Source organism: Cucurbita maxima, unplaced genomic scaffold (genome assembly GCF_002738345.1).
Source record: "Cucurbita maxima cultivar Rimu unplaced genomic scaffold, Cmax_1.0 Cma_Scf00012, whole genome shotgun sequence".
NCBI lineage: Eukaryota > Viridiplantae > Streptophyta > Magnoliopsida > Cucurbitales > Cucurbitaceae > Cucurbita > Cucurbita maxima.
Genome location: NW_019272028.1, coordinates 4,358,164 through 4,494,500, shown reverse-complemented (window position 1 = coordinate 4,494,500; position 136,337 = coordinate 4,358,164). Strand labels below are relative to the sequence as shown.

Here is a 136,337-nt window from a genome sequence, read left to right as displayed (position 1 = left end):
ATCTTCCCTCCTTCCATCCATAGATATAAAACTCCTTCGATCCGTTCTCCTTCGTATCGGTTCTCTATTCGATCTTCTTCTCCAATTCCATTTCTCTGTCGCTGAAGAATCGCGTTTCTACCAGCTATGGGTGTTGCTGTGGCTGTTGATGTTGAAACCACTCGGTTTCATGTTCTTGCTGTTGATGATAGCTTCATCGATCGGAAATTGATCGAGCGCCTCCTCAAAACCTCCTCCTATCACGGTATTAATCGCTCCTTCCTTTTTCTGTTCACGATTGGATGTTTTTTTTCTTCTTCGATTCACGACTAATCGATGTTTGTTGTTCTGTTTTTCATTAGTCACCGCTGTTGATTCCGGTACCAAGGCCTTGGAATTTCTCGGTCTTGTTGAAGATCCTGATCTCGATGATGATGTTGATGATGAACAACACTCCAAACTCCCCCCCTCAATTCAAGTATGTAGCCCTAATTTTCCCTCTTGCCTCGAGATTTTTGTTCATTTTTGTTTCTTCTGTCTCTAACTTGTTTGATAATTTCTGTTTTCAGGAAGTGGATGTGAATTTGATCATCACGGATTACAGTATGCCTGGAATGAGTGGCTACGATCTCCTCAGGAAGATCAAGGTTTGCCCTAATTTGTTTTCCTCCTTCCGATTCTACAGAGCAATCCAAAGAATCGAATCCACCGAGAATCAATAACTAATTCGTGCGATAAAATTGCAGGAATCGAAATCTCTTAAAGACATACCAGTTGTGATCATGTCCTCTGAGAATGTTCCTTCAAGAATCAACAGATGCTTGGAAGAAGGAGCGGAAGAGTTCTTCCTCAAACCAGTTCAATTGTCCGATGTGAGGAAACTGAGACCTCATTTGATTAAAGAAAAATCCACAAGGAATTGATGAAGAAGAAGAAGATGAACAACTCCTGAACTAATTTTAATTTTGATTTTAGTGATTCTGTAAAGAATTAGATCCCAAACTGACTACCATTAGCAAATTCTACACACAAATTTTCTCGGGAAACTAACAGAAAATCAAAGAATGTATAGATCTACTGCTCATTTTTGTCTCTGAGGATTTGATTTATGAAGTAATTTTTTGTTTCCTCTCTCTTTTCTCTTTGAATTATCATTGAGAATCATCGTAAGAACAATCAAAATTGTTCATCCCCAGAAAAAAAATAATATAATAATAATAATTCCTTAATTGATCATAATGCTAATTTGTGGATGATGAGTTGTTTTTAAAAATTAAATAATACAATAATTTCATAGAAAAGATACGCATATATTCTTTTTCCATAATTGTCTCTCAATTGGGTTGAAGGGGCGCCTTGGTCCATTAAAAAAAGAATCAAATTTCAATAAATATTTTTAAAATAGATATTATTTCAAATTTGTTAAATAATTTATAGATATCATATTGTATTTACTTATTTACCCTTTTCTATAAAGGTTGAGAATATAAACACAATATATATATATATATATATCTTATGAAATATAAATATAGTATATAAATTTGGGGGTCTATTTTTTGTTATTAGAAATATTTATTTAATGGAGAATTATGAGAGAGATCAAGGCACAAAAATTGAAAATATATAATATATTTTCTCATTTAACAAATAAATAAATATATATATTTTTATAATATTTAAATTTGCATTTTTTGAAATTATTTAATTTATTATATTAAAAATTATTTGAAATGAATGTTTTTTTTTTAATACAGATACAGAAAAAAAAAATTCTTTATAGGGATCCGATCTTATAAAAATAAATAGAAAATTTTGCACTCCGTACGTATTTATTTGTCAGGTAATAAATATTAAATTTTTCATATTTCTCTTTTTAAAAAAAGTTACGTTCATATATCAATATGTCATCATATCGCTTTTAAGTTACTCTTACGCGGTATGTATACATACATGTGTGCATCTATATCTATATAGTCCAATACGAGTAAAATTAAAAATTTAAATATTTAACTTTAAGAGAATAAAATAGTAGATCTTCGTGTAATTATCTAAAAAAAATTTATACTAAATGAGCCTTAATGCTATTTTTGGGGACCTATGTATAGACTATTATATACGTATCATTAAATTAATTAATTAATTAGATATAAATGGCTTGATATCTTTTTAGATTCTAGCTTTTGATTTGTAATATCAACCCTAATTGGGCCTATACTTCATAGCCCATTTATTTTATATAATTGGGCCGTACTATAAGTGGCAAATATGTGGGCCTACCAATGGGCCTCATATCTTTTTAGGATTCTCTTCCATAGTTCGAGATTATATTTCCGTTCGGGTCACTATCTCGTTACGTATCGCGGTTAACCTCATAATTTTTACACCCTTTGTTCTCCTATTTAAATGATGGAGATCTCACAATTCACCCTCTTTCGGGACTTAGCGTTCTCGCTAGCACTCGTTCCCTTTTTCAATCGATGAGACACCCCTCTTTGTGGCTCAGCGTACTCGTTGGCACACCGCTTGATGCTAGCTTTGATATCATGTAACAGGTCAAGCACACAGTTGATAGATATTGTCCGCTTCGGCCCATTATGTATCGTCGTCAGCCTCGTAGTTTTTAAATGCTTATGATAGGGAGAGGTTTCCATACTCTCATAAAAAATGTTTCGTTCCCCTCTCCAACCAATGTGGAATTTCACAATCTGCTCTCATTCAAGACCAGCGTCCTTGTTAGCACATTGCTCGGTGTCTAACTCTTATACCAACTATAACAGCCCAAGCACACAACTGACAAATATTGTCTGAATCAGCCCATTATGTATCATTGTTAGCTTCGTAGTTTTAAAACGCATTTGATAGAGAGAGGTTTCCATACCCTTATAAAAAAATGTTTTATTCCCCTCTCCAATTGACGTGGGATCTCACAATCCACCCTCATTCGAGGTCAGCATCCTCGCTACCACTGGTTCTCCTCTCCAATTAATACGAAACATTAGTGGTAGAATATTTTATTATATTTTGTTTATAAAATATTATTAGATTTATTAAGATATAATAATATTGAAAATTAATAATTATATTATTAAATCTACTATTTAGATATGAACTCTTATATTCTTTTCTATCTCCTTTTAATGTAAAATGATTTTTACTATTTACCATACCAATTTAAAATATTAAACCAACAACTAATTTACATAATTACCAAAAATAATGTACTTTTTACTATTAACATCCCGAGACCACCCCTTTTGTGCAACTCTCTATTGATCATATTGTAAATGTAACATCTCGAAGCCACTGCTAATAAATATTGTTCGTTTTGACCTGTTACTTATTGTCGTCGGCCTCAAAGTTGTATAAGGAATGTTTCGTTTCTCTCTCCAAGCAACGTAGAATCTTACAATTCACTCCCCTTGGAGGCTTAACGTCCTCGCTAGACACACCGTTCGGTGTTTGACTCTAATGTCATTTATAACAACTCGAGACCACCGCTATCAGATATTGCCGTCAACTTCACAATTTTAAAACGTGTCTACTAAGGGAGGATTTCCACACCCTCATAAAGAAATGTTAGACATTAAGTTTCCTCGCTAAACAACCTCCAAACGAGCCTCGATAATTGTCATATCAAAACTATTGTTAATCATGCAATTGGGTTGCAATCTAAGCCATCATTTTTGAGTTGTGAATCTAAACCGATACAACATTTAATCCACGATCCAATATTAATTAAAAGAAAAAACTAAAAACATTTAAAATACATTTAAAAAAATGAATAAATTAAAGAATATGGGTGAATGAGTTCGAATAATTAAAACATAATAGTGTTATGGTTTGATAGCTCGTATTTGTTGTGATCTGCACGTCTTTGATACTGAAAATTGCTATTCCTCTTCCACTCTCGAGTGTCCTACAAAATTAAATTAAAGTTTCGTTACCTAAAGTAGCTCCTCTCAAATGAAGAACGTTTATGATGATTCAATCAGTATCGTAATTTTATTAAGAATTAATGAACGAAGTAAACTCGAAATTCAAAATCTAATCAAATTAGGAATATTTGTTTCTTCCAAAATTTGACATAAAATCGGTTGCTTAATTTCTTCCCCAATTCGCTCCGTTTACTCTACGCTACTTCTAAAATCGTCATTTTGCACCAAATGTTCGGCTACAAAACAAACAAACAAATGCATGAAAGTAATCGATAAAGTCATAAAGCTGGCAACCGTTAAAGCAAGGATAACACGTTTTGTGTGCTATCGTTTAACTACGACTCACAAATTCCTAATAACAACTGTGTTTATTGTAGAAAATCGATACCAAATTTAAACGACTATGTATCAATTTAGGAGAAATTGAGCTCGAGACCCAAAAAAGGCTAAGTTAAAAGGATTGAACTAGAGTTCACGAGACCTAAACTCACATACAACCTATGTAAAACTTTTATAAAATGAACCACAAAATTATAAACTCTAAAAAACCGTAGACTCACTGAAATTTCGAAGAAAACTAAATAAATTTCAAGTGTACGAAACGTTAAGGCATCAATCAGTCGTTCCAGTGAAAGCTAAAAACTGTCCAATCCTCGAGTCAAACTCGTTAACATATCAGCTCGATGCTACTCGATGCATGAATTCAACTTATCCATCAGCACAGTCCAACTCATAAGTTAGCGATCTCCAACTCGTGTATTAATATATTCCCAGCCGCTCTAGTGAAAAACTAAGAATTCAACATCGAGAGGAAACTGTCCAACCCTCGAGTCAAACTCATTAACACACCAGCTCGATGCTACTCGATGCACGAATCCAACTTACCCATCAACACAGTCTGGACTCATATATTAACGAACTCCGACTTATCCATTAACATTGAGTAAATTAAAAAAAAAAAAAAAACCCAACAAAAATTTGATAGATTAAGGGCAAAGATGAGAAGATTAAGAACAAAATAAGCTAGAAACATTGAACACCCTAACTATTCCTTGCCAAATCAAATATAGAAGCTTGCAGGAAAAGAGAAGAGGCCACCCTTCAAAATTCATGGGGTATACTCTATAAAGCGACATTTTTTTCCTTTTAAAAGATGATTAATTTCTTGGTGTGCTATGGCTGAATGAGTTCTTAGAAGAGAGTGCATATGAGAAATGCGTGAAGAGAAGGGACTGTGAAAGAGAGAGGAGCAGCAGGCGAGCGAGGGAGCGAAGCAGCTACTGGGTGTTCTTGAACGCCATTGTCTTCCTCGTAAAGGTACACACACACACACACAAAACCCTCACTATAAAACAATCTCTTTCTGGAGCGCGTTCCGGTACTGGCACTCTTTTGGGACTTACTTGTAGGGTTTTGAACTCCTTCGAGTTCTTCCATTCAGGTACATTTTGCCCTATTCGTTTCTTTTTCGTTTCTCGGTGTTTGATTTTTGTTGGAGCGAGCGAATTCGGGGAGAAAATTGGGCGATTGAGTCATCTCATGTTGGACGCCCGTTTGCTTGTTTTTCCTTTTTGTTCGCTCATTTTTGGTTGGAAAACTGGCTGGGTTTTTGTTTTTCCTACCAGGAATTTGTCTAAGGATACAATTTCACATCTTTGTGGGATTATGGGTTTATAATTTTAGTTAGTTTACTTTCTCTGTGGCTTTGCATGTTTATTTAAGTTGAAGAACAAGAAATGAACTCTGTTCTTTGCTAAAGTGAAAAAAAGGGGGGGGGGNGGGGGGGGGGGGGGGGGGGGGGGGGGGAATGGGTTCTGTCTCGTCTGCTTCACTCTCAGTTGACTTAGTTTTTCTTGTGTATGTAACAATTAATATGCTTAAAATGTAAGATTCTTATTCTGCTAATGGTTACTACATTCTTTCAAATCCACGCATGAAATGAGAGACAAACTCTACCGAAAGTTTCTGGTACATCTACAACTCGCAGTTCCATTTTTGAAATGGTGAACTCAGCTATAAGCATCTTAAAGCTTGTTTTAGGGCGCTTGTTAGTCATTATGTCATATCATCGTCAAACAACGTCATAGTTACGTCATCGTCATTACATCATCATAATATACACGTCATTAGTATAATTTAGCCAGCACATCACAACATATAATGCATAAATGACACGTGCCAGCACCTCTAGGCATGTGTCGTCATACATAATGCAAGTTTTCTGACCGAGCTGATAGTAAGGTCACTTACCTTGTTGACCTTAGCCTCCTCCTCCTCCACTTCCTGCAGATGTTAAAAACAATGAATCATGAAAATACCATGCAAAATTCTCACATAATTAATCTGAAAGGTCAGGGTTAAGGTTCTCACCGTGATACTGGCCATTCAATCTTCTTGATTGAAGAATTTCCAGTTTACAGTATTAATATGTGGCATTTTCGTTTTATCGATGAAGATTTGTTTCTTTCAAATACAAAAATGACTGTCTTAACGTTCTCGTCTAGCTTGTAGCTACATAGGAAGTAAATATAAGGGAGCCTTCTGTTCTTGTATGGAAAACTTACTTTACTGTTCCTTTAATCTGGTTGCTTTCTTCATTAACTCTCTCTTAACTACTAGTGGATAGAAAAATTCTCGCAATTTTTACTCTTTTGATTCCCATTAGGCTGTAGTTTCATCTTTCAATCCAGATATTTGCTAATGAATTTTTTAATTTTTTAATTTTGCAGCAATAGAAGAAAGTTACTGTGAAAGTTATGGAGGAGGCACCCTGTTGCTCCTCTATTTTAGATGGGGAAATAGTTGGAATAAGATTTGCATTGGCCAATGGTCAAGAAATTGTAAGTAGAAGCTGTTAAACTTCATAGAACTACAAATTGGTGTTTTATAATTATAACATCAATGATCTTAGTTGATGCTAACTTCCCAATTCATTTATTAAGAAAAAGGGAAAACACTATGCAGCAAACGAAAGCTAAATCTCCTTACCAATAAAAAAGAAAAAAACGAAAGAAAGGCAGCTTTTCAAATCTCTTACGAGTTACTCTATCCAGGACCTAAGGCCTCATTACAGTGCTCTCGTTCCGAAAATTTTGCAAATTATTCCATCCAAGACTTGTGTCTGAATTGGAATGGTTTCATTTTTCATATATGAGGTTCCCGTTACAGTCTCTTTTCATTACTTCGATGAAAAATTTTGTTCGTTGTTTCAAAATAAAAATTGTGCATCTTTTGCAAGCACAAAGTGAGTTATATGTAGCCTAATAGACATCCCTCTGAGAAACCTTCTGACGACCCCCATTCCGCCCCATGTTCCAACAATCTTACTCATCATATCTCATACAGTATCATTAAGGAAAGGAGGAATGGGATCTCATTGGTTAATTGTATTCATTTATTTTTCATCTCTACAAATTAAAGCAACGAAACGGTCGACTCTCAGTGGACAGGGGCAGCAAAGGGCACTTTACTAGTGCTGTGAATGCCCTTGTCGAGTTTGTATCTTTTGAGCATTAGTCTCTCTTCATTCCCTTAACAGTAAGCTTTGTTTTTTTTGCTCACTAAACTATGAAAAGAAAAGAAAAAGAAAAAAACAATGTATCCTTCCACTTAACTAAAAATGTATTTCAGTACGGTAGGCTTCTCATTTAAAAAATTAAAATTTTTGTGTCAACAATGTATCCTTCCACTTAACTAATCATACTCCATGAACTTTTCTTTCTAATACTTCCAATGTATGATTTTATAGAATTATTCTCTACGTCTGTGTGACTTAATAGAATAGGTATTTTAAGATTTTTTTATCGACCAATCGACTATTTTACAGTAACTTTATTCAGTGCTTTTCTTTTCTTTTTCATGATTATCTGCTCTGTCTGTTTACTTATTTTTTATTTTTTATTTTTGTAGTGTATTGCAGCTATTAGTGATTGCCCTATTACCCATGCTAGTCAGCTCTCAAATCCATTTCTTGGTTTACCAATTGAATATGGTAAATGTGAATCATGCGGTACTTCTGAACCTGGGAAGTGTGAAGGTATTTCTGATTATCTACTTAATTGATAATTTTACATTTATTCATGAAGACAACTTGACTGTTTTTGTTATCTTCCAATTTTCAGGCCATTTCGGATATATCGAATTACCAATTCCCATTTATCATCCCAATCATATTACGGAATTGAAGAAGATGTTAAGCTTGCTCTGTTTGAAGTGCTTGAAAATGAAAAAAAACAAGGTATCTAGGAGTTCCTTTCCAGCGATCCATACATTTGTTTTATTGACGATTAGTGCCTACATGTCTAAGTCTTGACTTTATCTTTATGTCAACTGTTGAGCAGACAGGCTAATTATCCATGTGATTTATGAATATAGTTTAGATCACAAATCCTTATTTAATTGGTATGGCAAAAAAACACAAGCGGCTTGTACCCTGTGATACTCATAGTAAAGAATAAGAAATCAGTTCTATAACTGAATACAAAAGCAACAAGTATTCTAATCAGATTATGAAATCTAGTTACTGCTAAAGAGCTGTAAAATATGTCGAGTCTTGTCCATTTCCTAAAATAAATTGAACTGATCGAATAAGAGAACACATTTACAAGCATACGAACACTAGAAGTTGTCATTTTGGTCTTTTCGTATCTTCATACTTAACGCACAAACTGATGGATTTATGGCTATTGGTGGTAGCTTTTTGAAGCTTGTCTGCTATATTGACATTCTAGGACCCATACTAACAACTCTATCATAGCCTTTCTCACCGTCGAGAAGGAAAAAACTGCCAAAAACATAGAACGGTTCTACCACTTTTTTTTTTTGTTCGGAAAGGAAATGAAATTTACAAAAGACGGGAAAACCATCTTTTTCTCATGCCAGGCTTTTATTCTTATTTATTTTCATTTTTGACTTCTATAGCTTGATTTTTATTGGATATTTGCCTTTTATCTTCAGTTTCCCTCGAAGAATGTTGGTTTTGCTGAAAGATTGTTATCATGCTGTGAGGTGAGTACACCATTTTCATTTGTTTTTCTCTCTTCTTCTGAACAAAATTCAAACCCTTTCATTGACGCAAAGAAAAGAAACTGAAAATGCCATGCTCAAGCTATCTTTATCAGCTTTTGACTCATTTTCTTGTTTTAGTTCTGTTTTATTTGTAGTGCACTATTATGAGTACTGGCAAGTTTTTCCGTTGCAGCACTATCCCTTCCCTTTCTGGTTCTATTGTAATGACTAGTATTTCAGAGGGTGCATTTCACGTGATATTTGTTGTGGTGTTAACCATGTCCTAGAGTTTTTGAAGTTTTAAAGGAAAAGATTTATCAGTAGGAAAGTTCGGTTGCAGGGGAGGTTTCTGTAAGCAAAAACTTGAAGGATGGAAATTTGGGCGGCTATCGTTATCTTGTACAATTAATTAAAGGTTTCTCACTGAGTTGAAGACAGGCCATGAAAGTTTGGCTACTTGATGTCAAGAAAGTTCGGTTACTTGATGTGGCTGGAGGTCGATCACATTAATACTTCAGTGGCTGATGTTTGGAATGCTGAAATGGAAATTTGGGATTTGGAACATAGGAGGATTTTTTCCTTAAACCTGAAGCAAAACTTTTCATTGATTTAGAAAAGAGTCTAGTGATCAAAAGATACAAACTCCACACAAGGGGTGAATACAAAAACAATAATAAGAAAGCATCCCAAATAAGACATATAACATATAAAATCTGAGGCCTGAAGAGAACACCATGATGAGAATAGTAATCTTGTGGAAATGAACCAAATGAACCAAGAGATGAACTGAGCTAGAAACAACTAACCCACCCCAAAAGTATCCAATCTGAGCTGAAGCCTTCACTATCTTCAACTTCTTATAAAAGATTCTAAGCAAATATAGGACTGAGTCAACCAAAAATGTTAACTCCAAATAATTTCAAGTTTCTGGAATAATCCAAAAAGATGACCTTAAACAAGCGCATAGCAGTATATACAGTATGAACTGAGCTAGAAACAACTGAAACTCTCCAGTCAAATTTACATGACCATTCCAAACAAAAGTACCTGTATTCTAAATGACCTCCACAAACGTAGTGAGTCTTCTAAGGAAGAGCTGTTGGCGTTAAAAGCTAAGTTTGCAAAGATTGTCAAAAAGGAAAGTGTGAGTTGGAGACAAAAAGGCAAGGTTCAATCTATTTCCATAGACTTGCTAGTGGTAGAAGGAACAAGAATTTTATTAGCGTTCTTGAGGATGAGGTTGGTGTGATCCTGAAAGGGGACAAGGCTTTTGAGGGAGGAATTTCATTCTTTTTCTCTTCTTTGTATGGATGACGTCCAACTTCTTTTGTTGGCAAAGCTTTGTTGGATCCGCCTTTCACTTAGGAGGATTGTAGGAAAATGGTTTTTGGTTTTGATCGAAGCAAGTCACTAGGGCTAGATGAGTTCTCCATGATTTTTTGTTCCTAGCGAATTGGGAGGGAGGGTATCATGGAGGAGAGTCTTTAGTGAGTTCTACGAGATAGGCATTCTTTGGAGTTTATGGGATGAGAGAAGTAATAGAATCTTTAGGAGGTTTGAGAGATCTTATAGTAATATGTGGGCCCTTATTATATTCTATGTTTCTTTTCGGGTTTTAGTGTCTGGACTTTTTTTATTTATTTATTTTATTATTATTATTATTTTTTGTAAATACTTGTTCAGTTTGATCTTGCTGTTGTTTGCTTTGGTGTCTCTGTATGTCCGTGTAGTCTTCCACTTTTTCTCATCAAGATCAAAGTTATTATGGTCTATGTTATAATTTAATATGTTTCTCTGATTAGCAATTGGTTTTTATTGGCTGTTTAAGATTTTAGTTTGAGTTCTTTTCATTGCACCTACTAATCATTTTCGTTTTCTTTTGGAAGGATGCTTCGCAAGTTTCTATTCGAGAGGCAAAAAAATCAGATGGTGCTTCGTACTTGCAATTAAAAGTACCATCAAGGACATCACTACGAGAAGGATTTTGGGATTTCTTAGAAAGATATGGTTTTCGTTATGGTGATAATCTCACTCGAACTTTGCTCCCTTGCGAGGTTTAACACTCACTGCCCTCCATTTCTCTTAAGATCTCTTTCATTCCTCTGTTTTTAGAGAATTATTTGTCCATTCTATTATACGGACCCATTTTGATTCCTACATTTCTTAGTCGTGGCTGTGTAAGCTTTGGTGAACTCATTTTCGGTGTCCATTCAAGTAATTCTTTCCTATGTTTTTGAGTATGTATGCACTCCCGTGAGATGTACTTTCAATTTCCTGTGGAATGTTCCTATTTTTTAAAAAAATTATTTTTTCGTGTTCTTAAGAAACTAACGGAGACTGATGTATCAAATTCTCCAAGAAATTCAATGATTAATTAGTTAATCAAATGATAGGCGGAACCAGCCGATTTGTACAAGCTTAACTCTAACCAATTCTTAACCAACCAACAACTTGTTGGTAGAATAAAATACTAAACTATAAAATTTCAGTAAAAACCACGATAACAAAAGTTACCTTTAAATGGTAAAAGAACTGTAATAAAGAACCTACCCTTGAACAAGCTTAAGCCTACATCAAAGACTTAGATTGATGGAGATGTTATTCATAATCCAACTTTGGGGTGTTGGAAGGTCTTTTCCTTCCTTATCTTTTGTAAATTTCATCCAATGATATCTTGTCCCCCCATCCCCACCCCCAGTCCTACCCCCATGCCCACCCTAAGAAAAAGCTAACAGAGTGAGGGATACAAAAAATAAGATATGATGTTTACATTGGCCAGGGAAAGTTTATTAAAAAGACCTCGGGTTGACATTGATGCTAAAAGTATCTGTATATATATATATATATATATATATATATATATATATATTGATATGAATCTCAAAAGTAATTTATTTTTAGAAAAATCTTATGATGTGTGAGCCATCTAGACCCCACTTATTAAGCGTAGTTTCCAACCTTCCTAGGCCTCTAGCCTTGTCAAAGAGAAGAATGAATGAATATTGAGAAAATGGGATCCAGATAGATAGATGTGAGGCACATGTGACAAAACCAAGTGGTACCAAATAATTGCAGGACTTCTCTTGGTGAAGGCCCTTGGTGATGTTAGGTGCAAAGATACCTATGCCATCGTGTTATGTAACTAGTGATGTACTTCATTGAACAAATCATTGCTTGTTAATAAATATTGGATGGTAGTATATTTTTCAATTATTGTAATAATTTATTAATGCAGATAAATTTTGTGAGTCAAAAGACGTTCTCTCCACTTTGTTTGACGTGGAATAGACATTGTTGTTATATGTTGCAAGGGCAACTTTCATCTGTGACAGACTGAGTTCTTTCACCTTTGGCATGCTTGTTTCTTTTAGTCGTTTTGTGGAATAGTGTGGTTGAGAGGAACATTAAGGGTTTTTTAGAGGGACTGAGAGGTTTTGGGGAGAGGCTTGATCTCTTTCTTGGTTTATTTCCCCCTCTTTGTATGTCAATTTTAAAAAATTTCTGTAATTATCTGTGCTTTTGGATGAACTCTTTCTTGTTTGGTTGGATTCTTTTGTTGGAATGTCTATTGTATGCTCTTAATTTTTTACCTTTGTTTCTTATTTTTTTTTTGTGGATAATAGTATTTTGTCGATGAAAGAAATTACAAAAGGAGGGGGATGAGCTCCCTTATCCAAAGAAAATTACAAAATACTCTACCATTAGACTCTATGAGAAGATAAACTATAGTTACTAAATCATGATGACAATTGATACCAAGAGAAAGCCAAAGCGACAAAGATTCAAAAAGGCTATCTAAGTAATTTTTTTGTCCTTGCATATTCAGGAATTCCTCTCCTTACAAATAGGTCATAAGTAAGCTCTTGAGAAAATTGAGCCTAAAGATCTTTGTTCTTATCGAAAAAAGAATGAAGGGAATAATTATGTCCATGTATGAGAGAGAGAAAATAATTATATAAAATGATGTAACGCTAAAGATTTGCTGGATAAATAGAGACAGTTAAATATTGAAGGAAACTATGAAAGAAATACATTGACTAATGGGGGAGAAAATCTTGGTAAAAATTGGATATTTCAACTCGAATGCTTGGTTGTAGATGTTGATAACTGAGCTTGCATTTCAATTATGTTTCATTTATGTACAGCTGTTCTACAGAGAATAAACCCTCCCCCCACCTCCTGGCCTGCCAAAAAAAAAAAAAAGTATATGCTTGCTATTGCCATTGATATGTACTCACTGTGGGCTTTGGAAAAAATTGACAGGTGAAGGAAATGCTAAAAAAAATTCCCAATGAGACCAGAAAAAAGCTTGCTGGCAAAGGTTATTATCCTCAGGATGGATATGTCTTGCAATATTTACCAGTCCCTCCCAACTGTTTGTCTGTACCAGAAATTTCTGATGGTGTTACGATTATGTCTTCGGTAAGATCTCAGGCTCACGTACAAGTGGCGGGTAGACTGGCTGGGATTATTTATTTATTTAATTTTTATTGAACATATTGTTATTGATAGTTTTATTACTAGATTCTACTTGTAGTTTACTTTTGTGTTATTACCTAGGATCCAGCTGTTTTAATGCTCAAGAAAGTTCTTAAGCAAGTGGAAATCATCAAAGGTTCTAGGTCTGGTGCTCCAAACTTTGAAGCTCATGAAGTAGAAGCTAATGACTTGCAAATGGCCGTTGATCAATATCTCCAAGTTAGGGGGACTGTTAAGGCATCTCGTGGCATAGATGCAAGATATGGTGTAAATAAAGAGTTAAATGATCCTTCCACTAAAGCCTGGCTTGAAAAAATGAGAACTCTGTTTATTCGGAAAGGCTCTGGTTTCTCTTCCCGCAGTGTGATTACCGGGGATGCTTACAAACTAGTTAATGAAATTGGTGTGCCTTTTGAAGTTGCCCAAAGGATCACATTCGAGGAGAGAGTTAGTGTGCATAACATAAAATATTTACAGGAACTGGTGGATAATAAATTATGTTTAACCTATAGAGATGGTTCTTCGGCCTATTCACTTCGTGAAGGTTCAATGGGCCATACATATCTGAAACCTGGTCAAATAGTTCATCGGCGGATCATGGATGGAGACATTGTTTTCATTAATCGACCGCCGACTACTCATAAACATTCTTTGCAAGCCCTGAGGGTGTATCTGCACGATGACCATACAGTCAAGATCAACCCTCTAATTTGTGGACCCTTGGGTGCAGATTTTGATGGTGATTGTATTCACCTATTTTATCCCCAGTCCATTGCAGCAAAAGCTGAGGTGTTGGGACTTTTCTCTGTGGAAAAGCAGCTACTTAGCTCTCATAGTGGGAACCTTAATTTGCAGTTGGCTAATGATTCATTGTTGTCTCTCAAGATGATGTTCAGGAAATATTTCTTGGGCAAAGCTGCAGCGCAGCAACTGGCTATGTTTGTTACTTCATCTTTGCCACCTCCTGCCTTGTTGGGAGTTCGTTCTAATACTCTTCATTGGACTGCTTTGCAGATACTTCAAACTGTGTTGCCTGCTTGTTTTGACTGTCATGGGGATAGTTACTTGATTAAAAACAGTGATTTTCTTAAGTTTGACTTTGATAGAGATGCTATGCCATCATTAATCAATGAAATTGTGACGTCAATTTTTTTTCAGAAGGGTTCTGAAGAGGTTATGAGATTTTTTGATTCTTTACAGCCGTTATTGATGGAACATGTATTTTCAGAAGGTTTCAGTGTTAGCTTGGATGATTATTCCATGCCCATGGCATTTTTACAAGCTCTTCAAAAGAATATTCAAGTAATATCACCTTTGCTGTATCAGTTAAGATCATCATTCAATGAGCTGGTAGAGTTGCAGTTAGAGAATCACATACGATCGGTCAAAGTTCCATTTACGAACTTTATCTTAAAGTTATCTTCATTGGGGAAGTTATTCGATTCCAAAAGTGATGCTGCTATTAACAAGGTGGTTCAACAAATTGGGTTTCTTGGATTGCAGCTTTCTGACAAGGGAAAATTTTATTCCAAGACATTGATAGATGATGTAGCCTCTCTGTTTCACAATCGATATTCTTCTGATAAAAATGACTATCCTTCTGCTGAATTTGGATTGGTTAAAGGCTGTTTTTTCCATGGATTAGATCCGTACGAGGAAATGGTCCATTCAATTTCCACAAGAGAGGTAATGGTACGTTCATCGAGAGGGCTTACTGAACCTGGAACTCTTTTCAAGAACTTGATGGCCATCCTTCGAGATGTTGTAATTTGTTATGATGGTACTGTGAGGAATGTTTGTAGCAATTCCATCATTCAACTTGAGTATGGAATAAAGGCCGGAATGATGAAGCCTTATGGTTTATTCCCTCCTGGTGAACCGGTTGGTGTTCTAGCAGCTACTGCCATGTCAACTCCTGCTTATAAGGCAGTTCTTGATTCTACTCCCAGTAGCAATTCCTCATGGGACATGATGAAGGTGATTATCATTCTCTATACCATCGATAATTATCTTTTTGCTCAATTCACTGAGAAATTTGTTGTCTTCCACTGCACCAAAATTTCAGCCTATTTCTGTGTGGTTGATAATTTTTTCCCTTTTTTCTGGCAGGAAATTCTTCTTTGTAAGGTCGGTTTTAAGAACGAGCCTGTAGATCGTCGGGTGATATTATATCTAAACAACTGTGATTGTGGTAGAAAACATTGCAATGAAAATGCAGCATATGTGGTTAAGAGTCATCTAAAGAAAGTCACGCTTAAAGATGTCGCAATGGATTTCATGATAGAGTATGTTCCCTTCTTGCACCTTTGTTATTCTTTTTTTGCTTCTGTTTTTACTTTGCTTATGATTGCATATTTTATTTGTTATAACCAGTTCAATTGTCCTGTTTTTTAGTTTTATTGATTTTTTACCGAATTTCTGGTTGTTCGACGAAAATAAAATTTTGTAACGGATCATGTCCTTTTTTTGTCCGATAGCGGTTCTATGTTCTGTAATCTTCTATGTGGAGGATAAGATATCCTTTCGAATTTTTCCCGTACTTGTCAGCTTTAATAACATCGTCTTGTTCTGAAAAAAACGGTGTTTATGTTATTATTTATTCATGAGAGAGAAGAGAGAAGATAGTTCAATTGTTGATAATTGCTCTTACAAACGTTCCTGCCTGCATGTTCCTTATTTCAGATATAACAGACAACCAACTCCCTCAGCGCTTGGTCCAGGGCTTGTCGGCCATGTGCATCTTAACCAGGTCGGAATTTGTATTCTTTCTACTTATTTTCTTATCACCAAGTTCCTTTTTATTTCGTACGTGTTGCACGGTTAGTAGAGCTTTCTTTAACAGGTGCTGCTGGAAGAATTGAGGATAAACATGGCTGACGTTTTACGAAGATGCCAAGAGACTATCAGTTCTTTTAAAAAGAAGAAGAAGAAACTTGCTCCTACATTACGATTCTTTATCAGGTTAGTTTTAATGTACATATTATGTATGTATGCCACGTATAAATCGAAAATTTATATGATTCCACTTTGGATTCTCACAAATTTTTGAACCAAGTGTTTAAGTGCGCTTGAACTAATTTTTAAACAAATTGCCAATGTTTGTAAAAATGATTTTTATTTTTTAGATCGATATAGCTCAAAACCGTGTCTATTTAGTTTCCCAATTGGAAGGCTCTTTTTGGATAGCTCTTTGGGCGTGGGTTCCCCCTACCAGCCCCTAGACTATTCCTTTGCTTCATTTTTTGGAGTATGCTTTTCCTTAGTTTTCAATCAGAAAAAATTGCATTGGGTTTCCCTCTCTCTCTGTCTCTACCTTTGTTTCAATTAAAAATAAGAGAACATAGACAATGTATGTTTAGGACTGTGTGGCTTATAGGAACCTTTGGCAATCGGTCAACAAACTTGAAGGAGTAGCTACATAAGTAAATAGTTTTAAGAGTCCAGAGAGCCACTAAGTGAACTACATCCTTACGACTTTCATTTTCTTTTTGGAACAAGAAATAAAAATTTTCATTGAATAAATGAAAAGCGACGAACTATGTTGAGGGAGATAACCTCCATGAGGTAGTGAAAAAAGGACCAAAAGTAAAGCAAAAGAGGCCAACAACAACCAAAAAGTTATAAAAAGAACCGAAGTTCCAAGTAGACAAAAAGATCAACAAACACAAAACAACCACAACAAAGCCACACTAAAGACCAAAGATCAGGCGGTGGATGGAGGTGATACTCTCTTCTGGACTGATTCTTGGGTCAAAACCCACCCTTTGCCTTGCCCTATCCACTTTGTTATAGGCTCTCATTTTGTATCTCGGCTTTGGTTAATGAAATATGGAATGTGGAAAATAGTTTCTGAGATTTACATCTTAGAAGAAATTTAAAGGATGGGTAGCTGTTGAGTGGGCTGAATTGAGCCTAGAGCTCGCTGCAACAGTCCACTCATTGGGAGAGGATTCTTTGAAATGGCTCCTTAGTCGGATGGATCCTTCACCACAAAATCCTTGCTGTCTGATACTTGAGGGGGGAAAGCTATTCTAGAATCTACATTGGTCCAAGAAGTTTGGAAAGAAAGGTACTCAAAATGGGAAATTTTTTTTCCTTTGGGAAATTGCACACAAAGCCATCAGTACCAGAGAAAACCTACAAAGAAGAATGCCTTATTTGGCGTTGTCCCCAAGCTGGTGCCCTATCTGCAAAGAAAATGGTGAATAACGGAGACATTTTTCATTCACTGCCTTCATGCTTGCAACTTCTAGAATGGGGTTCTCAAAGCCTTTGGTTGGTATTTAACTTCCAGGAGGTAAAGTCTATACAACCACCCCTTCAAGGATGTGAAAACTTTGCTATGAAAGAATCTCATCGGGGCTTTCTTTTAAATTCTTTGGAAAGAGCAAAATCAAAGGGTCAAATCTTTCAGCTTCTCTGTCTTTTCAGATAAAACAACTGACTTTTTGAGTTTGATTTGGTTTAGTTGTTTAAAAAGTGACCTAAATTGAACCAAACCTCCTCTCAAATCTATGAGATCTCACATCAGTTGGAGAGGAGAACGAAACATTCCTTATAAGGGTGTGGAAACCTCTCTCTAATAGATGCGTTTTAAAATTGTGAAGTTGACGATGATACGTAACGGACCAAAGCGGACAATATCTGCTAGTGGTAGGTTTGGGCTATTACAAATGGTATCAGAGCTAGACACCGAGCGGTGTGCCAGCAAGGACTCTGGGCCTCCAAAGGGGGTGGATTGTGAGATCCCACACCAATTGAAGAGGAGAACGAAACACTCCTTATAAGGGTGAGAAAACCTCTCCCTAACAGACGTGTTTTAAAATCGTGAGGCTGAAGATGATACGTAACTGGCCAAAGCGGACAATATCTGCTAGCGGTAGGCTTGGGCTGTTACAAAATCTCGCTCTCACACGATGCTGGAGTTCCCTTCAACCTCCTCTCAAATCTCTCTCTCACACATTCTAGTCCCAACCTTCGTGTCACTCTCTAACGAATGTGGAAGAAGATGAATTTTACATCCGAGGTATTCTGTATTAGGCCTGGATAGCAGTACTTGAATTATTGTTAACTTGGGCTGCTGAAACAAATGATACAGGGTAGCCCCTCCCTCGGGTTTGAGTTTATTTGATTCGAACTAATCCATCGTCCTTCAAATTTTCACAGTATTAACTACTGCTGGTCTTCTTGTCATGTACGAGATCTATAACTATTTGAAGTATCAATTTTAGTGCTGAGTTCTCATCATTTTTTGGGCATATTTCTGTTTACATTTTAGTAAATATCTTGGTAGACCTTTTCTGTTGGGTTTTATTATTAATGCTTCGCATACACTCGATATGGGCGTAGTACATCAGAAAAATTAAGAGGTTAAAAGAAATATTTAATTTTTGATGCATTTGGCAGTGAACACTGCTCTTTTCATCAACGGAATGGAGAAGAGAGGACTGATATGCCATGTTTAACATTCTGGCTTGAGACAAGAGATGTTCATTTGGAGAGAACTTCCCACATCCTTGCTGATGTAGTCTTTCCACTGCTTTCAGAAACAATCATCAAGGGTATATTACTTTCTTCTATCCATTCTATATTTGATTGAGGTGCTTGTAAATTTTACAAACCTGTACTATTTTCTAAAAAACACGGGTAATTCGAATTGCGCTAGTATGAGGAAGGTTAACAAGATTGAATACTACTGTCTGTGGTATAAGCACTAAAGAGTGGTTGTACACTAGATGGATTAGTACGCACGTCAATGTGAGGATTTGAAGTTTCATTTGCTTGAAGATTCGAAGTTGATGGGTAACGGGGGAAAATGTATTTATTGTTCCCCGTACTTACTCTTACCTTTCAAGTTATATCTGATTTATTTTAATGTTTTTGTAACAATCTAAGCTCACTACTAGCATATATGTCTTCTTTGGGTTTTCCCTTAAGGGGACAATATCTGCTAGCAGTGAGCTTGGGCTGTTACTAATGGTATCAGAGTCAAACACTAGGCTGTGTGCTAGCGAGGACGCTAGGCCTTCAAGGGAGGTGGATTGTGAGATCTCACATCGATTGGAGAGAGGAACGAAATATTCCTTATAAGGGTGTGGAAACATCTCCCTAGTAGACGCGTTTTAAAATCATGTGGCTGATGACGATACATAATGGGCCAAAGCGAGTAGCATTTGTTAGTAGTGGGATTGTGCTGTTACAAATGGTATGAGAGCCAAGCACTGAGTGATGTGCCAACGAGGACTCTGGGTCCTCGAGCGGGTGGATTGTGAGATCCCACATCGGTTGGAGAGGGGAATGAACCATTCTTTATAAGGGTATGGAAGCCTTTCCCTAATAGACGTGCTTTAAAATCATGAGATTGACGGCGATACATAACGGGCGAAAGCGGACAATATCTGCTAGCGGTGAGCTTGGGCTTGGGCTGTTACAACTTTCCTTTCAAATTTGTCGATATTTTTTGGGTTCCAACTCAACATTTTCTGACTCCTACTCAAATTTAATCAATAGATCTAAATTATTGCTCTTATACCTTTGTTATTGCCAGTTCGAGATGTGGAAAAACCAAATTATAGGCCACTCAAGCTTTCAAGAAATTGCCAAGTCAAAGGCCAACTGACTTTAGTTGGTTAATCAATTTAATATAGGAAATCAGTGAAAGCTTGATCAAATCATACAAGTAGGACCATATCTTAACTTCTGGACTCCACGAATAAGTGTGGACACTACTTTCGTGTGTGAACTCAGATTATTGAGAAATACCTGGCACAGCCTTTTTAAAACTAGTTTCACAGTATGAAATTAAAGCTTTAACCTCGACACTAATGCGTAGGAGTTGAAGTTCGAAGAATTTACTTTATGTCGAGTCTTTCCACAAATTTGAAGTTCAAAGAGTTTAAATGACACAAATTTATTTGTGCTTCAATTTTTTTTCCCGATATCTTTTTCACCATTTTGACAGGTGACCCGCGGATCAGTTCTGCAAACGTGATCTGGATTAGTTCAGATTCAACAAGTTGGGAAAGAAATCCTTCCAGGTGGCAGGATGGCGAACTAGCCTTGGATGTTTGTCTAGAAAAATCGGCCGTGAAAGAAGATGGTGATGCATGGAGGAACGTGCTGGACTGCTGCCTTCCTATAATTCATTTGATTGATACTAGACGATCTGTTCCTTATGCAATTAAACAAGTTCAAAAACTGCTTGGCATTTCGTGCGCTTTTGATCAAACGATTCAGGTACGAGGAATATATAATCCTTTCTGTCCCAACAAAGTACTTCTATTGAAACCTTTTTCTGTAGAATGGAAAATTCCTGCATTATAGGGGACTACATAGGAAAGAATTAAAGGACTAATGTTGAATAAAGAGTTGAACGACGAATATTGAAGAACATTAATGATACATGAGATGTTTTATATGCAGCGGCTTTCGAAGTCGGTGTCAATGGTTTCAAAAGGTGTACTCGGAGATCATCTTATTCTGCTGGCAAACAGTATGACATGCACAGGAAATATGATTGGCTTCAATTCAGGTGGATATAAAGCATTATCTCGTGCGTTGAATATCCAAGTACCGTTTACAGAAGCAACGTTGTTTGTAAGCCCCTCTCGTTCTTTCTCTCTTGGAAACCAAATGATTTTTAGTTGCCTTTTTGTTAATTGTTGATACTCTACTGGTCATACAATTTGCTCTATGGATTTACAGACACCAAGAAGATGTTTTGAGAGAGCTGCTACTAAATGTCACAAGGATTCTTTATCAAGCATAGTGGCATCTTGTTCTTGGGGTAAACATGTTGCTGTTGGTACTGGATCAAAGTTTGACATCCTCTGGGACCAAAAAGAGGTAGCGATCGGTTATTATATTATTGTTGTTGTCGTTGTCCATTTATGATCGCTTTTATTGTTCAACTCGTTCACACACGTTTTTTTCTCTCTATTTTTAGTTAGGATCGAAACAAGCTGATGTTGTAGATGTTTATAACTTTTTACACATGGTGAGGAGTGGTAAATCGGAAGAATCAACGTCTGCATGTCTAGGTGTAGAGATTGACGATCTAATGGTCGAAGATGAATATGGCGAGTTGACTCTGTCCCCGGACCCCTTCTCTACTTCTGAGAAGCCAGTTTTTGAAGACAGTGCTGAATTTGAACACTGTTTGGATAATCATTCTCTTGGTGCTGCTTCCGCTGGTGGTGGGCAGTGGGAAAGTAATGAAAATTGTAAGACATCCCAAGACAATGACTGGTCTGGTTGGGGGACAAAAGTTGACCCTGATGTGACCACTTCAAAATCTGGTTGGGATACTACACCAAGCTGGGGAAATAAGGCTACGAAGGCTTCAAATGACAATGGCTGGTCTTCAAAAGAAGTCGAACAAGATTCCTTTACTTCCACGAAGAATACTCCAAAAACTGGAGGTTGGGATAGTGCAGCTACATGGGGGACGAAAACTAAAGATGTCGATAGCTTTAAAGAAGGAGAAACAGCGCCTGAAAAATCAAATGTGTGGTCTGGTTTGCAGAGCAATAAAGCTGAAACACAAGACGCCTTCCATAAAAAGGTCGAGATAGCGTCTAAATCTGGTGGATGGGATGATAAGGCTTGGTCAAGAGGAACTTCTAAAACGGAAGATAATTGGTCTAGTCGGGCGAAGGATAAAGCTGAACCATGGCAAGCCCATGTGCAAGAAGTTTCTCCCAATAGCAATGGTTGGGGTTCTGCAGGGGGTTGGGGGAAGAATGCTGGAGATGGTGAATCTGGAGCAGGTTGGAATGATGGCCAGACATCAATGGACCTAGAGAAGGTGTCTGATAGGTGGGATGGCCGGGACGTTCAGAGGACTGGTGACTCGGAGGATAACTTTCAATCCAAAGTGGTGGAGCTTGGTGATTCAGTTGCCATCAATCATTCTTGGGATCAACAGAAACCACCCGAGGTATCCCAGGGAGAGTACGGTAACGATGCGTGGGGGCAACAGAAATCATGGGAAGTTAAAAAACCTTCACATGTTAACAATGAATCAAATCGACATGGCTGGGGATCCCGAATCGAGTTAAATGAAGGACCGAATCATGAGTGTGATCAAGTTACCAGTGATTCAGGAGGTTGGGACTCTCAGAAGAAGATGGATAAGCCATGGGAGAAGCAGAAGTCTACGGAGGCTTCACAAAGTTGGGGCTCCCAGAAGGACTCACAAAGTTGGGGCTCCCAGAAGGACTCGCAAAGCTGGGGCTCCCAGAAGGACTCACAAAGCTGGGGCTCCCAGAAGGACTCGCAAAGCTGGGGCTCCCAGAAGGACTCGCAAAGCTGGGGCTCCCAGAAGGACTCACACTCACAGGGTTCGTGGGGGCAGCTCCAGAGAACACCTAAAGAGTTCAGTCAGGAATCTCAGGATGATTCAAATAAACATTTTGATAATCAGAAACCTCCAGAAACTTCATCAGGTTGGGAACAACAAAAATCACCAGAAGTTTCACATGGTTGGGGCTCTCATATTGACTCGAGCGATTCGACAAGTTCACATGGATGGGATAATAAGAAGAATCAAGGGTCAAAAAGTTGGGGAGGAAACGTCGGGGAGTGGAAAAATAGGAAGAACCGTCCTCCAAAGTCTCCTGGAATGACGAGCGACGATGCTAATTTACGCGGATTATATACCGCATCAGGACAACGGTTGGATATGTTTACGACCGAAGAACAAGATATTCTTGCTGATATCGAACCTATAATGCAATCCATCAGAAAAATAATGCATCAATCTGGGTACTTTTTCTCTCTGAATGCTTTCACTTAACACATTTTTCATCAGCTTCTTCATGAACTTTCGTTCTGCTTCTTGTTTGTACACAGCTGCTCGAATCGTCTGCTAATGTATTTAGATTCATGTTGTTAATTTGTTTTTCTTAAACAATGACATTATATTTAAATTTTCACTCATGAATTTTTGTGAGAAGGTACAACGATGGGGATCCTCTGTCTGCTGAAGATCAATCCTTCATACTTCAAAGTGTATTCAACTTCCATCCTGACAAAGCTGTAAAAATGGGAGCTGGAATTGACCACTTCATGGTATGCTTCTAATCTGAGCTGAAATACATTGTAATGGACAATTGACGAGATATCTTACATCGTTTAGCGCTTAAACTCGACAGGTTAGTCGACACAGTAGTTTTCAGGAAAGCAGGTGCTTTTACGTTGTATCAACCGACGGTCATAAAGAGGACTTTTCATATCGCAAATGCCTCGACAATTTCATTAAAGGCAAGTATCCCGACATGGCTGAAATGTTCGTGGCAAAGTACTTCAGGAAGCCTCGTTCAAGTAAACCCCGAGATCGTAACACAGCATCAGAGGAAAACGAGAACAAAAACGTCGGTGGAGAGCTGACGCCGATCCCAGAAGAAGCTGAAAATGGCAGCCAACAACAGTAATGGTGTCTCTTAGCATTTGAAAGTAGCTCAGGAACCCCTCCTCTGTAGTACAGAGGTAAAAAAATGATCATATTTTCTGCTATTTTGAGTTGTACATAGAAGGCAGATGATTTTGTATTTGTGGGGTCAACAGGAGAGGAAGAATCAGCTCCCCCTATATAATATATATAGATATAGATATATATATATATATCTATATATATATAACAAGCAGCCTTAAGAACTTGACCAAAAATTGAAGTGAGTGAGAAATTATTGAGTAGTTGCTATGGTGCTGTCTTGTTCAAGCTTGTGTGTATGTGCCTGAAAACAATTCTTCTGATCAATATCAATAGGAAGGCTAATTTGGAATGTGGAGTGCCTTGATGTTCATCAATAATTTTAAAGTTTTCGATTCGATCTTTATGACTTGGTTACGTTTTTTTGCTCGGTGTTGCAGAGCGAGAATGTGTAGGTGCTCGAGAAAAGGGTAGCAACAAGAAGACGTTTTGACATACCACGCCTCTCACTATTCTCATTTGTGCTTCAAATGACTACGGAATCTGACATAGAATCTTCTCGTGTTCGACAAATAGGACCAGTGTTTATGATATGAACCTCATTTTCTCAAGAAAAAGACATTGAGTGAGATGGGATGGGATGTCCTTGACCTTCAAGTCCACGAGCAACAAGCTTTATTAGAATTTCCTTTCACTCGATAGGAAAAAAAAAAAAAAAATATGCATCGACCTAATTGTTACATCACAGGGACAAAAAGGAGGTTGTAAAGGTGACTTCATTGTCTACCCCTCTTGTCAAATGAATGGAGGACCGAGCTAGTTTTTCATGAGCATTAACAGGTCTTGGAGCGCTTTTCAAGAGCTCTCACACATACTCCGGGGTGATCATCACCACCTTCACGTCACATCTTTACATGAGAAAATATATTATTTTTATTGGTCGTTTGTCAACCATCTTGGACTCATTACTTATTGATGTGATCGGTTCCATTTATTTTTCTTTATGATGATAAATGATCGACTTAATTAAATGGACGACAATAATTATTGGTTCAAATCCAAATTAGGTAAACATATTAAATACAACTGATCTGTTTAATAAAAAAATTTATTACATGATATTATACTATAGAATAGAAAAAATATAAATTTTGAAATGTTTTTTTTTTCTTGTATTAAAATTAAAATTATTATTAAATAATTTTTAATAAAAAATATATTTAACTGTCCTCGTGGAGTGGTAACGACCTGAAGCAGCAGAGAAGATATTTACCTCTGCTATTCTCTCTCTCTCTGTGGCAATGGATTCCTTCACTGTTGCTTCTTCTTTTGCTTCCTTATGGATTCCAAGACTGTCAGCTTCTTCCAAATTCTCTAAATTCAATTCTTCTTCATCCCATTCGATTCAGCCGAGATTTCGAGTGGTTTGTTCTGGTGGCTCTCGGCACAATATTGCTCCCCAGGATTTCCATTTCATCCTTCACGATGCCATGGATTCTTCTGGGATTGACGCCTCCTATTCTAAGGTAAATCCTCTGTTTTATCTTCTGATTTGTTTTCTTTTGATTAGGGTGCTTTTAATTCCTAACGTTCTGCTAATTTGCTTTGGGCATTCAGGGAGATTTTGTTGCTTATTTATTTGGTGATCAAGTCTAAACAGTTCTTTTGATTCTACGTTCGGTCTTGTAAAAGCTTTTTCCGAAATGGAATGTGCTTGTTTTCTTGTTGTTGTCTGGGATTTTTCTGAATCTTCTCTGGTTTTCAATTTCTTTACTGCTATTTTATCATGTCCGTGGTATGAAGCATTAAAAAAGTGAATGGGGCGATTGATATTGAAACAAACTATCCGTTATTTTTTTGTTTTCTACTTCATATTTTTGTAGTTACAGGGACCAAATTAGAAACAAGAATTCTAAGATCAGAACTATATTAACCTCTACTTTGGTTTATTTGTTCTTGGATTGGCGCAGAGCCTCATTATTTCCCCCTTTGGTTTATTAGTTAAGATGATAAGCACTTTGATTTTAAAAGAAAATGGAAGAGAGAAAACAATCAAAGTTGTTTGATCTATTGAGCACATCTGGCAAGACATTCTACAGGGATCCTGGTTTATTAAGGTTTATTTTCACTCTCTTTAGATTCTTACTAGTTATCTTGGAACAAAGTTTGGGAGGTTAATAGGTTTAATGCTTCCCTATGAGCGTCCAGCCATCGAACTTTTTGTAATTATCAGCTTGATTTTATTCTTTTGGATTAGAATCCCTTTGTGAGATCCCACATCGGTTGGAGAGGGGAATGAAACATTTTTTATTAGAGTGTGAAAACTTCTCCCTAACAGACATGTTTTAAAACCATGAAGCTGAAGGCAATACGTAACGAGCTAAAGCAGACAATATTGCACACTGAAGACGCTAGACTCCCAAGGGGGGTGGATTGTGAGATCCCACAACGGTTGGAGTGGAAAACGAAACATTCCTTATAAGGGTGTGGAAACCTCTCCCTAATAGACGCGTTTTAAAACTGTGAAGCTGACGACGATACGTAACGAGCTAAAGCAAACAATATCAGTTAGCAGTGTGCTTGTGCTATTACAAATGGTATCAGAGCCAGACATTGAATAGTGTGCCAGAAAGGATGCTGGCCCCAAGGTAGGTGGATTGTGAGGTCCCTCATCGGTTGAAGAGGAGAACGAATCATTCTTTATAAGGGTGTGGAAACCTCTCCCTAACAGACGCGTTTTAAAACCGTGAACCTGACGACGATACGTAACGAGCTAAAGTGAACAATATCTACTAGTGGTGTGCTTGGGCTATTACACCAGGTAGTTGTGAAATTCTTTCCCTGCGCTGAGCCTCTTTTGTGTATGCCCTCGTACATTCATTCATTCTACCAAGTGAAAGCTTGGTTTCTTAAAATAGAAAAAAAAAAGTGTTGATCACTGATTAGCTTTAAGCATTTGCAACTACTACTTCTATTTTCTCCTCCTTCATGAACGAGAACATTTTATTTCTATTTTGTTAACTTTCTTGATTGTACATGACAAATTCTTGACCGCAGTAGTAATTTAAGTTGCTTTTATCTGAAGTTATTTTGCTTGCACAGTTTGATATTTATGCTCTGCTGGTTAACATGGTTATCAAAAATCAAAGACATGCTCTAGTTTCTTAAGAACAAAACGGTTGTCAAATAATCATATTTTGATGCTCAATGACTGTGCAGGAGGCTAGGAAGGGTTTCTTGACTCAGATTCAATACTTATCCAATATAGAGAGGGAAACAAGTATTAGCATTAATAGGCGTGTTGATTTGGCGAAAGCTGCTCTTTACATTGCAGCAGAGGATGATTCCTTGGTATCTAATTCATCTGTTCCTCTTCCCATCGATGCATTTATTCATAGTCTAGCTGACCTTTCCATGGGCTATTGCACTCACTACAAATCTTCATTCAATTTATCACCAGAAAGTTTTTTGGAGAGTATAGAGAGGTACATGTATGTCACTAAGGTAAGATTTTTAAATTTCAAAAACGGTTATAACAAGTTAAACATATCTCAAAATTCTTCCAATGACATATTTCATATTTTAGGGTTTCAGAAGAACCAGTTCTAAAGCTCAATTGGAACCACAAGCTCTATATCTTCACACAGTAAAAGATTATGCCCTGTATTTTCTATTTTGAGTTTTTTTCTTTCTTATTTTTTGTAATGGAGTTGAATTATTTTTGGCAATATTTTGTTTCATGTTGACAGGTTTTGACCCATGGTACAGGATCATCTGCACTACTTTCACTCGTATACTCCGAGATCTTGAAAATGCTTCGTTTGTGGAGCCTTCTGGATTTCGATGTAGAGATATATCATCCTCATGACGACTATAGCCTTCCCACAGGCTATCATAAACTGAAAAGCAAGGAATCTGATCAACCACACATAATAACAACCCAAAGTCTGTTGGTGGAGGTAATATTTAGTCTTGGTCCTATCAAATATGATACTAATGACTGTACTCTTAGATTTGTTAACCTTAAGACCAAAATGATTTTGAAGATCGACAATAAATGGTTAACATTAAAATATAAATCTTTCCTACCCGGATAAATAAAGATTGTATCATCAGTAAATTGAAGATGCTAATGATGGGATCTATCCCTTCCCGCTCAACCCTCAAGGAGACCTTTATCCACCGTGCCAAAATGAACCTACTAAGAGCATCAACTACTACTTTAACAGCCCAAGCCGATGTGAAATCTCACAATCCACCCCCCTTCGGGGCTTAGCGTCCTTACTGGCATACCGCCTCATGTCCACCTCCCTTCGGGGCTCATCCTCCTCGTTGGCACATTGCCCAGTGTCTAGTTTTGATACCATTTGTAACAGCCTACCGCTAGCAGATATTGTCCTCTTTGGGATTTCCCTTTTGGGCTACCTCTCAAGGTTTTTAAAACGTGTCTGCTAGGGAGAGGTTTCTATACTCTTATAAAGAATGCTTCGTTCTCCTCACAAACCAATGTGGGATCTCACACCCACCCTAAAAATTTTAGGATGGGGAAATAGGATCTCCTTACCTAAGACCTCTTAGGTAAGGACTCTAGTGGGACCTTTAGGCTTCCAATTAACAAGAAAAGAGTACTTGGCCTTTCTAATACGGTTCAAACTTCTTAAATATTTTTGTAAATATTAGTAGGATATGTGGTCTCTTGATAGATTTAATGCATATCTCTGGGCGTCTGTTACTAAGGCCTTACACATTTGGATGAATTGGATTCTTTTTTTGTATTGCTAGGTTAGGGTTTTGGCATTCTTTTTTGTTGGGTTGTCGATTTTGTATGCGCTTATGCATTCGTTCTTGATTAAAGAAACCGTAGTTCTAATCTCTTTTTAAACTAGAAAAGTTCTGATTTACTCTCTCTGATTGTGTACATGAATGCAGATTTTAAACAATTTAAAAGAATCTTTTTGGCCATTTCAACAAAATCAACCCAGAAGTTTATTCTTAAGAGCCGTTGATGTTGCTAAATGTAGTGATAGATCGAATACAATTGAGGAAAGGTATTTCAACTATTTAAATCTGCAGCGTAGGCCTACTTGCATCACCAAATTCACCATCCAATAACTCTTTACTTTCCTCAGCCCTCCCTTCTAATCAAAGCTTGTAGATATGTGCATTAATATCTCTGTTTTTTGCGTTTTTTTTACCTTTTTCAGTGGCTTTCAGCTTGCGTCTGCAAAGGCTGCTCAACACAAGCTAGAACGTGGAGTTTGGACAAGTAGGCGTTATGTAGATATGAGGCGTGCATTAGCTGGTATGCTACACTTCTCTCTCTTCGAGACTGTAATAGAAGATCAAATAAAGAAAATCCAGAAAATGGTGAAGAAACTATTTAGCCATACTGAAAAAATGCCATCTTTTTTATTTATTTACTTTCCTACTCATTTTGTTTTAAGAAAAAGAATAGAACTACTGACTAGAGTCCAAACAAACCTCACCGGGCTAAACTCTGGTTTATTTGGTCTTAGTACAAGTTTAACAATCGAAGCCCACCACTAACAAATATTGTCCCATTTTGCCCATTAAGTATCACCGTTAGCCGCACGGTTTTAAAACACATTTGATAGATAGAGGTTTCCACACGAATAAGGAAGGTTTCGTTCCCCTCTCCAACTGATATGAGATCTCACAATTCACCCTCTTTAGGGATCAACCTCCTCGCTAATACACTGCCCGATGACTAGTTCTGATACGATTGCAACAACCCAAACCCATCACTAATAGATATTGTCTGCTTTGGCCTGTTACGTATCGTCGTTAGCCTCACGGTTTTAAAATGCGTCGATAGAGAGAGGTTTCCACACCCTTGTAAGGAATGCTTCGTTCCCCCCTTCAACCGGTGTGAGATCTCACAGCAAGCCTTATTCTGTATCCCATTGACATCTCAAGCTTCGCTCATGGATTTATACAAGCTCTAGCTCTCTCATCCACATTAGCACCAAAATATTCTTGTTCTCTCCTTAAGGAAAAGGTTCAGTTACTTCTACTCTTACTTCATCTTAATCTGTAAGCTCATTATGCTTCCTTGCAGCATGTGAACGGCTTATCCTCCTTGATGTTGATATGAAGGAACTGAGAGATTATAGCATCCTTCTCTACCACTGTGGCTTCTATGAGCAATCACTGGAGTACTTGAAGTTGTATCAGGAAACAATGGTACATTCTATCAATCTAAAATGAAAATAAATGGAAAGGGAATTCTATCAATCTAAAATGAACTGATCACCTCAGCCAACCACTGCAGAGTTCCTCGAGTCCAACCGACAAGTCAAGTTCCGAGGAGGAAGAAGCTGTGGAAAACTTGATGAAACGCCTTGCCCTTATTATGATTGAAGATGGTTGGAGCACACCCTCCTATGCTTGAAAGTTCATCGGTAAGAACGCCGAACCATGATAATTAACTCATCATGTACACTATGTTATACGTGGTCGACTAAACCTCGAAAACGAGAAGGGTGATCCCTGTTAAAAGTGATCCATCATATGGAATAGGTAACTGAATACAGCGTTGTATGGAGATAATGAATAGGGATAGGAGTCTTAAGCTCAGATGCTGAAAGGCTTAATTTGGCACTTGAGAGAAATTGGTCCTTACTGTACCACTAATTATGGATGTATAAACGTTAATGTAAATACATGCAATTGAGTAAAGTTTTTTTAACTTCTGTTTCATGTAATTTTGCTAAATATTGCATTTTCTATCTTTTATTGAATTTTATTAATTTCACCCTTAGGTATTATCCACTTTGACCTATTACGTATCGCTGTCAGCCTCACGGTTTTAAAACGCGTTTGTTAGGAAGAGGTTCTACACCCTTATAAAGAATACTTTGTTCCCATTTCCAACCGATGTGACATCTCACAATCCATCTCCTTTGGAAGCCCAATATCTTTGTTGGTGCACCGCCCAATTTCTAGCTTTGATACCATTTGTAATAGTCCAAAGGGGATAAAATCTACTAGCGTGAGTTTGGCCCGTTACAAATGGTATTAGAGCTAGATACCGAGTGAGGTGCTAGCGAGAATGTTGGTCCCCCAAGGGGGTGGATTGTGAGACTCCAGGTTGGTTGGAGAGGGGAATGAAACATTCATTATAAAGGGTGCAGAAACTTCTTCCAAGTAAACACGTTTTAAAAACCGTGACACTGTTGATGATATGTAACCTAAACTAAATTTTAAAAATTACATGTTTTATAATTTAATTATTCTTGTTTATGTGGTTTTGTAGGAGGAAGCTTTACATGTTTTATGAAAAAAATTGAGACTTGAATTTGAAAAAAAATGGTGAAATTGTGAATTTCATCCTCTAATACGTTTTCCTTAGTTAGCCAAAATTGATAAAATTTAAACCAAATTGCTCAACGTAAAGAGATTTAGAAGTTTTGTGAAGAAAGTGTGAAATATCGAGGTGTGTTATGGCTGGAGGTTAGGTATGACATTATTCAAAGGTATTGTTTCTATGTAATGTTCGTGGTCTTGTTCATGCATTGTTCACGGTACTGTTCATGTTTGATTTAATCGAATCGATTTTCTACTCTTTGCTTAATTTGACCTATTTTGATTCAATTTTCTATTTATTTATAATGGTACCGATATTTTTCTAATATAAGACTTCTAGAAGTTTCTAGAAATTTGGAGTTTGAAAAGTTAAAAAATCGAGGCCCCGAAGCTAGCAAGAGTCTACAATTATCTTATCAATTAGTGTTGATTGAATATAGTTTGGCTATATGGGAGAGTTCTTATTTTTTTTCTTGTAATCACATATCTATTAGTTATTTTATGTTATGTTTAATAAATGAATGTTTTTTTTTTTTTTTTTTAATTGAAGATGGTTATTTATTATTTTAATCATAGTGATTGATTATTATTATTATTATACCTCAATAATAATGGAATAATGGAATAAGGAAATAGTATTTAATATGTATCTATTGAACTATGTTTGACTTGATAATACACTAAAGATACGTAATTCAAATGAATTGCTCATTTTTTAGAATACTTCTTAGTTTTTAATTGTAAAGAATTTGCTTTGATCATCTGCGTGTACTAGCTAAGACGTTACATCTATCTAGTGGAGATCTTATTCACGTTGGTATCAGGTAGAGCTCTAGTGAACGACAAGTCTTAAAATCTTACAACAACATGTATCTAATTGGGAACGTGTCAATACGAATGGTACTCTATTGCTCATACCTAAGAACATTACTCATCACATACAAAGTTCCATATAAGATCTTCAATTTACAACCGAGGTTCTTCGTAGTCTCAAGGAAAATGCATGCAAGGCCAAAAGAACAGCCTTCAACTTCTCTCGAACTTTGCAGTCGATCAAGTCGCCATGGCTATCGAACTTGGGTGGCGGCTGATATGCATTCAAGAAAAACTCGGGCTTGTTTATGAAATGAAGGTCAAGAAACACACCAATTTGGCGAAGATGGTACTGTGATCTTGCCCCGCCTAAGCTCCCACTTGAGCTCACGATTGCTGCTGCTTTGTCTCCCCATACATTTGGTGGCCTTGATGCCCAGTCTAGTGCATTCTTCAGTGGTGCTATCAACATCACAAACAACTAAATCAAACTGACATGAAATGAAAAAGTATTTAGTCATCATTGAATCAACGTCTTTTATTAATGGGATGAGACGAGATTCAGTCGAGATTCATATTTCCAGTTCGGTTTAGAACCCGACAAAAAATATTACATAATTTAGTAATTGGGAATTCTACGCTTAAACCATTTCATTTTCCTATCAAGTGGAGTAAGAAAAAATTAAAGGTTTCAAAACTACTCTCATAGAGAAAATTAGTTAGAAGGATGAATGAACAGTTGCCTTGTATAAACATGTGTTTCTTTCAAACTTTACCCAAACTCACCTTCATGTTGTTTCAGTGCACCCCGTTTAATACATGAAACATATTAGCTATCTACTCTCGAGGCAGACCATATGGTCGAAGAAGGCAATTACTCATTTTAAAAACCAATATTTTTAGACGAAAGTTCTCTATTAATAATCATCTACAGAATCAAATATCAAATAGATTACAGATGAGATGGAATGAGCAATAAATGGATACATGATATTAGTCTATGAACAAGGATCAAATATGATGCCATGTTAAACCATAATGGAAGACTAATTATTATCAATAATACAAGATATTAGCATATAATCAAATATGATGCAATGTTAAACCATAATGGAAGACTAATTATTATCAATAATACAAGATATTAGCATATAATCAAATATGATGCAATGTTAAACCATAATGGAAAACTAATTATTATCAATAATACAAGATATTAGCATATAATCAAATATGATACATATGTTAAACCGTAATGGAAGACTAAATATCCTCGTTGAAAAAAAAAAATCAGGCCATATTCCTAGTTCTCCTCTAGCTAAATCATCTATAACCACACAAATTCTCAGTTAGAATGAGATTCTAACTGAAAGTTGTTCGAGATTTTGAGAAGAATTGTTCTTTAGAGTTCGCAAAACGATTCAAGTTGTAAGTTGAGTTTAAGAGAAGTTATTGAATATTATTGGCCTCTACGATAGAATTAGGCCGGAGTCGAGATGGTGATTTAACCTAGGGCCGAGGTTAGGACTTCAAGTTCACAATCCAAGCCAATTTTTAGTTTCGATATTCTAATAAATTTATACTCTATTAATTTAGAAATATTAATAAAAGTGATATTTTATATAATTTAGGAAAAAAAGGAATAAAAATGAAAAGGAATTTACCGGTGACGGAGTAATTATATTCCGGCGAAGCAAAGAGAATACTCTCTGCTTCCAGAATCTTCCGACGAAACGCCTCGACAGCCGGTGAATACGTTCCATCAACCTCCAAATCGGTGTTGAGCATCGGCAACGGCGAGATATCTACATATTCGATTTCCAATCCATCGATCGACTCCTTAGCAATCTCCGTCGCTACAACAACGATCTTCGAATCAGAGCCCTAGACGACGAATAATCGACAAAAACAGAGCACAGAAACAGAAAAATGGAGAGAGAGAAAGAGAGAGATAGAGATTTCGATTACCAGCACGAATCAAGCCTCTGTTAGTAGAACTTTTGCGAAGAGAACCACAGAGCGCGACGACCTTAACCGCCGGCTGCGCTCCCACAATCATAGAGAGTGCCATCGTCGCAATCGAAGGCCTGAAGCAGTGAGGATCCGGCGAGTGGAGATCCGATTCTTACGGGAATGTGGAGCGAGAGAAATTGTAGTATTGTGATCCGAAAGTTGAAAACGAAGTTGAGGCGATGAGATTGTGTTAGGAATAGTAGTGGTGTGGCGCATGTGGTCTGGCTTTTTGCTGCACTTTCTGCTCGTTTTGCGTCTTCTCATGTCCAAATCATTTCTTTAATGGAAATTAACAGCACAGCAGGAAGTACTTCCCATCAATTATTAAAAATATTCTAAATTTTATATTTTCTCTCATAAATATTTCTACCTAATTTTATAAAAATAAAAAATAAAAATGATAATGATCTTTAATATTTATTTTTAAAACATCATAAAATTTTTAATAGTATTTTAAAAATACTATACAACTTTAAAATTTAACCAAAAAGATAGGTTAGGTGTGGAATCAATAATTTACTTATTACTTGATATTTGTGATAGTGTATACTTGCACTTATTATTGTGAATTTTAGGTCATTTTATTATATATATCTACAAGCCATCAAAATTTTAAAATAATAATTGGTATCATATCTAATCAATTTACAACAGAGGTTCCTAATAGTCTCAAGGAAAATGCATGCCTTTTTGTTGTTTTCATGGCCGGATTCGATTACTTAGGAATAATATATCATAAAACGAGTTCGGTTTCAAACAATAAAAATCTTTTTACCCCTAAGTCAGGCTTAGATTGGCTCGTTTTTGTTGTTTGATTTTTTTATGTTCGATTTAGAACCCAACAAATTTTTGACCTAATTTAGCAAATGAGAATTCTCGATTTTGTACCATTTCGTTTTCCCATCAATGAGTATGAAAGAACTAAAGGTTTCAAAACTACCCTTATCAAGAAAATTAGTTAGAAGGTTGAATGAAAAGTTGACGTGTATAAACACGATTCATTTAAACTTAACCCAAATTCAATCTCATGTTGTTTCAGTGCACCTCGTACACCTCGTACAATACGTGAAATCTATTAGCTATTTGCTCTCGAGGTAGGCAGTATGGCCGAAGGAGGCAATTACTCATTCTAAAAACCAATATTTTTAGAAAAAAGTGAGAATATTTACTAAAATCACCGCACCTAAATGATGGTAAGAGCTCTCTTTTAATAATCATTTATAGAATCAAATAGATTACAAATGAAATAGAAAGAGCAGTAAATGAATATACGATATTAGACTATGATCAAGGATCAAATACGATATATATGTTAAACCATTATAGAAGACTAATTATCTTCAACAATACTCGACACTGGCTTATAATTAAGGGTCAAATATGATTTATACAGTAAACCGTGATCCCAATTCATTGGGCCTTTTGATACAATCAAATAGAAAGCCCCAAGGGCGCCATATTCTAGGAGCCCAACCTATGTGATTGAATAAATCCTCTTCTATCCGTGGGGTCGAGGACTCCTTCTCCTTCCCCTTCTTCAAACTCCAATTCATATGGTTCACAGAGAACAAATCCATTTTGTATCATATCTAAGGGATTCCTTAAGGCTAAATTTCTTCGATAGAGGTTGGCAAAAAAAAAGACTAGTTCTTAGTTCCAGTGCACCTAAATCATCCATAACCATACAGATCCTTAATTAGAATGAGATTTCAACTTAGAACGGTTTAAATTTTTTAGAAGAATTGTTCTTTGGAGGTCACAATAGCTTCAAGTTGTATGTCGTGTTTAAGAGAGTTATGGTGTATTATTGACAGTTGGAAGTCAAGATGGTAATTTAACTTAGGGTGATGGCAAGTCAATTTTTAGTTTCAATATTCTAATAAATTTATACTCTTCAAGTAATTTAAAAATATTGATAAAAGGGATAATTTATATAATTAGAAAAAAAAAAAAAAGAGTAAAAATGAAAAGGAATTTACCGGTGATAGAGTAATTATATTCCGGCGAAGCAAAGAGAACACTCTCTGCTTCCAGAATCTTCCGACGAAACGCCTCGACAGCCGGAGGATACGTTCCACCAACCTTCAAATCGGTGTTGAGCATCGGAAACGGCGAGATATCTACATATTCGATTTCCAATCCATCGATCGACTCAGCAATCTCCGTCGCTACAACAACGGTCGCCGAATCAGAGCCCTAGACGACGAACAATCGACAAAAAAACAGAGCACAGAAACAGAAAAATGGAGAGAGAGCCTCTGTTGGTAGAATTTTTGCGAAGAGAACCACAGAGCGCGACGACCTTAACCGCCGGCTGCGCTCCCGCCTTCATCGCGATTGAAGGCCTGAAGCAATGAGGATCCGGCGAGTGGGAACTCGATTCTTGAGGGAATGTGGAGTGAGATAAACTGTAACAGGAGAATGGAGGAAGGGAATGATTATTGTGATTTGAGAGTTAGAAATCGAAGTTTGGCATGTTAAAATGGTATGATATTACGATCCTAAAAAGCGTTATACCAATAGAGAATATATTCTTAGATTATAAATCATGACCATTTCCTAACTTAACCAATGTGAGACACTTTCATCTAACATTCCTCACTTATAAACTCATGATCATTCTCTAAATTAGCCGATATGGGACTTTCATCATCCAACACGGCCGATGATCATTCTCTAAATTAGCCGATGTGGGACTTTCATCATCCAATACGGTCGATGAGACTTTTTGCAGAACTTTCGTTCGTTTTGCGTCCTTCTCACGTAGAAATCATTTCTTTAATGGGATCTAACGTCATAAACTTAATAAAAAATATTCCTTTATTTTGAAAAATATCATAAACTTTTAAAACCATACATTTAAATTATATAAAAAAAAAATCATTAAGCAATTCTATATTATATTTAAAAATTACTCATAAAATTTGAAAGATAGTATTAATGTTTTTTATATTTATAATAAAAATTTTAATTTTTTTTACTTGTTTATGGAACACTCGTAAATTATCTCTAAATTATTTAATATTCATTTTAAAATTTTATGAGCATTTTTGAAATGCCTTAACACATGTGTAATTTTGAATTTCTCTACAAAAAAAAAAAATTGAAAGTATTTTTAAAAAATAAAAAAATATTAATAGAATTTTTAAACATTTAAAAGTTCATCCAAAATTAACGGGATATTTTCGATTTTTTTTTAAGTTCAAATGTATTTTTTAGAGAATTTTTAACAAATTTATAAATATTTTTTTTTAGATAAAGTACCATATTTATAAGTATTTTTATTAATTTAGTATAAATATTAATATTGTTTTTTTTTAAGTTGAATTTTGTTTTTTATGTAATCATTAACGTTTCAACAACACACCCATCTTGAACTATCTAACCCAAATCATAAAACTTCAGTTGGATTTGAATTGTTTCCGTCTAGATTAAGTTGAATTAAAAAAAAAAATTGAAAATCTTATTCATTTTCGGAGTTGAATTTTCTTTTGTTCGGTCAACTAGACCACTAAAAATAATATGTACAGTAAATAAATAGAACTTTTTTAAATAATCTAAAAACGGTCGTTGAGCCTAAATGATTAAGAGTAGGAAACGAAGACAAAGGTAGCAATAAACTAAGACAACAACGACTATAACTAAGGTAAGAGACGATAAGATCTATTGAAAGAGAAGGACGACAAAACAAGGGAAGAAGAGAGAAACGAGAACGTTATCAAAAATTCTCTTTTAATAGATAAAGGTATAATTTTGTTTCTTAACATGTTCTTATTCTTTCTTAAAAAGCTAAATCAATACCCTAATAGCGTATTTATAGAGAATTATGAACTCGAGATTACAAGAGGCCAAGCCGAATTTCATAAAAATGAACTTTGGTTATACATTATCATCACACGCATTTACATGACATCAAATTCAGCCTGCAAGAATGGCCAGTCCAATTCCTTACACGTCTGAAGCTATGGCCAGGCTCCTTATCTCCACCAGAGCCTTCCCCTTTCCGCTGGTTCCGGCACGAGCATTCTTCAGACCCTCCAAATTGTCGCCGGCGGTCAGATTCTCCGGCGACCCATCAGCCGCCAGAACCCTACGAGTGGTGACGACTCGTGCCGGTGCCAGCACCAGCAGTTACATCTTCGCTTTCTCTATCCCCTTTTCTCTTATTCTCGTCACTGCCCTTACCGCTCTCAAAATCGGTGATAACCTGGACAAGAAGTTTCTTGAGGAGGTACTTTGTGATTTGTTATTTTGCTCCATTTTGTTTGTGGGACTGAATTTTGTTGGGCGTTCTGGTTGGTTTCAGTTCATGTTTGGTTTAGATGAGCTTTCCTGCAATGTTGAGGCTTCTGTGATATTAATGCACATAACCTGTTTGTATTAATGCTTAGTGTTCTGGGAAATTATTTCTGCATATATTTTGATGTTAGAATTTGTATGGTTTATGGTTGAGCTAGCCTTTATGAAGTGTTGAGAAATTGTTCGTTACTATGATGCAATCAAGCTATCTCTTCATGTGCTAATTTTAACGCTAAGATTGTTCGTATGGAAGGATTGCTGTACTTTGTTAAGCACTCTCATTAGGTACAGTGATATCTGGTATCTGTAAAAAGGAGAGATACCCTATAATAGCCCAAACCAACTGCCAGCAAATATTGTTCTCTTGGGCTTTTCCTTTGTGCTTTCCCTCAAGGTTTTTAAAACACCTCTCCTAGGAAAAGGAATCTCACTATCTACCCTCCTTCAAGGCTCAACATTCTCGCTGGCACTCGTTCCCTTCTCTAATCGATGTGGGACTCCCCAATCCATCTCCTTTGAGGCCCAGTATCCTTGTTGGTACATCGCCTCGTGTCCATTCCCCTTCAAGGCTACCTTATTGCCGGCACATAGCCTGATGTCTGGCTCTGATACCATTTGTAACAGCTCAAACCCACTACTCTTCTTCAAGGCTCAGCGTTCTCGCTGGCACTCGTTCCCTTCTCCAATTGATGTGGGACTCCCCAATCCACCCCTTTGAGGCCCAGCATCCTTGTTGGCACACCCCCTCATGTCCACTCCCCTTCGAGGCTACCTTATTGCTGGCACATAGCTTGATGTCTGGCTCTGATACCATTTGTAATAATTCAAGCCCACCGCTAGCAAATATTGTCCTTTTTGGGCTTCCCCTTTCAGACTTCCCTTCAAGGTTTTTAAAACACAAGGCTAGGTAGAGGTTTTCACACCTTTATAAAGAATATTTGGTTTTCCTCCCAACCGATGTGGTCATCTCCAGCCACCCAAAAGTTGCCCTCTTTATGCATCAGTGATCAAAAGCTTGATTTTGTAGATTCATGGTCATTTGATTAGATGATCCCTCACTTGGATAATCTTGGAGGCCTCATTCCTTGCGTAGCAGACAAGTTTCAAGGAGTTTAAATTACTGTGTTCTCTAGGTGAGAGCTTGAACTTAGGACTTTGAAAGCATCTCAAAAACATTTTCAAGTCCTTTCCATCTTGGTCACCCCATAGACCTAGAACTACAAATAATCTAGGTATCGGAGACCTCATTCAAAAAATGGAATGATTAGTTGCACTTTCGATCTTGTTCTTAGCTTCGGGTCTGGTTCTTTAGGTGAGGCTCTTGACTTTATAAGGTGGTTCCCTTTATGGTTCAGGAATTCGTGCTTTGCTGACTTTTATTTGTTTGGTTACAGTTCATGCCCACTTGTAATGAACCCCCACTCGCTCCAACGTAGGGTAGAAAGCTCCTTAAACTGATTCAAGTGATTCAGTCAATAGGAAAGTCAGATGTCTCTCCTGCAAGCCAAAACATTGATTTTGTCTCGATGCGGTTCTCCCCAAAAGAGTGAGCGCTCACTCATATTATGGATCGCACCCCCTTTTTTCTTATTAGTAGGTTGCGATATCTCACTCATGAGGGGAGGTGGGAGAATGGGTTTTTTTGAATTGTGTATATTCTCACCGGTCACCACCACCACTAGTCTCAAGGGAGGCAGGGGTAGCCTACCATAAGAAAGGTGAATCTCATTGGATTTGAATTTAAGATAGATGAATCTCATTGTAGTCACGAACTTAGTACGTTGAAGGCATCTCATAACATCTCAAGCCGTCCCATCTTTGGTCGCCCCATAGAGTCTATTTAGAGCAGGAATGGCAAAATCCATAGGATGAGTTTGATCATGGCACTTCATTTCAAGGCCACATTCTTGTTATAGAAGAGATAAAAAGCCTTTTTATGCATGACAATCTGTTCTTGAGGGAAATTGATTCCTGAAACTGGGAAATAGACACTGATTTTGTTGAACTGTGTTTGTGAACCAGCTTGCTCTTAATCAAGCCATAATGGAGGAAGATGAAGAGAACAAAGATGGTAGTTCAGAAATCTCTTTTGAAGAAAAACCCGCTCTTCCACGAACTCGAAACCGCCCTAAAAGGGAAGCCTAGGTATAAATAGCAGCATAGATTTTGGATGTGAACATGATCGGATCAGACAGGCAGAAAAAATGGCTCAAAGGAACTAGAAAGCTTCTATGTATACTGTATGTAGCTTAGTTTTCTTCTTCTTCTTAATAATGATTAGTATAAAGTTAGTTTGTATGATGAGTGAATTTAATGTTTAATATTATTGTTATATATTCTTCAAATTGATATATTTTTAAAAAGCAAATAGTGGTTGATAAGAGGTACCGTCTCGGTTACATTTAGGCCAACGTTTCTAGTACAACATTAGTTGGGTCCAGTTGAAAAGTATGGATCTAAAACCCGAACTTTTTAACTCTTATCTTATTAGTTCTTCAAACAATTTCTTTGTAGCTGCTCGGAAAGGGTCTTTTTCATAACTTAGAGAATAATCACGACACTTCTTCAAATTGATTAATGATAAACTAACGATGAACTCTAGTAATCTAAAAGAAAAAAATGTCATATGCAAAAGAAAATTGGATGGGGTTATAGTTTTCGTTCCTTTATGAAGTTCTATCGAGATCAACTTGACTACAGATGTAAGTACACATTGCCCTTCTAACCGTCCAAGTCCGATATTGTCCTCTTTGGAGTTTCGGTGGGTTTTCGGCTTCCGTTTCCACACTCTTATAAAGGGTGTTTCGTTCTCCTCCCTAACCAATGTGGGATATATCACAATCCACCCCTTTCAGGGTCTATCGTCATCGCTAGCATTTGTTTCTTTCTGTAATTAATGTGGGATCCCCACCAAATCCACCCCTCTTCGGAGCCCAGCGTCCTTACTGACACACCATCTCACACCATCTCATGTCTACCCGTCTTTGGGGAACAACCTCTTTGCTGACACATCGTATAGTGTCTGACTCTGATATCATTTGTAATGGCCCAAGTCCACCGCTAGCAAATATTGTCCTCTTTAGACTTTCCATTTTAGGCTACCCCTCAATGTTTTAAAACATGTCTGCTAATGTAAGACTCCCACACCCTTATAAATGGTGTTTATTCTCCTCCCTAGCCAATGTGGGATTCACAATTGCTTGTTTGGTTTTACACACCTAATTGTTCGACCATTTGAGCACGATACGGGCATATTTGGCCCTTCTCGGTTGCACTTGGTACATGCCTTTTCACTATCTTCTTCTCCTTGTAAATAGTAGTGACTTATTGAAGAACCGGTTAAAGATTGAATAACCTTAATCATTGCTTTTGAGTGAAGTTTTTTCTTCGATTCTCAAATAAGGGCTTTCGTCTTTTTACAATGGTGTTTGGGGACGAGGTCCAAGCTGATACGAGGCTAGTGTGAGCTTAGGAGCACCAAATGGACTCATGATTAGATAAAATCGTTGCACATTTCTAACCGTTTATTGCATGTTATATAATATTGTCACAACTATATATGTATTATTTGATAAATCATAATTTCATATATTTAAATCTTTGACTCTCGAGACACCATGAATTGAAATATGCTATAAATATGTATGTTAGTCTCCGAGAGAACGTATATCACGGTAACATGGGAGTATTATAATTTTTAAAAATACTAATAAACTTTTAAAAGTAACATTAAAAATGAAGATAATCTACGAGGTGTGATAGATGGTTTCCGTCCATATATTGACATTAAAACATTTTTTTAACATTTTTCTACCTATTTTTTTTAAACATATTAACCACAAGGGTATTTTTGGACTTTTTTTTAAAAAAAAAATTAGAGTGTGTTAATGAAATTATTTAAAAAATTATTTAAAGTTCAATGGTATTTTTGAAACATATTTTCATCTAAAATTTTTCCTTTTAAACGAAAATTCTTGTATTTACTTCAAAAATATAGAAAGAGTTCGATTGATATGAAACTTAATGAGAATTTGTGTAGGACGTAGAGCACACAACGAGGCGAGGGACAAGGGTAGAAAAGTCATTTTCACTTCTGCACACTAGTCAAACTTTATCTAATTGTTGATGAATATGTAGAGATTCGAACATCTGAACTCTTTGAAAGAAGATAAATAGAGAAAAAGGGAATATATGATGACAATGCCTGTTTGTGGGTCCCATTACCAGCTGGCTTCCTTCCTTCCTCCCTTCAACAAGAATGCTTTCAAAACATTCTCACATTCTCTATCTCAATTTACCATTTTACCCCTCATCCTCTTTCTCTCTCTTTCATTGTTTTTCTATAATAGATAAATATTTTTTGAAATTTAAATTTTTTTTTTTTTATAAAAAAAGTAGTTTGGAATCTAAGAAAAAAGAGAAAAAAAAAGGGTCAATTTTGGCACCAACAGTTATGGTCGTACATATTTACAAGAGGACTCAAACCCCGTTCACATTTTTCGCCGTGCTTTATGCCTTTGTCGGACCTTCAGTGAGGTTTGCCTTTGCCAATCAAACATAGCTCGTGCGAAATTTAAGGTTGTTTGCCCACACACGCTGTTTGTGTGTGCATGCATGGATCGTATTGTTGGAAATTGAGATGACAATGAGATGCGACACGATTGGTCTGTGTTTAGCTTCTCATATCCATTATATGTTTAATGTAATTTTCTCCATTTATATTATAATATTATCAAAAATTATTTTTTGAATTATTTTAAATTTTTTCAAATGAATTTATGAATATCTAAATAATTTTAATATTACATATAGATGTATATTAAAATATGCATAGTTTTATTATTATTATTAAGATTTAATGTCATTATTGTAATTAGTTCTAGAAAAGTCACCAAGCAAGCTAATGAAAGGGTTATAATTGTCCTTTCACAGACATTCATTTAGCCCACAAACATTAATTAATATTCAAAGATCATATTAATTATCTTTTTGCTTTTCACTTTTAAGGAAGTTAGCAGAGATTAAGAAGCTTTTATGTCATAATTTAGCCCTAAATGTCCCCAACTTTTAAGGTTGTTAAATATAATATGGGGTATGTTCACTTTTCTGTGTTAAATGTACGAAGAAATAAGACGTGAATATAATAGGATAGGATTAGTTATTTCTGACTAAAATAGTAATCGTTCAAGCCACCGTTAACAGATATTATCAGTTTTGACTCGTTACGTATTGTCGTAGTCTCACGGTTTTAAAACGCGTTTACTAGAAAGAGGTTTTCACACCTTTATAAGGAATGTTTCGTTACTCTCTCCAACCGATGTGGGATCTCATAATATGGTATCAGAGCCAGACATTGGGCGGCATGCAAGCGAAGACATTAGGCCGTCAAAGAGAGTGGGTTGTGAGATCTCACATCGATTTGAGAGGTGAACGAAACATTTCTAATAAATATGTGGAAATCTCTCCCTAATAGACGTGTTTAAAACCATGAAGTTGACAACGATATGTAACGGGTCAAAACGGACAATATCAATTAGCTTGGACTTAAGGGCTTTTACAAAAAAACTATTGTCACAGACTAACACGGAGCTTACTTCTAGCTTATTTTCTAAAAATGAAGACTATTCCCACAAGCAACACGAGTTATTTCAATATGTTTTTTGCTCAGTATCACAAAAATATTAAATTTTGGGTAATTTTTAAATAATAAAAAAATATTTCTTATAAGTTACTAATTTTTTAAGCCTAATTTTCATTTATTTATTTTATTGTAAATCTAATTTAGAAAATACTAAAATAACATAAAAAAATAATAAAAATACTGTTACCATTTTGTACTATTTGTTTGTTTTCAGAACAATAAAAAAAAAAAAATGTTTTTTTTTAAAAAAAAAAAGTGTTTTTAAATACCAATTATAAACAGTCTTAAAAAGGAACATGTCTTCAATACTTGCACATGGTTTGCTGCATGAATTACTACTTTGATTAATGATGATGAAACTATAAAGTTCTTTTTTTTTTTTTTTAAATAATTTTTAAAATTTTTAAATTTTGTAGATCTAAAAGGTTATAAATTATAAATTTTTCATCTAAAATTAATATAAAATTATACGAGACCCTCTAATTTTTCGTCATTAGCTAAATAGGATCAGGAATGTAGATTATATTCCTGTTCGAATATGCACGTGGAAGATTTTTCTTTACGTTATAATATTGAAATTTAATTATTTAAAAATTATGCTGATAAAATTTATATATATTTTTGCTTATGAAATATTATTGAATTTATTAGAATGATTTATAATTTTTAATAGAAATTATATTAGAAAATAAAAATTATAAAGAAATATTATTTTAAAAAAATATAAAAATATTATTTTAAGCGAAAAAACTCGATATCCATGAAAATAAAAGGAGAATTTTGCTGGTACAACTCTAATTTTCATCTATAATAAAATTTGAAAATATATTTGTATTTGGTCGTATAAATATAGTTATGATATATATTATTTTTAAAATTTTATATCCTTTTATTTTTTATTATTTTTTTTAATTTATCAAGAATATAAAAATTAAATTAGGAATAAAATTATATTTTAATTTTTTTTTTTTTTAAAAGAAATGTTCTTTTGGGTATGAAGTGGCAATTTAGTAATTTGGTACCCAATAGGCACTTGAATATGTTTGATGCATATGAGAGAAAAAAGTAAAGGGTTTGTGACAAAAGATTGGAGGACCCATTCGAAGTCAAAAATGGTTTCTTTTTTCTTTTTCTTTCTAAAAAACCCACTGAAGGAGGAGGGGAGGAGGTAGACCTCTCAGTCCTCTGCCATTCTTTTCCTTTTTTTACATTATGTGATTGGAAGGCCCACCAAAGCTGGAAGCAAGCAGCACAAATTCATCTCAATCTGCTTACAAGGAAACATGATTTCAGAAAACAGGGATGTATTGAATCGACATCCTTTCATGTTTTGCTCGATTGGGTTCTTCTTTTCTCTCTGTTGATTCTTATCTTTCAAAGTTTCTTATAATTTGGGGAAGATTTGGGTCTCGTTCTGCTTCTGGGCTCTCTTGCCTGCTTGGTGTTCGACGAAATGCCTCCTCCATTGTTTTCCACTGTGGATGGCTTCTAGCTCTGAGGAGTTCTATGGAGGAAAGCCCTTTGGAGGTTCTATCAATGGCTTCCTATATTTCTCTTTGAATGACCCTTGATTATAATTGTTTCTGCAAATGGGTTTTTGGTTTCATGTTCATCTGTATCTAGATTGAGTGTTTTCTCAACTTTTGGATTGAGATTAGTTGAGATATCTATTCCATTGCTCCATTGATCTATTTGGATTAGTTGATTGATTGTCTGCTTGTTCTCAAATGGGCAAGAAGAAGGGGTGGTTTTATTTAGTCAAGAAGCTATTTGTTTCAGAGCCAGAGCCAAAGCCTGAGAAGGTAAAGACATATAGATTTAGTGTTGGGGTTTTTTAACATGTCTTCAACTAATCATCAATGCTGATGAATGTTGTTTTTTCAGAAGCAAAAGAGATGGAAATGGATGTTTGGAAGAGTGAAGAACAAGAGATTAGCCACACTGACAGCACCGAAAGCGACGTTGAGACAAGAGGAGGAAGAGGAGAGGAATCAGGCTCTTTCTGTGGCCATTGCAAGTACCGCGGCTGCCGAAGCAGCCATTGCAGCTGCTAAGGCTGCTGTTGAGGTTGTGTGGCTCACAGGGACCCCTCAATCTAATCAACAAGAGGCTGGAGATGAAGCCTTTAAACCTCTCAAGAAGGTCCCTCCATCTGATCTTAAACGTGAAAGGGAAATCCATGAGCTTGCTGCTATTATTATCCAAACGGCTTTCCGTGGCTTCCTTGTGAGTACTTCTTCTGACTGTACTTTCTCACTTGCTTCAATGGAATTGGAATGAAATGGTGAAACAAATTGGTACTGTGGTTAGAAATCACGACAGTAAGATATTGTCTACTTTGAGCAATAGCTCTCGTGGCTTTGCTTTGGGCTTCTCCAAAAAGCCTCAAGGAGACGTATTCCTTACTTATAAATCCATAAATCCATAAATCCATAAATCCATGGTCATTCCCTAAATTAGTAAAGGTTGGACTCTCTCCCAACAACCCTCAACAACTCCAGGGTTAAAAAGTATACTTGAAATCTTGTACTCTAGACTTCTCTTTTTAGACGAACATGAAACTTATGAACTCAAGCCTAGACACAATAAAAATTGCAGTTTTATTAACATTTGTGGAAAGTTGGAAACTCGAGGAAGAGAATCCCAGAACAAAAACGTAGAGAATGTTCCTAAATGCACTTATTTTGCAAAAAGTAGAAACGATAAACAGGAAATATAAAACAAAAACGTTTTCAAATGGCATTTAATCCTAAGGCATCTGTGTATTTGCTTACAAGTTTTGATTCTCTAGCCTTGTTTACTTGAGTGACATTTGTATTATTAAGCAAAGAATGTAAATTTTTAGGCAAGGAAAGCATTGAGAGCACTGAAAGGAATAGTGAGGCTACAGGCAATTATCAGAGGGAGAGCTGTTAGGCGCCAAGCCATTGTCACTTTGAAGCGCTTGCAGTCCATTGTTAGCATTCAATCACAAGTCTGTTCGAATCGACTTCATCTTCCTCAAAACACTTTCGATTCTCCTGAAACCAAGCAGTTGCAGAGCTTGAAAGAAAGGATTATAAAGGTAAGCCAAGTCTAAGTATAGCTCTTTGATTGATTTACTTGGTTAAAATACTGGTTGGTTTGATTATAATATTGTTTCTGAATATCAGCTATTTGTTTTTTAGTTTCTTCTTCTGTCTATTTCTCAATCTCCTTTTTGATAAGATTTTCTCAATCTCTTAAAGACAACTAAGTCTCTTCATAGACTTTGTAACGACCCAAGCTCACCGCTAGCAGATATTGTCCTCTTTGGACTTTTTCTTTCGGGCTTTCCCTCAAAGTTCTTAAAATGCGTATGCCAGGGAGAGGTTTCCACACCCTTATAAAGAATGTTTCGTTCTCTTCCCCAACCGATGTGAGATCTCACAATCCACCCCCCTTCAGGGCCTAACATCCTCGCTGACACACTGCCCGATGTCCACCCTCCTTCGAGGCCTAGCATCCTTGCTGACACACCGTCTGGTGTTCACCCCCTTTCAGAGCTCAACATCTTTGCTATATTGCTTGATGTTTGGCTCTGATACCATTTGTAACGGCCCAATCCCACCGCCAGCAAATATTGTCCTCTTTAGGTTCTTCTTTTCGGGCTTTCCCTCAAGGTTTTTAAAACGCTGTCTGCTAGGGAGTGAGTTCTACACCCTTATAAAGAATACTCTGTTCCCCTCTCCAACCGATATGGGATCTCACATCATCTCTACTCGACGTTGGACTATATTCACACCCCCAACAATTCTCTTCTCCAACAAGGAACCTCTAAGCTACTTCTTAAATAGTTGTTTATTCGTTCAATCTAGACCAAACTACCAAACTGAGAGGCTTGCTCTTATTTGTATTAACTTCTCTTAGCTAAAGCATACTAGTATATTCATTATAACTCGACCACAAATGACATTTTCTGTTGCTCTACCTGAACCGGCCTCTTTTGGCTGTTCCTTTACAAGTCTCTTCATTGTCTTCCTTTGATTTTCTTCTACATCCTGCATCAGTCTTCTGTAGCAGTTGATTCAGTTGACTAGTTTTCTCATTCACTTCTTCTATTTCCCATTGATTTTGAAGTTGGATTCGAACGGTCAAAGGTGGGATGATAGCCTGCTATCAAAAGAAGAATCTGATGCAGTATTTTTGAGCAAGAAAGAGGCAGTGATCAGGAGAGAACGAGTCAAAGAATACTTGTTTGCTCACAGGGTAAATCATATCCAACCTTTTTAAAAGTAAACAAACTCTCTGTTCCTTTGCTTCTTGAATCAAACTTTTGACACTCCATGGACATCATTTTGCAGAGATCTGCAGAGTCCGAACGAAAGAAGGTAAGTGGAAGATGGAGATACTGGCTCGACCAATGGGTCGACACCCAACTCTCGAAAAGCAAAGAACTCGAAGATTTAGACTCTCTTTTCACCCCAAATCCTAAACACAAAGTGACAGACGAAATCAAACCAAACCCAACAAAAACCATGAACAAAACCATACTAGAACTCCCCAACCAATCCCCATCTTTGAAAAAGCTCGCACACCACAAGAAGCAACGTTCATTGGGAGGCGGAATTGACTCAAGCAACGTTTCATTTTCAAGTTCCCCAATGGTGCCAACATACATGGCGGCCACAGAATCTGCAAAGGCGAAAGCAAGGTCCTTGAGCTCACCAAAGCTGAGGCCAGCAGGGGGATTGGACACATGCTCCGATGGGAACTCTCCATGCAAGACAAAGCAGCTCAGTTTGGTGTCATCAATAGCGAGTGAAGTGGCCATTAGCAGTGGAAGAAGGGGGTTTCAGCAGCAGAGGTCACCGGGGCTGAAGGGGCTGCCAGGGCCAACAAGATCAAGCAGAACGCTCACCAAGGATTTGAGTATTGATTCAGAGCATTCATTGCCAAACTGGGATAGACAAAGTGCCTTCCAATGATTGGTTTTTGTTGTTGTTGGGCATATTGTGATGATACTAAATGAATACATATACTGGTTGTGGTGTTGTGCTCATATATCTAATAAAAATGTGTTTGCTGTTTGTAAATAAGTGTGCCTATAGTTTACTCTGAAGTGATTTGTTGTTTTCTTTGTTATTAAACTACCCACTATATATTTAATCCTTAGATTAATGGTTTTGGTTAACTTTGTTTCGGTTAATAATATATTTGTAACAACTCAAGCCTACCACTAATAAATATTGCTAGCTTTAACATGTTGTTTATTGTTGTCATCTTCATGAATTTAAAACGCGTCTAATAGGGAGGTTTCCACATTCTCATAACGAAACGTTACTCAAGCCTACCACTAATAAATATTGCTAGCTTTAACATGTTGTTTATTGTTGTCATCTTCATGAATTTAAAACGCGTCTAATAGAGAGATTTCCACATTCTCATAACGAAACGTAAGGGGCTAAACTGATCAATATCTGCTAGAAATGGGCTTAAGCGGTTACCTTATTAATAACTTTAATGTTTATGTTTATTTAATACTAAAGTTTAAAAATTTTGTGAGAAGTTTTATTTTTGATTCTTACGCTACAAAATGTAATATATTAGTTAGATAAAAATTTAAATCTCATTTTCATTTCTAAACTTTTAAAAATTATTTAAATTTTGGTCATAAATTTTTTATTTTTTTTATTTTTTTTAGTTTTCATAATACAAAAATCCAATAGAATTCTAAGTTTTAAAAGCATCTAATAATCTTTCAAGGTAATATACTTTTAACTTACATTATTAGACACAAAATTAATTTTTTAATTCAACAATACTTATAGTTATATTAATTTTTAAATATTTGTTGGAAATATAATCTTTCAAGCTAATATTTATATATTTGTTGGAAATATAATTAAATTTATTAATATTTTTACATTTTAAAAAGGAATTATAGTTATATTAATTTTTAAATAATTAAAATATATATATATATATATATATATATATATATATATATATATATATATAATGATGGAAAATTCCCTATATAAAATAAAAAAAAATCTTAAAAAAGAAGTTTTTTGTGGGCCCTTGATGACACTTGGCAAATAATGGATAAGACACGAAATTATTTAAACGCTGCCCCCAATAATTACTTGTGTTTTGCACCGAATCTCAAAATATCTCTCCCCTAACCTCATTCAACCGTCCGATCAAGGCCCCTTACCACCATCTATCCGTTGATTCTGTTGGCCTTATCAAAAAAGCAGTTCAAAAGCGATCACCGAATCTCAGCTTCGGCAATCGCTAACCTACTGCTTCGGTTCTTCCAAATCATTTCTTCCTTTCTTCTCCCATTTAATTGATCACTCACTATCCCCTGCGTCTTACGACGTTAGAGATCTGTTTTCGTCACGGTAAACGGTAACATGAACTAATGTTCTAATTTTTCTTGATTGTGTTTCTGTTTTCAATTACTATGTTCTGTGAAGTGTTTGTTGTAATTTGAAGTTGGAATTACGCGTTGTTGATGCAAAAACGTGCGTTGAAACTGAATCCATTTCGATTGTTCTTTTTTTGTTTGATCATTGTAATTTTGGTGTTGTTACTTTGTTTGCGTTCTGGAATGATTGAATAGGGATTGAGTTCTTCAGATCGAAGTAATTTTCACACAACCATATATTAATTTAATCTCTTTAGGGTTTAATTCGTTTGGAACTGAACTGACTTAAATATCAAACGCTGTTTTTTTTGAAGTGGTTTTGTTAATTAACTATTAAGAACTTACTATACTGCGATTTATACAATTTCCTTCGAAGTTCATCAAGCTTGGAGTTCCTCTTAAGAGGGAGATTATAATATAATTTGATAGTTTTTTGGAGCTTTGTATCTATTGAACTTTAGTATAATTCTGTAACCAGTTATATCAATTAAACTCGCTTTGCATAGCTTAATCACTGCTCTACTTTGGTGGATATCTCATATGGTTTACTCAATCAAGTATTATGCATCCGAAAAATTCCAGGTTTGTGGTCTGTTAAGGCTTGTAGAGCTGCTGTTGGTTGAAAGAATTGGATGATTTAGAGTAAGAATGACATTATTATCTGGAAGAAGTTTTTCGTTGAACCCCAATGCTCCAATCTTCGTTCCTTTTGCTTTTCGCAATGTCGAGGATTTCTCTCCAGAATGGTGGGAACTAGTCAAGACATCACTGTGGTTCCAGGATTATTGGCTAAGCCAGCATCAGGAAGATGATTTCGATAGTGTTTCCGATGAGATAGTCACTACAGAAGAGTTCCTTGATCTGGAAGAAATGGAGTTTGAGGCTATGGTTCTATCAAATGAAGCTGATCAGAAGCCTGAAGTCAAACCAACGGCTCATAAGAACCACATTAAAGGTATGCCCTTCATCTTATAAGTTTATTAAAGGAGTATAAATTGAGTACAAGAACCTGACCCCTTCATAATTGGAATTTGATAGCTGCAAGTAATGAAATGTCTGCAAAAAAAGTATTGGAGGATCTAATCATTCAGAACTCTCCGAAGAAGAATGGTCCAAAGTCTCCAGGTAATCCTGCAAAGTTCAATGAGAAGCCAGCCAAGTGTGTGATCCCGAAGCACGCTCCAAGGTTCATTCACCAGCCTCGTTGAAAAAAAGATGAGACTGTAAGGCAGCAAGCACATAGAACGAGAAAAGTAATCGTCAAAACGGTTCGTTTAGTTTTCACTGAATGAGTTTTCTTCCATATTACTAGTCATTCACTAGCCTTGTTAGAAGTGATGCAAACTGAATATCAATTGCAGCTGCAGCAACCGCACGGAATGAGTTGTATCGTCTTGTCACACGAGTCATGTAAGTTTCATATAATTTAGTTGGAAATTGTCTCTGTCATAGGTCTTTTATCAAATGACTTTTGCATTATATAAGATCACAAGTTAGTTGCATGCATCAAATTGTCAAGGTGTTGTTTTCTTTCTGTATAGAGTTGGGGTACTTTCTGGCCCTCCACAATATCACTTACTTCAATAAAGAGTTGTTTCTATTCATGAGTCCTTTCATTCTCTTCTTTCATGACTTCAACTTGTATTTTACCACTAACTACTAAGTAGGTCTACTAAGTAGGTTTGTCATCTGAAGTATATTCTCTTAGTTCTGATGGAATTCTTGTTGACCGAAATGAGATGATAAGAAAAGTAGAGGTTCAACTATAAATTTAGTCCCATATTTGAGCACTGATTATTAAGTCCCTAAACGGTTGTTTCTTGGACTATTATTCTAGAGAAATACAAAGATAGCCTGAAGCCATTGCTAGTAGATATTGTTCGCTTTAGTCTATTACGTGTCGCTGTTAGTCTCACGATTTTAAAACATGTCTACTAGGGAGAGGTTTCCACACCTTTGGTGGGATCTCACAATTCACCTCCTTGAGAAAATACGTCTACTAGGGAGAGGTTTTCATACCCTTAGTGAGATTTCACAATCCATCTCCTTGGGTGCCAGCGTCGAGAACGCTGACACATCGCCTGGTATCTGGTTTTGATACCATTTATAACAGCCCGAGGTCACCGCTAGTAGATATTGTCCACTTTAGCTCGTTACTTATCGCCGTCAACCACACAATTTTAAAATACCTCTACTAGGAGAGAGGTTTCCACACCTTTAGTGGGATCTCACAATCCACCTCCTTGAAGAAACGCGTCTATTAGGGAGAGATTTTCATATCTTTAGTAGGATCTTAACCATTATCGATGTGAGCATCACTTGAATAGTAAAATTTCTAAGACTTTTTCATATGGGTCATCGAAAAAAAAGTTTCTTAATTTAGCAATCATACAGGTTCAGCCAAGGTTTGGCTAGCTGTTTGGCTATTAAGGAACTCATGATTCGGCTATTGAATTGGAGCTTTTTTTATGCTGAAACTGTCCTCTACTGCTCTTGTGACAGCATTCACCATCTGCATAAATTTACAAGGCAGAACAGAACTAAGTCATAACGTTTTGAATCTATTTAAAACACTTAAATATAGAATACTAACCTCTAAGCTTAACTTCTCCTTTGTTGCATGGCCCCTAAGATAACCAAACTTGGCAACCCTAGCCAAACTCCATCTCTCTGCCTGCACCATTTCAAAAAAGATCAATTTTCATAAGAATGTTAGTTTTGGTCGTTTAAATCCCGTTTGATAACCATTTAGACTTTTGGGTTTTGAAAACTAAGCTTGTAAACACAAATTCCGTATATAGGTCTGCTCGTTTTTTTTAACGAATATGAACCATTGTAGAAAAATGATTAGAAAAGCACAATTTTCAAAACTCAAATTGTTATCAAACGGGACATTAATAATCTAGTTTAGTTGTTAGGGAGATGATGAACGTACGGAAGTGTGGAACTCGTCGAGACTAAACCCAGCCATGCCGATGATTACGTGTACGGGAGCAGTATAGTTGTTATGATCGTATGTGTCAATCCCATTAATATCCTTAAAGGGCATTCCTCTGCAAACTTTGTTAAAGACAGAACATGTTCTCTCGTAGTTATGAACATGTCCAAACAACACCAAATCAACCTGCAATACAAGATCTCGATTTATATCACCGTTTTAATATTAATCATACATATTTTTCAAAAAAAAAAAAAAATGTATATTTACTGCTTTTTTGTTCTAATAAATGACATATTAACAAATATTTTTAACCAAATCCTTCAGTGTAGAGAAGGAGGAACCTTATTTTGGAGGAGAAGTGGCTCAACAGCTGCAACAAAGTTTGGGTCAACACTAGGAATAAGTCCACGTATGGAAGAGTACATAGGCCTATGCCTGCATTTTCATAACATTAATCGTCTCTCAAAACGTCCGCATCGAGCATATCTTAACCCGTTTTCAAGACTAAATTGTAAATTGTAGAGACCGAAACTTACCCGGTAAAAACGAGCCATGGTGTTCTTGACCTATTTACCGAGGCCATGTCCCTTTTCATCCATTCATACTACTCAAACAAAAAGAAATAAGTTAATTGCTTGGTTATGAACTACCAATCAAGATTGTTACCATCGTTAAAGAACTATTTCGTCAAAAATTAGACTAAACGTTTTAAACAAATGTCTCACATGCAGGATTTGAATCCAAATTTGAAATTTTTAGCACCGGGTAGCACCCTGAATTGCTCCTAAGAGCAGAGACTATCCTCATAGATACACACGAACCCTTTTTAATGATGCTTTTGTCCTCACTTATATACTTGTTAAAAAAATTCTCAGTAGATCACCCAACATACCATTACTCCTAGCTAAACACAAAATTTTAGAGTTTTTATGATTGACCCACCGAAAATAAAGGTACACCATGTTGGTATAGCTTGAAACCGTCCGTTTTTTAAGCATTTCTTAACCATTATATCCTCAGAACCACCCTCATTCGGTTGCAGTCTCAGTTCATTCATCTACTCTATTGCTCAAATGTCAAACAAATTTGGTTTTTATAGTTTCAGTAAACCTTAAAACGAACCCTCGTCACTAGTAACTAATAGAACGAGAATATGTTTTCAAAATTTATAACGGGAACGTCAAGAAAATCACCTGCGGTGAGCCGGGAGTAAACGGATGCTCAGTAGAAACAACAGTGAAATGAACAGAAGCCATTTCAATAGAATACCAAGGCTGATCTTTACCAAAAGTTGGCATTTGAAAATATGTTTCATAAGGAACTCCACATTCACCTCCTGAATCTGGCAGCCTATAAACTGACCCTGATTTATCATAGTCCCTTCAAATTCAAACCTTAATATCATCAAAAAAACATCATTAAAGCTTAGGAATTCAAACCTTAATATAATCAAAAACATCATAAAAGTTTAGGACTTTGTTCATTTGAGTAATGATAATAATAATGATATCTTTAGTGGTTCTCAATACTGAGGATTGTTAGAAGGGAGTCCCACCTTGGCTAATTTAAGAAATCATCATGATTTTATAAGTAAGAAATACCGTATATATGAGGCCTTTTGGGGAAGCCCAAAACAAAGCCACGAGAGCTTATGTTCAAAGTAGACAATATCATACCATTGTCGAGATCCGTAATTCTTAACATAGTATCAGAGTCATGCCCTTAAATTAGTCATGTCGAACAAAGGGTGTACTTTGTTCGAGGACTTCATAGGTCTCAGGGGAGGCTTTATGGTGTACTTTGTTCGAGGGGAGGATTGTTGGGAGGGAGTAATCACGGTTTAGGAAATAATCACGGTTTTATAAGTAAGGAATACATCTCTGAAGCCTTTTGGGAAAGCCCAAAGCAAAATTATTAAAGTTTATACTCAAAGTGAACAATATTATAGGATCGTTTGAGTATTAACAATAATAATAATGATACCTCTCATGGTTCCCAATAGCTGTCATGTAAGCCACACGAGAAGCAATGGGTTTGATGAGATGAAGAAAAAAATCCCATTCAACTAAGAACCCTGTTGCATAGCTGATATCTCCAATGTGAAACACGGCATCGACTTTCCCAGATTCTACTTCCTCGGTCATCCCGTTCACTACCGATATCGACCCTGGCTATCATTTCCAAACATCCATACACTCTTTAGTATTCTATTTTAGTCTATAAACTTTACGTAAAATCTCATTGGGCTTACCTGAATATAATGCTCGACTGACGACGAGTCGAGAGGAGCCTTTCCCATGTCTCCGAATGCTAGAAAGTGGAAATCGTTTTCGTCACCGCTGGCTGGTGGTGTCGTGAACGTTGCTTCGTCGCTCCAACCAACTTGATCGCTATGAGTTAGAATGAAAAGGATCAATAAATTTAGAGTTTAGGGTTTCGGGTTTCGGGTTTCGAGATACCTTCCGTATTTGTAGGAAAAGGTGGTGGAAGGCTGCAGTTGCGTCATGACAGCAGAGTGAATGAAGCCAGGGTCATGCCATCCAAAGTCCTTTGCTGGGCTTTGAATTGATGGTGTATCTATATATGTATGTAATATATATATATATATATATATATATATATATATATATATATATATATATATATTTGTAAAAATAATAAATAAATAGATAAATAGATTAATAAATAAATAAATAAAAAGGCTTACTGCACATATCATTTTGGGAGAAAGAAGAAACTTGAGAGGTTTGTGTTGTTCCATGTTGACCATATTTGAGTTGCTGTGGATTTTTGTCTCCACTAACCCAACTTAATCTCATCTGAAAATTCATAATATTAATTTAATTAACTTATAATTCTAATTTTTTAAAAAATAAGTTATATAAGTTTGACGTATAAAAATAATCCGATAAGAAAACGAGTGAAATTTGATCTCGTTACTTAACCTATTTGAAATTTGTTGGGTTTATGCGGGTTGGTGACAGAGTTCACAATTCAACTCGGGTTAGGTTGTTGAATTGAGGCTGATGAAAACGCACCATATTAGCTAGTATTTCTCACTTATAAACCCATGATCATTCCCTAAATAAATTAGCCGATGTGGGACTTTCATCATCCAACACCTCCCCTCGAACAAAGCACGCCTCAGCCAATCTATTGGCACGGCTCTGATACCATGATAGACGAACACGACTCTCCACAATGGTATGATATTATCCACTTTGAGCATAAGCTCTCATGGCTTTGCTTTGGGCTTCCCAAAAGGTCTCATATCAATGGAGTTAGTATTCCTCACTTATAAACTCATGATCATTCCCTAAATTAGTGGATGTGAGACTTTCATCATTCAACAGATTGTAACCTTGTTGGTTGGGTTGACCAGACCAAAAATGTCAACTCACAGACAGAACCAAATTTTCAATTTTTAAAAATTGAACCCACCTCTAAACCGAAAATAATAATAATAATAATAATAATTAATTAAAATTGGTAGGATTAAATAGAAATGATAATATTTTAAAAAATAGAAAGAAAAAAAAATAAAATAAAAAGATTTGGGCACTCACAGATGTTCCAGTTGAGTCTGTGGCAGAGAGGAATCCGTACAACGGAGCATTGGGATTCTGGAAGGGGCGAGGCTGTGATCTGAGAAGAAGACAAGGAGTAGCAAACCCGCCGCCAAACAGGGCGAATTCCACGTCGGTTCTGAAGTTGATGACGTGGAATGACAGCGTGGCACTACATGTCTTTTGTAAGCACCTGCCTCCCGATCTCACTCTGCACTCACTCTTCTTGCACCTCAAGTAATCTGGATCACTTCTTAAATACGCTGCCTGCCAAAATACCAAAATAATAATAATAATAATAATTTAAAATTTAAATTTAACACTACTGACTCCAACGTTCCCGTTACATACTTGTCTTAAAAGTGATCCTATTTGTTCATTTTGAATTTCAAATTCATTATCGTTTGATCCCGACATTCTACCATGCTACATGTTAAACTATACCCATATACTTTTTAATAAAATTGTAACAGCTCAACCCCACTGCTCGATATTGTCCTCTTTGAGTTTTCCTCAAAGTTTTTAAAACGCATATATTAGGAAGAGATTTTCACACCCTTATAAAAAAAACATGTTTCGTTCTCCTCCCTAATCGATATGAGGTCTCACAATCCACCTCCCTTCGAGGCCGAACATCCTCACTGACACTTATTTCTCTCTCCAATCGATGTGGAATTTCACAATTCACCCCCTTCGAGACCCAACATCTTTGCTGACACTTGCTCTTCTCTCCAATCGATATAGAATTTCACAATCTATCGACCCAGTGTCCTTACTGACACTCGTTCCTCTCTCAAATCGATGTGGAATCTCACAAAAATTCTCAAAAGATTGCCTAATATAAGACTATTTCAAGCTAACACATTTACCTATGAAGCTTTTATGATTGAGTTACCGACAAAAATGTGCACTTTGTTGGTATAAATAGTAATTATCAACTTTTATAAATTTAAATAATATGATATTTGATTAGATACCGAGAATAAATAAAGCAAAATATATATATATATATATATGTATTTTAAAAAAAAATTAAATGCTATTATAAATATTTAAAAAAAAAATCATATTCCACTTCTTGTCTCCACTATCTCCATGACCAAACAGACCGTTGAAAGGAAGTTGAGTCATACTTGAAACATGAAATTAAAATTTGAATTTGACCTCAAATCTTATAAAAATTGCAATTTAGTCCCTCAATTAATTAATTAATTAATTAAAATAAATTATTTATTAATAAACAAAAAAAAAAAATAAAAATTCATAATGAACCAAGCTTACTTTGACAGGATAATGGCAAAGTAGAGGAAGGCTGCTTAAATCACCAGTTTGGAGATAAAGCCCTTCATTCAATGGACAAGAATCAACACTGTTCATCAACCAACAATATAAATACATCATAATCCAAGGACTAAAATGCAAAAAACAAAAAAAATTATAGATCCCGACGTACTTGGCCTTTGAAGGCGTGATCATAGCAACCCAATGCTCTATCGACGGAATCGAAACTCCACTAACCGTGACATTGATGAACTCTTCATTCAACAGGTTCTCTGAAACAGAGACGACCGTGAGTTTCACAAAAGGGTTTATTATATGTGGACAATCCAACAGTTTTCTTCGGTTGAGTAGTCGGAAATCCGATATAGCGGTGTAATTACGATGTAGCTTTGCAGAGTCGGCGATCGACGGATGCAGCAACGACGACGACAACGACGACGAGAACGAAGATAGCGAGAAGAATGAGAGGAGGAAGAGAAGTCTGGAAAAGAAGCTAAGTTTGGGTAAGGCCTCCATGTGAAAGAAATGAATAAGAGGTGGAGGGAAAAGGTGGCTTTTAATCAAAGAAATAAAAAGGCCAGTTTTGGAAGCCTATATATACACTTTTTTTGTTTTGTTTTTTTTTTTTTTAGTGAAAAAAATATATTAAATTATTATTTTAATTTTTGTGGTTTGAGTTTAATTACCCATTTTATTTATTTTTATAATTTTTAATAGTTATTTTCTTATAATGATCACACGTGAATAAATATTTATAAGAGGGTAGAAACTTCTTCCGTAGCAAACGGGTTTTAAAATTGTGAGGTCGATGGAGATATGTAACGAGTCAAAACGGACAATATCTGCTAGTAGTGAGTTTGAGCTATTACAAATGGTATCAGATCTAGGTACCGAGCGGTGCTTCAGTGAGAACGTTGGGTCCCGAAGGAGAGTGGATTGTGAGATCTTACATTGGTTGGAGAGAGAAACGAAACATTTTTTATAAGAGTGTGGAAACCTCTCCCTAACCGACATGTTTTAAAACTGTGAGGTTGACGATGATATATAACAGGTTAAAGTAAACAATATCTGTCCCGGTGAGTTTGAACTTGAGAGAGTATATATATATATATATATCGTAAAAAAAAATCCACAAAATTGTTTTTTTTTTTTTTAAGAAGAATACTTTTTTTTGTTGTTTTTTTTATTTGTTTTAAAAAAATTAAAATGTAAATATAAAATTGAATGGAATTAGGGTTTAGGGTTTAGGTTTCATCATTAACTTATAATTAACGTTGTTAAGTTGACAATACTTAGGAGGGTAGCTGTCTAATTGACATGTAACTACCTTAATTTTATTGTTCCTATGTTGTGCCCAAGCTTTGGTTTTTCCAATTATGCCCTCTTAATTGACATGTTTTTATTTCCCGGAACTTTCGAAATTTTCAAATGTACCCTTTGATTACCAAGAATGGAAAATGTTGCATTTTGGAGATCCTTGAATTATTTCAAAGCTAAAGTTTGTAGGTGTATGAAATATCGAGCATTAATTCCCTTGGATACTTATAGATCGGGCAAAGGATCTCCGAGATAACAAATTCATTTGTTGAGTTTGTAGCTGACTAACTTGCTTTTTTTTCTTTGTCCTCTCGATTTTCTTGCTTCTCGCTGAAAAGCTCAACGTGCTCGTATCTAGGTCAAGGCTAATGAAACTGTATAAGCAAGGCTCGGGCTTTAGTTACTAGAGCATGTAAAGCTAGGTTGAGATTTGTGTGCCGAGAAAATGTTATATTATTATGTGAATACAATAAGATCACGTATGTTACTTATTGTATTATTAATAATGACTCAAGCTTTCTTATGTGAACTTCGTGCATTTTGCATGTTGTATGCATTATTATTGTCGTTATTGTTTTGAGCTCAACAAAACGTGGGAATAGGAATTCGATTTTTTGATCTATTTGTCGAGGATTCTAAGGACATCTCTATCTTAGTTAGGGTCAAGTATCACTAATTAGTTGAACGAGCCTATTCTTCCAGCCTATCATTGTTGCACCAATCTACTTGACAACTCAGTGGATCTCCATAGGACTCTTTTACAAGTTTGTTGTTAGGGGTCCCTCAAGTCGGTTCTCTCATCAATAGAAGTTTACTGATTGGCTTGCCTCTTCGATCGACAATCTACGACTCCCTCTTAATTGCAAGTGTTCATGTTATGATACAAAATCTCCAATAATGTCATATTTTGAGTCAAAAGTTAAAGCTCTAGTTATTCTTTATAGTTTAAGAAGAACACAGCTTGCCGTCTTGATTTTGAAAGTGTAATAGTCCAAACCCACCCCTAGCAGATATTGTTCACTTTGGCTCATTACATATCGCCATCAGCCTCACGGTTTTAAAACATATCTATTAAGGAGAGATTTCCACACCCTTATAATGAATACTTCGTCCCAGCCTCTCCAATCGATGTGGGGTCTCACAATCCACCTCCCTTAGCCCAGCATCCTCGCTGGCACACCCTTCGATGTCTGACTCTAATACCATTTATAACAGCCCTAGCCCACCGTTATCAGATATTATCTGCTTTAGCCAGTTACATATTGTCATCAGCCTCACGGTTTTATGACGCGTCTACTAGAGAGAAGTTTTCACACTTTTATAAGGAATGTTTCGTTCCCCTCTCCACCTAATATGGGATCTCACAGAAAGACAGACATAACTTATTTTCATGTATTCATCACAAGTGACATATCTTTTGAAACTCAAGTAGAAAGCCGAGCGTAAAATGATCCTCGATGATCCATAAGATAGCCCAAAAAAGGCGAGCGTATATGAGAAAAATGAAAATGGATTAACGTCGAAGGTGAGGCCTCGAAAACTACAATTTACAGAGGGTAAAAAGAACAGATATGTTACAACCAAAACTATGATACAACAAAAGAACAGCACAAGAAATAAGAATGGATGCAATGAGTATCATTGCCCGTAAAAAGAGCATTGTTGTTGTTGCTGAATCACCAAAGTGGAGGCTTTACAATGGAAATCAGCAGAGGCAAGCATGTCACCAATAATTCCAAGCTCAGGAAACTCACTCCATTCCATTAAACCTGATGTCTGTGGAGATTCAACCCCACCTCTTCTTCCAACTATTACAAGATCATATGAATCACCAATGCTTCTTATTATTGCTGCTGTATTTGACCCTTCATCAGCTTGCATTTCCACGTACCTAACCGCTTTTCTCCCGACAAAGCTATACCGTACATCGTTAAGCAGCTCGGTGTCAAGAACCGTTTCCCAATGGCTAACGTTGTCATCTTCAGCAAGTAGGCGTATCACTGTGAGTTGAGCTGTGTTAATCTCTTTAATCATACGTCTAGCCAAAGAAAACGCTTCCCTATCGTCTTGACCACCAATGAAAACCATTGCAACCTGTAATAATGAAGTATTTGAATGTTCAAATGAATGGTAACTCGAAAGATAGCCACGGTCGATGAGGATTCCCACCGAACACGGTGCTAACTCAAGAACATGACAATTTAACGCCCTTATAGCGTTATCCTCTGATTCAACAATTCCTTCTCGTGTCCATCTTCGGTGAAATGGAAGGATTACAAGGGAAGTAAGTTTGTTAATTGCTACGGTACATATGTTGTCGTGCATTAGTCTCTTCGGGGCAATTGCTGTGAATGCTTCGATCGAAACAACGTTACTCCTTCCATACTTTCGAAGCATTTGAAGTATATTATCTGATATCATCTCTTCAGATGAACCCTTTTGTTCATGAAGCTCATGTGTAATGAAAACTGGGGAGGATCGACCGACCAACTCGACAAGGTGCAGCGCATACAACAAAACAGGAGACTCCTCGGTCGGGTGCAAAGCATGAAGAAGATTAAGCACAACAGAAGCATCCTCTTGTGTATGAAAACATCCTAATATTCTCAACTCAGCGTCAAGCTTCAAATTGAGAATGTTTTTTCTCTTATAATGAGTATACTTCCTTGAAGGATTATATACACATTTCACAAGCATAGGCATCAGTGTTGAGAAAAACAAGATATCAATAACCATCACTGAATAAGTCTGATCAGTCAAGGCCTGCAAATTTTTACACCAAACAGATCAAAATTTACTTCATTTTTGTTCCTAAATCAGAGATATCAAATGCTATATCATTTAAAGCCATGCCTTACCTTGCTGTCATAAAAGAAAGAGCTGCCCACAAGCTCTATGATGCCTTTGCTACTCATTATGAAGCCAAAAGCCAAGGCATCATAAGAAGACATATTGAAGTACAGAGAAGTACCAACAGAGGCGATCATTTTCGCAACGGTAGTCATTATTATCACGATCGTAGAACGAGCCAAGAACTTTGTACTATAACTAAGGAATGAAAGATCAGCCTTCATCACATTAATAGTGACAAAGAGTGGGACAAAGACCGATGTAATAATGCCATCGAGTCTATTCACTAAGCTGGTTCCTAATGGTGGCCCTTCAGGCACAACCAAACCCAAGATAAATGGAGCAGAATAAGCAGATCGTCCTGTAGTGATATTAGTTGAAATAGATACAAATACCAAAAGAACAATGATGCCTATGTATATATCATTCACAGGCCTACCATTTGGTGTGGATCTAGCAATCCGAAGCATTGCAGGTCGAAAGATGAACAGGACGAAAACAATCGACCCGATTGTCGAAGTGAAAAACATAGAAGCGTTCAAAACGCCATGAATTTGAACGCTTCTGATGAAGGTAGCGATGAACGAGATACTCAAACTAGTTAGATCAGCTACAATTGCAGTAGAAAGAGCTAACCTACCCACTTCAGAATTCAGAATTTTGAGATAGTCAAGCAGGTAATGAACAACAGCAAATGAAGTGAATGATTGGGCTGCTGCTATGAACTCCATGTTAATGAGTTCACCTCTGTTGTCAACTCTTGATAAACTAAATGCTGTGATTGAGCCAATTATTGCAGAGATTAATACTAATAAAACACCACCTATCAAGGGTTGTTTTCCTGACTTCTTAACAACATTTAAATCCATTCTAACTCCAACAAGAAATATAAAAAGTGTGTAGCCAAATCCAGATAGCAATCCCAATATATCTTGAGAAACAATGGGGAATAGATACTCTTTGAAATTGTCAAATGAATTTGAGTATCCTTTCCATGATGATCCAAGTATCAAACCAGCCTGTTAATAATGCACCAACAAAAGAAGCAGAAAACAAGAAACTATGAGCCATCATCAGATTCTAAGCCAAGATTCATCAGTTTTTTGAATCTAACTCTTGGAAAAAAATTTGAAAATCATCCACTAATATAAACAAAACCCTAAAATCCAGGGCAAATTGTACATTAAACAAGTTCATCGAAGAAGACTTACAATCATTTGAGAGACAAAAACAGGGATGCCGAAGAAGTGGAGGAAGAAATGAAGGATCGTAACGATAATAAAAATGATGAGCATCTGACACTCCAACAATGGCAGAGGAGAAGACCTAAGAGTATCGGAAGAACCAGAAACATAATCCCAAATGCCATTGGAACTAGCCTTTGGAGGGAAACTCATGCACAATGTGATGAAATTGCCGTTATTGGCGGTCATAATCTCCTGGTAAGTAGTGAAATTCGAAGCCATTTTTTCGAATTGGGCTGTTTCTTCGAAGCTTGAAGCTATGGCTATGGAAACCTGATTTTTACAGGCTTATAAGGAAGATGAAGATGAAGATGAAGAAGAAGAAGAAGAAGAAGGAATATGAGGTGGAGATTAACGAACAGTGTTCTTGTTTTCTAACAGTAAAGTGTTCTTTTAAGCATATTTAGGTATTTTGCTTTGATCATTTTTTTCGTTTTAATTAATTTTAATCTGTTTTTAAACTAAATTTGTTTCGGCTACCTCACTTACTCGATGATGAATCTTTTCTCGTTCATCGTTTGGTACGGTTCGGTTTTTTTACATTTTACACCTGTTTTGAAAAACCAACCTAAATTTTGAATTTAGGTAATTACGAGAAACCAAGAACAATTATTAAAAAAAATTAAAACTAAATTATTATCGAACGAGATCGTGGAAGTGTTCAGTTAATTCTTTTTAGCTCGTGTTTTTTAAGGTTTCATTAAGCATCTAAACTATTAGAGTTGAAATGAAGCGGTCATCTCCAATATAAGCAATACAGTTCATCCAACAAGAAACCTAATCTAAATGAGAGAGTTACGACACAATCAAGCACTCACACAAGGTACAATTGTTGGGAAGGGGGCACGAAAAAGAGAACCTAACTGAATTCGAGCCAGTCTCGTGACACCAAGGTTTGAAAGAAAAAAAGAATGTACCCAATGTTATGATTATGAATAGACTCCCCTATTCAACAGAAAATCACATTCCAATTTCAAAGGCAAGCGAGCCGTTTAACGGCTCAAACCTAACGCTAGCAGAAATTGTCCTCTTTGGGCTTTCCCTCAAGGCTTTAAAAAGCGTCTGCTAGAGGAAGGTTTCCACACCCTTATAAATGATGGTTTGTTCTCCTCCCCAACCAATGTGAGACATCAATGCCCAAAGAGACAATATTTGCTAGCGGTGGATCTGGGCCATTACAAATGGTATCAGAGCCAGACATCAAACGATGTGTCAGCCTTCTCGTTGTTCCCCGAAGGGGGGTAGACACGAGGCGATGTGCCAGTAAGGATGCTGGGCCCCAAAGAAGGTGGATTTGAGGGCAGTCCCACATCGATTGGAGGAAGGAAAGAGTGTCAGCGAGGACGCTGGGCCCCAAAGGAGGGTGGATTGTGATGTCTCACATTGGTTGGGGAGGAGAACAAACCATCATTTATAAGGATGTGGAAACCTTCCTCTAGCAGACGCGTTTTAAAGCCTTGAGGGAAATTCCAAAGAAGACAATATCTGTTAGCGGTGTATCTGGGCCATTACAAGCCGAGTCAGGAAGGAGTTTGACTGCTAGGATGGGAACATATCTATCCTACTCGAAACACTCCACCATGAATAAGAGTCTAAAGGTTTGACAGACAGTCAAGATAGGAAGCTCGAATCTTAAGGATCCAAAGTGTTCGTCTCTAAAACTTAAAAACCAAATAGAAACTAAGCTCAAATTCGTAGAAAACCCGACAATGAGAACAACAAATCTATCACCAATCTATTCTTTATTGAAAGTAACTTCTCAATGCCACTATTACAAAACTATAGCAGAAGAGAATTGCATTCAGAAATAACGAAAAGAAAAAAGGGTCATGAGATTAGAAGAGTTTGAAGGTTTTGATAATACACCTTCATCACAACCGCACATAATTTACATAACCTTTGAACAAACTGACACCAACAGACACTATTGAAAAACACACAGAATGATAGACTCTCAAGCAAAGATCATCTCCCTGCCACTCATCCTTCAACGTAAGGACGTCGACGATACTCGATGTCTCAACTCCGAGCATTTTCTATCACAGTTCAGTATTTTTCATGCTCCTATGAGAATTTTCTAACATCCTATACAGGCTAGCAATTTTCTCCTCTTTTTGAGGTTTTCAGTGGTTAAACAAGTTAGAGCAAATGAACTTGATGAGATGGTGTTTGGAGGTTTACCTCTGCTGCTACCATTAGAAACAAGCTTGGATGCGTTTTTCCGAACTAAAAGCTCCAGAAGCGTTATTTTGGAGATGGGGTTCGTATCTGGATGTCGTTGGCATGACCGATTCGAACGCCTCAACCAGAAGTGCCACCTTTTTCTTCTTAGCTGGTGTGAGTTTCGTGACGGTTCGTTGGAGTGCATAATCAAGCATCCATTCTTCTGCATTTTTCCTGTCATCCATTAGCTGATGCTTGAGATCTACCTTTTCTGCTTCCGGATCTGGCGCCAACGGCAAGTAATTCGGTTCTTGTGGATTGAAGCTCCTTGGATTTTCTGATTCATCTCCATGTTTCTTGTAGTTTATGTTCAATTCCCAATTCTTGCCAAAGAGATCCAGTTCTTGGCTGGAATTCATTGCAGGACGGGGAGACTTAGCTGCTTTTACCGATGAATCTGCTTGATCTTTGCCTTCCACACGTTCGACCATCACGACGCTATTATCATTCAAAGAAGTCTCTTCATCTTGTTCAGCAACTGAATTCATGTTTCCAGTAGCTGAGATATCTTGGCAGTGTCTTTCTTCACTAGAATTTTCATCCTCAGATACCTCTTCTCCATGGTTTGCAACATCATCAAGTTGTTTCCTGTTTTCGATATGGATATCAGCATCGAGTGAATCCTCTTGCAGGACACGATCATGGTCGGGAAGATGGCTATCGAACTGCAAAGCTTCTTCATGGATAGAGGCTCTGCTGCCAAGCACAGCCCCATCAACTTGAAGATCTTGATTTTCTTGCTCATTTTTTGAATCTTCAGCTTCCAATTGAGAACTCAGAATCAAATCCAAATATTCAGTTTCAGCTCGATCAATAACAGTTTGTGTAGCATCCAAATCATCAAATGCATACTCCAAATAAGAAAGTTGACCAAAACTTAAGCTCTCAGACACTTGGCTAGCCTCTTCCACCTCCCAATCCGGATGGCGATTCAACTCGAAATCCTCCATATAGAACTGTTCTTCAAAGTTTCCACTCTTTTCATTGAATTCTTTCTCAGTTTCGAAAAACACCCCTTTACCATCTTTGACAACAACATCAGATCCAACGAGTTCTTCATTATGCAAACGAGACTCTTCTGATAAACCCCCATTTTCAACACTTGATCGATCTTCAAGTTCATCCAAACCATCCCTTTCCATGCTCAAAAACTGCTGCTCCTCCCACTCTTCGATCTCGGTCCCCAACGAACCAGCATCATCCTCATAATCATCCCCATGTAAGTCCATGGATTCATCAGAGATGTTATCTGCAACTGGTTTCCTATTGTCTTCATTACTCGACTCGGCTTTATCATCCACAGTAGAAGAAGAAGCACCAGCAGCACGATCAACCTTATTTTCAGCAAAAATTTCAATGAAAAAACTCAACCCACCATCGTTTACCAAAGCCTCTACCATTCTCCCACCAGCAGCACCTTCCCCTTGCACCCCACAACCAGATGGCTCAACTTTCAGATTCTTCGGAGTCTTCAATGAACGTCTCCTAGCAGACAAGAAGCACTTCAAGGGAGGCAGAGGAGCATGTCTATGGCCATTAAGCGAGCAGTAAGTATAAGGACAGACTTTCATGGTTGAAGTTCCTTCAGACTCGGTTGCACCAGGGCTCAGCGTGAGGTATGCTGGAAACTTAGTGTCCTTGAGAGTCGAAGAACAGGTAGCTCTGTGTGAATTCATGTCAGCACACAGAGCCCCCCTAGAAGCCTTCTTGAAGCTCGCCGTCTTCGTTAAAGTCCTAGCCAGTTTTACACTGGGGCATTTTGTCAAACACTTGGTGGGCTTAAAGCCAGTAACAGACACATGAACAGAGTTCTCTAAATTCCTCCTTCCGGGTTTCTTACTATCACTACAAATTCGAGATTTCCGAGAACTCACCTGAGAAACCTCTTTCCTTGCATCGAAACAGCTCGTAGATTTCATGTAATTGGGCGAACCACCGCTGGTTCTAATCGGAGACGGCTGCTGATTCTTCTTCTGTTTGATTTCCAAAACATTAGAACGAACAGTCGGTGGCGGCGTCGTCGGCGGCGGCTTACCAGGCAGCGTTACGTTCTTTCTAATCGGCGATGAAGCTAAGCTCTCGAAATCCGAAAGCTGAATAGCTCGTGATTTCTTCATCTTCATCTTCAAATCAGCTGCTCTGTTTTTACCATCTGTGTTCTGAGAAGAAGAAGCACAACAACAACCAGAAGAACTAGTTTTGAAGATCGCAACTCTCTTCTCCGATTTAACACCATCAATTTGAACTCCAAATTTGCCCACCGCCGTTCTCTGAACCATCTTCCAAACTGGGTTTGATTCAACGATTTCTCTCCTCTTAAAAAAACAGGGGAATTTCAATCTCTAGAAGAAACCCAGCAACCTTGTGGGAAAATCCTACATCAGAGAGAAGTCATAGAGGAAGAAGAATCGTGAAAACCAAAGAGAACCAAAAGATTCTTCGTGTAATTCAGCATGCTTTGGGAGAACAGTCGGTGGGCTTGCAAAGACTATGATGATTTTATGAGATAAAATTTGAAAGCTTACGATGGCAGAGGAAATAGTTTGGCGATTGCGGGGCCCTTTGTGGTCAGATTATGTATGCGACTTGATAAGTTGTTGTTGTTCTTGTTCTTGTGCTTCAACGAATTCAACTCATGCTCATCCGTTAGGCCATAGTAATATAATAATACAAATAGCAAGAAAGTATTAGTTTCAATAAATAGTTTTTAAAATAATTTAAAATAATTCACAAATTATTATAAGTTTTTATTTATTAATTAATTATTATTATTAGCCCACAATTTCTTAAAAATTAACCGAACCACTCCATTTTAAATTTTTTTTTTTTTTTTTACCATTATTTATACATAAATTTATTTTAATTTTATTTAATTTTAGAATTATTTTCCGATATCACGTTTAAAAATAAAATTTTAATTTTTTGATATGTAATTTCAATTAAATAAATAAGTCGAATAATTCAAACTAAAATATTTTATTGTTTGAATTTTAAAAAAAAAAAAAGATTAGAAATAATTTGATTTGAGTTTTAGCATAAAATTACAAAGGAAGGGTATTATAGTCATTTCACAAAACATTAAAAAAAAAAAAGAAGCGTACGTGTCATACTTTTAGTTATTGGCGTAAGATTATTCCAGCGTGGACGGAGGGGAATGGGCGGTGCCGCGGCTTTACAAAAGAAGCAAAAGTGGTCGGCTTTAGTGGGCTGCTCGTGGGCCCCACTTTTGGGCCGTCTGGTCCATTTACATAATAAATAAATTTTTTTAAAATTATTTTTTTATGCTTGCTTTATTTGCATTTTTATCAACGCTTCGTCAACTTTGAGTAGCGTAATTTGGAAGAGACAAAAATATAAATAAATAAATAAAAATTGATGAATTTTGCTCTTAAAATATTTATTTATTATTATTATTATTTTTAACTTTACAATAAATTGAATTTTAAAAGTAAAAAAATATTACTAATAAATATGGAATTTTCTTTTTCTTTTTTTTTAAAAAAAAAGAGGTTTTCAAATATTCCCTTCTGTATTATTGAAAATTTAAGAATCGCTCAAGTTAGGTGTAACAGTCGCAGCTGGATAACAATTATGAATTCAGATTTCATAGACAATGTTCGAATCTCGGAGTTATGTTTGAGAGAAATGCTTTAGAAATATGAGTGAAAAAATACAGTTAAAAATAATTTTGGGCTATAAACGAATAAGCAATAACAGCGGTTTTAGTAACTGGGTACGAAGAATTGTTACTGAACTATAATAATAAAGAAAAAGATTCAATATTGGTCATCAACTTGACCATAGTTCAAATTGATTAAGACTATATCGTATAACTTTAATCAAAATGTTAGACGCTCGAGTTCCTACACGTGCATATAATTAAAAGAAATTGTTATGTTGTTCCCCCATAATACTTCTTTTACATGAACACTCAAAAAGGCAAAATAAAATGCCAAAATAATTATAATTTTTTTAAAATTTTCAAAATTGAAATATAATTTAATTATAGAATTTTGTAATAATTACATTCTTTTTTAGAGATTTATATTTAAATTATGATTGGACTGATTAATTTTATAATTTTATATTTAATAAAAAAAAAGATTTAATTTTTATTAAAGTAATAATTTAATTTCAATGATTTAATCTCTTTATTTTTTTTTTTTATATAGTCTTAAAAATTATTGTTAAGAGTTAATGAAATTTACTACAAAGGTAAATCGGTAATTAGTTAAGAAACATATATTTATAAGCTATAAAATTTATAGGTTAAATAATAAAAACCGACATTTAATTTTGATAAATTTTTTAATGTCATATACTAAAACGTTACAAATTTAATATTAAATTTTAATTTTAATTGTATTAAGAAATTAAATTAATAATGTATAACCAATTTTAGTTCCTCAACTTTAATATTTTCTGTAATTTCCATTTGTATAAAGAAAAAAAAATTATTTTTTTCATTTATCATTATATATATATATATATTTTTTTTTTTATTTATTTATTATTTTTTTTTTGGGTGTGAAAGGATGTGCTCTATTATTTTATTTTTGTGATCCTCTCACCTTTTATTTTCCTAATATTTGATAATTAAGATAGTTCATCCTAATCATTGGCATATGAAGCAATTATTCCAACTAAATAATCAAGCTTTTAAAATAATAATAATTATAATAAATGTCGTTGTTGGATGATAAAAGTACCACATCGGCTAATTTAGGGAATGATCATGGGTTTATAAGGGATGAATACTAATTCCATTGGTATGAAACCTTTTGAGAAACCCAAAGCATTTTGAAACTTAGCAACTCTAAGTTGTGTATGATATTTGATTGCGTATTTATAACAATCTATCTAAGTCCACTGCTAGCAGATATTGTCCCCTTTGACTTGTTACGTATCACTGTTAGCCTCACGAATTTAAAACACGCCTACTAGAGAGATGTTACTACAAGTTTATAAGGAGTACTTCATTACTCACTAGATGCTGTTTGATGTCTGTCTCTAATACCATTTGTAATAGGCAAAGCCCAGCACTAGCAAATATTGTTCACTTTAACTCATTAAGACGCGTTTTAAAACTATGAGACTAACGACGATATGTAATAAGTCAAAACGAACAATATTTGTTAACGGTGAAAAAACTTTTCTGCGTAAATATAAATAAATAGAAGGAGGGTTACAATACAATAATACGAACAAAGTTGGCTAGATTACCATAGATCTAGAAGTCTTATCATAGTACAAAGATGGATTCAAAATTTCATATTATGGTAGGAACAATGTCCCCTCCCCACTTTATTTAAAGAGGGCAATCTGTTAAAGCAAACAAAGACAGCAAATAACATGAAAGGCTACCAACTCCTCCTGCATGTGCTTAATCAAAAGAGGTCCAAAATGGGCAGCTTTGGAGCTCTTAATTTGAAGTGGTCATGGAAAGTTTTGTTTCTAGCAACCTTAATCAAAAGTGCAGCTATACTTTATGCATACATTAAGAGAGTTCATGATTCATAACATAACAAAGAGATTCCCTTAAAAATTTAAAAAGGTAGTGTCCAGATATAAGATCAATTATCCATCTAAATGATGCAACAGAACTTGAAAGGAATATGAAATGAAGATGGGAGGTTTGAACAAAAAAAGTGGAATGAGTATAGAAGAACAGTGTGGTGTAGGCCTTAATACAGCTGAAAAGTCTAGGGATTAATTGCTGCTGTCCATCATTGGGATCTCAATGAGCCTACCTTGTGCCAAAAGATTGGATCCAACTTATCTGTTTTATATCTGCACATGAACTAGAGTATCTTAGCCTACGAATAAAAGGATGTTGATACGTGAGATCCCACGTTGATTGAGGAAAGGAACGAAGCATTCCTTATAAAGGTGTGGAAACCTTTCCTTAACAGATGCATTTTAAAACTTTGAGGGAAAACCCAGAAATGAAAGCCAAAAGAGGACAATATTTGCTAGCGGTGGACTTGAGTTGTTACAAATGGTATCAGAGCTAGGTTATCGAACAGTCTGCCAGCGAGGAAAATGGGCCCCCAAGGGGGGTGGATTGTGAGATCTTACATCCGTTAAAGAGGGGAACGAATCATTCATAATAAGAGTGTGGAAACATCTCCCTAACAGACGCGTTTTAAAATCTTGAGGGAAAAGCCTAAAGAAGGCAATATCTGCTAGCGATAGGCTTGGACTGTTACAAATGATTGTGAGATCTCACATTAGTTAGAGAAGGGAACGTTGAGGAGAAAGTCCAAAAGAAAAAGTCCAAAAAGGACAAATAGGCTTGGGCTCTTACATGATATGATAGACAATAGACAATAAACAATAAATGAAAATAATATCTTTACCCTCGTCACACCTGAACTTTTTTCGTGAGCTATTTTTATTGGAATATGGACCAATACTACGAGTTGCATGAGAACTAATGGACACCGACATATCCAAAGCACATGGGCCATTATTAATGGAAGGAAATAAGAGGGATTCTTAATGCTGAACTATAAGCAAAATAAGGGGTAAACATTCTCGAGAGTTTTGAGTCTCTTCCCCAACTAAGGTAGTACTTGTGAGATCCCACATTTGTTGGAGAGGGCAACAAAACATTTTTTTTATAAGGGTGTGAATACTTCTCCCTAACAGACGCGTTTTAAAGACTATCATCATACAATTACAAATAAAACCAATGCTTTCATAATTATGAACTCAGATACTAAGCAACAGATCATTTCTAGTTTCAAGCGTTCAAAGGAAAAGTTGTTGAATCTGTTAAGGATCCAGCATTATCATTTCTCAGGGCAGAATACTTTGATATATACAATTTAAGGACATCAATCCCATTATATCATGTTTTTACCTCTATTCCTATGTGATGGTTTTATATTCTATTCTGTACAGCATAAAAGAATGCCTCAATATATACAAAGGGGATTGATCCCGTTATATTCTCTTTTGTAAAGCAGCAAGTAGCACCAGAAGAATAGGAGAAAGAAGAAAAATGACATAGGGAAGGGATTGATTGAGTACACCTTCCCCAATTCCAGACTCCTCGGTCGAGTAGGTCGGTTTGTTATCAAGAAAAGCTTCAAAATAGTTCTGGTAGTTACTGTCGTTTGAAACGAAATACGAGCTTGTTGTTACCTTCATCATTTCCATTGCCTGTGCATTGAAAAAAGGTTCAAAATCCATACAACCATCAGAAAGTTACAAGAAACACTTCAAACTTCGAACCATTAATTAAGTTATCAGAATAAGTAAACTGCTCAAAGTACGCATGTTAGATAAGCATTAGCATCCATGTCCTTGCAGCTTGAAGCTACTTTTACATTATAAATAAGCAGACAGCTTGAAGCTACTTTTACATTATAAATAAGCATTGATTCAGCCCAAGCCCATCGCTAACCGATATGTCCTTTTTGGGCTTTTCCTTTCAGGCTTCCCCTCAAGGTTTTTAAAATACGTCTGCTAGAGAGAGGTTTCCACACCTTTACAAAAGGTGTTTCGTTCTCCTCCCCAACCAATGTGGGATCTCACAATCCACCCCCCTTCAAGGCCCAACATCCTCGCTGTCACTCGTTCTTTTCTCCAACCGATGTAGGACCCCCATCAAATCCACCCCCCTTCGAGGCACAGCGTCCTTACTAGCATACCGCATCGTGTCTACCCCCTTCGGGAACAGCCTCCTCGCTGGAACACTCGATGTCTGGCTCTGATACCATTTGTAACGGCCCAAGCCCACCGCTAGCAAATATTGTTCTCTTTGGGCGTTCCCTTTCGGACTTTCCCTTTCGGGCTTCTCCTCAAGGTTTTTAAAACGCGTCTGCTAGGGTGTGAAAACGCATTTTTAAAATACCCTTTATAAGGGAGAGGTTTCCACACACCCTTATAAAGGGTGTTTTGTTCTACTCCCCAACCGATGTGGGATCTCACAATTGAAGAACTAAATGTTTTATATTTGACGTCATTAGTAGTTACCTGGAAACTAAATACGAACTGCCTTGCTTTCTTGCTCACTCGAGGAGTTGGATGAGACTGAAGCTTCTCGTACATTTCTCGAGCCTCATCTGATCTGTTAAGCATGGTAATAATCATATCATAAACCCAAAAGTAGCCAATTTTTTGTGCTCTTCCTCAGTTTTTAGCTTCATACTCTAATTTTCCCTCCTTTCTTTAGTATCCCCACATATATCTAACTCATACTTTGGATATAACATTTTTAGGTCAACCAAAAATTCTCAAATACATTTTGAGTAACTTTTTGTTCATACTTGCATCATTTCTTGGTGCACAACATAACAAGCAAATGAATTAACTAATACAACAACAAAATTCTAGATCCAATAAGCATTTAAATTACCCGTTTCATAGGTTGCAAATCGTATTTTCAATCAGAGAGAAAGAGAGATAATATAAAAAGATATGCATGCAGAGCTGATCTTTGCTTAAAAGCTTAACCTTACATGCAAAAATTGATTATTTAATCGGGCCTTATGAAGTTTTTAAGTTTATTACAAGACCGTGAACATACCTTCTAAGGGAATCTTGACAAATAGACCATTGCAAAGCAGCCACTCCATGAAGCTCACTCTGAACAAACATTATTTTCATATAAACAAAAATATTTAGAGAAAAAAGAAACAAAGCATATGAATAATTATATCTAATTTGTATGCATGTATATATTTTTAACATAAACAAACATCTAATATATCTAAAGGTTAGTCTAGAAACCTTAATGATGTGCAGTAAAGCAATAGCCCACCAGATTGAGACTACCCTGTTGAAAGTGTTTTTCATTTAAATAGGAGAACCTAGGAAGGGAACTGGATAGTTGGCTGAGAACAAACCAGGTTTTTGTAAGGCATCCTATTGGAAATGTTTATTCTAGAAGGGACAAAAAGGAAAATTATTCCTTATTAGTTAATTGGTTATCCCGGATGGAATATATTTTGTTGGAGGGACGGGAGAGGCATGTGTATGGGAGAGTGTTGAGGATGGTTGGGAGGGAGTCCCACATTGGCTAATTAAGAGAATGATCATGGGTTTATAAGTAGGGAATGCATCTCCATTGGTACGAGCCCTTTTGGGGAAGCCCAAAGCAAAGCCATGAGAGCTTATGCTCAAAGTGGATAATATCATACCATTGTGGAGATTCGTGATTCCTAACATGGTATCAGAGTCATGCCGTTAATTTAACCATGTCAATAAAATCCTCAGTGTCGAACAAAGAAATTGCTAGCCTCTAGCCTCGAAGGTGTAGTTAAAAGTGACTCATGCGTCGAACAAAGGGTATACTTCGTTCGAGGGCTCCAGAGAAAGGAGTCGAGCCTCAATTAAGAGGAGACTGTTCGAGGGCTCCATAAGCCTTAGGGGAGGCTCTATGGTGTACATTGTTCAAGGGGAGGATTGTTGGGAGGGAGTCCTACGTTGGCTAATTAAGGGAATAATCATAGGTTTATAAGTAGGGAATACATCTCCATTAGTATGAGGCCTTTTCGAGAAACCCAAAGCAAAGTCATGAGAGCTTATGCTCAAAGTAGACAATATCGTACCATTGTAGAGATTTGTGATTCCTAACCGAGAGAACTAGCCGTCTCAAATTTGCAAGGTAGCTTATGTATGGTGCCTAGGCACTCTTTTCTCTCTATTTTAAATAAACAAAAGTCCCCGGTACCTATTAGCATTTTAAGGAACGGAAGAAATTTATCATTGCGCATCATGCAAGGTGCGCAAGGTTATTTGAGTGAGTTTGATATAGCATTTGACCAAATATATTCTTCTAAGCTGTTCATAAACTTAAAGCACCAAAATCTACCTGGAAGATTAGTTTATCCATAATTGACTCATAATAAGGTAACGCTTCCTCGAGCCTTCCAATGTTCATCAATGAATCGCCTTCCTTAAGTGCCTGAGATTATGAGACGCTAATAAGAATATGAGAAAACTTCCATATGTAATCATTGAAACAAATTACACAGCAATAATATTTAAAATTGATAAATGAAGAACACATAACTAAACTAAAAGGTGTTAGTTTTTGTCAAGGAAGAAAGACATAACAAATAAAAGTTAATAATGCTTCTTCTTCTTCTTTTTTTCCTATATAGGCTCACCACTTCACATTCAGACTTCAATTTAGGATCTATGGTCAAGCCAAATTTTTTCTTGTATGCAGCAATCAGCTCTCTGCTGCGTGCTTCCTTTGCTGCTTTTTCTTCATCCGTCTCAAGCAATTCTCCAGGGCGTATAGTTCTTCCACCTCCAAACTGAAAGGAAAATACGAGAATTCTCAAAAATGTTCCTTCGTGAACAAGATCTTAGTTAAAATATTGAAATACCAAACTTCTACATATGTATTAATGAAATTTATCAGAATCTTATACCATTATTAAAGCATTCCCTTTCAGGTAGCTTCCACTGTGGTCATTATCAATTAAGTAAATATGCCAGTAAACACTCAAGAGGTTGCCACAGTAATTTTATTGGTACTTGTTGAATGTACATTACCTTCTGCATGATGTTGGTATGCATATGTTTCATAATATCGTTTACTTAGTACATGATGTTGGTATGCATATGTTTCATCATATCGTTCACTTGTTACTAAGTACTCTAGCATATATGATGCAGTATTTTTTTCAAGTACATATTTTCTTATAGTGAACAATGGTACTTTGTTGCTCATTGTTGCTAAACAACCTTGTTGCCAACTCCTTGAGGTGTAACATACCTTTCACACACGATAATCAAGATGTGAACAACATTTATTGTTAAGAATCACATTAAGAATCACGACTCTCCACAGTAGTATGATATTGTCCACTTTAAACATAAGCTCTCATGGCTTTGCTTTTGATTTTCCCAAAAGGCCTCATACCAATGGAGATGTATAGTATTTATAAACCCATGATCAACCCCTTGAATTAGCCAATGTGGGACTTCCTCCCAACAATCCTCCCCTCGAACAAAGTACAACATAGAGCCTCCTCTGAGGTCTATGGAGTCCTTAAACAGCCTCCCCTTAATCCGAGGCTCGACTCCTTTCTCTAGAGCTTTCGAACAAAATACACCCTTTGTTCGACACTTCAGTCACTTTTGATTACATCTTTGAGACTCACAACTTCTTTGTTCGACATTTGTTTGAGGACCCTATTGACATGGCGAAATTAAGGGCATGGCTTTGATACCATGTTAAGAATCCCAACTCTCCACAATGGTATGATATTGTCCACTTTGGTTTTCCCAAAAGACCTCGTACCAATGAAGATGTATCCCTTACTTATAAACCCATGATCAACACCTTAAATTAGCCAATGTGGGACTTCCTCCCAACAATCCTCAACATTCATGACGTTTCAAAAGAATCTAGAGGAGAGCTTTTTCTTCATCAGGTCGGACTACAAGGGAACCTAAACTTTGTTGTCAAGAGGTAAACATGTATTCAGGATTTTCAATTGATATATCAAGTCTAGTCAATCTATTACCGGTATTATATCATCCTCTAATCAAAGAAATTAATTTATAAGGTCATTTCCTGTATTAAATCTTGAACCTAAAGAAACTAGTATATCACAAGATTAAGGTGAAGCTGAAAAAAAAAGAAGAAAGATAAGCAAATTGCCACAAAAAGGAACAACAATCTTCCATTCTTTCCTCTCTTGTGCTTCAATCCCTTGTACATCCACACTTGACTTACATTGCAGAAGTGTGGTAGCAAAAAGTTTAGCATGGAAAAAATAAATCAGAGGCATCCCTACTAGGATAAACACATTCACTGAAGATAAAATGCACATAATATTTTCCAACAAAATGGGACTCATGGAATTTTTCTTGCCAAAAGCACTATAAAAGCAGGAATTTACCGTCTTCGAAATGTTGCCGGGTCTAGGAAAGACCCCCCATGTAGAAACCTTGGGTTTGTAAATATCGGAATCGTCTTCCTGAGTTGGTTTACTTTCGGATGCTGTTGCAGCATTGAACTTGCTCGTATCACCTACAATTATTTCCACTTCAGGCAAGTCTTCTCCTGAGAAGGGGTCTGCCATTGGAACCAATCCAGCAGGCAGTCCCCTGGTCTTTTTCTTATCCGCAAAGCCAAGCCCCACAAAATCAATGCTTGAGATAGAAAGCCCTCCCTTCTTATCACCCTTTTGTTTGTTTCCCAAATTTTCACTTTCTTTGCCCTTCAATCCTGAAGATCACTTTAACCATTAATATCAACCCGAGTTACATACAGGTACACTTTCCTTTATTAGAACATGAAAAATATAAGATCATCATAATATCACAACGTGAACATAAATCCAAGGAAGTAACGAGTGACAGCTAAATACTCACTCTTGAATTGCAGAAAAACGAAAATAAAATCACAGCCCTATTCCTTGATAACAAAGTGTTCAATCCAAGTTCAGAATAACAGCTTGTTCACCCCATACATAGGCAGCAACTATCGCACATTACAATTTTAACCAAATCAGAAGAATTCCATGTAACGGCCCAAGCCCACCACTAGCATATTGTCCTTTTTGGGTTTTCCTTTTCGGACTTCCCCTCAAGATTTTTAAAACGCGTCTACTAAGGAGAGGTTTCCACACCCTTATAAAGAATGCTTAGTTCTCCTCCTCAACCGACGTGGGATCTCACAATCCATCCCCTTCGGGGCCAACGTCCTCGCTGGCACTCACTCATTCCCTTCTCCAATCGATGTGAGACTCCCCAATCCCCCCTTCGATGCCCAATGTCTTTGCTGGCACACAGCCCGTGTCCACCCCTTTATCAGAGTCATGCCCTTAACTTAGTCATATCAATAAAATTCTCAAATGTCGAACAAAGAAGTTGTGAGCCTCAAAGGTATAGTCAAAATTGTGTCAAACAAAAAGTATATTTTGTTCGAGGGTTCTGAGTCGAGCCTCGATTAAGGGAAGGCTTTATGATGTACTTTGTTCGAGGAGAGGATTGTGGAGAATTGAAAGGAGAGGAGTCCCACATCGGATGAGAATAGATCCCTATTGGTACAAGGCCTTTTGGGAAACCAAAAGAAAAGATATAAGAACTTATGTTCAAAGTGGATAATGTCGTACCAGATTTAATCGGATTCCAGCCACTAATTCAACTCAACATTTTCAAAATTTACCTGCACTGGTGTTAATTTCCTCACTGTTCGTGCCATCAATTACACCCCTCGTTTCCTCCTTAACTTCGTTCGCATTCTCCATCACAATCATAACCCCACCCTGCATTCTCCTCTGCTCATCATCCCCATCAAAACTCGATAAACCTAATTTACCAGCCCCGACAGAGTTGCCTTCAGAACCCTCAACCTTCGTCAAATTGGAGTCCGATTGCTTCAATTTCTTGTAGGCCATCGCTTGCTCGAATGCGGCCTTGACAGGGTCGACCGGAGGCTGTGCGGCATCGGACACAGTTTCAGGTGAATTGGATCGAGGAGTGTCAGGACTTGGTGGATTTGGAGATGACGAGAACTTCAAAGATCTTGATGGAAATTTCTTGGTGGAAATTCTGGAAATGAAGAGAGAATGTTTTGAAGAGGATATGGGGTTGAGGGAAGCCAGGCATGAAGAAGAAACAGAAGCCATTGCATGAAGATTAAACCAAATGGGAAATTTCTGGGTTTATATGTGGTTAAGACTGAGCGAAAGGAAACCATTTTTTTAAATATTTAATAAATGCTTCAAATTGCGTCAATAATTTATAATATTTCAAAAATGTTAAAAATTAATTAACGTATATAATTAAATTATTTATATAAAAATCTATATTTTTTTTAATCATTTTTTTTATTTAAAATAAATAAGTTTTTAAATGTTTTTTTTTGTATTATTTAATTTAGTTAAATAAAAGTAAGGGAAACATGTTACTCAAAAATGTCTATTTAATTTGCGTCTCTTCGAGTAATAGGCCAGGGATATATGAGAAAAAATTTTCTGATAGTTAAACGAGTTGTTATGGGAAATATCTCCAACCCGGACCCATAAGAAGTGGAGAGAAAACAAGCATGTAAAAATGTCTATGGTCCCCGAGTAACAGGGGAGTGATTTTATGAGAGATTTTTTCCTAATAGTTAAACGGGATCGTTATGGGAAATATCTTCGCCCCTGACTCACGAGAAATTGAGAGAAAACAAGTACATAAAAATGTTTATGGTTCTAGAGTAATAGGAGAGCGGTTTATGATATATTTTTTCCTGATAATTAGACAGAGCCATCATGGAGAATATTTCCATGGCACGTAAGAAATTGAGAGAAAACAAGTACGTAAGAACGTCTGTCGTCCCCGACTCCTAGAAACTGACCGGTTTTTGTCGGTTTAAAAAATATAAATCTAAAGCTCTTATTGACGAAACGTCTCGATTTGACAGCGTCTCGAGGCTACAAACGAAATGCCCCTAATTTGATAGTTAATATCGAAAAAAAAAATGTGTCTAATTTATTGGTGATAGATCTTACGAGTAAAAAAAATAATCTTTAAAATGATTTTTTAAAAAGTTTTATTCCATTATTTGGCGTTGATAAGACATATAATAATAATAATAAATTAATTAATTAATAAACAAAATCATATTTTTAAGAACTAAAAATGTAATTTATTCGAAATAAAAATAAATAAAAGCGGGAACCAAAGTGTAACACCGATCCTTTTCATCTTTATCTCACTCTTCACGGCGGCCCTCTTCTCGCCGGCCGTCTCTCTCCCGTTCAGTACCACCGGTGCCGCGCTCGGCTCTCTCCACTCGTGCCGCCGCCGCTCACTCGTATTAGTTTGCACTGACTTTCTTCTCTGCTGTTACTGGTATTCTCACAAACTTCATCTAAGCTTTTGTTCTCAACAACTCAAATTAGGATCTTTCTCATAAAAGGAAGGAGGTGTTGTTGTAATTGCAGAACAAGCTCAGCATGTTTATAGCTGTAGATTATAGCTAGGTTTGATGAGTTTTTTTTTATTGAAATTATGGTAGCGAGGAAGACTGAGCTTTTTGTGAAAGTTGAAGTTCTCTCCCTTAGATTAACCAATCACCAATGGTGGTTGGAATTTACTGGAAATAACAACAATCAACGGTATGTTAGGATAGAGTGAACTGGATACAGAGGAGAGGAGGAATGGAAATATTTTTCTCATTTTCTCACCTTAACGAGAAGAGAACTCTGTTTCTATAGTAGTGCCCTAAATTTCTCTCTTTTTTCATGCAAACTCTCTGTTTTTCTTCTTACCTAAGTTTCTCTCCCTTTTCATTAGTGTTACTTTTTTCGTCTCTCTCCATCACGATTTTTGATTGCTCGTTTCCACAAAAGAGTTCTATTGTTTCACTCTTTGGGAATTATATATGCCGTAACAATCGTTTGAAGTTTGTGTTTAGTCTTTTTGGATGGTTTCAATTTGAGATTTGCTTCTTTGTTGACATCGTGATATGATTGTGAGTTTGCAGTTGTGATTTTCAGCTGTGCCCCAAAATGTCTCTTGAATAATTTTTTGGAAAATAAGATAGAGAGAAATCACGGTGCCAACTTTAATCACAAGGATTTCCCTTTTGTATGCTTTTATTGCTGTTTTTGTTTTTTTCCCTTTAAAAGGAAGGGTAAAATGAATCACTTCACTAGGGATTTTGTTCCTTTCCTGTATAGTTCTTAAACCATAACCCATATCATGGAGACGGGGGTTTCTTTGGATTAGGTAAATGTAAATATTTCCTATTAGCTTTAAATTTCTGGGATTCTGTGAGTTGAATAACTTGAATTTGTCTGAACTGATGAAATGGTGACCAGTGGATGTCAATGACCTGAGACAACTAGTTTTAGTATATCTGCTGCACATATGGGGTGGAACTTTTTTCTTGTTTGGGATTTCTTTTTCAAAGTGGTAGGGTGGTACAGGCATACAACAAATCTATTATACAGTTCCCAGCTCCATATTCATGTAAATACATTGTGCAGGCAGTTGCGTCAGATGGAGAATAATAATGTTTTGTCATCTGTTCACACCACGGTTTTTAAGAAATCAGAGACTCTTGAAGGGAAAAGCATCAAAATTGAGGGATATGACTTCAATCATGGAGTAAATTATTCCAAGCTTCTAAGTTCCATGGTCTCCACTGGATTTCAAGCCTCCAATTTAGGAGATGCCATTGAAATCATCAATCAAATGGTAAGCTTTTATCTCAACTGGAGGTTCCTTTATTATTTTTTTAATGGGATGTTTATAACATATCTCATCCCTGTAAATCTTTGCATTGATGATTTACTTTTGAGAAATGATACTTTGTTGGATTGAAGATAGATTGGAGGCTTGCTGATGAGAATATAACAGAACATTGCTCTGAGGAGGAGAAGGATCCAATCTTTAGGCAGTCAACGAGGTGCAAAGTGTTTCTTGGTTTCACTTCTAATCTTATTTCTTCTGGTGTTAGAGACACAATTCGTTATCTTGTTGAACATCATATGGTGAGTTAGACTTGATATCTCATTTTGATCAATCCAGTGTTTCTCTGTTTAAAAAATGCTTTCAATCTAGTATAACTTGATTGGTTGAACTACTGCTATGCTGGATGCCAATAACTTGTTTGGGAATTGATTTCATCGTAGTTTTACATTTTTTTAAAAACAAAAATTAGGAAAATGTGCTTGGATAATCATTTTTTGGAAGTTATTGTTCTCTTATTTTCCTTTTGCATGTTTTCATGTATTATTTGATCTTAAACAAATGAAATTATCATCCCGTAAAAATCACAGGTTTGTGGATAATAATTTTAATATGCACAATACCACTACTTTTACAATTCATGAAAAATTATAAAATACAAAAGCAAAACTTGCTTTGAAAATAGTTTGTCAAACAAACTCTAAGTATAATATTCCATTTTCTCTGTGTTAAATAAGTTAGCTGAAGCAAGAATCATCTAACACAGTATAAATGCATACTCCGTTCAGTAATATTTAAGAATGATTAGAGGTTTATCTAATGCCATAGTTCATGGCAAATTATGGTTAGAGAAAAATGTGGGAGGATGTTGAATGCGTGACCTAAACAAATAGTTTTTTTTAATGATAAGAAACAATTTCATTGATGTATCAAATTTACAAAAAAAAAAAAAAATAAATAAATAAATAAAAATAAAATAAAATAAAATAATGCATTTCTAGTTTTTAATTAGTTGCAAAGAAACGTCAGCTAATCAATTAGTTGCATCGAAATTTGTTTGTTGCATGTTTTCCACATGGGTGATTATGTACCTTTTTTTTAATCCCCTTTTAGCTCGTAGCTTTTGAAGGTCTTTGGCTATGCTGCATTTTAACTTGAATTTAGGCTCCTCCAATTATGGGGCTACTTCAATTTCACTGCAGGTTGATGTGATTGTCACTACTACTGGTGGTATTGAAGAAGATCTTATAAAATGTCTTGCTCCCACTTACAAAGGTGACTTTTCTCTTCCTGGAGCAGTCCTTCGTTCAAAAGGGTTGAATCGCATTGGTAATTTATTGGTCCCTAATGATAACTACTGCAAATTTGAGGACTGGATTATCCCAATTTTGGATCAGATGTTAAAGGAACAACTTGAAGAGGTACTTACTTAAAGATTATATTCATGTTTTTCCTTGTATTATTTCTCAAGTTTTCTCTGGATTCATTATTTTCTTTTATTATCCTTGTGTTAGAAAAACTTCAAATACAGGAAAACCCCCACACTCTAACCTCTGTCACCACCAACTGCCCTTCCCTGAATGAAATTACTCTAAGTGTTCCATTTCCATTGAGTAAGATCTTTTCTATTGCTTTCGATGATAAATCACAAGGAAATCAAGCACTGACTCAAGAGATCGGTCGTGCCTCTGTCCGTGCTATTTCCCTCACATGGAAATCCCTCCAAGCTTTCTTGAACTTTTTAGCTAGTATGGGGCTAATGTTCTTGACTATTTGCAGCATTGCGTTCAATCTTTTTTCCTTCTTGAACTATACTAGGCTGTGGGATTATTCCATGGAAATGTTGAGCCATCGGAGTCATAAGCTGATGCATTTCTTTCATACTGACCTTCATTTCTTCAATAGAGTTCTTGATTGACAATATCTTTTTGTCAATGTTCAAGGTGAGAAAGGACTTTGTGAATTGAAGCTTCAAATCAGTTAGAACCAAATCATCACCTATTGTTGGTGGGTTTTTCTTCCGAGCCATTAGAACCCTACTACGAGGGTGCTTTGATACCAAAATTGATGTTGATCAGCTTCACAAATATTGGAGAAATCTTTATTATTCAAAGTGTTAACTCAAAAATAAGGCTGCAATGCCTTTAAATACAACCAACTAGTAACCAGCAACCTAAACAACTGGTTAGAAACAAGTCTTGACTACCAAAGGTAAAAATACAAAGAAACATATAAAAATAACAGCCTGAAACTTGTTCAAATTACGGAATCTAGGCTTAATAATAAGCTAATACGTCATATTATCGTTGGTTTTGAGGAATTCAAACGATTCTTGGATTTCCCTCGAAGTCTTTTACTTTTGGCTCTTTGATGGCAGATTTTAATTCTTTCACATGATCCAACTTCAAACAATTTTTATTCTCTTATTGGGAAAGATATTTATCCAGGGAAAATAAAGGTTTTCTTATGGGAGTTCAGCCATGGAGGTATTAATACTGTTGATCGATTACAATGGCGAATGCCGCGTTGTTTTTTTTTTTTTCCCCCTCTTTTTTGGTGTTATGTGTTTGTCTGACAGTGAGACTCGTGGACACCTCTTTGGTTGCTGTTCTTATGCTTATGGTTACTGGACTTCTATGTTAAAAGCTTTTGGATGGAGTTTGGTTTTACCTCATAATGTGTTCATCCCTTTTGCGGTCAATGAAGGTGTTATGACTGACTTTTAACAGGGTGTTCTTTTGGTCTCTTTGGCCTGTGAGAAATGATTGAATTTCTAGAGATATGGTCCCCAACTTAGAGGCTCTCGTAGAGTTGGCTGTTTTTATTTCTTTGTACTGGTGTAAATGTAGACTTCTGGTCGTAGTCTTTCATCTTTAATTGCTAATTGGAGCCTTTTCATGTAATGTGCATTTTGATGATTAAAAGTGTTCAACTCCTTTTATTTCGTTTAACAATGAAATTGTTTCTCTTCTAAACAAAGTCTCTAAGTTTTCTCATTTGTTTTGTATGGTCTGTGTAGAATGTGTTATGGACACCGTCCAAGGTAATCCAACGCTTGGGAAGGGAAATAAATGACAAGAATTCGTATCTTTATTGGGCATATAAGGTAAAATTCAATAGAATCTCTTACATATGTTCTCGCGTTTGGCATTATCATTTGACCAAATGGCCATCAGAATTAGAGTTTTTATTTTCTTAAACTTATAAAGAAACTGTCAATATCTTTATTGGTTCAGACAGCCACATTTTGGATTAAGTTGTGTATGAATTTCGTAAGTTTATTTTCTTGTCCTGCCTTTTCGTCTGTAGTTTAAAATAGTGCATTTGATATTATGCAGAACGACATCCCTGTTTTCTGTCCAGGATTAACAGATGGCTCATTGGGAGACATGTTGTATTTTCACTCCTTTCGTAATCCTGGATTGATTATTGACGTCATTCAAGGTTGTCCTCCCCCCCCCCCCCCCCCCCCCCCCCCCCCCCCCCCCCCCCCCCCCCCCCCCCCCCCCCCCCCCCCCCCCCCCCCCCCCCCCCCCCCCCCCCCCCCCCCCCCTTTTCCCTTTTGTTCTTGGCGGTGGTGCTGCTGGGCTTATATTACAAGGTTAAACAATGAAAATGAAGATGAATTTGGTTATTTGGACAGATATTAGGTCAATGAATGGTGAAGCTGTCCATGCAAGTCCAAGGAAGACTGGAATGATAATTCTTGGTGGGGGTCTCCCCAAGCATCATATTTGCAATGCCAATATGATGCGCAATGGTGCAGACTATGCTGTCTTCATCAATACAGCCCAAGAATTTGATGGAAGTGACTCCGGAGCCCGCCCTGATGAGGCTGTCTCTTGGGGAAAAATTCGAGATTCAGCCAAGACTGTCAAGGTCTGCCTCAATCATCCATTTTACACTCTTAAGTTGCCGGATCTCATTAACTAGAATTTCGCTTGGCTTCCAGTTCTTGCATTAATGACCTTAAATGCTCTTTCTATTTTTCAGTCTCCCTTTGCTAAACGTAACAAATTTATGATTCTAATCGATTTCTTCTTTGGGAAAACCAGGTACATTGTGACGCCACAATCGCTTTCCCGTTGCTCGTTGCAGAAACATTTGCCTCAAGAAGAGAAAAGGAAAAGGGCGTCAATGTTGGAAGCTCGGGGTGTTAATTCGTGTAATGGTATGAATGTTGATTTATTCATCCTTAACTTGACTTATGGTGTGATGTTGGCCTAAACAAATTAACTTATTGAAACTCTGGGGAGATCATTGTCTAGAAAGACCACATTTATGGGAGTGTTCTCTTTATAAAATAAAGAATTACTAAACTATTAGTAAGAGAATAAAATTCCATTCTGTCATTTTATCAAACTTTCATTTCATTTTATTTTTAGAATAAAATTTACCTTCGCACATACTAAAATGAGATGCCCCTAATCTATGTGCTCAAATCACATTGGTTAATCCAATTGAACAAAAATTCATCTATGCATTTATTCAATATGCTATTAATTAGATAAATAAAAAGCTTAACATTCTTGATGGGATTAAGGTTTTTATTATCTTAAAAAACATTTTGTAACAAAAAGAACTACTAAATAGTGTAAGATTAAACGTTTGTCTTGCATAAACTAGCTCAAACACTCAAAAGTACTAAGCAAAACATCCTGTATATATTCTAAGTTGGTTAAACATTGTTTGTTGGTTTGTTCATTATTGTAGGAGGTACTTTGTTCTATGTATTAATAGTAGGAGCCTCCATTTTTTTTTTTTTTTTGTTATCAGCTGATCTGTCTCTTGATCCTGGGTTCAGTCATTCGTTGACCGAAAGGAAAGCGACAAACATCGTTAACCTTCTATCCTTGGCTGAGGAGGTTTTCATCGTTGACCTTCTAACCTGGGAGAGGAGATTTTTGCCCATAAAGTCAATAGCCCTCAAGAAGATTTTTCATGTAGTTCCTTGTGAGTTAAGTCATGAGAGGTTAAAGTTTCCAAGAAAGTGACTTTTTTGTGTAGCTTCTCCTTCACAGAAGGATTATGTCTTGGATTGTGTGTCTGTATAGTTTGATTGAGACTTGGTGTTTGGTGCGATTGAGAATCTTGGCCTCCTATTTTGAATTGTGTTTTTGCTATATCTTCGAAGAGTTCGATTTTCAAGTTTCTTAGTTGGGGAGACGTTTGTTGAATGGCCGAGGAGATCCTTTTCCATTAGTCTTTTGTAAGAAGGGCTAGTTTTTGTGGGACTTTTGGATTGAGAGGAACAGTAGAATCTTTAGAGGGGTTGACAGTAGAATCATGTCACTACGTGGGACTCAGTTCTTGAAGCTTCTTGTAATTAGCCTTTAATGTCTCATTTGATTTGGTTGGAGCTCATTTTTATTTTAGTTTGTACTTCCCTTTCTACTCTCACTTTTTTTTCCTCATGTAGTTGTTGCCTACCTAAAATTTACTATCTTATATTTCCATATGTTCAATTAGATGTTTGTTTAATGAGATTAGTTGAGGCGTTGGAAGCTGGTTTCGACATTAATGGATGTATGATTTGGTGATGGAAATTAAAATATCTCGTGTGTGGTTCTTTGAGTCACATTCTCTTTAGTCGTGATGATTCTATAGCTTAAGTGATTGATTTTGCCACATGATAGAAGAATAAAGAGGACTTTGTAAAGCTAAAAAAAAGTATGGAGATATATAATTCATTCATTTTGTTCGGTATCAAATTCCATGGCCCCTACAAGATATAGATAACATTCTTTTAGATGGTAGGGAATATATGCATTGAAAATTCTCTAGTATTCGACCACATTTTGCTTCCTTTCACAAGCATTCTTCAGATTTGAGAAATGGTTGAAAATGACTTCTAGGTTAAATTGATATTCTAAGTTGGATTTATCTGTATTCGATCTTCTAACAAATCTCATCAATTTACGACAACTTTTTTTTTTTTTTTTCAATTTATGCTAATTCACTTGAATAGTAAAGTATATCTTTTATGTTAATTTCACATCAAACTAAGTTTAACATAAACTAAAATAAGAAAAAATGGAGCTTTAATGAACTAAATATAATTCTTATGTTATTATTTCTTCAAAGCTGGTTGTGTATTTATTCTCTTAAGGAATGAAATTGAATTGATTTGGAGTTTTAGAGCTTGGCATTGAGGAGGCAGCCTAGGGCAGAAGGGTCCTTATTTGGATTTCACATCAATTGGTTATACAATTTATTGGTGTCACAAAAATTAAATAAATTAATTAAAAAAAAAACAAAATATATAGAAAGTACATGACCAAAATAGCATTAAAACCCCAACAAAATAAACCTGAAGAACTGAAGGCAAAGATACAAATTCCAAGAGCTTAAAAGAAACGCTGATATGTCAAGAATATGCATTTTTTACTATGGGCCTATCATATTGGTCTTGCCTGTCTAGAACTCAGAATTCTCAACATGAAAGAATGCTTGGGATACAAACAAGAAAAAGGAAAAAGTATCTCAAATGGCCAAAGTTTCTTGTGCAAAATGCTAAAAAAACCTTGATTTTTCTGTAGTTCATTGATTCTACCAATGATCTGCAGAACACAATGTTCGGGCTTTGGCAGCAAAGTAAACAACAAAAAGAACGCCACCAATTTCCATTGTTTCCACACCAACTCAACACCCTTCAGCCAGCCAGAAAACTCGCAATAAACACAAAATGGCCAAAACCTTTAGGCTTTTCGTTCAGCCAAATTTGAACCTTTTCTGTTCCTTTTCTTTCCCTTTTGTTGAATCGAGGATGATGGTTCTACATGGTTGAGATGCTAGAATTTGTGATTCTTTTCATTAACTTGCTCGTGTTGCTAACTGCAATCCTGAAACGGTTCGCCATTGAAATGACATTGATGTTAATGAAAAGTTCACACTATATCCAACATGCCAACTGCAAAGTCAAGATGCAGTTCACAACGATAAGAGCCCTTCCAAAGCAAGTATGATAAGGCATACTCGAATAAGGCTTCATGCACTACTCAGAAGTCTCACACATGAAATGAAATCAATGTCAAATTGGTAGAACGGAAGTAGAGAAAACGAGAAATAAAAAAGAAACATGGTGTGAAAAATAAAAATGGTATTCCCCTCTCCACGAACTAATAATTGGGGTGATTCTTGATACTGTAAGATCCCATATCAGTTGGAAAGAGGAATGAAGCATTTCTTATAAGGGTGTGAAAACCTTCCCAAGCAAACGCGTTTTAAGAACCATAAGGCAAAGCTCGAAACAGAAAGTCCAAAGAAGATAATATCTGCTAGCGATGGACTTGGACTATTATAGATACTAGAATGGGTCCAACAAATGAAGATTTGTTTATGATCAAATGTTCAACATTGAGAATATAAATAAGAGAAAACGAGCCCAATTCTCCAGTTCCTATTTCCAATATGCAATCATGGCCTTATTGATCGGAACTTTTGACATTAAAATAGGATCTTGAGTTATTTTCTTCTGGTAGAACAGAGAAAGGCGTTTGCTGTTAAGAGTGTAATGGGTCTTTTACTTGATTTGATCAATTTTCTACCATTTGACATGAATATAATACAATTATGGGAAAATAGATATATAAAGGGGGCAACAATAAAAATAAAAAATAAAAGACAAACCAAAACCCTTGCGGCCTTACCAAATATTTGATGAATAAGAAGGGAGCAACAATCAGCTCCCTGTCGAAAGCCTTCGTTTAATTACCAAATCATCAGCTGAATAATAATCAGAAATAAGCCGATACATGTATGATGAGTTATGGCCGCCTCTGTCAAAGCAAGAGTAAATAATGAGTAACAAACAGATAATATCACGATCAAGATAACCATATTCCATTTTTTTTCTTGTACTAAGAAAAAAAAAATCAAATGAAACCCAGAAATTGAAATCCAAAAGTATAATAGAAAAGCAGAACGAAGTATCTTGCTTAATAATGTAGATCATTGAATTCACAAAAATAAATAATTTACACAAGACAAAAAAAGAACACATAAAATCAATATTCCCTTAGCACTCTCTTTTATCTAGGAGTTGGGAGGTAAATGAATGAAATGCAGCACAAAAAGGGAAAAAAAAAAACAAACAAAAAGTGCTGACTTACGTGTCAGTAATAAATAAACTAACGAGTGCTGGCGGCACATAGTCAAATGTAGGGTTAACTACGTGAAGAAGAGGAGAACCAGTGTTAGTTCCAAAGTCCATACAATCTGAAAATTCACCGATGTCCAGTAGCTCTGATGGGGATCTCAGTTCATTAAGTAGAACTTCAGGATTGTGAGGATACAAAGGGCATAACTGTCAAATAAGTAACACATATTAAGAGAAATAAATAAATGAATGAAGCAATGAAGGCAGCATGCCAGCTTAGAACAGTACCCTAAGAATCTTTTGAGTATATGAAGGAAGATGAGGAAGGTTTGTAGTAAATGCGGGTTAATGACTTCTTGGTCTTCATCTACACTTTTTTGTTATGTTACAAATTCGAAAATTAGAAACAGAGTTTCATTAACATGATGGTGCAAGGAGAAACCAAAAGAATTACAAAATGAACGTTGAGAGAAATTACAAAAGGAGGGAGACAATCTCTCCTGTCCGAAGGAGACTACAAAATAAAAATCAAGAGGGAAGGAAATAACACGCTCCAATAGTCAGCATGGCCTCTTCTCTTCCAGTAGGATTGGTACAACAACAAATCAAGAGGAGGAATCTCGTTCCATCTTATTTTCTCTCTTGAGATGACTAAGCCAATGCAGGTAGAGATTTTCTTTTTCAACTCAAACTAAGGTCGAGGTGTGAACTCAACCCTCAGCAGAGGTGGTTATAGTGTCTTAAGAAATTGAGCTATGACAGATCAGTTTTGGGTAGAATTATAACAAATTAATTATAACAGAAGTAAATTTGCATGACTATAAGGCAATCAATTATACTTTTGTTCCTTTTATTGTCTAACCAAATGAATGGGTCCTTCCACAAATTATGATAACATGAGCATGGATGGTGTCATTTCATTTCTAGGAATAAAATTTTCTAGTATTGCTTTCCCTTATCCATGTTTAGAAAGTTGAACATGAAAATTTTACCTATTCTTGATTGTTACCTCGTTTCTATCTACTGATGGCTGTATTCTATCAGACATGGTATATGCCACTGTGTTTACCCACCCATCATTCCTATAGACAGACTAGGTAGTTATGCAGTGCATTCATTCCCCCAATGAAGAGACAAGCATGTTACTCAAAGTCCTAGCCCACCTTCATCATAGAAGTCAAAAGTCAGAACCCAAAGCTCTAATTCAGTCACTAAGCTGTATACAATTAAGAACCCAAGCATGGATGTTAAAACTAATTGATTATGTCTACTCTCTACATTTCCCCTCCTGTCTCTAAGTGGTTAAAAGTTCCCAAATAAGGAATCAAACTACTTCAAGAGAAAGATTAAGAGGGAGCTAAAAGGTAACAGGTTTGTCTATCATGGTTTACAAACCAGAAAAAATTGACATCATCAATTCTTTTGCTTTTGATGAAGAAATAATTTGATGGTGAAATGCAAAATGCTCGATTGTTAAATATTTAACCAAAATACAAACTTGAGAGTAGACTAATTCATATCATCACCTTGTGACTTCCAGCTAGTACAACAAAAGGAACAGCATGCCTTTTAGCTGCAAGGGCCAACATATTCAATCCAACAGGTGCTATGACACCACCATTTGCCATGACAGCATGAGCGCCAACTATTACCTTGCAGAACAGATTTGAAGATGAAGCTATCTCATAAGTTGTCATGTCCATTCCACTTTATGCATGGGTAGCAATAAAACGCATTTATATGTATAGACACTATGGCTACCACGTACCATATTCACCCGAGAGATCATGGCAAAAACTGCAGAATCAGTAATAAGTGTGGTCTGTAAACCTCTTGTAACCAACTCCTTAGCAAGAAGATGACCCTGATATCTGTCAACATTAGAAAAAATAAGTGGTAGAGTGAACCTACAAAATCGAAGTGTAATATGAACTTGTACCAAAGCATAAAGCTAGCTTTAGTTATTAGCCCAGACCTTGGAGCACCCTCAGCAACAAACACCCGGAAGGACCTTTTCTTCTCCTTAGCAGCACAAAGAAATTCCAATACTGTTCTGGAACTCCCCAGAGTTAATATTACCTCGCTGAAAAATTTTGGCATTCAATACATGTGAGGATATTGAGGTAAATTCTTGAAAAGGAAATTCTAAGTTCCAATTGCATATTTCAGATTGAAGCCAGAAACAGAAAATGATGCAAGTAAATCAAATATAAACTTATGCAGTAGAACAATGAGTAAAGCCAATTTAATAATAAAAAGAAAGGATGACGGACATCTGAAGAAGATTAAAAAGAAAAAAGAAAAAAAAAAACCCTGAACGCCTAACACATTATCGCCCTTCCAGTTATATAGTTCCCTTGATCCACAACCTCTAACATTTACACCATACAACCCTAATCTTCATTCACACACCTTGCGTGCATTAAACACCCTGCTTACTTATTCCACATCCCTCCTAACATACATGATATTCATCCATGGCCTGAAGTTCTATCATTCCCTTCCAGACTGCCACCAACCAATCTTTCACCTTGCCCTCCAGGTATAAAGCAGGGACTGATTACTGATGAGATTAAAGGCTTCTGATGTAACTTCCTCAAGTTTCTGTCCAGCCCACTAAATCAAAACCTCCAAGCCATGTGAGTGAGAGTTCAAGCTTAGGATTCAGTTCAGCTGGTAAGTGCTTTGGCAGCATGCTTCCAAGCCTTGAGTTGGGAAGCCTGGAATACTAGGTGTGTTTCTAAAGTAAATGGTCGGTGCACCTGTATGCCACCTTTCGACTCCTTTCCAAGAGACTTGAGAGAATTTGATAGCCATTTGATTAGTCAACCAATCACTTTTGGAGGCTCTACATTTAGCAGCCACCAGTTTCCTCCATAGAGCTTTTCAAAAGAAAATCACCATATGTTTAGTCAAGTTTAAAGGTTTCCAAGATAAAGGCCACTCAAAGATATGGGTTACTTGAACTTGTACCAGCTAACCAAGATAGGAACCTCCTTCCTTGGTGTGGTCTGCCCAGTAAAATATCTCATAGATTTTACAATGACGAGGGCCAGTTTGGGCACAAAAAGGTGGGGATAGGTAGAAAGGCTTGACTTGGAAGCTTGGATCAGGGTTAACCCAACACTTAAAGAGAGAGTATATCTTTTCCTGATTAACAACTTGTTTTGAACTATTTCAGTGTTCCAAAACTGGATATAAATTGGGTTACCATTTAGAGGGAGACTAAATTCAGGCACAGACCATGAGTCAAAACTGCACCCACAATAGAAGCCAGCTCTTGAACTCAAATAGTTTCACAATTAATAAAATATAACTTTATTTGTTCATGTTCGCATTTAGACCCAATAATTCAATGATTATTAATCTTGAAAGATTGAGGAACTTATCCTCAGCGGTGGAAGATAAAAGAATCTTTTCTGATAGGTTGCTTTTCCCACCATCAAGCCACAAATAGTTTACCTCTCATGAGAAAAAGAGCACATGAAGAAAACAGATAACACCATGTGGTTAAGGACCTCTTGAGTACAATAAAATAATAGACACTAGATCTACTTCCCAAAGTCAATAACCATGTTATACTCTTTCAGTAAGCCATAAACTAGATATCCCAGATCAATATGATCTCAAGGAAACAATAAAAAGGGTTAGCTTATTAGGATTAGCTCAATGTGAGAAATACTTTTGATGAATGTGTTCCACTGCTTGCTCAGCAATCTGTTCATGACAAGTTGCAATATCCTGAATAAGTTCATTAACAGCTTCAATTACATCATGCTTGAGTTTCCGACTCCTTGAACTTTTATCAGCAGCTGTCAATAAGAACTTGTTAGAAAAACAAAGCTTGTGTTCCAAATAGGAAAAGAACAATAAATAATAAAATGAAAAGAAAGTCACTACTCATTCAACCAACAAGCACACAAATAAAATATAAATAAGATAAAGTTGAAACGCACACATGCACATTTACAAGCAGATTTTTGTTCAAGAGAAGCAGAAAGCATTTAACATTATCAAGGACCCTACTTCCAACAAAAATCAAGAGAGGGCAATAAAAAAAGATGAGGGAGAATAATTTCCGGTGAAACCATGGGTGCTAATGATTCCCTTATGCCTTGTCATCAGTTCCCTGAAGAGGCTAGAAATGGAACCTGTTTCTTAATCTCACTATCCAAGTAATTATCTTAAAAAATAAATTTATCCCCATCAATCAGTCTTCCTTTACATCCATGCAGCCGGCCCTCCAAATATTCACATAAAGACATCACAACCAAAAAGGGCCTCAAATCCCAATTTACTCAATGAGGTAAGAGGCAAAACATTCAAATGATATTATTATAAAAAAATAATTATAAATTTCAACTCACAACAACGATTTTTTTAACACTCAAAATATACAATATCAATGCGCAGTTGAAGAAGCAAATTACACATTTTTTAAGACTTTGTCTAATAACCATGGTCAGTCAAAGAAATCCAAAACCAAACAAACATTTCCCAACAACTTCAAAACCTTGAAAGAAAAGAAATAGAAAACCATATATGCCATTACAATTACATGTCCGAGCTAACCAATCAACAAATACAATTTATCTATATATATAAAACAAGAGATAATATTGCAACATAGCAATATATAAAGATTACCCAGTGATCGATTTTAATCAGATAAATCAGAAAATATTTTAGAAGTCACAATTAAATTCCTTCAAGCACATCACAAACATCGCTAAATAAGCATGCAAATGAAAGCTAATCATCATAAATTAAGGAAGCTCACATTTGCTCTTTCCTTCTGAATCACCTCCAGATGAAGAAGTTTGATGAACAGATGCTTGGTTAGGAACATCCTCAAGAAGAGTTTGCAAGGAAGGCGGTCGCAAAGTGCTTCTTGCAGCAGCTGCAACAGCAGCAGCTGAGAGGACCGGGCGATCATCTTTTTCATTGTCATCTTCATCATCACTAACTGCTGCTAAATTCAACCCAGCAATTGAAGCTGTGGTGAGAGAGAGATCCTCCTCCCTAATAATGTGCAAAACACGCCTCACAATATTACCCACAGCAAGCTCTGCAGTTGTACATTGACATATTGCCAACGAAAAGCTAGTAAATCAGTAGATTCCAGAAAACTAAAGTTGCAGGGCATACAAAGAAAAGGTAAACATGGACAAGACCGAATAACGATAATTGAGAGGTGATTAACAATTTATTTTCAGCCAGAATAAAGAACCACCAGCCATGGAAATAAATTGAATTTTGTAAAGGGTAAAATTCCAACCAGCCAGACCGACGTTAAACATTAAATCAACTAAACAAGATCAATAATTTAATATATCTACCAACAGGATTCGCAGCAATCAGCTGCTCTCCAACAGCTTTCACAGCATCAATCAAAGCAGCCGCCTGATTCGTGTAGGGTATTCGCTGCTGGGAAATGACAGAACGAAGCAATTCAGCTGTATGCTTCGCGGTGGCCAAAGAGCCCTCAATTTTACTGTCATAATATCATCACAAAATGAACCTCCAATCCAAACAAACATAAGACCACAACTCAATTCCTAGAAATATCAACAATCCCAAAGAACTAACCGCTTCTTAAGCTTGATAACGAAATCATTCACAAGAGCTTGCACGTCTGGCATAATCCTAAACAGAGAAAAACAAAAAGGCTGAAGATAGAGAATCTACGTAACGAAGAAACAAATTGGTAGCGCGTAATACTTACAGCGAATATGGAAGAACGAAAACGAAAAAGAAGAGGATTTTCGCCGATTATAGAGAGAAAGAGATTGAAAGGAAGCTCTGGTGAAAGCTGCAGTAATGGAATTCGGGCTTCGTTTTGGAACTGGAAAGTCGAAGCTGCGAAGTTCTTCAGCTTTCTCTTCTCCTATTTTGGGCTGAAACTGCAAACTGGACTGCAATGGATTTTCGGGCACTAGATTCGACCCCATTTTTCTTAATATTTATGATTTAACCCCTTAATTTTATTATTATTATTATTTGCCCCCAAAAATGGTCCATTTCTTCAATCACCTTTTAAGTTTGGATAAACTTCTCAATTTAACATTATTTTAAGGGTTACATATTTCATTTTCAAATTAGCTTCTTTTTTTTTTTTAATTAATTAATTAATTTATTTATTTATTTATTTTAAGGATAGACTCCGACGAGTTGATTCTAAAACGCTTTACTTTTCGAGCTTGTCGAGACACGGACTATCGCTATTAATGAATAATTTTAAATAATATATAATGGTTGGAAAAATAAAAATGTATTCTTAAACCTATTTCAAGTGGTCGGGTAGTAAACTTTTGGTTGTTCAACACTTGGCTCAAACGAGGCGCCTACTAATCTGCTAACCCCTTGAAACTCGTTATTAAGGTCGAAATGTTATCAAATTCAAGGCAACTCGGACGGCTGCATTCAAGTTTTAGTGTATGTTGTCTCATTTTCAACTCTAGTATGCTATTATGCATCATGGAGTCAGTCCTCTGAGACAGATTGATTAGGAGGGTAATCGGTTTGGCCCTAGTAGTCCCACAATGAGAAGGTGACCTAAAAGAAGTGACCCTCGTATCTGTAAATTCTATGTGGAGGTCATCTTTATCGCACCCATATAATATTCGTATGAGACTGTAAAATGCACATACTTCCTACTCGATATGGAAGTACGGAAGTGGACTCCATCACTGGTGATAGGTTAATCAAGGAAGATCATTCAATAATCTTCTAGCCGTTACCACAATCGAAAAATATTTGACATACACGAGACAGGATATATGACGCAATCGTATCTCTACTGTATACACGATTTGCTTACTCAAATGTTAATCAATAAACTATATGAACTAAGCTTTTAAACATGTTAACGTAATTTTAACGTTTTTCTAAACAGGGTCGAAAACGGGGGATATTTCTCTTTGTGAGCTAAACAGGGTCAGGAATAGAGAGATATTTCTCTATGTAAACTAAACAAGGTCGGGAACGGGGAGATATTTCTCTATGTGAGCTAAACAAGGTCGGGAACAGGGAAATATTTCTCTCTATGAGCTAAATAGGGCCGGTAACTGGGAGATATTTCTCTATGTGAGCTAAATAAGGTCGGAAATGGGGAGATATTTCTCTCTGTGAGCTAAACAGGGTCGGGAATGGGGAGATATTTCTCTCTGAGCTAAACAGGGTCGGGAACGAGGAGATATTTCTCTTTGTGAGCTAAACAGGGTCAGGAACGAGGAGATATCTCTTTAAGTGAACTAAACAAGATCAGAAACGAAGAGATATTTCTCTATGTGAGCTAAACAGGGTCGGGAACAGGAAGATATTTCTCTCTATGAGCTAAATAGGGTCGGGAACAGGGAGATATCTCTTTATGTGAACTAAACAAGATCGGAAACGAAGAGATATTTCTCTATGCGAGCTAAACAGGGTCGGGAACATAGAGATATTTATCTTTGTAAGCTAAACAAGGTCGGGAACATGGAGATATTTGTCAATGTGAGCTAAACACGGCTGGGAACGAGGATATATTTCTCCTGTTCACACTCCTCCCCCCATTTCGAGCCATAGAAAATTATAATTCGAGCGGGATATCACTTATAACACAAAAATGTGTCTATTTCATGTAAGACAAAGTTGGAACAAAATAATCAAATTGGAATTTTGTCGCGTTGGCGAGAGAAAAAGTTGGACACTTGTTACTAACTTGTTCTTGAAATTTCAAAATATGGAAGAAGAGTATGGATGGGACAAGGTCCACAGTCTTTTCATACTTTACTTTTTGTACTTTCTCGAGAAATTTCGCTCTGTAATCCTCTGGTTCTCTGTCGAACAACGGCTTCATTTTGAAATTCTGTCTTTGAGCTACGAACTTTTCGGTGTTCGTATTTCTCTGATGCGGTAGTTGAGTTTCAATTTTCACACCAGAACGTTACTCATTTCAAGGGTTTCCGTGCTTTTTAATCACCCTTTCGTTGCGATTCTAGGTATGATTCGATCTCTTTCCTTTCGTTTCTCGTCGTGATAATTTTGATCCACTTTTCTGATTTTGATCGTTTTCACTTGGGGAAATATTTGATGGAATGTGAAGTTTGTGTTAATGTTCCTCGGCTGTTTAAATCTTTGATCCATGGTGAGTTTTCTTTGAATTTTAGGGTTCTTCCGGGGAAGGGAATACATGTGTCTATCGCCGTCTCTTGTATCGTTTCATGATATGCAAATTTATGAGTTTCCATTAATAAAACACTCTTGATCCAGAGTCTGTTTGTTTTGCATATTATCTTTTGGTTTTTTGAAGAGGAGATAGATTCTGAAGCCACTTGTTGTTGTGCATATATTCAGGCAGCATAAAACTGTTTTCTTAAGGATGGCATCTGGAAATCCTTGTTTTGATGATGTGCGGAGCAAACCAGAGGTTATTGATCCTCCACAAAATCAAGATATGATGGACATCAGGGAAGCTGTGGATGGTCCAACTCAAAATGAACTTAAACCTAATGTTGCTGTTTCCAGAAGTGTTCGTCAGCTTTTGGAATGCCCAGTGTGTTTGAATGCAATGTACCCTCCAATACATCAGGTTTAGTTATGAAATTTAGTTCATCTTTGTGTTATGTGGTTACTTTAGCGTGATGAGATGCCCAGATGAGGTTTGGTGTTAATGTAGTTGTTAGATTCTATGATTGCAAAGGCCCAAGCCCACCGCTAGCAGAAATTGTTCTCTTTGGACTTTCCCTTCTAGGCTTCCCCTCAATGTTTTTAAACGTGTCTGATAGGGAGAGGTTTCCTCACCCGTATGAAGAATGCTTCGTTTCTCCAACCGATGTGAGATCTTATAATCCACCCCGCTTCGGGGCTAAGCGTCCTCAATGTATTGTGAGATCCCACATCAATTGGAGAGGGGAGCAAGTGTCAGCGAGGATGCTGGCCCCGAAGGGGTGGATTTGGGAGATCCCACATCGGTTGGAGAGGGGAACGAAACATTCTTTATATGGGCGTGGAAACCTCCCTAACATACACGTTTTAAAAACCTTTAGGCTGCTAAATGTGGGCTTGAATTGTTACAATGATTGTGGAGGTTTGTGTTTACCTAAAAAAAGGAAGAATTTCAGTTAGAATAAGTTGAGTGAAGTGCTTATTTTGGAATTCTTTACCAAATTTTGTACATTTAAAGGGGGTGTGCTAAGTGTGGGTGCCAGCATTTTCTTTAATAGTGTTTTTTGTTACCGCAGTGTTCAAATGGTCATACACTGTGTTCGGATTGCAAGCCTAGGGTGCACAATCGGTGCCCTACGTGCAGGCACGAACTTGGCAATATTCGATGCCTTGCATTGGAGAAGGTGGCTGCATCGCTAGAACTTCCATGTAAATATCAGAGCTATGGTTGCATTGGCATATGTCCTTATTACAGCAAGGTCAAACATGAATCCCAATGTATTTACAGACCTTATAGTTGTCCATACGCTGGATCAGAATGTTTGGTCGTTGGTGATATAGCCTATTTGGTGGCCCATCTCAAAGATGATCATAAAGTAGACATGCACAGTGGAAGCACGTTCAACCATCGATACGTAAAATCAAACCCTCAAGAAGTCGAAAACGCAACATGGATGCTAACGGTAATTTTCCTCATAGACTTATTGTTTTCATTCTTGGAATCCTTACACTGTTTCTTCCCTCTTGGGTCGGCGAATCTCCTTGGCATTTCTTATGCACATTTTGAGATTAGAATCATGTTAGATGCTTAAATTTTAGTGATTTGATTTTGGCATGAAACCATGCACTTCTTTGGAGTTCTTCTGTTCATGGAATTGGGATGTCCTTTGATGGACGGCTGTGCAATTTTGGATATTCCAGAAACTGAGCAGAAAAAATGCTTAATTTGGTTTTGCTACATAAGATAATGTACTCCTGTAGACTATAATGATTTCGATTTGTTTACCGATCTTGAAGTACTACCTCGAGTGGAAGAGATTTTGTTAGTTTAGAACTCTAGAATCCTCATTTTGCTATCATTCTGCAAACCCATAGCTTATATTAGCTTTGAATTCTTGATATTGGGGGTGACTCTGATTTAGAATGTCAAAACTCAGGTTTTCAGTTGCTTTGGTCATTACTTTTGCCTGCATTTCGAAGCTTTCCAGCTCGGAATGGCTCCAGCATACATAGCATTCTTGCGGTTCATGGGCGATGATGATGATGCAAAGAACTACAGCTATAGTCTCGAAGTGGGAGGAAATGGGAGGAAGATAGTATGGCAAGGGGTGCCCAGAAGCATCAGGGACAGCCATCGAAAAGTTCGGGATAGTTTCGACGGGCTCATTATCCAATGTAACATGGCTCTCTTCTTCTCCGGTGGAGACCGTAAGGAACTGAAGCTTAGGGTGACTGGTAGAATTTGGAAAGAACAGGATACTGGGAGAACAGCTTATGATGAAACTTTCAGTTCAAATCCTATCCTCTTGTCCAGTAGTCGGTTGCCTTTTTGTAGAGTAAATGAGGCTTTCTAAATCATGAGTTTCTTTTTAAATTAAGAAGCAAACACTCCTTGCTGCTGCTCTTGCATGAAACCATGATTTAGAAGAGAACTTGTAGAACTGGGACCTATTCCACATTTCCTTCTTGGATATTAACCATTTCAGTTAGGACTCAGCCATTTCTCCGTATGAGGTTCATTTGTGACTTTGCTCTTGCAACAATGTCTGTCTCTCATTCCTTATTCCTTATTCCTTACAAGTGTGTGAAAAATTTTCTCAATCCAATGCGTTTTAAAATCATGAGACTGACAGCGATATGTAATGAGCCAAAACAGATAATATATGATAGTGGTAGATTTTAACTGTTACAAATGGTATATGAGTCAGACACTAAGCAATGTGTCAGCGTAAACGCTGGCCTCCAAGGAGAGTGATATTAATAATTTCAGTTAGGACACAGTTGTATGAGTGTGAAAAATTTTCTTAAGTCGATGCGTTTTAAAATCGTGAGGCTGGCGGCGACATGTAATGAGCCAAAACGGATAATATCTGCTAGTGGTGGGTTTTAACTGTTACAAATGGTATACAAGCTAGACACTGAGTGATGTGTTAGCGAGAACGCTGGCCTCCAAGGGGAGTGAATTATGAGATCCACGTCAGTTGAAAAGAGAAATGAAACATTCTTGATAAAGAGAGTGGATTATGAGATCCCATATCTATTGGTGGAGGACTTCGACTATTACATTTTCGTGTTCTAATTCATCTTCGAAGTCTTAGTTTTTTAGTCACAGATAATATCAAAATAAAACATCAACTTTTATCAATAAAAAATCGAGTCTTCGTAGTTTAAAATATTTGATCCCTAATTCCGTGGTATGTTAATAGTATTTCTATCAATAGATATCAAATTATTACAAATTTTAAATTACAAAGGTCAAATTGTTACCTAAACTGTAACATAGAAATCAAAGACAGAGAAATCTGACAAATTACTTTCATTCTCATGATCAACCAAAGGATTACATTAGAACACACATTGTTCCTTAACAAGCTTACATGAAGTAGGTTGAAATTTATTTCAAAGCTGAATCAGCAATGCTTCTCTTAAGTAGCCCTCCAAAATCCAAATCCTGCAAGCATGTAGGGGAAAGCAACTCGAGCGAAAAGGAAAAAGTAGAAAAAAGAAACGACATTCATCAGGCACCGGAGAAGTTATTAAAGCCAAGTGAATAACTGTTCTAGGTGGTCTTAGCCAAATAAGCATCCCATCCTTGTAGACGATACTCTCGAGCTGCATCGGCGGGATTAGCTGCCTTTATTATCCCACGCCCCACTATTATGATATCACTTCCTCTATCATAGACAACCTGCACAACATAATTTCCCAAATTTCAGTTCATGATATGCCATTTCAGGCTTTTCATTTATTAATCTCGTGTGACTACCACCTAAGCCTCCAAATATTGAGTTTGAATGCCCCTAGGATGTCAATATATTAGGTGGGTAACCATTATGAAATTTGAATTCACTTCTCCTAAGTTCTATTACGTGTTTGATAATCTCTCTCTTAAATCATATAAATAACAAAAAGCAAACAAGAACTATCAGAATTTCAACCATTTCTAATTTTCCTTTCTACAACTTCCCTATATGGACGACCAATTAGTGGGAGTAAAGAAAGATTAAAAAGGATGAAGCCAAGTTCAATTCTGTAGTTGATAGCAGTTCATGTCAAGTGTCGAGAACAGAAGATGCAGAAGAAAATATTGGATGAAACTTACAGAATATGGGGTATTGTATTGCTGTCCAAGATTGTCACCACCCTTGACCATTTGGACTCCGGGTGTGGCATGAATGAATGTTGGATTTCCAGGCGCACCTGGCCAGGATGCTGGATTAACCGATATGAAACCGATTACGAAGTCAGAATGTTCTTCTGCAATTTTAACTGCTGCAGACGTGTAATCTCCCGTGGCAAGATTTCCAGCTGAGCTCATTTCAGCCAAAAGTAAAAGACCCCGACCTCGAGGCAACCCCTACACCATCCAGAATGATAAATAAATTTGAGAAATGAAAGAATGACTAGATTGCAATTGAAGAAATCATTGGTCTAGAACACTTTAGCAAATAGCAGCTGTTCAAAATACTAGTTCGATGAACACGGTCGGAGAAAGCACAAGTATTTCATCAAAAAAAGAAACATTTTAGTATCTTCTAAAGTTTCTTTGAATAATCCTCTAGAAAACACTCGCAAACACACCATTATGAACCCCGATTAAACTATCATTTGAGTGTTGCTGTATGTATACCTTTAATTTCAATCCATCTACAATTCCAGGACCAGAGATAATGTGAGCATTGATAATATCTGCCCAATCTAATATATGAAAAATACCCCTGCATTAGAAACACAAGATTTCAGGGACCTCCGAGGGTATTGCTGAAAAGTAGAAATAAATGAATGCAAGTAACAGCTAAACTAATTGGGAAAATTGAGAGGCCTACCCTTCATACTGCATTGTTACTGTATTTCCAATGTCTGCAAACTTGCGATCTTCAAAGATTAAGAAGTTGTGTTTCTCAGCAATCTGCATTGGAGTGAGATAATGTAAGCAAATCTGAAGCAGCTTAAACCATTCTGCCAAAAGTTTTAAAACTAAAAAGAGTAGATTTTAAGAACCAGTTAAAAATGAAACTGTTATCAAATGGAGCAGATTTTTCTTAGAATACAAGAGCCATTAAACCTAACCGTAACCCACGTGTAATAGCCCAAGCCACCGCTAGCAGATATGGTCCTCTTTGGGCTTCCCCCTCAAGCTTTTTAAAATGCGTCTGCTAGGAAGAGGTTTCCACACCCTTAATAAAGAATGTTTTGTTCTCCTCTCCAATCGATGTGAGATCTCACACTACACCTCCCCGAAAAAGGGCTCCAACATATGAAGAAAGTAACTGTGAGACATTTTATAATCAAGCTGATATCCTAAAGATGGTATTGAAAATATGGAAGTAATGAACTGCTGGTAATGTCAAAACAGGGTACCAAAGTTACAAGTTCATAAGGTTATGATATTCTTGTTATCAACATCCTTGGCATCTCACCATCAATACTACCGTACACGAACAAGCATTAACAACTAACCTGTGTCCCAAGGTATAGCTAAAATCTATAATAAGTGCAAGGAAAGTGAGAAATAAATGAAGTTCATGGAAGAAATATACCGAGCGAAGTTTGGAACCGAAGTCAGGGGTGAAATCTGGCAGTATATCCACATGAGTTTTCAGTAAGCAAATCTCTGGTCCAACCTGATTGACACAAAGCAAAGGATAAACAAACAAAGATAGTTCGAAATTATCAACTATGATGTTTTGTGGGACGGTCCTAAAAGCTATAAATGCTTCCCAGAGATAAAATTCTACCGAGAGCTTCGTTAGCTAGAGCAGCAGAAGCCAAACGGATTACAAGAACAGGAAACGAAGAACTCTCTGGTTTTTACTTTAAAACCCAATTCATTTTCATTTTCTTAATGATTTCGTTTACTTTTCCTAATCTGGGTATTGACGAAAATCCCAAGAAAATTCAGAAATTCTAGATGTTCTTACTTTCTCGGCGATATCAAGCAGCTCCGAGGCGGTGCCAACATCAGCAGCTACGCACAAGTTGCTTTCCTTCTCGACCATCACCTCGAACAGCCTCTTCCCCATCGGATTCTTCGCCAACTTCGCTCTTTCCGGAAAGGAAATGGCCTTAACTCTAACAGGCTTCTCCACTTTCGGCACCGCAACCTTCCGATTCTCCTCCAAGAATCTCGCGACCACCCCTTCCATTTCTTCTCCAACCTTCCCCTTCTCCTTCAAAATCCTCACCATCTCACTCAACTTAATCATCGAATGCAATTTAATCCCATTCTCCTCCAAATTCTCCCGCCCGCCCTGTTCTCTATCAAGCAACACAACCGCATCACTCACCTTCAACCCCGCCGCCCGTAGCGGTGCTGCAGTTTCCAAAACCGACGCACCGCTCGTCACCAAATCCTCAATAATCAAACATATTTGATCCGCTTCATAATGGCCCTCGATAGCTTTCGCCGTCCCGTAATCCTTAATCTCCTTCCGACGCATAACCATCGGAACATTGTCACTAACGGAGATGCAAGTCGCAATAGGAAGGGCAGTGTAAGGAACACCACAAACGAGGTTGTAGGAGGTAGACGGCGGAAGAGAAGAGATTAGGGTTTTGGAGATTTGGCTGAGAAGTGAAGGATATGAGACAATAACACGAAGATCAATGTAAATAGGAGAGTATATACCGGACTTGAGCTTGAAGTTTCCGAACTTAACAGCAGAGATTTCATGGAGTTGCAGAACCAAAGACTCCATGGCCGGCGAAAAAGTTTCTGATGACATTAGACTGAGCTTCTGAGACCGTAATTCAATGGCAGAAGGGCGAAGCTTCGGCCGGAGACAGAGTTCGTGAATGGCGGACGACAGAGTATAGGCGGAAGGGCGGCTTAAGCTTTCCACTTGATACTGTAAGAAATGGTGAAGAACCTAGAAATACAAATATGTCCTTTTCTGTTATTTATTTATTTGTTATTTTTTATTTCTTTTCCTTTTAATCTTTTTTAGGTTAAAATTATAATTAAAAAACAATTATTTTATGGTATATTCAATTTTCTCTCTCCATTCAACCTTTGTCGCCCATTAATTTAAATAAAAAAAACATAATCTAAAAATATTCTTAGTTAAATTTTAATTAAATGGAGTTTTATCAAAAATTATTTTAATATTTGCTTAAAAATCATCCCTTAAATAATTTAACCAAAACTCACCAATTTTAACCATAAAAAAAATCTATCAAAGGGTGGTGAAAATTTGTTTTTTTTAAGGTAAAAAATGATACTTCTAATCATGAACACACGACTCTCCATAATGGTATATTATTGTCCACTTTGAGCATAAGTACTAATGGCTTTGCTTTGGACTTCACCAAAATGCCTTGAACATAGTATTTTCTTTATTATAAACCCATGATCATTCTCTAAATTAATCGACGTTGGACTTTTTTCATCCAACACCTCCCCTTAATCGATGCTCGACTTTTTTTTCTTTTGGAGTTTTAGTCATTTTTTTACTATGCCTTCGAGGAAGCTTTACTCCTTTTGGAATCCTTTGTTCTACATTTGAGGATTTACCGATCTATTGGCCCGACTAAGTTTAGGGCATGGCTCTAATACCCTATTAGATGAATACGACTTTCCACAATGATATGATATTGTCCACTTTGAACATAAGCTCTCGTAGCTTTAGTTAGTTCATAGTTGTTTTTTAAAATTTTTAAAACATTTTAAAGTATTAATAAAATTGAACATTCAAATAATATTTTTGAAACCGTTAATAAATCATCTCTAAATTTTTTAAAATTAATGAATTTATGAATATTCTTTTTTTTAAAAAAAAATTAAAGGTGATTTTTTATTTTTTTTTAAGTTAAAAAATATTAATAAATACTATTTTCATCTAATATTACATTCTTTATCCCATAAATTATACGTTATTTAAACAATCATGTTGCCTTTTGCTTATAATTATATAACGTTACTTTCAATCCTTCAGATGTATTTCATCACTCACGTTTTCTAAAACATTTCTAACAAGCATAACTCGAGACTCGAATACACGTTGACATTGTTCATGACGTCTAAATTTCTCACGACTAATTTGTTCGTTGAGTTACAATAAATGTCACACAATTGCTATCCGTTACCATGAGATTACGTGCGTTAGCACTATGACCTATAAAAAGTTCGTCACCAGACATGTTGGTGGCTTCCACGAAAAAAGTATTGAATTTGTTCGAAATGGAAAAAGTATTTGAATTAGTGGTAGGTAGGACCTCTAGCTACCTTTTAGAATATTAATATTCTCTTGTCAATAATTTTTTAAATTAATAAAAATATTCAAAAGGTCAGAATTTAGTGTAATTTATTGCTAATTTGAATTTAGAGTATTTTAAAAAAATATCATTTTTTTTTTACTAACAGTTAAATTATTTTGTTTAATAATAGCTTTAGATTTTTTAAAAATTAAAAATATAATTATTAATGGTGAGTATTTTTGTTTCAAAAATAGTTTAATTATTTTTTTTAATAAAATTTGAAAAAGGGAGTTTATTAAAAAATATTAATAATATAGAATTTATAGTTATTTTTGAAACTTGGTACTCACGATTTCATCTATAAGCTAATGGTGAGAATGTTTTTGAAGTTAAGGTTTTAAACTGTGAAGCTCGAAAGTTAAAATTCAAAAAATACAATATCTGTTAGCGGTGAGGTTAGACTGTTGCAAATAGTATCAGAACCAGACATTAGTGTCCTAGCGAGGACATTGGGCCTCGAAAGGAGTGAATAGTGAGATCACACGTTGGTTGAAGAGGAGAACAAAACATTCTTGTGAAAATCTCGAAGAAAAATTCAAAAGAGAAAGCTCAAATATAGTAATATTTGCTAGTAGTAAACTTAAATAATAGCTAAAAATATAAATTTAATTATAAAATTTTTAAAAAAATTGTGTCGTTAAAAAAAAAAAAAGAAAAAAAAAGAAAAAAAAAAAAAGTAAACAACGTGCATTAGATGTCCCTACAGCCCTCTTGACCTGTTCTTCTTCATTATTATAATTTTAAGAAAATCTGTTAATTAACTGATTTAAATTTCAACTAATTATCTGTTAATTACTGGATTTTGAACTAATTATTTTTAATTAATCATCGTCTCTTCTGGACACTTACATCATATCCATGAACTACGTTGACTTGAACGAACATGAATGATTTTTTTTTCTTTTCTATCGAAGATCATCGGGCCCATTTCTTCTTTTTCTCAAAATCAATTGAAGTTTGTTGCTAACCGACCAACAATTTGTGAGCAATGAGATACACATTCTGATATTATCAATTTCTCTCTGATTTCAGTTTTTTCTCTGCATTTGTTCCACCAAATTTCACCGAAGATGGTAAGGTTTTGCGGTTTTCGTTAATTCTTCGACATTTTTCGTTACGAGCGTTGTGTATGCTTCGTTAGCTGCAGATTTTCCGTTAAATGCGTTGAACTATCTCTAGCATCGCGCCTCCCTTCTTTTGTTCCTTGAACGGTAAGCATTATTTGGTGTCTTTCAGCTTGTTTGTTATGCGTATTCGGTTTAATTTTGGCATTGGAGTGTTGGATTCTCGTTTTTGTTAGTACATTTTGATTTTGTTTCATGCAGAGAAAAGGCAGGGCAGAGTTATGTTAATCTACGCTTAATCATTTCATTCGTCATTGTACAAACCTGTAAGAACTCCTTCGATTTCCTTTCCACTGTGTTTATTATGCTCTTTCTCTCAAGTTTTAGATTGTGACCCAGTGGATTAACTAAGAGAACTGCTGCTTCCAGATTCCCCCATTCTTTCATGATCTGTGTGCTCGTTATTTGAGGCTGGAGATGTCAACCCAGCCGAAGAACTCCGATTCAGGTATTTTTTTCATCTCTGCAAATGATTATTCGTGTTCATAGCCCAAGATATCTTCGCGTTGATTAATTTTGTGAATTTAAGGGTTGGGATTCTTGAGATATTAGAATATGAAACTCACTTGACTTCAGCTTGGTGGATTATACTACTGATACCCAATACTGGAAGAAAACTTTGTGGCTTAGTGTACAGATAAAGATTTGAATATCAGTTCTTAGTTGAATAGTTAATCATCCAATAGGAAGTTGAGGGGCCTTACAGTAGCCAGTAAAGTGATGATTAAGTTAACTACTGATTAACTGGAATTCTCTTGTTTGAAAAGGGAAGATGCCTCAATTTGGGCACCATTCTCTAAGGATTTTTGTATCTATCCTCTGGGACTTATTATTTTATATTGATCCCTTTTTTGTATGTTAACTTTGAGGCTACTCTTGTTGGGCTGTCTTTTTGTATGTCCACTCTCTTTTGTCTGGTATTCTTTCATTTTAATCCCAATAAAAGTTTACTTTCTCCTACAAACTACAGGTTTTAGGAAGCTTTAGATACATTTTGAATAATCTAGATCATATTGACATATTCCGTCCCCGACAACATGTGCTTCATAGTCGAGATGAAAAAATATCAGCTGGTATTTGAAGTGTGTTGATAGGTTTCCAAGTTTATGCTCAATGGAATGTTTTAGAGTTTCTAGATACCCCTTAGAAGTTATATGCTAAGTGGGCAAATATTTGGATAACTAGAGATAGAACTGGTTCTCAAATAAAATGGCGAGTATGGGCTAGAGTTAAAAAAAAATGGAGATTGGGTGGAGAGACAGATCTTGTGTGGATGAACTTAAGATTGAGCTGCTTCTTAATTATTTGAAATGTACGGTGTCCTTCCAACCCTTGCAATCTCTCCTATGAGCTAAAAAGTTCATATTTCCAGTTGATACTTCTCAAACCTTCATTTGGGATATTACAAAATCAGTTCATTGATGATGTTTTTTGTCCAAATATTTCCTTTTATGAGAGTAAGTATAATGGTGAGTGTATAATAAACATATTTTATAGCCAACGGGAGCATTTGCCTGTCTATTCCTTCCTATGAGGTTAGGTTCGAATTCCTCCCTTCACATTTGTTGTACCATAAAACATTTTTGTAATAGTAATTAAGTCTTAGATAACTTTGAAAAGCTTTTTGATTTTTATTGAGATGATTGAGACATTATATTGATGTGTCATATGATTTATCTTCCCTTAAGGTTGAACTTTTTTGGGTGTAATAAGTCTCTTATGGACTCCGAAAAACTATTGGGATTTGAATGCGGTGTCCCATTTGATAATTTTATGGAAGGGTCTCTCTTTAGGAAGTAAAATTGTAATAACTCAAGCCCACCGCTAGCAGATATTGTTCTTTTTAAGTCTTCTTTTTTGGGCTTCCTCTCAAGGTTTTAAAACGCGCTTGCTAGAGAGAGGTTTCTACATCCTTATAAGGAATGCTTTGCTTTGTTTCCTTCTCCAACTGATGTGGAATCTCACAAAAATAACTGTGATATTGAAAATAAAGATGGTCTATGGACATGGAAAGACCAAAATTTCAGTAAATTTGAGCTGGTTGACTAAATCTTTGGATGCAAAGTGTGCTCCAACCATCAAAGAAAAGCCTTAGTTACTATAAGCTATTGAGTAATTATAATAGAACTAATTGGTGTACTTGAAAACTGCTGAAACTTTATACGTTCAATGTTGTGTGATTTTTCTGTTTTTGTTGTGGAGGTTGGAAATAAGAGTGTAGACATAATCATCACAAACATGTAGGATTGACATTTACTACTAAATGAGTATCCTCTTCAATATATTGGAACTTGTATTGTAGCATGGTGGGTAGGCACTTATTTTTCATTTGTTCAAATGGACCATTGGGACCTGTTCACTGCTATCTATTCTTTTAGGACATTACTCATATTGCTTAAGAATTGTAAGAATGTATCTATTGTTACCGATGTATAAAGAGCTCAGCTCGTGTTACTATTGAAATTTCCTTGACATGATTGAAATGTGCTAGGCGTTTGTCTCTTCGATCTTCTATTTCCAGATTCAGAAATGCGAGGCTGGGACTGGAGTCGAATGCCCTCTGGTATTATATCTCAATTCTCGGTATCTCTATAACTGCACTTGCACTTATTAAGGAATATTTTTGAAAGCCAAATCCTGGAGGAAGTGTAAATTGTAGGAAATGTAATACCTAGTCAACCTGCTGAGTTGATATACAAGTATTGTATGTTGTGCATTCCAATTTCAGGAGATTAATTAATTACTAAGTTAGGAATCATTTTTAACTTTCTAATAAGTGATATTTTACTGTAGATTGCATAACATCAGAATACATAGTTTAGCTGTCAGATCTTTCACTCCTTTTCAGTTCTTCAATTCTCTATGATCTCTTGTATTCAGATTCAGAAACGCAACGGTGGAACTGGAAAAAGGATCAACAGCTCTCTGGTATTATATCTTCAATTCTCAATATATTTTTAAATGTAATAGCATTTACTATGGAATTGTATTGAAAGTAGATGGAGCTAAATCCCATAATTAGTTTAATTGTGGAAAATGTAAAATCTAGTCATCCTGCTGATTCTTTGGCCAGTAATATGTCTTCCAGTCTAAAAATTAATTTATATCATGAGAGATTAATTAATTAGTGGACTAGGAATCATTTTGAACTTCAATGAAAGGTCTTTTACTGTAGTTTGGGTAACATCAGAATGCTCAGTTTAGCTGTTAGATATTCCACTGTTCAATGCTTCCAATGGATAGCCTTAAGATCAAATCCTCACAAGGTTGAATTTCTTCTTGATTGGCAATCATCTCTGCAATCTCCTCATTAAGTCCAGTCCTTGGTAGAACGGTTCATGGTAGCTTCCTCATCCACATATAAGTTAATCTCCTCAAGCAATGAGAGCATCTTTTCATAGTATTTTTCCACATTTTTGCTCCCTGTCTCAAAGTTTACAATTTGTGGAAAGATTTAGTAACTAAACGCTTCCTCATTAGAAGCTTGAACTCTTTACATGAGGGTATTGCATGGTTTCCACTGTCTTTGATGACTAAACATTTCACCGTGTCAGTGCATATTTCTCAAATGCAGAGACGAACTTTTACCTTTCCCTTTTCATTGTAGTTGTGGTGGTCAAATATGGCATCCATTCCCTCCTTCCAAAGAAGGTACTCAGGATTTTAAATCTTCCCAACGAACAATAGAAGCATGTTTTAATCAACTTGTGGCAATTCCTTGAAGCTCTATTTTGAGTATACATGGCTGCAAAAAGATGTTAGCATATAGAAAATTGGACCTTACAATCACTCCCTCACGTGTTTCACTCAAAAGATGTAGCACTCCCTAAAAAATATTTAAAATCTCTCCAAATAGGAAACAAATATTTAAGAGTTTGCAATATCAAGCACTTTAAGAAGCAAGTCTTGAATACAAAATCGAGATGGACGTGAAGTATCGATTCTCAAAGAAACAAGTGAAATGAAATAAATGAGAAACTTAGAATCAATAACCTCAACTTCAAGACCCAACAAACTATAAATAAGAAATAATAAACGAAAAGAATCAAGGAAATAAGGAAATAAGATTCAAGAAATAGAAACAAAATTCACCCAAACCTATATTTGACAAGATTTAACTTTTAGCACTCTAGAAGCTGAAATCTCACATGATTCTTAGAGTTTGATCTTGAAACATTTAACCTACTTGAGCTTGCACGACAAGATTTCCCCTCCTAAGACCAGGTAATCTCTTTTTTTGTCATCTTCTGCTAAGTAATTGCTTTATTATGATTCTTACACAGGAGTCGATGAGGGTCTGATTGGATGGCTTCACTATTGGTCAAAATAGGATTTTGACCACTTGCATTTTCTTGATGACATGCTTTTAGTTGTTTCTCGTGAATATCAAAATGATAGCAACCTTCTTAATTTGGTTTAAGTTTTCCCTTCCTTTAACTTTTTTTGGGACCATAACACAAAGCTGAACTGATCCCATCTTAAAACTAAAGAATGCTCAGTGTAGAACGAGGGGAACAGGAAACCCCCTATATTATAAACGAATAGAATCCTAAGTTCAAGGTCTTGTACATTTCTTTCTCAATTGTTATTATATTTTTGGTCAGATTAAGTTTGAGAATTTGTTGTTTGCCATGCTCCCAATCTCTGTTGCGTACCCATGTTTCTACTTTCTTGAATGTTGTATTTATTTCCCACTGATAATCGTCATGTGCACTTTTTACGTTCTTTTGTAATGAGTTATGTTTCTAGTACCCTATCACCACCCGATATATTTGAAGAAGCTTTGTTAACTATACTATCTTGTGCTGCCTTCAATCAGGCCCCCAGAAAAGGTTGGAAGATCTGTTGCGCCAATCTGGTAATAAGTTATGTGCAGATTGTGGCTCACCAGATCCGAAATGGGTGTAAGTCTAAATGTTTTATTTTCTTTTTATTCAGATATTCATTCATACAAGTTTCAAATTAACTCTCTTTCTCCTTGAAATCCTGATCAAATTGTAGTGTGGTGTGTGGGAAATGTGATGAAAATTTAAAACTAGGTGCCATTGAATTGTTCAAGAGAGAAGTCCCCATTCCTTGCTCTCAAGTTTCTTCCGACATCAATAGAACAGTTTTTTCTGTTTTGCCATTGTTTCTTTCCTTTCTTTTCCTTCCCTATGAACCCATGGGGAAACAATTCCCTCTTGGAAGTTCCTCCCTCGAGTCAGTTATTCAGACGTTGAATAGGTGGATTAAACTTCAGCCAACTGACCGTTTTCATATGTTGCGTGCCTCTTTTTCTCTCTTTTCTAGGGCACAGGGAGGGAGGAAGTTAATAGTTGCCGTATGATTGTTGTTGAGATCTTTATTCTGATCTCTTCTGGAAGAAACAAATGGACTATTATTAGGGAATTGAGACCTCAATCTACTTGGGCTGACCATTGAATCTCCTTAGGCCACTTTATGTCACACCTGACACGTCTCTTTAATGTGTATAAATTAGAAAAGGATCAGTTATTTTTATCACTCTTGATGTCTTGGGTGGTTTCTACATCACACAAAATGCAACTGTTGCCTTTGATATCTACTGAAACTTCTTCTCAACATGAGTTTAGTTTTTTGTTCATAATCTCTGATTTATGGATGCAGATCGTTAAATTTGGGAGTATTTATCTGTATAAAGTGTTCTGGAGTACACAGAAGTCTTGGAGTTCATATCTCTAAGGTTTCTTCTTCTTCTTCTTTTTCCTTTTGTTTCTTTTTTATTCTCCTAATAACAAACACATAAGGTAGGTCTTGACCATGCTGCTTGATGACGTGATCATTTTAGATAAGCTTTCCATATTAGAAAAAATTTATGGCATTAGACAATATCATAAAGCAGGTCACGTATCAACATTGCCAAAGAACCTTTGATCTTTCTAAGCTCGTCATCAACCTCAAAATACCTTGAACAGTGTACCCAAATGAACAAAAGTCAGATGCTTCTATTTGCACGTCTGCTCTCACAGTTGATTGATACTTGATATAGATGATAAATTGTACTCCTTCAAGTGTAAAAGGAAATTTGGCACTGTAGCTGTATGAGGAAAGGATGTTTTGGTTGTGAACCTTGACGATGGTTGGAAATTCTGAGTACTTAAAATTTAGAGCATGTATGTTTAGGATGCTTCATGTTCTGACTTCAGGAAATTAGCATAATTTCTATTGAGGACAATTTTCTGGTGGACAAAAAGATCACGGATGCACCCTAAGGGATGCTCTTGATGGCAAAGGATTGGGATAGTTGGAGATGCCCTCTAAAGTCTTGGTTTAAGCCCCAGGTGGAAACCTTAGTTTAAAACCTTTGCCATCTCTAGAAGTTGGCGCTGGGATGGGCAAAGGCACTCTTAGGATTAGTAAGGGTGGTCCACGAGCATAATGTAGGGAGTGATGATACTTGATCTATATGCATAAAAAAAGAAAGAAAGAAGAATTATGGATGCGACAGTTTGGGTTGTAAGGCAGATTTGGGATTTAGTTGCTGAGACTTGATAAGGCAACAACGGAAAACAGTTTCCACCTCAACTTGTCTCAGTAGATAGTTATTCTCGTTAGGATAGCCAAAGTGAGCATACCAAAAAGTATCCACGACCAAGACGTCAGAGCTTCAAATCCCCCGCTCCAAATGCTGTTGAACTCCAAAAAGAAGTTATTCTCAGTAGGATATACTTACATGATCCTTTCTATTATATTGATCACCTGAATTGAATTTTGAAGTAATTTCTGTTTACTATTTTTATATGGACTTTAATTTCAATACTGAAGGCTCATATCTCATGCAAAGAATTTTATGATCTAAATTTATCAACAATAAATTCCAGGTTTTCTCAGTGAAGCTTGATAATTGGACGGATGAACAAGTCAATACTTTTATAAGCATGGGTGGAAACGCAGATGTAAACAAGAAATATGAAGCCGGCATCATAGATTTGACCAGAAAACCAAAACCAGATTCCTGTATAGAGGAGCGCTTTGAGTTTATAAGGTATTGCTAGCACACGCTCATTCATTTATCGAGGAATCTGAAATATTGAGGACATTCTATTATATTAAAGACTCACATTTCTTGTAAATTCAGGAGAAAGTATGAACTGCTACAATTTTATAACGGCAATGGTCATAATTCTAGTGATGGCTCAGTTAATAAAAGGATTTCATCATGCTCTCAAATTAACTCTTCAAGCAAGAATGGTTCCCAGGACAAAAGGCAGTATGAGAAACTAGCTACCAGGCATCGCATTGCGAATGCGTTTCGTAACAGCCGAGTTAGAAGAGATAGTGACCACAAGAGTTTCGACAAGAGCAACCCTTCCGTCTCAAGACTAGCGTCAGTAAGTTTCTTTGATTATGGATTTTTCTTATTAATGATTTCTTTCAGCATTTTAAGTTGTGGATTGCTGTAGAGATCACAAATTCCTTTTTTATTTTCAAATTTTTGGTTGCAACCATTCCTCTTTAAGCAGATCCATGTGGTTATATATCATTTATTTCATGGGGTCCCTAATCTGAGGAATTCTGTTTTTCATTCTTTAATATTCTCAAGTTGACCCTTAACGACCCTCCTCAAAAAGATTGTTATAATTTTGTTCCAAAAATTGATGCATGATAAGTTATTGTTTATTTGAGCACTTAGATATGCTTCTCATATGCTACTTGACATACTAGTCTTCAATACTTGAGCCACCCAAACACTCGAACTAGTAGGGATCATTTGATATGTTGAGCCATAAAAACGTGCTTTTTTAAGTTATTAGACTACACATTCAAGATGAAGAGGGGACTGAATAAGCACACTAAACGGTTCTAATGAATTCAAAATGCTCTGATTAACCAAGAATGAGTTTTATCTCTTATAAATGCATATTCTTCATCAATGAACAGTTGAAAATGTAAAGCTGGAACTTTGAGCTAGCAGTCAAATTATGTTGGAGATGAGTGAGGGAAATAAAAAGCAAAGCAAGTGTTGTGGCTTAAAATTTTTGTTTGATATGGATGTTGGATCTTATTACTTTAGATGTGATGTTTGTAGGCAGGTATGGTCGAGTTCGTCGGGTTGGTTAAGGTCAATGTGGTTAGAGGCACGAACCTAGCTATCAGAGACGTGGTGTCCAGTGATCCCTATGTAATTCTCTCATTGGGTCACCAAGTGAGCCTCTCTTTTATATTACTTCGATCCACATTCAGGTTTAAGATTTGTATTAGCTACAATTTTATCTAGTACTGATTCCTACTGCTATTTGTTGCAGTCTGTGAGGACTCGTGTCATAAAGAGCAACCTTAACCCAGTTTGGAATGAGAGCCTAATGTTGTCGATTCCCGAACATATACCTCCGCTAAAAGTGGTGAGCAATAACATAACTTGTTCGAGAATGAAATCATGACTTAAACAACTAAATCAAATTTTGAGTACTATGTTGTAGAAAGTTGAGTCTCTTATTCCAAATCTATCACCGTTTCTTGCCAAAAGCATCTTCTTCATCAAGGAACCTCCTGTCTATAGTCATTAAGTTCTTAAGCTTCCAAGTATATTAGATTATCTACAGTTAGTAAGAGATAACAAATGATGATTTCTGCAGCTTGTCTATGATAAGGACACATTTTCCACTGATGACTTTATGGGCGAGGCCGAAATCGACATACAACCCTTGGTTGCAGCCACAAGGGCATACGAGAAGTCGACAATTGATGAATCAATGCAGCTGGGAAAATGGGTGGCAACTAATGACAATACGTTGGTAAAAGATGGAATCATTAACCTTGTAGATGGAAAGGTTAGACAGGACATATCTCTTAGATTGCAGAATGTGGAGAGAGGTGTTCTTGAGGTTGAGCTAGAATGCATTCCACTCACACAATAGCTGCTGCTATGGGGAGGTATTGAATTCATATGATTTTATATTTAGTCGATCACTAGAAAAAAGCTTGAAAGTTGAAGAAAAAATGATCATTCTCCTTTGGTAGCTGCTGTATATCATTGGCATTTGTAATGTGTAAATAAAAAGATGTGGAATATATGGCTTAGATTTAATCTTCTGTTCTTCATTTTTTCTTCTTTTTTCAGATCCTTAAATTGTATTACAATATTAGAGTTAGAACCTTTCAAACTCCTTGGGAACAGGTGGTGGTAGTCTTTCCCCTTTCATTGCTAGTAACAAGTCCTTCACCTAGGTGTATAAGATCTTTATGAATTTACTATATCGTTGATTCGATATTTAACACGAAAAGCACAATAACCAAGGTCTACTATGACATATGATTCAAACAATTGATCAAATATAGATTGTTGATGTGAGATCCCACACGGTTGGAGAGGACTATCTGCTAGGGGTGGACTTAGACTGTTACTGTTGACATTGACTGATATGCTTAGTAGGAAGAACTACATCGTCATTGTCACCTACCATGGCACTACCAAGTGAACACTCAATTTATCATAGTTGCGAGATAGAAATCGATCTACCCCTATAATGTAAATTTCTACTCTCAAGAAATCTTTTTTCTATGCATTAGAATCAAGAACTACTTCGTCATTGTCACCTACCATGACACTACCAAGTGAACACTCAGTTCATCATAGTTGCGAGATAGAAATCCATCTACCCCTATAATGTAAATTTCTACTCTCAAGAAATCTTTTTTCTATGCATTAGACTCAAGAACTACTTCGTCATTGTCACCTAACATGGCACTACCAAGCGTACACTCAATTCATCATAGTTGCCATCATAGTTGCGATTTACCCTATAGTGTAAATTTCTACTCTCAAGAAAACTTTTTTCTATGCATTAGAATCTTATACCATGATGTCTATGAGGCTGTTTATACTGTTGAGACATCTTTATGTTCTTTCTTGTGATAAATATTCCTATAGTTGGTATTTAACAAGACTTTGAGATGAGAGACAATCAAGTAAAGATCAAAATTAATGAACAATTTTAACACTGCATTTACCTGGCTGTTTCTCCAAGCACTAGACAATGTCCTCAAAGATCTGTGAACTGCAGCTCTGTCGGTAAAACAGGGCTGAAAAAATGCCAACTTGAATCATGGAAAGCACCAAAATATTCATCTTAAAGTGTCTTGATTTTGATCTCGCGTGAGAATTTTCTAGAGGCCAAGATGTACTTTGCCGAATCAACAACGGGTGAGTTCTTGAATTCAGATACAAACTGCTCATAGATCTCAAAGCTATTTCCAAACAGCACAACATGATTCAACAGCTCCACCGGCCAATTCTCCTGTAAAAGATTGTTGTACAGCTCTGCCTCGCAATGGGGCATGAAGAACATTGTTGGCTTCTGCGCACATCGCCGTCCTTGCTCATTTACTGATAGAACAGAACAACCAAAGGATTCAATAATCCGACATTCGATTGCAGAAAGAATTGGATCGAACACCTCTAACCTTCCAATCCAACTAAATTTTCTCTTCAACAATATAGCAAGACTGAGCTGCAATCGAGGATTTTCATAATTTTCAATGCTTCCTACGCCATAGATAACCATCCCCATCTTCGACTCCGAGGCCAAAACCCTATTCAAGGATTCCAAGACCGGCATCGTTTCAAGCTCAACAACAAGAGTTCGATAAAATTGGGAGATCTCAACTTTCTTAATACAGATTTCCATCTTATGCAACAGTTTCGATTCCCTGATTGTATCATTGGCCTGATCAGACGGAGACCAAGTCCGCTGATCTTCTTGTTTTCTTAGCTTCGGCAAATTCTTCCTCTGCCTGCCACGACGAGGTAAAACAATCGTCCAGTCGCCATTATTCGACTGATCCGGAATAGCAAGAGTTTTTGCCGACGCTGCCATTGTTCAAGAGACAACCGTCGAGTTCTAATTACAACTACTCGTTTCTAACCTAAAGAATTTTCATAAAGCAACATCATGATTCTGCATTAATCAAAAGGAAACAGCACATCAAACTCCTGTAGAAAAAAGTGAAAATTAAAGCTCAAATTCAATCGGAGGATCACCGAATCGAACCGCGAGGATCACATAATTGTATAAAAAGAAGGAAGATGCCTCTAGTGGAATAATATCGAAATCAGTGACCGTAAACACATGAACAGAAGAAATTCGAGTGGATGAATGTAGAAGAAATTTAAAGAGGTTTTTGAGTAATAGACCTGATTGGAGTTCGATTCTTCTCTTCCGCCATTGACAACGCAGCGGATTTGATTTGCCGTTCGTTCATGTTTGTACGGCCGTCTGCATCTCTAGCTTTTGCAGGTTAGCGAATAGACTTTTATTTATTTATTTTATTCTTTGTATAAGAAATAAATTTCAAAAATAACTTTTTAAAAAAATATATTTCATTTCAAGTGTTTAAATAAATATTTAAAGAAAAATATATTTAGTATATTTATATAATAAAACAAAAAAAATATATTTAAGATTTGAATGATAAATGAAACGGGTGAGAATATATATATATATAATATTTAAATATGATTTAAATAAAATATATATGTTTGATAAATATAATTTTAGGATAATTGGATTCTTCAATCCGTTATAGATCATCTTTCAAGAGATTTCTATCAGTTGGATTCTTGGGTTCGGGTCATAGTAAGAAAGACACTATGAAAGAAGTTCTATCTAATCGGTTTTGAAGAAGCGTTGACTTTTTGTCAAATGTTCGGATATTTTTCAGCTATAATATAATTTTGAAATATTTTTTAAAGGTGAAAAATTAATATTTTATTTTTAAAAAATAGAAATATTTATTTTTATAATTTAGCTTATATAATACTTAAAAAAGTGAGTGAATTAATAATATACAAAAAAAATTAAAATATACGAGGAATGAGTTACACTACGACGTCGTTTTATGGTTCTATGAAGAAGCGGGTCATAGTTTCGTAAATACAGGACGAGGAGAGAGAGAGAAGAGTCGAAAGAAGGCAAGAGAGGAACAAAAATGTCATTGGTAGACTACGCTTCGTCGGACGACGACGAGACGGCGGCGGCGGCGGAGGAGGAGGAGGAGCAGCAGCAGAATCGGAAGAAACCGGAAGACCACACAACCAAGGAGCCTCAATTCCCCAACCAAGAGCCGAGGTCTCAATCTCACCCCGTCAACCAGTAACTTTTCTTCCATTTCTTCAGATTTTCTAGTTCCCAAGCGGGAGGGCTCCAATTCCAATTTCTGATTTTTCTTTTTCTCTATTCTAATCGAAGTTCAATCGTTTTCCTTCTCTATTTTTTCACAAAGCGTATAGGTTTTGTCTTCGAAGTGAATGATGTGTTGGTTGTATACCAGTTCTTATTTTTTGTGTTCCATCTTTTAGGGTTATTGTTGTTGTTAGATTAACTGGGAGTAATGGAGTTTGTTGTGCTTCCAGATGTTATTGAGTGGCTTTTTAAAGATCGTTATTGTGGTCATACTGTTTATTTTTTTTGGTTTACTATGGAATTTTGCAAGTTCGAAATGGCTTCTACGTAGGTTTAGGGAATTTTTTAGCTATTGATTTCGTTGCCTTGGAACTAAAGATTTGGTTTATTTTGGTTGGTATTCTGGTGTGAGTGATTTATTTCCTTGTGATTTGCACTGTAGGCCCATTCTTAAGCCAAAACAGCCATCTGAAACTAACGAGGATTCTTCTGTGCCTTCGGTTGAGCTTCCTGATGCTTCTCTACTATTGAATTCTCCTACTTCTTCCAGTCTTCTTAGTGGTAGCGATCACTCTTCTCGAGTGGCAGCAGCCATGGCTGCCAATGCATCTCGTAAGAGAGAAACAAATGTTTTGGGATCTTCTCTTCCCCGGAGTAAAGTTCCACGATCGAATTTGCCTCACTCAAAGAATGTTCCAGAGACTGTAGGGCGTTTGTTGGTTCCACCTCAGCTTACTGGAAGGTTCGTTCTATTATATTCTCTCCTTCTTTTCCATTTGTTTATGCTAATATTTGGATTCACTTAAGGTCAATGACATTATTCCCTGAATAAGTGATACTGCAAGACATTGATAATTGGATTTGATGCATTTATATATAGTTTATGAAGTCTGCACTAGGCGATGAGAATCGAATCATTTCAATATCATGTACATACAGATGATTGCATTGGCATAGATATGATTCTAAGTTTATTTCTTTCCCGTGAAAGTGCTCTCTCAGTCTACCAATTAAAACCTATGATTCTAAGTTTAGCACGCACGACATAATGGTAATGTAGTACTAAGAAGTTAGGTATAAGATAAACATGGCCTTTTGTTTTTGGCCATGAATTGTTTTGTTAATACACTCAGTTCTATGAAAGTAAATGCATCGATCGGTGTTCGTCATCATCATTTCCTGCCTTGCAAGAACTTTAAAGTTAAATGTGACTCAGATTCCGTCTGATGATATCGAGCCTGATATCAAGCCTGCAGTTTCTTCTATTACAAATCTCTGTAGTTAACAGTAGAGTTGAGCTTCATATTAGTTAGTCAGTGGTTTGCTTGGATTAGGATTTGGTTTTCCATTTGGCAGTGAAACTAGTGGGTTTCCAGATATATATTTCATTCCTTCTTTTGCTTATTAGAACAAGATATACAATCTTCTATATGTGGGGTATAATTTATTTGGGGTTTCTAGTTCAGAGGGATGGAGCATTTCCTTACCAATGCCTTGCTATTGCTCCAACTAACCGTAACTTCTTTAAGATATTACAATTTCACTGATTTTAATAGGAAAAAAATTTGACAGAAGAATCTTTCAACTGGTACGATGCTCTTTTCTCTGTTGTTTCTTACTGCTAGTGTGATTCTTCAATATGCTGGATGTGCTGAAGGCCTCAGCAAGTGTGATTCTATCGCCTCAAGAACTTAGCATAGAGTTAGTGCATGTCATTACTCTTGCAAATATAACCATTCATATGTGAGATCCCACATCAGTTAGAGAGGGGAATGACACCAAGGGTGTGGAAGCCTCTCCCTAGTAGACGTATTTTAAAACTTTGAGGTTGACGGTGATACGTAACGGGCCAAATCGGACAATATCTGCTAGCAGTGGACTTGGACTGTTACAAATGGTATTAGAGTCGGACACCGGGCGGTGTGTCAGCGAGGACGCTGGCCCCCAAGAGGAGTGGATTGTGAAATCCCACATCGGTTGGAGAGGGGAACAATACCAAGGGTGTGGAAACCTCTCCCTAGTAGATGTATTTTAAAACCATGAGGCCGATGACGATACTTAATGGGCCAAAGTGGACAATATCTACTAGCGGTGGGCTTAGGCTATTACAATGTATTTTCTATTTTGTTTAGAATTTGTGATGAATTGTGATTGGAATCCTGAACTTGTTTTACGTTTGGCAGGAGTAACATTGTCACTGAAGATATAAGCAAGTTGTTTGTGAAAAAGTCGGCCAAGCCCTCATAGAGGATTTCTTTCTAGAGTTGTGTTGGTTGTTGCAGCTTTCATTAATTAATAGTTTGTAGAAGTTTCAGGTTGGTCTAATGCACATTGTAGAATGTGAAGAATAGTGCACTCATATTTACTACTCAAAACAAGGGGGGGAAATGGACCAAGTTCAGATGCTTCTCTTCTATCTATCGTTTCATCTGTGGTACGTGAATTTTTCCCCCCTCGAAAAACTAATGGGGCATAGTTTTGTTCTGAATCTTTTTCCCTTGTTCTTGTTTAATTTAGGTTAAGATATCATTTTTGTTTTCGTTCAGCTTTAGTCTTTGTACTTATTAATCATCAAATCTAATCTCTGCACTTTCAATCAATCTTGAAATTAGTCTGTGTAATGTTAGTTTAAATTTAGTTTTTATCAAACTGACAATAATTTTCATGCAAGAAAAGATAAAGCTATGCCCTAAATACTCTCTTTATTGGTTTGAGGCCTTTTGGCACCTTATTCTAATTCTTAATTGTTTGTAACTTATATAAACTTGCTAAAAATAAATAAAAGTGGTTTTATTATTATTATTATTATTCAAGTCCTTTGATCCTTTGGTGAACCAAAAGACAAATATTGATTGATGCATCATTGAAGTTGTCAATGCACTAAACGTTTAAGTCACCCACTCCACATCTAAATCAAATGTGGAAAGCATTATAATGAGCTTGAATGTCATTGTATGGCTTCATGATTTTCAACGCTATTTTATATATATATATATATATATATATATATTATAGGGTTATAAGGCTTCACACTTACAGCTAACCAAAATAGCAATAACTAATGAAATGAAAACTGGGCCAAATCTTTCTTCACCCTTCATCTGTCAGTTTATTTGGCAGAAAGTTTGTTCCTGACATGGGTACAAAATACATCCTCATATCATATGCTCATGGTTCTTAAACCATCAAACTGCAAATCTCTATCTGAATTATGAACTACTACAAACAAGTATTCCAAGCTAAGGATGAGATCAAAACCATCCCCAACAAATTCAATGAATTCCGAGTTAAAAAAGGAAACCGATAACGAATGGAAAAGCGTCCATCATCCATTCTATGAAGAAATTCTTCTGGCTTCGACGACTATAAGCATATCATCATTCTAAGGTTATGTTTATTCAATTTTATGGAGAGGTTTCTCCCCAACTCGTAAAAACAACAAAACTCCGGATGATCGATGGATCGAGCATCAATCTCACGCATTTGCAAGCTCAGAAGCAGAAGGTGCGGGGGCAGCAGGAGCAACACCACCAGTAGTAGGCCTGGTCAAAAGAAAGTGTCAATGTGAGTGACAGCTCTTAAACGAATGGGGAAAATCAGGATAAAGGTATAGCCATGAGATGAACTTACAGTCCAACGAACACTTTGAATGCATCGTAAATGCCCCATTGAGCACCAGTAAGAGTTCCAATCATGACAATACGGAGGGGTAGACCACGGGTGAAGAGACCCCATAATCCGAGCTTCTTGACAGCCTGCACCATGAGAACCCAAAAGTAATGAAACAACAAATAGAATGCAAACCAAGTATAACTCCGTCCAAAAGGATGCAGTACTCACGTCTCCAACAGTTGCTCCTTTGGCATTGTTGAGGAACGACACGAGATTATCAGCAGGATGAGACACAATAGCACAGAAAACACCAGCCACATATCCACCAGCAAAACTAATACCAAGCTGGAGAGATTTGCTGCACTGGTCCTTTGGTGTGGGAACGGCATACTTGTATATCATCTCGACAATTGTCTCGAAGGAAGCAAACTTCATCATTGTGTCTGAAAGAAAAGCACCGATCATTATGAATAGCAAACAAAAATAAAGCAAAAGTTTGCGAACAGAGTATAAGACAAGATAAAATCACAGCTTGTTGATTAAAACAAACGGAGAATACTATGCTATGCAAAGCATAATCTACTTCACAATTTAGGCTTTTAAATCCAATCACTGAATCCAGGATCAAATGGAATTTTCTTTTTGATACTTTGAACAAGGTCAAATAACAAAAGAAAATTGAGTTTTGACGACAATAAATCAAAGAATAGAAAAAAAAATATATATATTGCCAACCATGTTGTAAGCCATTGGCTCATTGGCTCATTGGCTCATCCACTGGACAACCATGTTGTATGAAACTCAAGCACATATCTAATGATGACAGTTAGAAAGTTCTCCTAATCAATTTAGGGACCCCCCCATATCTTTCTACCATAGTGGGGGAGAATAAAAGTTGAGCAACATTGCGACATCAAAACATTGCCATATGCACAAACTATTATCCTAATCAATTTAGGGATCTCCCCACATCCTACTACCATAGTGGGGGAGAATAAAAGTTAAGCAATATTGCGACATCAAAACATCGCAATATGCACAAACTGTTCTCTGCCACAGACGAGGAAAAGTTGTTTTGAGGAAGAATAAAATTCCAATTCCTTCAACCATTGTGGTACAACGTTAGACCCCAGATGACTTGGGAGTAAATTGTGTAAAACAATTAGCAACCCCCATACTTAAATGGTTGGGGATAGGGATGAATTCTTATTTTTTGTCCAAAAAAAAAATAAAAAAGAACAATCAAATTAACTGAATGTCAAATTAAAGAATACCTTCAAAATAATTTTTCTTAAATCTCCACTTGAAGGTACAGAAAATGCGGAGACAATACAAAACTCCAGAAATTCGTACATCGCCATCAAACAACAACAAAAATTACCAAGGAATTCCTACTGTAATTAGGTGTACCAGACAATGCATGTAGACATTATATATTAACGACCAAGCATCTATGAACAGAAGCAACTTCCTAAGCATCAACAAATGAAAAATATTGCCAACTACAATCCATGGCCCCAGCTAGGGATGGCAAAACATCTCCACGGGATCAAGTTTCTGCCCCAATGGGGAATAGATTCCCCATTTCGAAAACCACAAGTATATGCTTAGCACATTCCTAAAATCTTGTAAAATCTTGAATTATAGGAATGTCCTTGTAATGATAGCTAAGCATATCAATTTTAAAGTATAATTCTTCACAGTTCCAAGTTTGTTATGTATGTGCGAGAAAACACGATCATTCATTCCAAGAAAAAGCAATAGGAACAAAATAAGCACATAGAAGTTACAGATAAGAATTTTTCTTTTTTAACTTACATGGAATCTGGCGACCCCAGAGTGGAACAATACCCTTGTACAACCTGCAATTACAAACGAGTTGTAACTCATTAATCCATTAAAACATCCAGAGATATTTCCTCCTGTCATCTCACGTACCCTAGAGTTCCTTCAGATTTGACAAACTTGGGAAGTCCATCTGCTAGCCCTCTAGCGAATCCAGGCTGAGTTTGAACCCGAACCTTGACTGCTTCGAAAGGGCAAAGTGCAACATCAGCAATCACCTCAGCCGATGCAGAGCCAGCAAGGTAGATCAAGGTCTTGTACTTAGCAGCGTACTCGGGTCCAGCAATATCAGAGTAATACTTCTTAAAGAACTCGTAGAAACCAAACTTGCAAGCACCCTGAGCACTGTAGCCAAGAAGGGTAGGCACCCAACCCCTAAAGAAACCCCTCACACCCTGCTCCTTTAGCAAAATTCCAAAACCAGACGAAATGCTTTTGTATTTCGCAGGGTCGATCTGAAAAAACGTAACACTGTAGTTACAACTTAATTAGCAAATTAATAACTAGACTATTCCTAAAATATATCGGCCAAGTTCTAGATCTGATCCATACAAAATTCAACCACCACCGGAAAAAAAAAAAAAACAAGAACCTCCTAACAAAGCGAGAAAACCCACAGATCTGATCTGAATAGAAATAAATCAGAGAACGACGACAAACATTTCAAAATCTCCAAACACAAACATAAGTAACCTAATTGGAAACGTAAACACAAGCAGAAAACTGATCACAAATCGAAGAGAATCAAACCTGCATATTGCATTTAACCAAATCGAGAGGAGTAACAGTCATATGCGTGAGACCACAGCTGAGAATCCCACCAAAAGTACAAGCAGCGTAGAACGCCGGCGAGTACAACTCAATCTTCTTAGACGGCTCACTCGGGGCAGGAATAACAATGGTCTTAGGAGAAGAGGAAACCGCATCAAAAGTGGATGAAGACTGAAGCATCTTCTTAATGGGCAGAGTGCGAGTGGAAGAAGGTGAAGAATAAAGGAAGATGGGGATCAGAGATTGGCGAGAGGGTCTATCAGAGTGCGCCATGGGAGATGGAACTTGGAGCAGAACAAGTCAAAGCAAAATTCCAACAATGGAGAAGAAAATGAAGCAACCCTAGAAGAGGAACCTCGCTTTTTTCTCGCTCAGAAACGGATCCCTGAAACGCCCAATGGCTCTGATTTTCTCTGAAATGGAGAAATGGGGTTAGAGATGGGTAGTTGCTTTTATAGTCAACGGGCAGGTATGACGCTGCCCGAAGTCGCGTGGGGAACACGCGAGAAATGGACGGTCATTGGTGTCTCCAAATTATGAAGTGGCCTTTTTATTTGTCCTTTTTTGACGGTTCCAATAATCAACGGCTACGATTGAATCTTGAATGCGAATTATGAGTATAATCTTACGTTGTCAATTTCAGGTTTAATTAATGTCTAAATCAAATGTCTTTTGTTTTTTAATTTTGATTTAGTTTTGTTTTAATCATAATTATGAACAATATTTATCATTTTCTCTCGAAATTTTAAATACATCATGTAGATATATTCATTTAATGAAATATTATTTTAAAAAATATATTTAAATGGGACCTATTCTCTATTCTTGACTTTAGCATTGAATTTGTGAAAGCAACTAAACCATGAAAGTCAAATTAAGAGGAGAATGTATAAGACTTTTGGTATATAATAATATGAAATGTAATACCAAATAAGTTAAAGATTTATGTTATAAAGTCTCGTAATTAATTATTTAATTTTTAATTATATTTTTTATTATTTTAATTATAATTTAACATTATTTATTATATAAAAAAATTAAAGGTTATTAATGTAATTTCGAACACAAAATTAGGATGCAATTATTATAAATAATTTGATATGCTTAGGCATACGAGTGAGAATATTCTATACACTGAGTTTTTACTATCATCTCTACAAATATTCAAATTTATAAATAACACATATATAAATACAAAAGTCTAACAAAATGCACAAAATTATTCACAAACTAAGACCATTGCTACAATTTAACCCTCAAACTATAATTTTTTATAAAAGGTTTTTGCAATTCTTCCTATAATAGAGTTGGATCATGAATTTGAATGGGTAGAATATTGGTCTAATTTTGACCGTTGCCAAGAAAGAACTTGTTGATATAAAATTAAAATTTTAGATCATGGAAAAAAAAAAATACATATCTCAAATTTCAACCACTAAACTCATAATTTAACCTAAAATAAGTACACAACAATGTCATGATTTTTTAATACAAATATAAAGTAAAACACAAAACTAGTTGAAAATATAAATAGCATCTAATATTTTTAATTCAACATAAAAAATAAAAAATAATAAAAAAAAAAAAGGTAGAAAAGGACACATACATAAGAATCCATGATTTTTTTTTAGCATATGGTATATAAAAATTTAAAAGTTCAACCGAGTATATGCTATAAATATTATTGAGGTATGTTCATTTCCGCCAGACAAACTAGGCCATATAAAAGTATATAAAACACTAATGAAGCTTAGCGTACACCATAAACCATGATCCTAATTTTCTTTTTCTGAATCGGCTGAATACTACACTTAGAGCTGCAGTAGTCTACCTAAAGAAACTAATGGAAGAAACTAACTCGACTTGCTCGATTTCGACAATAATTATTACATACCGATTGCTTAGATTTGCTCCTTCCTCATGATATGGTCGAAAAATGCATCTTCTCGCAACTAAAAATGGCCTTGGTGCTCATGCAGCGTTGCTAGCTAGCTAGACTGAACCATTTTGAGATTTACATTCTCTATCTAATGTGAGTTTGTCGGTCTCGAAGAAGGCCGAATGGAGAGCCCGAACGCATTGCTCTGCTTCGCTGTCGTTTACGATCAATGAGATGTTGACCTGTCCAGAGGATAGCACAATTGAGTCATTGTGAACATACAAATACTTTCAAAACAGAACAACAATTTCTTATTTGGTCTAGTCACTAGATCACAACGATATCTTTTGTGTGTGTATGGTCGACGTATTACAAACTACTCTTTATGCTCGAAGTTTATTCCACTAATCTTATATGGAGGCTTCACGAGCAGAGTTCTAGGAGACTAAAAAATTATTTTCGATAAGTTTCTTATATAATACTTCAATTCAGAACTTGAGTATCTGTAATATATTTTTTTTTATATTCATAACAGTGCATGCACCTCAACTATTATCATGGAAAACCTATTTGACTCAACACATTTTTGTTACCAAAGAAATTTGTAGGATAATAAATCATAGATAAGTGATCAGCATGACTTAAACTCATTTCCTCTAAGCTCATTATATAATTTACGTTATCTCATGAATCATTAGACCAACCCATAGAAACAACAGTAATATATTAAGAGTAAGGCCACCTCGAGGTAATCACGACGATATTTCAAATATGAAATCTAATGCGACACCCTAAGATGGACTTCTTTGATGGATAAGTGATTGCATGCATAAGAATGCGTTTTCGATGTGAAGTATAAAGAGAAGAAGAAACCTTAGAAGCACCCTGGGATATCATTTGAACATTTACACCATTGGTACGAAGAACGCGAAATGCCTGCCAAAAAGTTGTGCATTAGAAACAAGCAACAATGATGCTTGAAAACCTCAACATCAGGTCGATTACTTAAGAGAATTCTTCTTCGGAAATTGGATAAAATCCATAAACATTCAACCGAGAAGAACAAGGTCAAAAGGCCAGTTTGATAACTATATTGCACCCCGCCCCAAAAATAAAACGTTTTGAAAAATTTAGGTTATGGTTTTAAATACGATTCAAATGAAGGGGCTAGAAAATAAGCATAAATTTTAAGTGCATGTGATCAATCAGTGGGGTAACTAGATGCAGCACCTTTTCCAGTATCAGTGATGACCTTTGAACATTTCCAATGAGTGAAATGATTGATCTATGTTGAAGCAGTTTCACAAAAGCAATTTTCTCAAGTTCTTCCACTACGTGGTCAAGCTCCTGCCAATTGGATATAATATAAAATCAGCTGAGCAAGGTCTGCTGAAATTCTGATTGTTGAACATAAATGACAAATGGGGAGTGAAGTAACAAGACTAGCATAATAAATATTCAAACAACACATGTTACTGTGTTTTACAAAGGACAATAAGTCTCTCAATCACCTTCATGCAAGATGAACAAAAAGACATTGTTCGAGTGAAGTGACAACTAACATACACATAAACAAATAAATAAAGTTATATATTACAATAATTTTAAGAAAACAAAGCCCCATAATGTGTAAACATTAAATATGAATACGCAAAACTTAATATGTAAAAACATACAATACAATAGTTTCATAGTTCTAAACCAACATTAGAACATATAGTAGATTAGTTAACAAGAATAATTATTTTTAATTAAATAAATAAAAAGTAAAAATTTGAAATAAAGTTATAGATAACAATAATTTTAAGAAAACAAAGGCCCATAAGTGTTAACATTAAATATGAATACGTAAAACTTGAAATATGTAAAAACATACAATACAATAGTTTCGTAGTTCTAAACTAAAATTTAGAATATATGGGTTCATACGCTTGCCTGCTGTATGAGCTCTCTGCTCCAAAGCTTCGATGGATCCAAGGTCAGGGATAAACTGACTTCACTGGTAGCAACCACATCAACTGATATGCCCAAATCTTCAAAGATTGCAAACACCTGTATTTAAAAGAAGAGGCAAAAAAAAAAAGATATCAATGAAAAATAGCAATAATTCAGGGCACTGGGAAAAGAAATGATCATCTCCATACCCTGGCAAGAAAACCGAACTGACCGAGCATGCGAGTGCTAACAATATCCAACATGGTTACATTGCGTTTCAAAACAATGCTTGTTAGTAATGCCTGTAATTGAGAATATGAAAAGTTACAGCTAGTTTCAAGTCTTCTATACAGCTTTAGTTCTTTTTCAAGAAATCTAAGAAGTACGAACCTGGCTCATATCTCTGCTCCGGGTGATGAGAGTACCTGGAGCTTGAGGATTGTACGAATTTTTCACCCGAACGGGAATATCACCCTCCCGAGCTGGTCGCATTGATTGTGGATGCAGGACCTACAAAGAAAAGAAAAGAAAAGGAAAAGGGTGAACCAAAAGGGGACCAAGGTGGTGATCAGCCAACAACTTATACACATCGGATAATCAAACAATAGAAAGTAATAAATTTCATGACTAATATACACCAATTGAAGCCTTCGTTGTCCATTAATTCTCATCTATGTAAAAGCCCATTAATTCTTATCTATGTAAAAGCCTCTGAAAAGAGCAAATTACAGTATGAGGAATGGTTGGAGTAGAATTAAGTATTACCTGAGCACCAAAATAAGCAAGTTCAGCTGCCTCGTCAAAAGTCAAAAAGGGAACAGGTTCTGCACCTTTATGTATGTTAGGGTCACATGTCAAAACACCATCAACATCTTTCCAGACCTGCAAGGCACAAACTTAATTTAATATCTATAACTTTGAAAAGAAAGGAAAAAAAAATAGAAGCATCTAAACGAATGATAAAAATTTAACTCAAAACAAGAAACTGCATTTCCAAAATTTATTTAAGAATATGCTGCAACCTGAATCTCTCGCAATCCAAGTGCTTTGCCTAGGGTAGTAGCAGTCAGGTCACTACCACCCCTTCCCAACGTAGTCACTGCACATGATCTCCAGCCCTTAAATTGAAGAAGAAAAACGATTGCATAAAAAAAAATTCTAGAAAAGAACAAGTCTCATGATTGCATTATCTTCAAGACTATAAAAGATCCAATCCTTCAAAACATACAGACAATGAAGTAAAATGGTTCATTTAAACACCTTTCCGAGGAAACCAGTCACAATAGGAATAGCAGGATCAGAAATCCAATCACCAAGTAGCCTTTTTGCAACAGCAGGATAGGTTGCTTCCAAAATGTCAGCATTTGTGAAGTCATCTGTGGTGATGAATCCAATTTCAAATGCATCATACTGCAAGAGCAGACATTATAACAAATTGTCATCGTAAATAATGATTGATTAAAGAATACTGGAAAGCTCTTTTTTTTTTTGGAGTTCCTTTTTTTTTTTAACCTTTTAAAATAACAACAGTGACTAGTAGGAGGTATACTGAAAGACAACATCTTAATTTCTTGGATAATTTCTCCTTCAGGAAGGAGTCTGATTCTAAACGGTCAACCCATAACTGTTTGCTCTATTTAAGAATTTGTCTTCCCAGTTCTTTTCTTTTGTTTTTTTATCCTAAAATTTCAGCAAAAATTGCTTGTTTAGGCTTCATGATTGTGGCTCACTCTAACGTGCCAATTATGCACAAAAAGACCCTTACTTTTTTCCAAAGAGAAAGTGATAACTTCATTAGGTTTTGGATTACTAACGAAAAAATGATAATAAACCAATGCCTAAACTTTGGTAATCCAATACCTACTGGAAATATTTCAACTAACAGGTAAATACTTTATTTTTTCTGTTAGTTTATACCCAACACTAAAGGTTAAAAGTACATGGAAGTACTTGAACTATTTTTGAGTTATACAAAGGGCTGGACGTGTCAAATATATTCAATATTAGAAAGAACAGAAGCATACTTGACGGCTTTTGACACCAATCCTACTTAAATATGCAGCAAAAATCCTTGTGGACATGCACTCCCCAAAGGAAACTAAGTAATCTCTTGTTCGAAGGGTCAATTCTTTCATCATAGCAATTCCCTTGAGAAGTTCCTCCAATTCATCAAGGTGATCTGCAACGTAATTATAAATAAATAAATTAAATAATTAATTAAGATCATAAAATTATTGCTGTAACATCTAAAAGTATAAATTTCATACTATTCACAATGTTAATGCCCATTTTATCATTTATGGTTCCAATATCCTTAGGAAACGAATCAGTAGGAACTGCAATAGACTGTTCACAAGGGAACATGCAAAGGGGATATAATTCAAGCCATTAGATGAAGATCTCCCCTTCTAACGTAAAGGTATTTTACATTATCATGCTCGCATATTCCAACATACTCCAAGGCCAGACGAATATCAAAAAAAGTACCGTTTGCAAATATTTAAACAAGGCAGACCAATCGGGAAATACTACCGAGCTAAACTTAACACTTAGAAAACTTCATCACTATCACTTCAACAGGAAAATTCTAGATACCGCTGTGCTGATGGGCCTCTGATTATGAAGGTGAATATACATGTAAGCCAGTAAGGAGGGGTGTGGGTATGGGAGAATGATTGCATGTGAAAATTGTGTGGAGCCCAAGTATCTTGTTAGTTAAACTGGGCAGTAGGGAGAACGAGTATATAGTTAGTCATTAGATTGTAGGACAACAAAACAACTACATGCTAGATTAGAAAGCTCCAGATAAACCACAATCTGTGCATCTTAATTCAAGGTGCTTTTGAAAACTCCCAACAAGCATAAAAGCAAGTTGAACAACTACTTCGACATTATATAAATATTGATTTTTCTTTCAGATGCAGAGAACTGCTAGCTGATGCTCTGAATGCATATTAACTCAATAACTTCTCAATAAGATCCTCAGTAGATTCAATATTTACATACCAAGAATATGAAAGAAGAAATAATCTGCCCATTCCCATGCTCAACATTAAGTTGTTTATGTCATTTTTCTTGCCTATATCTAACTGGAAAAGAAAATAGAATATTCCTAGTTCCTAAGGACTATTGCCTTTGTATTTTTCAATACTCTCTACTTTCTCACATGGGTCCCCACCAACCTAAAATTTTTTCTAATTTCTGAGAATAACCGACAGAATCGATAAAAAGTGTCAAGCGGGAGGAAAAAAAGATAGGCAGCAAGAATATGAACTATTTAACTAACAGGCTTCAGGCTCGAAAGAGAGCTTACTTGCAACAATAGACCTGTCTACACCAAGCTCATCTGCAGTCCTATAAACATGACAACGCCCTGTGAGGACGATATAGGAGATTATTCAGAAGGGGATTAAATAACTCAAATTTCTTACTTCAGATGCAAATATCTTATGAATTGCAACTCCTCAAGATCTGATGCATTATTAACGCCACAGCTAACAGCCTTTTCTCCAGCCTATAAATTAGCAGAGAGTTCCTATCAACCCTGAAGGATATGTATTGAACGAAAATACTTCCTTCTTCAAAAAGCAAAAAAGAGGAGAGAAATTGGGTAATAAACTGCGTACCAGCAAAAGTTTGTTGGTTGTCTTTCCCATGGCCGAGAGAACAATCACTGGCCGCTCTTCAGGGAAACTGCGTATAAGTTCAGCAACTTCCCTCATTCTCTCTGCAGAAGCCACTGATGAGCCACCGAACTTCATGACACATGTAAACTGTTGCTCAGTTTCACCAGAACTTCTAAACTCACTCACTTTTCTATCAATTACATCTGCAAGCCTCCCCTCGCATCTGACTGTCGAACGCACACGTCTACAGGATAATCGTTTGCCATTTGTGTACAATCCAGCACTTTGCGCAATAGATGACACAAAATGAAGCTGCTGAGATGATAAAGGTCGGCAACGCAGTGTTCTACTCGAAGAGGCAGAGCAAATAGTTACGCCTCCAAGAAGATTCAAAGCGCCTTCCATTAGTTATTTCGACGAATAATGCAACCACGATAATTGAATCCAAATATCCGAAAACCTTGAATAAAACTCTTATTCGATTCAAATGCTTCAAAACTGCCGCTCGATCTACACAATCCACAAAAGAAAACAGTCAGTTCGAAAAACGTCTGCAACCACAAAACTCAACCAGAATCCATTAACAGCCACTTCAACTCTCATTTCGCCTCCATTCTCAATACGAACTCAGTAAATAAACGAAATAAATGCATACCAATATGGAAACAAAAGAACTCAATAATTTCTCAATAACACCAAACAAATCACTCCATTTTCCTTCAGAACAACAAAAAACCTCCATGCTTAATGCTCAAACACCAAAGATTAAGAACTGTACCTCAAAGACCGAGCTCCAAAGATTGAGTTGCGGAAATTCTTCCGATAAACAGAAACCAAAATTTAAAACTGCAGAATGAAGGAGCTTCTCGTATTCCCTCAGAAAAAATGCTCGGAGCTATCCAGTTCAAGGCACCGAAATCTGAAGGGAATGCGAGAACGCACAACCAGGAAGAATCAAGAGAAAAACGACACAGGAGCCAGTGGGCGGCGTCCCGTTACAATGTGAAGAATCAGTGTGTTTGTTCTTCGGGATGGAGCAGACCCATTGATTAGCTTAAAAAGCCTAAAAAGGTAATTGGTCAGTCAAAAAGTGAACCTAAATATAATTAAATTTATGTGTGTCTTAATAGTATTATTCCAATATTTTATAATTCAAAAATTTAAAATTACAATTTTTTATTTTCTCACTAAAATTTTAAATTAAAAAAAAAATCCATTAATAACTTAAAAAAAAATATCAACCCAAAATTTTATGATTTGGGTTCAATAATATGTGTTGGACGGGTTTTTGGGTTATACGAGCACCTCCATGAAGGTAAGTAATGTTAGAGAGCGGCTTTGAAACGGTCGAGATTATTTTTCTAAATTCACTTTGTCACATCTAAACTCACTCCCGTCTCGAAATTAACGTGTTCATGTCAAAAAAACACTTCACAAAAATCACTATTTTTAAAAAATATTACCGAACATGTTATTTCCGAGTATAACTCAATTCGTTAAGGTATACATATTCTAACCGATCTAAAAATTCAAATTTTGACACTCACGAACAATTGAGCTAAAAAATTATTAAAATAATATTTTAAACCTTAGTTATTGTTCGACGATATGCTCGTTTATTATTAAATATGTCGATAATATTTTTATTGACATATATAAAAAATAAAAATAAAAAATCCATAAATTGAACTATGAACATTTATTTCGTATGGTTATGAGCCACTCATTGGTAAAGAGGAGAGCGACTTGTGTTTTTGTTGGTAGCAGAAAATAATTGTTATAATTAAATTTGTTTAAATATTATTTTCTTAATATTTTTATTTATTTTAATTGTCGATTTTATTTTCTCCACTAATATAATAAGTTAATTAATTTTTTTTTATCGTACCAAAAAAAATGTTCGAAATTTACAAAAAGGTTTAAAAAGTCATTTTTATTCGTTAAAAATATATCCACTAAAATAAACGTTGCTATATTATTATTATTATTATTATTATTTATTTCCTTTTTCTTATTTTTAAAATTATTTTTATCATATAATCATTTTGTCTTCTCTCTAATTTTTTTTTTCATTTATTTATATAATTAATTTTAGTCTCTTTTCGTCCTTTTATTTTTCGTATTTTTCAGGTAGATAATTTCGTTTATGTCAGGTATAATTTTTTTTTAATGATTTTTATTTTTTGGTTAATAATTTATCATAGTAAATTATAATATAATCTCATTTAAAATAATATATGATATTTAATTTTTGAAATATAACACGGGTACAATTTTGTTAAAATCATTTACTTAAAAATAATTATTAAAATGGTAGGTTGTTTATAATATACTTATTAAAGAATTTAAAATAAATAAATAATTATTTTTTTCTAATAAATTTACTTTTTAAAAACAAACTAATTAACGATAATTAAGTGTTGGAAATAAATTAATACAATAAAATTGTTAGAAGCAATTATTTATTATTTATTTATATTAATTTTTTAAAATTGAAAATTAGGTGAGTGAACTAAATTTAAGATTATTATAAATATTAAAAAAATTAATGTTTGTAACTAATGTTAGTGATGTGTTGTGGCTCGTGAATATTATTAATGTAACATGTATTATGAATAAGTATAATAGTTTTAAAATAATATTGTAAAACAAAATAATAATAACCTTATAACCTAATTTAACTCAACCAAACGATAGGGTCAAGTTGCTTTCTAAATTCTAGGATTGTTGGAGTCACGGATCCAACAAATTTTAGAATTTTTCCAACCCAACCAGAAAATAGAAGGTCAAGTTGGGTTGTATACTAAATTGGAATTGCTCAGTCACTTATTCAACTAACTCAATTTTGAGCTAGACGGTTAGTTTTCTCTGACCAAAATCAACTGTGTACAAGTTGAGTAACACGCTCTAACTAGCTAATTAAAATAAATATTATGAGTTTATAAATAAAAAATATCATTACGAGTCATTTTGGAGAAAAAAAATAATAAAACTAC

At 36.1% G+C, this 136,337-nt stretch overlaps 20 protein-coding genes and 1 long non-coding RNA gene across 38 annotated transcripts in view; 10 read left to right on the top strand and 11 right to left on the bottom strand.

The window, feature by feature from the left end:
- LOC111486903 (two-component response regulator ORR4-like) overlaps positions 1–1,108 on the top strand; it is a 1,318-nt gene extending 210 nt beyond the window's left edge. Inside the window, exons 1-4 of the mRNA XM_023134066.1 lie at positions 1–244; positions 342–457; positions 549–626; positions 726–1,108. The exon at positions 1–244 is cut by the window's left edge and continues 210 nt beyond it. Coding sequence (XP_022989834.1) covers positions 127–244; positions 342–457; positions 549–626; positions 726–902 — 489 coding nt within the window. The 5' untranslated portion in view covers positions 1–126 and the 3' untranslated portion in view covers positions 903–1,108. The remainder of the gene's footprint in view (positions 245–341; positions 458–548; positions 627–725) is intronic.
- Positions 1,109–4,980: 3,872 nt separating this feature from the next.
- Positions 4,981–24,187, top strand: LOC111486902 (DNA-directed RNA polymerase V subunit 1). The gene is made up of 18 exons (XM_023134065.1): positions 4,981–5,234; positions 6,647–6,757; positions 7,827–7,953; positions 8,039–8,154; positions 8,874–8,924; positions 10,811–10,978; positions 13,188–13,346; positions 13,485–15,380; positions 15,513–15,688; positions 16,086–16,152; positions 16,246–16,364; positions 18,810–18,964; positions 20,365–20,639; positions 20,826–20,999; positions 21,108–21,248; positions 21,349–23,168; positions 23,360–23,474; positions 23,558–24,187. The coding sequence occupies exons 2-18, from the start codon at positions 6,674–6,676 to the stop codon at positions 23,834–23,836; spliced, it is 5,922 nt and encodes a 1,973-aa protein (XP_022989833.1). The 5' UTR covers positions 4,981–5,234; positions 6,647–6,673; the 3' UTR covers positions 23,837–24,187.
- Positions 24,188–25,088: 901 nt separating this feature from the next.
- On the top strand, positions 25,089–30,560 carry LOC111487487. The gene is made up of 8 exons (XM_023134901.1): positions 25,089–25,361; positions 27,055–27,339; positions 27,422–27,481; positions 27,585–27,794; positions 28,765–28,883; positions 29,040–29,137; positions 29,915–30,039; positions 30,128–30,560. Exons 1-8 carry the CDS (start codon positions 25,137–25,139, stop codon positions 30,245–30,247), a joined length of 1,242 nt encoding a protein of 413 aa, XP_022990669.1. The 5' UTR covers positions 25,089–25,136; the 3' UTR covers positions 30,248–30,560.
- A 1,389-nt stretch (positions 30,561–31,949) lies between these two features.
- Positions 31,950–34,280, bottom strand: LOC111487488 (NAD(P)H:quinone oxidoreductase-like). Its single transcript, XM_023134902.1, has 3 exons — positions 33,943–34,280; positions 33,639–33,830; positions 31,950–32,436 (listed from the first exon to the last, which is right to left on the bottom strand). Exons 1-3 carry the CDS (start codon positions 34,043–34,045, stop codon positions 32,123–32,125), a joined length of 609 nt encoding a protein of 202 aa, XP_022990670.1. The 5' UTR covers positions 34,046–34,280; the 3' UTR covers positions 31,950–32,122.
- Positions 34,281–34,887: 607 nt separating this feature from the next.
- On the bottom strand, positions 34,888–36,454 carry LOC111487492. The gene is made up of 2 exons (XR_002719088.1): positions 35,967–36,454; positions 34,888–35,652 (listed from the first exon to the last, which is right to left on the bottom strand). It is a non-coding gene; the product is annotated as an uncharacterized LOC111487492 (long non-coding RNA).
- A 1,434-nt stretch (positions 36,455–37,888) lies between these two features.
- LOC111487491 lies at positions 37,889–40,639 on the top strand. The gene is made up of 2 exons (XM_023134905.1): positions 37,889–38,218; positions 40,309–40,639. Exons 1-2 carry the CDS (start codon positions 37,919–37,921, stop codon positions 40,429–40,431), a joined length of 423 nt encoding a protein of 140 aa, XP_022990673.1. The 5' UTR covers positions 37,889–37,918; the 3' UTR covers positions 40,432–40,639.
- Positions 40,640–45,014: 4,375 nt separating this feature from the next.
- On the top strand, positions 45,015–49,074 carry LOC111487486 (protein IQ-DOMAIN 14-like). The gene is made up of 5 exons (XM_023134899.1): positions 45,015–45,729; positions 45,812–46,153; positions 46,773–46,991; positions 48,026–48,154; positions 48,250–49,074. The coding sequence occupies exons 1-5, from the start codon at positions 45,655–45,657 to the stop codon at positions 48,871–48,873; spliced, it is 1,389 nt and encodes a 462-aa protein (XP_022990667.1). The 5' UTR covers positions 45,015–45,654; the 3' UTR covers positions 48,874–49,074.
- Positions 49,075–50,175: 1,101 nt separating this feature from the next.
- On the top strand, positions 50,176–51,931 carry LOC111487489 (protein EARLY RESPONSIVE TO DEHYDRATION 15-like). Of its 3 annotated transcripts, XR_002719087.1 has the most exons (4): positions 50,176–50,302; positions 50,904–51,276; positions 51,360–51,589; positions 51,683–51,931. XR_002719087.1 is itself a non-coding variant. In XM_023134903.1 (3 exons), the coding sequence occupies exons 2-3, from the start codon at positions 50,970–50,972 to the stop codon at positions 51,527–51,529; spliced, it is 477 nt and encodes a 158-aa protein (XP_022990671.1). In that variant the 5' UTR covers positions 50,176–50,302; positions 50,904–50,969; the 3' UTR covers positions 51,530–51,931. The 3 variants fall into 3 exon arrangements, 2 of the variants coding, with proteins under 2 accessions (XP_022990671.1, XP_022990672.1); XM_023134903.1 differs by having other exon boundaries at positions 51,360–51,931; XM_023134904.1 differs by having other exon boundaries at positions 50,198–50,295; positions 51,360–51,931.
- Positions 51,932–52,607: 676 nt separating this feature from the next.
- On the bottom strand, positions 52,608–58,653 carry LOC111487484 (probable inactive purple acid phosphatase 27). The gene is made up of 13 exons (XM_023134897.1): positions 58,282–58,653; positions 58,110–58,197; positions 56,829–57,095; positions 55,970–56,081; positions 55,722–55,839; positions 55,514–55,652; positions 55,246–55,433; positions 54,456–54,642; positions 53,799–53,866; positions 53,604–53,697; positions 53,257–53,445; positions 52,915–52,995; positions 52,608–52,833 (listed from the first exon to the last, which is right to left on the bottom strand). The coding sequence occupies exons 1-13, from the start codon at positions 58,623–58,625 to the stop codon at positions 52,768–52,770; spliced, it is 1,941 nt and encodes a 646-aa protein (XP_022990665.1). The 5' UTR covers positions 58,626–58,653; the 3' UTR covers positions 52,608–52,767.
- A 2,264-nt stretch (positions 58,654–60,917) lies between these two features.
- Positions 60,918–64,049, bottom strand: LOC111487482 (cation/H(+) antiporter 4-like). The gene is made up of 3 exons (XM_023134893.1): positions 63,488–64,049; positions 62,285–63,295; positions 60,918–62,189 (listed from the first exon to the last, which is right to left on the bottom strand). The coding sequence occupies exons 1-3, from the start codon at positions 63,740–63,742 to the stop codon at positions 61,065–61,067; spliced, it is 2,391 nt and encodes a 796-aa protein (XP_022990661.1). The 5' UTR covers positions 63,743–64,049; the 3' UTR covers positions 60,918–61,064.
- Positions 64,050–65,230: 1,181 nt separating this feature from the next.
- LOC111487483 lies at positions 65,231–68,380 on the bottom strand. Of its 2 annotated transcripts, none has more exons than XM_023134894.1 (2): positions 68,269–68,380; positions 65,231–68,058 (listed from the first exon to the last, which is right to left on the bottom strand). In XM_023134894.1, exon 2 carries the CDS (start codon positions 68,020–68,022, stop codon positions 65,716–65,718), a length of 2,307 nt encoding a protein of 768 aa, XP_022990662.1. In that variant the 5' UTR covers positions 68,023–68,058; positions 68,269–68,380; the 3' UTR covers positions 65,231–65,715. The 2 variants fall into 2 exon arrangements, with proteins under 2 accessions (XP_022990662.1, XP_022990663.1); XM_023134895.1 differs by lacking the exon at positions 68,269–68,380 and having other exon boundaries at positions 65,231–66,712; positions 66,752–68,261.
- Positions 68,381–72,494: 4,114 nt separating this feature from the next.
- LOC111487485 lies at positions 72,495–79,417 on the bottom strand. Its single transcript, XM_023134898.1, has 7 exons — positions 78,885–79,417; positions 77,614–77,942; positions 75,865–76,017; positions 75,567–75,659; positions 74,280–74,338; positions 73,727–73,820; positions 72,495–72,910 (listed from the first exon to the last, which is right to left on the bottom strand). The coding sequence occupies exons 1-7, from the start codon at positions 79,345–79,347 to the stop codon at positions 72,692–72,694; spliced, it is 1,410 nt and encodes a 469-aa protein (XP_022990666.1). The 5' UTR covers positions 79,348–79,417; the 3' UTR covers positions 72,495–72,691.
- A 1,019-nt stretch (positions 79,418–80,436) lies between these two features.
- Positions 80,437–87,106, top strand: LOC111487606 (deoxyhypusine synthase). Of its 4 annotated transcripts, none has more exons than XM_023135067.1 (9): positions 80,437–80,560; positions 81,700–81,910; positions 82,039–82,206; positions 83,107–83,325; positions 84,924–85,010; positions 85,243–85,348; positions 85,548–85,783; positions 85,960–86,075; positions 86,681–87,106. In XM_023135067.1, exons 2-8 carry the CDS (start codon positions 81,713–81,715, stop codon positions 86,062–86,064), a joined length of 1,119 nt encoding a protein of 372 aa, XP_022990835.1. In that variant the 5' UTR covers positions 80,437–80,560; positions 81,700–81,712; the 3' UTR covers positions 86,065–86,075; positions 86,681–87,106. The 4 variants fall into 4 exon arrangements, with proteins under 4 accessions (XP_022990835.1, XP_022990834.1, XP_022990833.1 ...); XM_023135066.1 differs by having other exon boundaries at positions 86,621–87,106; XM_023135065.1 differs by having other exon boundaries at positions 86,618–87,106.
- Positions 87,107–88,215: 1,109 nt separating this feature from the next.
- Positions 88,216–95,935, bottom strand: LOC111487472 (translation initiation factor eIF-2B subunit beta-like). Its single transcript, XM_023134882.1, has 11 exons — positions 95,728–95,935; positions 95,592–95,648; positions 95,342–95,496; positions 94,783–95,070; positions 93,685–93,814; positions 91,978–92,085; positions 91,771–91,873; positions 91,529–91,654; positions 90,016–90,209; positions 89,554–89,682; positions 88,216–88,746 (listed from the first exon to the last, which is right to left on the bottom strand). Exons 2-10 carry the CDS (start codon positions 95,642–95,644, stop codon positions 89,586–89,588), a joined length of 1,254 nt encoding a protein of 417 aa, XP_022990650.1. The 5' UTR covers positions 95,645–95,648; positions 95,728–95,935; the 3' UTR covers positions 88,216–88,746; positions 89,554–89,585.
- A 1,791-nt stretch (positions 95,936–97,726) lies between these two features.
- Positions 97,727–100,660, top strand: LOC111487848 (E3 ubiquitin-protein ligase DIS1-like). Of its 2 annotated transcripts, none has more exons than XM_023135404.1 (4): positions 97,727–97,984; positions 98,340–98,574; positions 99,227–99,613; positions 100,088–100,660. In XM_023135404.1, exons 2-4 carry the CDS (start codon positions 98,365–98,367, stop codon positions 100,502–100,504), a joined length of 1,014 nt encoding a protein of 337 aa, XP_022991172.1. In that variant the 5' UTR covers positions 97,727–97,984; positions 98,340–98,364; the 3' UTR covers positions 100,505–100,660. The 2 variants fall into 2 exon arrangements, with proteins under 2 accessions (XP_022991172.1, XP_022991173.1); XM_023135405.1 differs by lacking the exon at positions 97,727–97,984 and adding an exon at positions 97,995–98,130.
- A 778-nt stretch (positions 100,661–101,438) lies between these two features.
- LOC111487846 (uridine 5'-monophosphate synthase-like) lies at positions 101,439–105,020 on the bottom strand. Its single transcript, XM_023135398.1, has 6 exons — positions 104,072–105,020; positions 103,691–103,774; positions 102,977–103,059; positions 102,781–102,868; positions 102,253–102,507; positions 101,439–101,838 (listed from the first exon to the last, which is right to left on the bottom strand). The coding sequence occupies exons 1-6, from the start codon at positions 104,873–104,875 to the stop codon at positions 101,710–101,712; spliced, it is 1,443 nt and encodes a 480-aa protein (XP_022991166.1). The 5' UTR covers positions 104,876–105,020; the 3' UTR covers positions 101,439–101,709.
- Positions 105,021–107,251: 2,231 nt separating this feature from the next.
- Positions 107,252–116,648, top strand: LOC111487847 (probable ADP-ribosylation factor GTPase-activating protein AGD11). 4 transcript variants are annotated; one of them, XM_023135402.1, is made up of 13 exons: positions 107,252–107,479; positions 107,554–107,617; positions 107,732–107,796; positions 107,900–107,978; positions 110,022–110,093; positions 110,411–110,458; positions 112,350–112,434; positions 113,159–113,234; positions 114,373–114,536; positions 114,630–114,882; positions 115,581–115,697; positions 115,798–115,893; positions 116,128–116,648. In XM_023135402.1, the coding sequence occupies exons 4-13, from the start codon at positions 107,948–107,950 to the stop codon at positions 116,407–116,409; spliced, it is 1,224 nt and encodes a 407-aa protein (XP_022991170.1). In that variant the 5' UTR covers positions 107,252–107,479; positions 107,554–107,617; positions 107,732–107,796; positions 107,900–107,947; the 3' UTR covers positions 116,410–116,648. The 4 variants fall into 4 exon arrangements, with proteins under 4 accessions (XP_022991170.1, XP_022991169.1, XP_022991171.1 ...); XM_023135401.1 differs by having other exon boundaries at positions 107,548–107,617; XM_023135403.1 differs by adding an exon at positions 108,303–108,307 and having other exon boundaries at positions 107,252–107,617; positions 110,045–110,093.
- On the bottom strand, positions 110,647–118,793 carry LOC111487849 (protein SENSITIVITY TO RED LIGHT REDUCED 1-like). Of its 6 annotated transcripts, XR_002719117.1 has the most exons (4): positions 118,686–118,793; positions 117,503–118,449; positions 111,119–111,275; positions 110,647–110,953 (listed from the first exon to the last, which is right to left on the bottom strand). XR_002719117.1 is itself a non-coding variant. In XM_023135406.1 (2 exons), exon 2 carries the CDS (start codon positions 118,366–118,368, stop codon positions 117,622–117,624), a length of 747 nt encoding a protein of 248 aa, XP_022991174.1. In that variant the 5' UTR covers positions 118,369–118,449; positions 118,686–118,793; the 3' UTR covers positions 117,314–117,621. The 6 variants fall into 6 exon arrangements, 1 of the variants encoding a protein (XP_022991174.1); XR_002719119.1 differs by having other exon boundaries at positions 110,647–111,275; positions 117,503–118,484; XR_002719116.1 differs by having other exon boundaries at positions 110,647–111,275.
- A 616-nt stretch (positions 118,794–119,409) lies between these two features.
- Positions 119,410–122,206, top strand: LOC111487632. Of its 2 annotated transcripts, none has more exons than XM_023135108.1 (3): positions 119,410–119,619; positions 120,116–120,415; positions 121,857–122,206. In XM_023135108.1, exons 1-3 carry the CDS (start codon positions 119,480–119,482, stop codon positions 121,918–121,920), a joined length of 504 nt encoding a protein of 167 aa, XP_022990876.1. In that variant the 5' UTR covers positions 119,410–119,479; the 3' UTR covers positions 121,921–122,206. The 2 variants fall into 2 exon arrangements, with proteins under 2 accessions (XP_022990876.1, XP_022990875.1); XM_023135107.1 differs by having other exon boundaries at positions 119,411–119,643.
- Positions 122,207–122,735: 529 nt separating this feature from the next.
- Positions 122,736–126,339, bottom strand: LOC111487150 (mitochondrial phosphate carrier protein 3, mitochondrial-like). Its single transcript, XM_023134412.1, has 6 exons — positions 125,881–126,339; positions 125,224–125,585; positions 125,104–125,147; positions 123,514–123,728; positions 123,304–123,428; positions 122,736–123,215 (listed from the first exon to the last, which is right to left on the bottom strand). Exons 1-6 carry the CDS (start codon positions 126,172–126,174, stop codon positions 123,149–123,151), a joined length of 1,107 nt encoding a protein of 368 aa, XP_022990180.1. The 5' UTR covers positions 126,175–126,339; the 3' UTR covers positions 122,736–123,148.
- A 1,234-nt stretch (positions 126,340–127,573) lies between these two features.
- LOC111487804 (aspartokinase 2, chloroplastic-like) lies at positions 127,574–134,382 on the bottom strand. 2 transcript variants are annotated; one of them, XM_023135341.1, is made up of 14 exons: positions 134,120–134,382; positions 133,342–133,851; positions 133,147–133,229; positions 133,029–133,069; positions 131,740–131,894; positions 130,976–131,125; positions 130,738–130,833; positions 130,481–130,597; positions 130,106–130,225; positions 129,925–130,017; positions 129,710–129,832; positions 129,011–129,127; positions 128,654–128,716; positions 127,574–128,022 (listed from the first exon to the last, which is right to left on the bottom strand). In XM_023135341.1, the coding sequence occupies exons 2-14, from the start codon at positions 133,744–133,746 to the stop codon at positions 127,894–127,896; spliced, it is 1,692 nt and encodes a 563-aa protein (XP_022991109.1). In that variant the 5' UTR covers positions 133,747–133,851; positions 134,120–134,382; the 3' UTR covers positions 127,574–127,893. The 2 variants fall into 2 exon arrangements, with proteins under 2 accessions (XP_022991109.1, XP_022991110.1); XM_023135342.1 differs by having other exon boundaries at positions 129,716–129,832.
- Between the last annotated feature and the right edge of the window lie 1,955 nt (positions 134,383–136,337).

Bases quoted from the DNA above. Each gene is read 5' to 3' on its own strand.
- LOC111486902 (XM_023134065.1), top strand. From the start codon at position 6,674: ATGGAGGAGGCACCCTGTTGCTCCTCTATTTTAGATGGGGAAATAGTT. The intron at 16,365-18,809 runs GTTAGTTTTAAT...TGCATTTGGCAG, and splicing joins ACATTACGATTCTTTATCAG to TGAACACTGCTCTTTTCATC. The intron at 23,475-23,557 runs GTATGCTTCTAA...TAAACTCGACAG, and splicing joins CTGGAATTGACCACTTCATG to GTTAGTCGACACAGTAGTTT.
- LOC111487487 (XM_023134901.1), top strand. From the start codon at position 25,137: ATGGATTCCTTCACTGTTGCTTCTTCTTTTGCTTCCTTATGGATTCCA. The intron at 25,362-27,054 runs GTAAATCCTCTG...ATGACTGTGCAG, and splicing joins TTGACGCCTCCTATTCTAAG to GAGGCTAGGAAGGGTTTCTT. The intron at 27,340-27,421 runs GTAAGATTTTTA...TTCATATTTTAG, and splicing joins GGTACATGTATGTCACTAAG to GGTTTCAGAAGAACCAGTTC.
- LOC111487488 (XM_023134902.1), bottom strand. From the start codon at position 34,045: ATGGCACTCTCTATGATTGTGGGAGCGCAGCCGGCGGTTAAGGTCGTC. The intron at 33,831-33,942 runs GTAATCGAAATC...TCGTTGTTGTAG, and splicing joins CAGAGGCTTGATTCGTGCTG to CGACGGAGATTGCTAAGGAG. The intron at 32,437-33,638 runs GTAAATTCCTTT...TGATGTTGATAG, and splicing joins ATATAATTACTCCGTCACCG to CACCACTGAAGAATGCACTA.
- LOC111487491 (XM_023134905.1), top strand. From the start codon at position 37,919: ATGGCCAGTCCAATTCCTTACACGTCTGAAGCTATGGCCAGGCTCCTT. The intron at 38,219-40,308 runs GTACTTTGTGAT...TTTGTGAACCAG, and splicing joins ACAAGAAGTTTCTTGAGGAG to CTTGCTCTTAATCAAGCCAT.
- LOC111487486 (XM_023134899.1), top strand. From the start codon at position 45,655: ATGGGCAAGAAGAAGGGGTGGTTTTATTTAGTCAAGAAGCTATTTGTT. The intron at 46,992-48,025 runs GTAAGCCAAGTC...TTGATTTTGAAG, and splicing joins TGAAAGAAAGGATTATAAAG to TTGGATTCGAACGGTCAAAG. The intron at 48,155-48,249 runs GTAAATCATATC...ATCATTTTGCAG, and splicing joins AATACTTGTTTGCTCACAGG to AGATCTGCAGAGTCCGAACG.
- LOC111487489 (XM_023134903.1), top strand. From the start codon at position 50,970: ATGACATTATTATCTGGAAGAAGTTTTTCGTTGAACCCCAATGCTCCA. The intron at 51,277-51,359 runs GTATGCCCTTCA...GGAATTTGATAG, and splicing joins TCATAAGAACCACATTAAAG to CTGCAAGTAATGAAATGTCT.
- LOC111487484 (XM_023134897.1), bottom strand. From the start codon at position 58,625: ATGGAGGCCTTACCCAAACTTAGCTTCTTTTCCAGACTTCTCTTCCTC. The intron at 53,698-53,798 runs GTAAGTTTCGGT...ATGAAAATGCAG, and splicing joins CCATGGCTCGTTTTTACCGG to GCATAGGCCTATGTACTCTT. The intron at 53,446-53,603 runs GTTCCTCCTTCT...CTTGTATTGCAG, and splicing joins CACTTCTCCTCCAAAATAAG to GTTGATTTGGTGTTGTTTGG.
- LOC111487482 (XM_023134893.1), bottom strand. From the start codon at position 63,742: ATGGCTTCGAATTTCACTACTTACCAGGAGATTATGACCGCCAATAAC. The intron at 63,296-63,487 runs GTAAGTCTTCTT...CATTATTAACAG, and splicing joins TTTTTGTCTCTCAAATGATT to GCTGGTTTGATACTTGGATC. The intron at 62,190-62,284 runs GTAAGGCATGGC...AAAAATTTGCAG, and splicing joins CTTTCTTTTATGACAGCAAG to GCCTTGACTGATCAGACTTA.
- LOC111487483 (XM_023134894.1), bottom strand. From the start codon at position 68,022: ATGGTTCAGAGAACGGCGGTGGGCAAATTTGGAGTTCAAATTGATGGT.
- LOC111487485 (XM_023134898.1), bottom strand. From the start codon at position 79,347: ATGGCTTCTGTTTCTTCTTCATGCCTGGCTTCCCTCAACCCCATATCC. The intron at 77,943-78,884 runs GTAAATTTTGAA...AGTGATCTTCAG, and splicing joins GGAAATTAACACCAGTGCAG to GATTGAAGGGCAAAGAAAGT. The intron at 74,339-75,566 runs GTAGATTTTGGT...ATGTTTGTTCAG, and splicing joins TGGATAAACTAATCTTCCAG to AGTGAGCTTCATGGAGTGGC.
- LOC111487606 (XM_023135067.1), top strand. From the start codon at position 81,713: ATGGAGAATAATAATGTTTTGTCATCTGTTCACACCACGGTTTTTAAG. The intron at 85,349-85,547 runs GTTGTCCTCCCC...TTATTTGGACAG, and splicing joins GATTATTGACGTCATTCAAG to ATATTAGGTCAATGAATGGT. The intron at 85,784-85,959 runs GTCTGCCTCAAT...TGGGAAAACCAG, and splicing joins ATTCAGCCAAGACTGTCAAG to GTACATTGTGACGCCACAAT.
- LOC111487472 (XM_023134882.1), bottom strand. From the start codon at position 95,644: ATGCCAGACGTGCAAGCTCTTGTGAATGATTTCGTTATCAAGCTTAAG. The intron at 90,210-91,528 runs GTGATGATATGA...CTTATTTGACAG, and splicing joins TACTAGCTGGAAGTCACAAG to TTATGCCCTTTGTATCCTCA. The intron at 89,683-90,015 runs GTAAGTCAGCAC...TTGCTTTGACAG, and splicing joins AGTTTATTTATTACTGACAC to AGGCGGCCATAACTCATCAT.
- LOC111487848 (XM_023135404.1), top strand. From the start codon at position 98,365: ATGGCATCTGGAAATCCTTGTTTTGATGATGTGCGGAGCAAACCAGAG. The intron at 98,575-99,226 runs GTTTAGTTATGA...TTGTTACCGCAG, and splicing joins TGTACCCTCCAATACATCAG to TGTTCAAATGGTCATACACT. The intron at 99,614-100,087 runs GTAATTTTCCTC...GTCAAAACTCAG, and splicing joins ACGCAACATGGATGCTAACG to GTTTTCAGTTGCTTTGGTCA.
- LOC111487846 (XM_023135398.1), bottom strand. From the start codon at position 104,875: ATGTCATCAGAAACTTTTTCGCCGGCCATGGAGTCTTTGGTTCTGCAA. The intron at 103,775-104,071 runs GTAAGAACATCT...TGTGTCAATCAG, and splicing joins TGCTTGATATCGCCGAGAAA to GTTGGACCAGAGATTTGCTT. The intron at 102,508-102,780 runs GTATACATACAG...TGGATGGTGTAG, and splicing joins TAGATGGATTGAAATTAAAG to GGGTTGCCTCGAGGTCGGGG.
- LOC111487847 (XM_023135402.1), top strand. From the start codon at position 107,948: ATGTCAACCCAGCCGAAGAACTCCGATTCAG. The intron at 110,459-112,349 runs GTATTATATCTT...GCCTTCAATCAG, and splicing joins AAAGGATCAACAGCTCTCTG to GCCCCCAGAAAAGGTTGGAA. The intron at 115,698-115,797 runs GTGAGCCTCTCT...TATTTGTTGCAG, and splicing joins TTCTCTCATTGGGTCACCAA to TCTGTGAGGACTCGTGTCAT.
- LOC111487849 (XM_023135406.1), bottom strand. From the start codon at position 118,368: ATGGCAGCGTCGGCAAAAACTCTTGCTATTCCGGATCAGTCGAATAAT.
- LOC111487632 (XM_023135107.1), top strand. From the start codon at position 119,480: ATGTCATTGGTAGACTACGCTTCGTCGGACGACGACGAGACGGCGGCG. The intron at 119,644-120,115 runs GTAACTTTTCTT...TTTGCACTGTAG, and splicing joins CAATCTCACCCCGTCAACCA to GCCCATTCTTAAGCCAAAAC. The intron at 120,416-121,856 runs GTTCGTTCTATT...TACGTTTGGCAG, and splicing joins CCACCTCAGCTTACTGGAAG to GAGTAACATTGTCACTGAAG.
- LOC111487150 (XM_023134412.1), bottom strand. From the start codon at position 126,174: ATGGCGCACTCTGATAGACCCTCTCGCCAATCTCTGATCCCCATCTTC. The intron at 125,586-125,880 runs GTTTGATTCTCT...ACGTTTTTTCAG, and splicing joins TGGTTAAATGCAATATGCAG to ATCGACCCTGCGAAATACAA. The intron at 123,429-123,513 runs GTGAGTACTGCA...CTCATGGTGCAG, and splicing joins AAGGAGCAACTGTTGGAGAC to GCTGTCAAGAAGCTCGGATT.
- LOC111487804 (XM_023135341.1), bottom strand. From the start codon at position 133,746: ATGGAAGGCGCTTTGAATCTTCTTGGAGGCGTAACTATTTGCTCTGCC. The intron at 133,070-133,146 runs GTAAGAAATTTG...TCATGTTTATAG, and splicing joins ATAAGATATTTGCATCTGAA to GACTGCAGATGAGCTTGGTG. The intron at 130,226-130,480 runs GTAATACTTAAT...TTTTCTTTGTAG, and splicing joins TTGCTTATTTTGGTGCTCAG to GTCCTGCATCCACAATCAAT.